Below are 122178 nucleotides of genomic sequence, written 5' to 3'. Positions count from 1 at the left end.
GAATTTCTGTTTAGTTGCATTATGGGAAATGTAGGATTTTGTATTTTTGGAGCATGACTGATTCAGCTTCAGATGTCTTGACCTCTGTTGATTTAGTTTTGATTAATACATTTTTTGAATGCATCTCTTCCAATTGGTAAACTTTATGGAGGTGTAATAAGCTACTATCTATCGGAAGAAGAACTTTTTTACTCTGCAGACATGGAACATTTGTGTTTAACCCTTGTGTGATGTTCATATTGTTGTTACTCAGCCAGTGTTTGTGGGTCTGATGGACCCGTTGCATTTTGTGGCTTTTAATGCCTCACAATCAAACACTTTTATGTTAAAATACTGAACAGATGATGCACAACACAAGCTGAACACATGAACACAGAGTAAACATATCAGTCAAGACAGACTGAACATCAATTTCCACACTTCTATTAGCCCAGTGGACCTGGACATCATACATGTAATAGAAATGTGTAGGGGGGGTGTATGGTGTGTGGCAGTGGTGGAAAAAGTATTCAGATCCCTTACTTAAGTAAAAGTACTGATACAACACTGTGAAATTACTCCACTACAAGTAAAAGTCCTGCATTCAAAACTTACTGAAGTAAAAGTACAAAAGTATCAGCATCAAAATGTACTTAAAGTATCAAAAGTAAAAGTACTTTTTATGCAGAATGGACCCACTTGGATTGTTTTATATATTCTAAAAATATATTGGTGGGTTATTATTTTTTATGCATTTATGTACGGACCGCTTTAATTTTCTCAAGGTAGGGCTAATTTTTACTACTTAATATACTCTTATGATGTTCAATTTAAAATATGTAAACATGTTAGCAAACATTTCATATTAATTATGTTTTTATGTTAAATCTTGAACTGAAAAGTAACTAAAGCTGTCAGCTAAATATAGTGGAGTAAAAAGTACAATATTTGCCTCAAAATGTAGTGAAGTAGAAGTATAAAGTAACATAAAATGGAAATACTCAAGTAAAGTACAAATATCTAAAAATTGTACTTAAGTACAGTACTTGAGTAAATGTACTTAGTTACATTCCACCACTGGTGTGTGGTCATTAAATATGTATTCTGATATATGTTCTTCCCAGAAAATGAGCCAAAGTCAGTGAGTCTCAGTTTGAAAAATTAATTAATTGTATCATTTTTCTTTTAATAAAAAATGAAAACGGGTCCCACAGACCCGAACACCACACAAGGGTTAAGGTCAGTTTCTTACTGGTGAAAGCACGAGCCCCCACATATTTTTGCAACGTTTTTAGCTCAGCCCACTTTCTTGATGTCCGAAATTGTTTCGCCTGTGCCTGCTGCCTCCCTCCCTCACTCCTCCTCACCCCCCTCACCCCTGCGCGCACTGCTCCACATTGAGTTCAGCCCCTTCGGCTGGAGGCTCGGGTTTATCTGGAAGCAAAGAGAAAGCCATTTGGGAGCTCTGTGCCGTGCGGTGAAGAAAGGCTCCGTTGCTGCGGACGCTGGGGGGGAGTGAGAGAGGACCGGGAACCGGGGATTTGACCTTTTCCGTATAAACTCTGGTTTGTGAGGGCGAACGGAGCAGCCATGGCGGTGTTCTCTGCGCTTTGGGTGCTCTTACTGTGCCAGCTTTTGACATCATCCTCAGCCCAGGTAAGGGTGATCAAGTGCTGCATCCCTGCTTTTATTCAGCCTTTATGGTGATGTGTTTCTGCTGATAGCTATTGCAAAAAGTTAATGTCACCTGCGGGTCCATCTAAAGGCTGTGCCTTGTGATGATGATGACAGTCAGATCAGATCAGCTGCTTCATCCCTGACCTGCATGCTCTCCACCTTGAAACCTTTTACTTTTTTTTTTTTACACTCAAGTGCTCTTTACTCTTCTTTTCCAATTATCATTGACTGGATGTTAGTGGTATTGTGTCTCTGTAGGCCTATTTTTACTCGCCCATAGGAGCCTAATTGTGTGCAGGTGGCTGTACCTTTCACACTATTTGGTGAAGTTGGGGTTATGTTTTCCCCTGAACCTGTGGAATGCACAGACTGGAGATCAGTGCCACAGCGCACAATGCCACCTCTGTTCACCCGGGCTCCCTGGGGCAGGAGCTCATTTGAAAAGTCCTCAGTGAAATAAGTTTATTTTCTTTAGGTGACCTTTGAATTACTGATTTATTTGTATTTTCATAAAATATATAATTTAGCCTTCCTCTTGTGCAAAAGGGGAGATTGAAAGCTTTACGCACCGCTATTTGCATCAAGGCTTTCAGGAGTTGCAGCTGAATTTAATTTATGTGCAGTTACATCTTTAAAATAATTTAATTTACATTAGATTATTTAATTTTCGTAAAATTAAACTAATTTTATCATTGATTTACTTACTGTTGATTCCAAAATTTTAATATCTCACTTTCTATTTTATTCAGTTCAAATTAAACCTCCACCTACTCATGTATACAGTATTTTTTGGTGTCAGAGGGGAAAGAAGATGCATAATATCACTCAGGGAGAAATGCCGAATTTTAATACATTTTTTGTAACAGAGGCCAGGCCCCAGAGGATCTGCTGGACCACCAGGACCTCCAGGGGATGCAGGAAAAGATGGCACTGATGTGAGTTGACCAACAGCTTCTTTTTACTTTAAAACTAATGTGTCTTCTAATTTTTACCTATTTTAGATTCAACCCACCCTCAAAAAATGTTAGCACCACATTTGATCGAGTGTTCTTCTTTGTAAGTAATTAACTGATTTATGTTCCTCGTCTTGTAAGAAAAATGGGGGCATTAAGTTGACGATCAAGATTATAAAAAATTCAAATATTTTTAAATATGTGTCACAGTTTTGTAGCGATAGTTTGTTCAGTGGTGAGCTCAGTGCCTTCACATCTTTTTAATGTTGTGTTTTAAAAATCAAACTCCTACTCGGTTACCTTAGGTAGAAAGTGTTTTCTTTGTGCATAAATGTGGCTGAAATCTTTCTAGATGTTAGTTTTTATCACACTGACTCCTCCCAAAGCCCCTCCTACCACTATGAAATCATAATGTCAGGTAGGCAGGGTTTGAACGTGGGTCTACTAAATGGAGTTCTGTGAGTAAAAAGGTACTGAAAAAATATTCATGTTAAACCCTTCAATAGTTACATTATATTCATACTGTGAATATCTTGGCTTCTTCTTTATTTGGTCATGTTAACTTACATAGTATAATGTCAGTCAGTTTGATATCTTGAGGACTTTCATCATATCTTGTCAATAAATGTGGACAATACAAAGACAATGCACTGAAATTTAAGCTACCAGACTTCTTACTGTTTAAGGGGGTTTGCTGGTATTTAGGATATTATATTATGGTTGAAAAAAGGGGTGGGATAAGACTTTATTTGCACAAGTTATATGAGGAAATTGGATTATGAGGAAGCAGATCAGAAAGGAAAACCCCTTTTTTATCCTTTATATTTATGTGTAAGATTCCTGTCAACCTATTGAATGCAAAAACATTGTAAATGTTGCAAATGCATGTCAGGAAATCTTTAGTTGTGATTATTTTTGGGACTCCAGTAAAAATGTAGGCACACAGAGGGCCCATTCATACATTCCCCAACCCTGTGAGACCATCTAGAGTTTCACCTCACACCTCCTCCCCGCACCTTCAGCCCCCCTGTACAAACCAAACCCCAGCTTTCATCATGTGACCATCAGCAGTGGCTCAGTTTAGTAGTGTTTGTTCTTCCCCCGGTCTCTGCAGAAGCTCAAAAGCATATCCTATATTCTGAAGTTGAACAGACGCTCACTACTTCAGCTACTTCAATATCTCTGTTGTTGCTATAGCACTAAGTTATTCAATTATTGAATAAAAAGAGTCTTGAACTCTGTCTGCTATCACTGGAAGTATGTGGGCCTGTGTGGGAGTTTACAACAAATAATAAAATGTTTTGTACAACATTTTGTCAGGTTATATTACTTATTTTTTCTTTCTTATTAACAGGGCAAACCTGGACCTGCTGGACTGCCAGGGAAAGCAGTAAGTTTTCCAACAAATCAAGTCTGTATTAAAATGACTGGGTTGTGATGGATGTTTCACTTTGTAAAAAAAAAAAAAAGGCCATCCCCGGTGCTATTTATGTTTCTTTTTCGAACCCTCCTCTTGACTTAGAAAAAGAGCTACAGTCACTAAACCATAATTAAATTGGTACAAGTCTTCACTGCAGCGTGGGCAGTACTGTACATGTAGATTAATCTCCCTGCTCCACCACCTGCAACGGACCTTCTAATGTGCACCTCTAATTAACATATTAATAAAACCCTGATACTGAGACAGAACTCATCTGCATAACTGAAAGTCTTTTTGATGTGAATATTTGTGCTAAATAAATCATTTTTGTCTGTGTAGGGTCCCAAAGGGAAAGCAGGAATACCAGGGGTAGCAGGAAAACCAGGCCTGCCAGGACTTCCAGGGGTGGATGTAAGTGTCCAATAAACACACAGACAACTTTTATACGAACATGAACACACTACCTTTTGTCAGGAATCAAATAGAATTTAGTCTCTGCTATGAAAGAGAAAAGATTGTTGATTGATGTGTGAATAACATGAGCACGAGGCAATGACGGTGTGTTTTCTCTTCAGGGTTTGACAGGTCCTGATGGTCCTGCTGGGAAGGATGGCCCCGCAGGGGAAGCAGTAAGTGTGTCTTTTGATCTCTCTGGGGTGTTGAGGATACGCTTAAAGATGCACCCAATTGGATTTTATGAGCTTATCTGCATCAAACTGCCCTCCATTAATTAACCAGTTAAACCCAGCCATTAGTAAGACGCAGATGTTTGCAGGAACGCTGCATGTTGATTGATTTCTGTTCTATGAAGATCTTTTGGAGGGTCTAACAGGGACAAGGAAGGCCCGTGTTTCCTCTGTCAGCATGGATTTGTCTAGCCGGCTCACCCCCTTGGTGGGAATATTTTTAATGAGGGATCAGAATCGGATTTATTTCTTGCTGCTTCCCTAATCCGGCCTGGAATGCACACTGTTTCCCACTAACCTGTGAGTGTGGAGGGTGATGATCTGTTGCTCCAATGCTGAGGGGAAGCAGGTATTATCCTGTGAAAGACACAAGAGAAAGCAGAATTACAGCATGTACATCTGCACTGCAACATCAAATGTAAACAGAACTTTTGGTTTCCACATTAAGTATAAGATATAAAAGAATAAAGTATCTCCACTGTAAGGCTGCATATTCTCTGTACAGATAACCCGCCCCACCCCTGGCAATTCAACTAATTAGCTAACCTAATGAGGAAGCCTGGATCAACCAGTGTCCCTAATTACTTAGATTACTACACTGTCATGGCTGATTCATAGTGCTGAAGAGTCGAACAAAGAGGATCAAACTGGAGTTAGAGAGAGTTAAAGCTGGTGTGCGGCAATGTGATGATTCGACACAGTACATATTTAGTGTTGTTGTATTTACAGGTAACTTTCAGCTACCTCACATCTGTTCTTATGCTATTATTTGTGTGCCACTGTACTCTGTTGTCAAGTTTACATGCTGAGGAATGCAGTGAATAATTAACATTGCTGCGTTACGTTTGTTTTCTTTTAGTCTCAGCTCTCAGACAACACAAATACAGCTGTGAGGGAGTTAAACAAAGCCTTAGAGAAGGAGGAGGAGAAATGATCATGGGGGGCTCACAAAGGAAAAGAAGCAGGACTGGAGCTAGTTTGTAGTTTTGTTTGTTTGTTTTTTACTGACAGAATAATGGATGAAACCTGTAAACAAAGTGAAGTTAGTGAAGGATAGAAGACATACATGGAACAAGTTTCTCAGACCAAAAATACTTGTTGTGTTCCACAGGTAATAATACCAAGTATATTAATTGTTTTTTGGGGGATTGTGCAGATAATTAAATTACATATGCAATTAGAGTCAGTGATTTTGAGAGAAAAAGAAGTATAAATAATCATTGTAATTGATCACAATGATTGCTAAGATCTGAACATTATATCCTCTCTGCAACTTTAATGATGAAGCATTTGTCTTAGGACCTACAGCAGAAAAAAAAAGTCTTGTCTAAATGACAGCAAATCAGATTCTCTCTCTTTTGATTAATTGATTTATTATTTTTGGTTCATTGATTTGCCAAAGACCACATTTGAAGTCTAATTTCAACACGGATTGCCTTGTAATCAATCTTGGAACCCATCGTTTGACAACAATTTAGCCTCTTGGGGCAACGGCCAATCAGGATAATGGATATCCGGGCCAAGACTTCCTCTGTGTGCCAGTCATTTTTTACAGTCTGATTAGCAACTTGATATGCAACAATGGAGCTGAGAGTTGAGAGGCAACATGTACAAACCGGATTGTTTCTCTGCATAAGGATGCAGATTAACCCATTGACGCCTAAAACTTCCTGTAAAACCTCTGGGCGATTTTAAAATAAGCCCCTAAAACCTGAAGTTTTTCTGGAAATTCAACAGAAGTGTCAACGCTTCTACTAAATTATAGATTTTTCAGCCTCTGTAGCAGATAGAAATGAAATTCAAAAAGTATTTGAGAGCTTATACAAATACTACAAAACAACGTAAATGCTTTCCAGGCTTCAATGGGTTAAAACAAAAGCCAAATTGACATCAGATGATGGCTAATATGTTCTCAGACTGCATTTCAGCCAATCACCTCTTTTACTCTTTAAGGATTATTTACCTGCATGTAACCAGACAGACATGATAGTTTAATTCTACTACTCGGTCAAAAGAAAATCAGAATGCTTCAGATACCAAAATCTTGTCCTGTTACCTACAGATTCAGTTTGTAACCTATTTATATATTTATATACCTATAGATATTTCTAGAATTTCAGATAAAGTCATATGTAGCACCAACACTTCTTTCCTCCTCTTGCGTAGCAGGAATGTGACTGCCAATTGCCTCAAGCAACACACACAAATTAATACACTAAGCCTTATTGTAACCACCCCAACAATAACTAGAAATAGCTGCTGAATGGGCCCTATTAGTAGGCTAAAAACATACAGAACAAATTTGAATCTGCTAATATAATCTGAATAATAATATAAAAAAAACATTGGCTCTATCTACTATAATAAAATGGGACATTTCTATTCCTTACTGTGCATGCATGATTTTTTTTAATTAAGCCCAAATTTCAGCTAGCTATGAAAAAGAGCACAAATGAATAAGCATTATGTTCAAAGCATTCATACGTATGTCTCAAGGTTTCTTTTTTGATTATGTCTGAGATGCTGATTGTGGTATGTTGCCTTGCTTATCTACAGGGTGACGCTGGACCTGCTGGGCCACCTGGATCTCCTGTAAGTAGCCCACATACTATGTAACACCTAAGAAATATCACACAGAGGTACACAGCAGTCGTTCCTCTTGTCCTCCAATGTGAAACTGTCGTAGAAAATCTTTAAAGAAAAACACTTGACGACCAGATGAATTGGAATGACAGCCTTGTGCGGGATTTAATTGGCAGATATTAGAAACAACATCACATCCAAGGTTCAGAACAACTCTGAGGGACAACGCCTCTGACCAGCTAATTTCACTTCAGTTCGTGCGTCATTGTTTCTTTTTTCTTATTTATTATTAATTTAGACAAAACACAACACAAATCACCAATGAACAAACAGAGAAAAACAAGAACAAAACAAAAAACACAACAACAACAAAATCACAAAACCAACCCAAATAAATAAATAAAACCACAATGATAAACAAGAACCTTAACACATAAAAACTAAAACAAGACACAAACATACATCAAACATAATTACCACATAAAACACACAGTATATCAGTAAACTTGATAACCTAAGAAAAATTAAAAAAAGGGTTAAGTTAAATTAAATGCCAGCCTTCCCCTTCAATAAATCTTTTCCACCTTTCCAAATACCGTCCAACATCACCATTCCTATTAGCAATATAACCTTCCAAAACAAAATAATGTTTAATAAGCATCCTAAATTGATTAATATTCAAAGAATCTGCATTGACAGCTTTAAAAATAAATCTTTTCCCCAACAAGATAATTAAATTAATAATATAACTGCTTGTCTCTGTAACATCATGTGTCATTGTTTCTTTGTAACTAAGGTTTTAATGTCCTGTACTTTCCTGTTATGACAATCATTTGATATGTGAGTACACTTGGGAGATTATGTTCTTATTCTAATGTTATCGTATCAACCAGAGCATCCACTCAGGATGCGCTATGCTGACTTTCGTCCAAGAAGTTTTCCTTTCCCATGATCTGATATTTCACCTGTGTACTTAGGTTACATTTCAATGTGGATTCATCTATGGATTTATCCTACAAAACCATCATAACATGGACCGTCTTATCCCTTCACCAATCACTGGACCAAAAGCAGTTACTCATTTTCCGACTGTAATGGATAACTTCATGCTCAGAGAATCAAGTTCTGTGATTCTGCTCCTGTAAAGTCCGGGCTGTAGCTCAGCTCTAATCAGACTAAGGCAGCCCTCAGCTAACATAAAGGTAATGAGAACACTTCTGAAAGTGGCCGTGTCACATATTGTCACAGGATCACTTGGAGGACAGTTTGCGCTGATATAACTGGACTGCAAAAGTGCGTATCCACCTCACAGCAACGACCTGGGACAAACTTTCAAAGCAGATTTAATGCAGTAATACATCATGTTGTGAGTAAATCTAATCATCCCCTTGGTGTTTGTGACTTAATTTGCCTTCCTGTGTCTTCCGTAGGGCAGAGGGAGACCAGGAGCTGCAGTGAGTACACAGCACTGTCTTTTTATATCATTCTTATGTGCACAAAAATGGACGATGTGGTGTATTTGTATAATCTTTACATATCTATATTATTTGTTTGCATCCTGGGAAAGTGTGCTTTTACATTTTTACACAATATTTTTGGCCTTATAATGGGCTAAATATACACATGTACCCTGACATCTTTTGTTTGTAGGGCTTACCTGGAACTAACGGGTTGCCAGGCGGGGTTGGACCCCAGGGTCCAGCGGTGAGTATCTGTCGGATCTCTCCAATTAGACTTCCTGTTATCCTCATGTCGGAGCCATATCCACTGATTCAATGAGAGAGTCAAATAATTATTATCTTTTTTTATTACATCTTTGATTCAATCCCAGTTGGCCACAGAAAACTTAATTTATCAGGGGATTAGGGGAGTGCCAGCAAAATTCATACACAAGCCTCTGCAGTAAAAACAGTAAATCTGATATTGATTGAGATCCAGCTGTTTTTTTAAAAACTCACAGCTCTGCTGGAATCAACCAGCACAACATTGCCCTAAATTTTTATATAACGTAGCAGCAACAGCAGGATAAGAATAACTACTGGAGAGGGAGGACACTTCAGTATGTGGACTGGCCTAATGTTTCTACTGGGCCACACTTTATTTGGATTATTCAATGTTCGTTCTCAGTGTATGTGGCCATTTTGGAGGTGAAGTATTCCTTTAAAAGAACCCCCAAAATGACCATTTAAGATCAGGAAAAGGTTTTTTTTCCCACATGCCTCCATGGTGGACAAAGAATCTAAAAATAGAGAAAATCATTGATGAATTGAAGTAAATAGAGGCTGTGCTTAACAACAACAAAATGATATAAATGCATCTGTTTAAAGTATTTCGGTAACGCTTTACAATAACCATCTAAGTGATGTTTATAGATGGTTTATAAACCAATTATTTACCATTTACAAAGTGCTCTACAAATTTAATCTTGAAATGTTTTCAACCAATTTCTTAAAGGTATATTAATAATTTCATTTCATTAACATACTTAATATGGTGTTAAAATGTTATAATCAGTGCAACTAAAACTATAAATAAACAAATCCATTATAATTTAAATGTTTGTTAATGTAAAAGTAACTATAAACTTACATTAATATACCATCTATTTGTCATTTATAAATGATGTAGTTAGTTAATCATTAATAAATTATGTATTTACCATTCTAAATGGCCTGTATATGATTTATAAATGATGATTAAACATTAATAAACTATCTGTTTACCATCTATAAATGATGGTTATTGTAAAGTGTTACCAGTATTTCCTGCTTCAACAGATGAATTTGAAAACAGCTGTTCAGTGTCAAGCCTTCAGCATGATGAAGGTCCAGATGACGGGCAGGACACTTTTTTTCATCATCATCATCATTATCATAGTGGAGAAGGACTTTAAGTGTTAGTCTTCCCTTAGGATGTCCAGCTGATTGTAATAACTGTGATCAGATGTCTTCACTTAGCTGTGATGTTGCAGATCGACTCTAATGCTGCTTCTACACTGCTACACAGCAACCGCCCTGACAACCATCTGCCTGCAAGCGCGTTCCCCAAAAAAGCAAATCGTTTTTTAATAGCGGCTGCTACCACCAGGCAGTTCCCACCACATGAACTTTGTGCAGCAGAGCAAAATCCCAAAAGCCCCTTAGCAGTAATAAAATCAGAAAAAAAACATTTTCATGTATTTTAAACTAAGGTGCTGATGATGCTTCTAATCTCGGTGCTATCTATCTGTTCAGGGTGCTGAGGGTCTTGCAGGACTTCCTGGACCTCCTGGCCCTGATGGACCACCAGTAAGTACAGTTTATTATATACTTGATAACTGATGGTGCATTATATTCATAGACTATTTTTCTACTGCCACCCAGTGGATCTGTTGTTGAATGTCTGTGGATTTGTAAATGCAGGGTTGTATTTATATTTCTAAAAGGTCACTTAACGTGTGTTGTCATCTCTTATTCTGTCAGGGTCTTCCTGGCACTCTTCATGACCTGAGCGGTGACCTTCTGGTAAGTTTTTAACCATGCACCTAGAAGAGCAGCATACTGACAGTAAACTGAAGACACGCCTCCTGCACACAGTGAGTTAGAGTTCTGAGTGTGTCGTCTCTGTCCTCTGCAGTGTCCTGCTATCTGCCCCTCTGGTCCCTCTGGTCCCTCTGGGATGCCAGGATTCAAGGTAAATACACTTTTTCTCATGTTTCCTGTTTGATTTGTTTTGAATTATATGCTGTTCAATATACCAATATATATATATCCATATATACACTACTGGTCAAAAGTTTTAGAACACCCCAATTTTTCCAGTTTTTTATTGAAATTCAAGCAGTTCAAGTCAAATGAACAGCTTGAAAGGGTACAAAGGTAAGTGGTGAACTGCCAGAGGTAAATAAAAAAAGGTAAGCTTAACCAAAACTGAAAAATAATGTACATTTCAGAATTATACAAGTAGGCCTTTTTCAGGGAACAAGAAATGGGTTAACAACTTAACTCTATGGAGTCTTGGGCTATTTTGTCCATTTTTGAATTATTTTCATGTCTTTGTAAGTCATTTTGTGTCTTTTTTTGGTCATTTTGTGTCTTTTTTTAGTCATTTTGTGTCTTTTTTGGTCATTTTGTGTCTTTTTTTGGTCATTTTGTGTCTTTTTTTAGTTCTTTAGTCCAACATAAAATGTGATTTTGAATCTTTTTTTTACTTTCAAAACACTATCATGCTCAATAAAGAATTTTAAATGTTGCAAATGTGCATTAATTTCAGAGTACACTGAGACATTAAACTGCATCATTTTCAATTAAATTCTGGAAAAGTTGGTGTGTTCTAAAACTTTTGACCAGTAGTGTATATATATAAACTCACTGTGTACCTTTACAATAAATGTTGTCATGCACGGTCATTGTGTATTCAGTTCTGTGTATCTCTGCTCATGTAGGGTCACACAGGGCATAAAGGAGACAAGGGAGAGCTTGGAAAAAATGGAGAGAAGGTGAGTTTATGTGACAGATGTTTTAAGTGTTGGAAGATCTTTTAAGTAAGTAGAAATACCTCACTGTGAAAATACTCCAATACAAGTAAAGGTCCTGCATTCAAACCTTACTTGAGTAGTGTAAGTAAGTGTAAGTATCAGTAAAATGTATGAAAATAAAAGTACTCATTGTGCAGTAAAATGTTCTCTGTCTTTTACTATTACATATGATTTTTTTAATTAATGTTACTGCTGCATTAATGTGTATGTTGCATTGTTTAAAGTTGTGCTAATTTAACTACACTATATAGTGTTGGTTAGTTGAATGCATCATATTATAGAAAGATCACCAAATGTTATTGTAGTATCTGGTGAGAACCACCTATCTCCCAAAACTCAAGAGCTCAGAATAAACAGAATAAACAGCCCTGTCTTCAATGTATTATGATGCATTTAAAAACTTTTTTTTTTTTAAAGTTTATGTAGAAATAACTAAAGTAGTCAGACAAATGTGGTGGAGTAAAAAAATACAATATTTGCCTCTGAGATGTAATGATGAAGAAGTATAAAGTAGCATTAAATGGAAATACAGGATATTTTGGCTGATTTGATGAGATATAAGGTAATGATGTTGAATAAGAACAGAATTAACATACTATGTGCAAAATATTGTTGTTTTTTTACTTTTTGTAATTTTGTGATTTGTTGCCTAGGGTGACTCTGGTCCACCTGGACCACCAGGATTTCCTGGCACTGTGGGTCTGCAGGTGAGTTACATAAATACAATTAAAAAAAAACATGTTACTTTTCAATTGTTACCTACCTGTAACTTCCCTCCTTTGGAATATTTAGTACAGCATATTAAAAAACATGCTTTGAAGTGCCTTCACAATGCTCTGGTGCTGTGTTTCAGGGCCCACGTGGTCTCAGGGGATTACAAGGCCCAATGGGATCTGTAGGAGACAGAGTAAGCAACTTTTAGAACATAACCACTCATTCCCTGTTGAGCTTCTTATCACTCACAATGCTGTAATTTAATATGTGTACTTAACAGTGTTTTTCATTCGACCTTGTCTCTAGGGCCTGTCTGGTTTCAGGGGCAAACATGGCATTGCCGGCATCATTGGAAAGACAGTGAGTCTCTTCTTGTTTAAATCACTCTTTAAGTGAAAAAAGTGTTTGGTCGTAGTTTACAGCTTGAATAGACGGCTGGTCCCATCAATGAATAGCTGTGTTTGTTTCATCTGATGTCTCCAGGGTGATGCAGGAGAAAAAGGACCACAGGGATTCAGAGGACCCAAAGGAGAAATTGTCAGTAAAAGACTCTGATTTGTAACTATTAGTTTCATAAGTATGTATAAGGTGTATCAATGACACCCTAATGTGTCTTTCAACAGGGTAAAATTGGTCCCAAAGGAGGTCCTGGAGGAGCTGGACCCAAAGGGGAGCCTGTAAGTGCATATCTGATTTTACATTTTAACAATTACAAATATCAATGTGAAAGTACCTACCTACCTTTAAAAAACTCCTGAAGACCCATCTCTTCAGAGAGCATCTTCTCTCCTAGCTCCACACCATAATTCTACTCCTCAAAGAATTGTCACTAGCACTTATTGATGCACTAATAGCTCTTATTGCACTATACCTTGATTGTTTGCTTTTACTCTTCCTGTAAGTCGCTTTGGATAAAAGCGTCTTCTAAATGACTAAATGTAAATGTAAATGAAAGTGAATTTAACAGAAAAAAATAAATACCTTAAAGAAATATAGAGGCATCTGAATCAAGAATTTAAAGCAGCTTTATATGAATGTGTTTTGATTATTTAAAATTGGGCCATTGATTCAGCATGTTCGATCAACTCGGCACATATCACATCACAGTTACCTTTCGTTTTTAAGCCATGACTTTGAAACAAAAAGGAGAGTTTTACCTCAGGATCTCAGCCAGTGTGTTCCTTCATAAGGGGAGAGCCACCTGGAGATAAAAGGAGTTACCAAACCAGATTAAAATTGATTAAAAGTAGCCAATGTAACAAAGCTTCAATAGGTGTGATATTATCATATTCTTTAGAACTAGGTAAGGGCAGCACTGCAGCATTGTTATAACAAGTTGGAGACAGGGGATCATATTTGATGTTTTCTTCAGGGTATTCCTGGCAGAGATGGCAAAGACGGCACACCAGGATTAGACGGCGAGAAGGTAAGTTGCAGCTTTTCCTTTTGCATGCTTGTGGCTAAAATTAGCTGTGGGTCTACATATAGAGATTGTGTGAGCAAAGCTGATGTCACAGTCTGAATTTGGTCTGTGTTGACAGGGTGATGCTGGACGCCATGGGGTAGTTGGTGAGAAAGGACCAAATGGACTTCCTGTGAGTATTTTTAAATAGATTTGGGTGTTTCATATCTGATTGATAATGAACGTTGTTACTTATATCCTTCATAACTGTGATTCTCTGGTGGAAGTAACAGTTTTATTGTAATACTCACTTTGTTGTTTTTTGTTCCAGGGTCTACAAGGAAAGGCTGGTGCAAAGGGGTCTAAAGGAGGAGTTGTACGTATTACAACTAAATAAAAACTGAATCTAAATTTAAAGCTGGGATTAGTACCATGAAGGATATGTTTTATCTACTCACTTTTTTTTTTACACCAGGGTGATCCAGGAAAAACTGGGGAGACAGGACCCTCTGGAGAGCCAGGTATTCCTGTATGTATCTGATGGGCTTTATTTGGGGAGGGGGGGGAGGTCACAGCCTGACCTCCCCCCCCCCCCGACATGTCATTTAACCCCAAAATGTTGCATCTGGACTCTAAAATTTCCTGACTTGTCCATACCATGTTTGGTCTCCTCCTTTAGGGTGACATCGGCATCCCAGGAGAGAGGGGGATAGCAGGACCCAGAGGAGTGGCTGTAAGTTAATTCTCCCACTATAAACAAAAGCAATGTGATTCTGCTGTCAAATTGTTGGAATGCTTATGTGGTCAGAAAAGCTTCAAAGGCATCTATTACAGGGCATTTAAAAATAATCTTTGCCCCATTTACAAGCCAAATTATAACACTTTCTGCTGCACAGATGGCCTGTTAAATTTAACCAATTTACAGAATTCAGACTCAGTTTACGACACTTTAAAGTGCACTGTTACAACAACAAGCATGGATATTTGAATACATCCTGACTTAACTGAATAAAAGTATAATTTACATAAATAAATATAAAATATACAATACACATGCACACAATACACAACCATACACTTGCATACAATCATGCATACAATTAAAAATGCCAGAAAACAACAATTACAACATAAAATCAAAAAATATCTTAAAAGAACCCAATGCATAGGACCATACAGACTACTGCACCTTGAAGTTAATGATATTCTACTGCAGCTGATTCAGTGGCTTGCTAAGGTGGACTTAGTAATGAAGGGCCAGTGATGAGAGCAGGTATTTATAAAGGGGGAATTCATAAACAGAGGGGTCTTTGTTTTTCACATCAGACCCTGCGGCAAGGGGAAAAAAAGAGATAAAACAGCATAGGAATTAACACACTTCTCTGGCACACTGTACTGCATAATGAATCATGCTTCACACAACCATCATTTCTTAGTTCTGCTGAATTTCCATAAATATCCTGTTTGTCTTACTATTGTAAGCTCTAGTCTGACATGACAATGTCTGTTTCCAACAGGGAGGTATCGGACCAGCGGGTAATGCTGGGCCCCAGGGAGTGAAAGGCTTCCAGGTCAGTTGCATGACATCACAAGTCATAGCGGGGTTTTTTTTGTTTTACTTTTCAGTTAACTCACTGGCTGTGTGTGTGTGTGTGTGTGTGTGTGTGTGTGTGTGTGTGTGTGTGTACCGCAGGGGGTAAAAGGAGCCTTGGGGGATCCAGGTCTTCCAGGTCCAACAGGAATCCGTGGGGAGTTTGGTGAAAGGGTAAGTTTGACGTGGCTGAAAATATGAAATGTGCCCCATGGCTTAACATCATCCGTTGTGATCCATGATACAGTACAGGGCTGCAACTGTCTTACAATAATAACAAATTATCTGCCTATTTCTTTGTTGTTGTTGTTGTTGTTCTTTTCCTATATGTGTTTGACACATTTCTGGGTGTGACCCTTTGGACACAAAGCTATGGTAAAATAGTGAAAAAATGCAAATTTAGCAAGGTGAAACACCAATCAGATATCAGTTTGTTCCAAAACGAGGGTGAATTTAGCTTTTAGTTTTGTTGAGATAAGGGGAAGGGACCAAGTTGAATGTTGTGTTTATAAACAGTAAGCAACTATTCCTGCATAGTATGCTTTTAAAAAAATATTTAAAATGTTTACTGGCTTTTAAAATATTTGTTGATAAGTTTTGTGTACTAATAATTCTCAATTCTCAATTAAATAACTCTCAAATTGACATCGCTTTGGATTAAACTTGTAAAACTTGTAAAACTGTAAACCGTAAAGATTCCAATACGTATGTAAAAACACAAAAACAGCTTAAAGCCCCCAAAAATCTACATTAAAGGTCACTTTTTCAAATCCAAACATTGTGAAACCAGTAAATCTAAACAGCGTAACACAGCCAGAGCAGAGATATAGAACTATCAAGGTACTGTATGTCTAAAAGCAGGTCATCCCACCTCAATCTTAGTGGTATAAACTCAAACTGCAGCCAGGAGAGAGCTCAAAGACAAAAAGGCCTCCTGTTCAGAAAGGACAGAACAAAGCCGGTCTTTATAGCGCTCCTGGTTCCCCTCAACCAGCCCACCTCACTTCCATTCATCCCCCTTCTTTCTGCCACAGCCGGCCTTCCACAAATATCTCTACATGGCTCTCATTTATTCTCTCTCTTTCTCTCCTTTTTCCAATTCTATAGGGCCCACTTGGAGCTTCTGGAGCTAAAGGAGATATGGTAAACCTTTAAGTTCAAGCTGGTGAAGCTTAAATACAGTATGACCTCTAATTAATGCCTTTTTATAGGCTTCATCCAGTTTACAGGGCTTATAACGGAAACTGGAATATTCTGTGACTGTGGGGTTTCTTTCTCAATTAAGATGCTGAAACTGTTTTTATTATTATTATTGTATATTTGTATATTGTTAATATGTCTTTTCTTAGATTGTTTATTTTTTATCTTTATCTTAATTGTGTGAAACTTTGCGGCTGTAACAAAGAAATTTCCCCACTGTGGGATTAATAAAGTCAAATCTGAAATCTGGGATTGTAGACTTTTCTCAGTCAGGTACCATTGTTCACACCAAGAAAAAATACACAACTGGAATTTTAAGATTGAATCAAATAATTCAGATCTTCTGTTCACTGTCTAGGGTGTGGCAGGAAGTGATGGTTTACCAGGAGAGAACGGAGAACCTGTAAGTATTTTCTTCAATTTTACTGTTCGATCAGAATCAAAACACACGCAGCATTAATGACATAGAAACTGACTTCATTATCAGCAGTAATTAGGTATACGGTTGGTTTAGAACAGGGGTGTCAAACTCTGGCCCGCGGGCCAAATTTGGCCCGTAGTGTAATTTTATTTGGCCCGCGAGGCAATACCAAATTATTATATTATTATTGTACTATAAAAGCTGACCCGCCGGTATTATACGGCGCATTTACTGCTAATACTAGATTTATTATTGTTATTTTATTTTTAAATGTATTAACCTGTTGAAAAACTTTATTTTGATATTTAAATCAGAAGGATGCAAATAGAAAAGAGGCATACGATTTTTATTTAATTTTTATTTAATAAATTAATGACATTGATGTGTTTTTTATTTGAAATTTGATTTTGCATGTCTGCACTATTTAGTTATATATTGTATGTTTATAAGCGTTGCTGGTTCCATATTTAATGTAAAAGCAAAACATGTTTGGTATATATTAAAAGGTTTATTTGTTCAATGTTGGCCCGCGATTTTATTCAAGTTTTACATTTTGGCCCATTGTGTATTTGAGTTTGACACCCCTGGTTTAGAACTAGTAGAATTAGCAAAGAAATCAAAGGGAAACCCAACATGAAGTGTCTCAGTGTTTGACAGCTATATATTTGCTGATATTCCAAAATCTGCCTTGTGTGATTTTGATTTGATTCAGGAGCCTGCGATTGATATGAGACATTTAACACAGATACATGTATATGAACTTCCAAAAAGAAACAATTTTATTACTGAGCTCTTCCATAGACTTAAAATGTTAAATAATCTTCTATTTCTCAGTGAGAATTTCAAAATATAGGTGTAAGCCAATTTGCATACAATGCACTTTAACAATAAAGATAATATTAGATCAATTAGATTGGATTTATCATCATATCGATCCAGATTTTTTTCTTTTGAATCAGGTTTTTCTTTTCATTTTTCTCCTGTCTGCATTTACATCAGTTTCCTGTCAGTTTTCGTATGGAAACTATTTTTACTTGTTGAAAAAACACTTGATATTTGGCAACATAGTCCTCCGACCAGTTTGCAGGACACAAACTTTTCGTGAGGCAGCTTTTAGTTTTTCTGCTGCCCAAGGATCTGAGAGCTGTGTTGATATCTTTAAACTTAAGTTTAAATGTTCCTATTTTGATTAATGTATTAAGTTTATGATCTTAAATGTTTTTAATGCCTCTTATCTATTTTATTGTTTTAATTATGTCTTATTTATGATTTACAGATTTGTTCACCTGATAAATCATTTTCCACCCTCTGTCTTATTCACCGTATTGTTGTTTTTGAATATTTGTATGTTTGTATGTATGTATGTATGTACTGTATGTATTGTACATTTGTTCACTCTGTGTTTTTTGTAAAGCGTCTTTGTGTATTTTGAAAAGCGCTATATAAAACTGATGCATTATTATTATTATTATTGTTGATTGTTTTATGCTATGTCACTTATGTTTAACTATAAAATATCCTTATTTTCAGGGACATTTTGGACCAGTTGGACAAAAAGGAGAGGTGAGCGAAATCTTCTCTGAAATCCTCTGACACTTTTGCTGTGTCTCATACCTCTACATGGACCCACTTCCAGACACAGTAGAAGTCCTTATATTAGCACAAAACATAGTTAGATCAGATGTTGTGCGTGGGTGTAATTAGCAGCACAAGTTTGTTCCAAACTCCCTCTGTGTCAGCTCCCTCACTAAACATTAAAAATGGAGCCTGGCTCGGAGCTGTTGCCCACTTGTCAGAGTCATTGCACATGATTCTGCTTCACATTCCAGGTTTAATAGGATTAATTAGAGATAGATTGCTGCTTTAGCTTTATTGGCCTGTTCGCTGCTACTGCCACAAGGGAGAGACGCGTTGCATTAAGCTGCAGCACAATTTATGTAATTAGAGACACATTACTGATGAGCCTCACTCTCGTAGTCTCATTTACTGTTTGCTGTGCTCGTTGGAGAAATTATCAAGCAACACGACGCCATATGAATCAACCCCCGCGTTGTCTCAACAGACCCACTTTGCTCCTTGGATGGTGTTTAGTCAATGATCAAATCAGAGGCTTGTGGATGTTTTTAGCTCCAGTCTGGAAGAAATTGATTTCTTCCATTTTTGCAAAATGTAATGAGTTATTTAATGGATAATTCTTGTTGATTATAGGCAGGAAAGCGGGGTGAACTGGGGCCTAAGGGCGTTACAGGTCCACAAGGAGAACTTGGGGCAAGAGGACCTCCAGGAAAACAAGGAGTAATGGGCTTCCAAGGGGAGCAGGGTTTGCCTGGAATTGCAGGAAAGACAGGTGTACCCGTGAGTGTTTTTTTAAATTTATAAAAAGCTTGATTGATTGACGCATATTAAATTTCCTTTTCTAATGAACTGCTGGAATGAGCCTACACTTTAAAAATGCCTTATTGACTTGTGTTTCAGGGTAAACTGGTGAGTGAGCAGCACATCAGAGAGCTGTGTGGCTCAATGATCGATGGTGAGACTTCATGATTCATCTTTTTTTGTAATTCACTCCTGTGTAGAATAAAAGCATAAACTGGGTTACTGACCCTCTTGTGTTTTCTTTAACGCAGACCAAATTGCACAGCTGGCGGCTAACCTTCGAAGACCCCTGGCACCTGGAATGGTGGGTCGCCCCGGCCCCGCAGGGCCTCAAGGAAAGCCAGGAGTTTCTGGCTCTATTGGGCATCCAGGTTCCCGTGGACCACCAGGGTACAGAGGCCTGCCAGGAGAGCTTGGAGACCCAGGCTCCAGAGGTATGAAAACTGACATCATTATGGACTTTTGATCTATTGGTAGGAGCACAAAAATCACTCGATTAGTGCCTCATGAGTTATATAAGGACATGGTCTAATTATCAAAATCAGATCCTTATCTTTTGAAAAAAGTAATTATACAACAGTGTCAGAAATACTCTATTGAAAGTAAAAGCCCTGTATTTAAAAGTATCAAAAGTAAAAGCCAGTTCTGCAGCAAAATGTCCCCTGTAACTGACAGATTATTGTACATGAAAATATTACATTCTACTGCACCAATGTGTAAAACATGGCTAGTTTAAAATGTTCTACATACAGTCAGGGAGTTTAGTCCAGTGGTTTTCAACCTGGGGGTCAGCCCCCTCCGAAGAACCACAGGATAAATCTCATAGATGATAACTGGGCTTATTAATTTGCATTAATAAGAGGAATAAATTAACATACACTACTGGTCAAAAGTTTTAGAACACACCAACTTTTCCAGAATTTAATTGAAAATGATGCAGTTTAATGTCTCAATGTACTCTGAAATGAATGCACATTTGCAACATTTAAAATTCTTTATTGAGCATGATAGTGTTTTGAAAGTAAAAAAAAGATTCAAAATCACATTTTATGGACTAAAGGACTAAAAAAAGACACAAAATGACTTACAAAGACATGAAAAGAATTTAAAAATGGACAAAATAGCCCAAGACTCCATAGAGTTAAGTTGTTAACCCATTTCTTGTTCCCTGAAAAAGGCCTACTTGTATAATTCTGAAATGTACATTATTTTTCAGTTTTGGTAAACCTTACTTTTTTATTTACCTCTGGCAGTTCACCACTTACCTTTGTACCCTTTCAAGCTGTTCATTTGATTTGAACTGCTTGAATTTCAAAAAAAAACTGGAAAAATTGGGGTGTTCTAAAACTTTTGACCGGTAGTGTATATCCTAAAATGTAGAGGAGTAAAAGCAGGTGAAGTTGTAATGCACTAAAATTTCTTTTTCACAACAGGTGATGTTGGTGAGCAAGGTGATAAGGGAACTATTGGCAAAGCTGTTGATGGTCCCACTGGAGACCAAGGACATCAAGGTAAGTGGCCTTACAGTCCACTCTGATTAGAGCATGAGCTGATCAGAGCTCAAAAACACCAGATTTAAAGTTACTATACTGTACATATAGACCTTATAAGAGACATTTTGAATTGTCAAACACAAGCACTTTATATGATTCAAAATGGCTGTAGGTGTGCCAGTTCCAGGCCACATACACATACTTGAATGGTTTACTGACACAAATGAAGTGTTTCTATTCACTTACTTTTATGTGCAATTTGAAGTAACAATAGAAAAGTTGGATGGAAACAACAATTTTCAATAAAGCCGAGTTTATTCACTCCAACCCAGTTGATAAAAATGCAGCTTCACTCACATTTCTTTGCAACATTTCACTTTAAAATCGCTTCACAAGTGATTGGAAACACCGCTCATGTGAGAAAAGTCTATTCAGGTATAATTTGTGCTATTTGTTCTGACATCAAACAAAACTGTCCCTCTAAGTATAACTATCTGATGCAAAATCTCAAAAAAGAATCCGATACAAGACAATCGCTGCACTTGGCTTACTACCTGTACGCTGTCCACAGGTCTTCCTGGAGTAGCTGGAATTGTCAAAGATGGGCGTGATGGATCTCCAGGAGATCCGGGTGAGCCTGGAGAGTCAGGCAGGGTAGGTAGGACTGGGCACCAGGGACCTCCTGGAATCTGTGACACAACAGCTTGCCAGGGAGCAGCGGCCGCTGGAAAATCCTCCAACCCCAAAAACCATTAAACATGACTTCCTGCATCCTGATGCCATCCACCCCCAGGATGAAGGGTGATAAGTGAAATAAGGAAGAAATGAAAAAAAGAGTGATCACAAACATGTCCTCTTTATTTAAATACATGTATCACAAGATGGGAGGAGTAACATCAAAGAGGTGTGATATTTTGAGAAAAATGGAGGAACAGCCAAGGAGTGACATGAAAACCAGAGCAACTAAGAGACAAAAACATCAAGACGACACCCAGAAATAAAGTGGACGGAGGCACAGATGAGTCCAAGAGAACAATTACTACAGTATCACAGAACAAGACTTGACTTACAAACAACTGGAAAATGAATGATGAGTCCGTTTGTGTATAAAAACTTTGTACATGTTGTTTCCATGACCCCATTACCTTGGTTAACATCCTTCTGGCAGATGACGCTCTAAAAACAACAGTGACTGTCTCTGAAGTGAATGTGCATGTATCATGGCCCATTAATGTAAATCACAGGTGTTACCTCAACATACAAGCTTACAGTGTAAAATATGGAAATAGGCGACAGAGGCAAAAAAAAAAAACACCTCTGTCAACGAGCTGTGTATGTATTGTAAAAGGAATAAAAAACAAATACCCAGGTGCCCAGAAATTGTGTAGATTAATGCAAAAACTTTAAACTTTAAATAGTCTTTTTTTTACAGCTTCTTTGTTTGTTTGTTTGTTTTTAAATGACATGTGAAGTTGACTCTCTAGACTTGAGAATCAAAAACAAAATAAAAGTTGTGGATTCAGAAATCTGACATTGTAAAATAAATTTAAGAATCTTAGAGGCAGAGTAATCTTTTTCTTTTTTTTAATTTTAAATCTACAATGACCACGTCCACTATGTACTACCGGTGCTGTAACTATTAAATATACATGACATTAAATACTATTTATTATTTGTGGGTGACTGTTGTATGTACAGTTAAGATGATACAGCGACATGTTGTAAGAAAGAACAAATAAAGCCACTTTTCAGTAAAACATTACTCTTCTCTACATATCAAATGAACAGTCTGAATGAGTAATATGCGTAACACAACGGAAATCAAATAATGCCATTCATTCAGAAAGCAGCAACACTTTTTTCCATGCAAAATTTTAAGTATATACATTTAGGTTACACTTTTATATGATTAACGTATAAACTGGACTGAACATACTGAAATAAGTTTTTTTTTAAATAAAAGAAAAGGGAATATTAACAAGATTTGATGAACATATAATTCATATTTACCGACTTTTATGATACCGACTGAACATATGACTAATCATGAGTGCACTATCTGAAATATTTTCATGGGGAAACAGTGCCACCTGTGTTTGAGTCAAATAATAGCTTGATGCAGTGAAGCTACAGAAAACTAGCCATTTTTGAACATGACTTTGTCTGAGACTGGAAACATTCTACTTTTATATCATTGCAATGTAGTAAGAATTAGAGCTACAATCAAAACACTTTTTGTTATTTAAAATATAACAAAACGTTGACCTAAGGCATAGCCAGACTTCATGGGACAACCTAAGCTAAAAATGTTATGTTCAATTAAAATGTACTCAAATATCTGTCTGATTTATTAGACAAACTAATGAGAGGGTTATTGCTCTACAGCGAGAGGAATGATCTGTGTGTCGCTCATGTCCCGGTGGATTGGCTCCTGGCCTGAAGAAAGGCTGGATTTAAGAAAGTGTCCTTTCCCATCATCAAATGCCTTCTGAAACTCCTGTAAAATGGAGAGAATGGTAAATTATTGTAGTTAATGACCTTATAATTCGCGCTTTTGCTGACTCGTGATCAGATTGTTTATCAACGAATGAAGGGGTGATTGATTAGGGGTTTTTCCTACACTGAAATGAAGGCAATTTTAACCCTCTATGGTACGGTGTTGCCCTCAGGCAACATACCCATTTTTGGCCTGTCAAATTTCTACAATGCATCTTTTTAAGTGATGCAATACTGTAAAAAAGAGGGAAGAGTATAGGGAACCAATAGCAAAGCTTTAATTTGTCACATGACCTCTGGAAAAAAATATTCCTACTAATAGGTGAGTAAACCTTTATTTTTGATAGTTTCATACACTTAGACTGTTCAAGACAATCATTTCAACAGAAGAAACTGGTTAAAAAAGTTTCTTTTATAATGTTTTTAAATTTAAAATGTTATGTATTCTACCCTGTTCAATCAATCAATCAGACTACATTCGAATAGCACTTTTCATACAAGAGAAATGTAACACAAAGTGCTTCACATAAAAAAGGAAAGAAAAATAAGCGACTATATCTTTTACACATGTTTATTAAATAAATTATGTTAAAATTCATTTCAAAAACTCTCTTTTTCACTTGTGCACTGTTATGTTACAATGATGCCTACGGACAACAAACACCAAAAACTTCAGAATTTTTATTTTTCCGATAATGTTTATTTAGTCTATTTTAAGACAAAAAAACCTAACTTCCTAACTGGCATCATAATGTGTACCATAGAGGGTTAAGTAACTTACTATCACAGCTAAGTTCTAAAAAAATAATATCTAAAATATGACTAAATACTGTGTATTTAGATATGTTTCTGGAGAAACAGCATGTCTGCCATATTAACAGTAGTTAGTATTATAGATATGATTTGGATGGTAATGTTAACAGTAAGATAATAATGTTAAACACAACATGATGCTGTGATATCTTCGCACCAAGAACATACACACTTTTGAAAGGGAGCCACTGTTTGAGTAGAGGAAACATGACTATCAAATATGCTTTTTCAATATTAAAGTATTCTAAATAAAATGTTCACACTTTTTATGAATGTCTATTACCGTAACTTTAACTACATTGCTTGAAGAAGATTGCTTAAAGGTCCTTTTATTGCAAATCATCATCAGATGCAGAACCAAACTCAAGAATATCAATAATATTTTTTTTTAATGCTAAGCAGAAAATAAATTATTTATTAAAAAACAATAAATACACTACTCTTGTTAACCCATTGAAGCCTGGAAAGCGGATACGTCGTTTTGTAGTATTTGTATAAGCTCTCAAATACTTTTTGAATTTCATTTCTATCTGCTACAGAGGCTGAAAAATCTATTATTTAGTAGAAGCGTTGACACTTCTGTTGAATTTCCAGAAAAACTTCAGGTTTTAGGGGCTGATTTTAAAATCGCCCAGAGGTTTTACAGGCGTTTTAGGCGTCAATGGGTTAAGGTAATAAAAATATAATAATAAAAATAACAGTAGAAATGTGTTTATTATAAACAGCTCACAATAATCAGATTTGAAAAACAAGTTACTTACTTAGCCTTTAGAACCCCCAAAAATACTGCACTTTTAAATTAAGAGGTCAGTTTTGTTTTTCTTTACATGTTTTTATTGAAACTAATACTAATTGTTAATGCCAGGACTGATTTCAGTGGTGTGCTGTGTACTCTCCCCACCGACTCCTACTGCTCTCGCCTCCTGACGATAAGATTTCTTCAGTGATCTAGCGAATAATCCCGACTGGATGAGAAAATGTGTTAAAATATGAACCCAAACACTACATTATTTTTTAATCTGTCCCTACCTAGTCTGCCCTTCCCTTTTCCTCCAGGTGGTGGTGGTGTTGCCCACAGCATAATGTGGTGGATTGTTTTAACCCTTTGATGCACAACATATGGACAACACTTCTAAAATATAACATGGGTCAAAAATGACTCATTTATCCAAATTTGTATTAAAATTAAATTACTTAATACTATAATAATAGTTTTATATAATATTTGTTTCAAACAGTTACTTTCCACACTCTATACTATATACTATCTATACACTTTATTTAATATATTTAACGTGTTTATGTATCATTTTGTCACACATACAGTGTATCTTGAAGGTATTAACAGAGCTTCACTTTTTCCAAATTTTTTTATGTTTCAGCCTGATTCCAAAATTGATTAAATTAATTTTTCCTTAAAATTTTACACACAATACCCCCATAATGACATTTTTGACCCATGTTGTGCATTAGAAGCGTAGTGATACAAAAAGGGTTTTTATTCAAAAAGTAAGAAATGAAAAACAAAAAATTAGGATGTTTGATGATGAAAAACAAATTGATTGAGGAAAACCTGGAATACTGAATGATGAAATTAATTTATTGTGAAGATATAGAAAATTAAAAACTCAGTCGGGTCACTTTAGACCCATGTTGTGCATCAAAGGGTTAACTTGCATCCGTGTATTTTTTGTATTTAATGTAAATCACTTTCCCAGACAGCAACACTAGATAATCCATCATAGTAAAATACAAATATGTATATGATTGTATGCTGTGAAATTTAAAAGAATTTGATTTGAACTCTTTATAAAACAAAATCTATATAAAGTCTGCTACACAGCAAAAACTGGAGTGTTGAAATTTCAGGGTTAAACATGTCAGAGTTGATTTCCACTCTCAAAGTGTCATTTTAACACATTCTGATTCAAAAAATTCCTTAAAATAAATGCTGTTTTTGAAAATGTATTTTTCTTGGAATTAATTATTCTGTCATTTTAATTATTGTATTAGTTATTATTTTTTAAACTATGTAGTGTTAATTTAACCCAGTTTAGTGAGTTAAAAAGTAACTCTTGGCACAGTGTTAAATAATTAACTATTTTGAAAATGTTAATTTAACTCTGTAGAGTGTGGAGCTATATAAACCCTCAAAAAGTGTTAAAATTGACTCTGTGGGAGTTGATTCAACACTCCAGTTTTTGCTGTGTACATTACTTACTACTCAGGCAGCAGGAAGGATTGTTATTAAGCTCTTATCGTGCAGCCTCAGGTTTCAAATCTTAAATAATTGTTGCAGAATGATCACGCCAAACTGCTTTATATCAATGTTTGAACTCAAGACAAACCTACCTCTCTGAAGGTGTCTCCATATGTTTCATTGATGTATCTGAGGAAGGCAGTTGTCCACTGCAGGGTGGTGACTTTGTCTGTTTCCAACTCACAGAATGGCACCAGCATGTTCAGCTCATCACAGTACAAACGGATCTTCTTCCTGTGCAGAAGCAAAGACAATACAAATGTTTACAACCAGTGTCTCTCTAAAACTTGACTGGCCTGCCTCCCTGCTCTTTAGATCCTAAATTCTTATTCTTACAAATAAAACATAATATGGGTAAAGATCATTCCATCAACCATGTGTTCTCCCTCCACCACTCAGCCATTCCTTACATAATTGATTTACTATCACATGAGATCTTTTTTTTTTTAACTTTTCAACAAACTTTTTAGCTTAAATTTTATGACGCCCCCGTCACAAATTGTGGAGGGTGCAGAGCAAGGTTATAATAGTTTTGGATTTTTCATTAGTTTTAGTTTTAATTTCGTTGTGAATTTTTGTTTTCAAATTCAGTTAGTTTTAGTCAGTTTTAAGAGTGAGTTTTCTAGTTTTAGTTTAGTTTTTATTTTTTTGAAAATGCTTAGTTTTAGTTTAGTTTTTATTAGTTTTAGTTTTTTTGTAATGGGCTATGTGTTGGGTGCGAGATTCAAAGTGGTCATAATAAATTTTGCCTTTATTTCCTTTGGTTTATCATCTCAGCCCCAATAAGGTTATTAACTGTTTAGAATTTTGGTTGGAGTGTAGACATCTAAGTCTCAGTAAACATATTTACCATGTGTTGCATGTTCAAATAGAAACACTGAATTATGAATGAAAAAAGTTGACAAAAACGAAAACTAAGGACATTTTCACTATAATTTTTGTTAGTTTTGTAACCACACAATACAGTTTCAGTTAGTTATCGTTTTTTTAAAAACTCTAGTTTTTATTTTTATTTCAGTTAACGAAAATGTTTTTTCAATTCTAGCTTTTCGTTATTTCGTTAACTATAATAACCTTGGTGCAGAGGCACCTTCAGCTGTTGGTAATGGCTGCTTACCTGCGCTCCCTTTCCTTGCTATTGTGTTTCTCCCTGCGCTGGAAGATTGTCATTTGAGTTCGAGCTCTTTTCCGGTTTCTGTTCCCTGATTCTCCAGCAGAGTCTGGGGCAGCTGAAGCAGCCTTGTTGGGATGAAGGGTGTGGGTACTACTATGCTTTCTGAGGGCAACAGGGGCCGCCACACCATCTATGAAAAATATGGGTTTTTAAGACACAAACAACAACAAAAAAGTCTAACTTTTGAACATTAGGTTTAGAGTACTCATTACTTTCTGTTCTGTTCACCAACTGCTGCTCCTCTGTTGAGTTGCTGCCATTTGTATATTGAGCTGTCGGAACAATCACCTCTGGGCGGAAATTAAATGATAATCTCTTGGGGATGATCAAACCCTGAGGCCTTTTAGGTTCAACCATGTAAGGAATATGGCCCGTCACCTGATGCCAAAACGGGAAGAAAAAAAAGGGTATTCAACAATGAATTCTGTCCGTGGCCCCTATTAAGCTGAAAGTGCATTTTTTTAAATGTTCATCATACTTGTTCACACATATTGAGGACTGTGTTAATTCCATCCCCTACAAATTGGCTGGAAACCTCAAAAGGATTTGTTCTGTCAGTTTTTATCCACTTATGCATTTGAGGGTGTAAGAATGCCTCTTGAGTCCCTGCAGACTGCTGAACTGTGATCAAAAAACTGAAACACAACAAAATAGATATTGCACTTTAGATCATAAATTCTCATATCTCATCAACTATATTTACCAATAGCAATACACTATATTAGTGAAACCTACTTGCCGGGAACTGCAGAGTTATTATCCTGCTGTTTTGGGATGTCAGCACACATGGTGTTAAACCTTTTCTCCAAACAAACTCTAGCAGCTGATCTGGATCGATTCTGTGAAGATGTGCTGGTGTTGGTGCATGGTTCAATCGGACTGTCTTCACCTCTGATTCTGGCTAGCACAAAACCTGGGACCTCTCCAAAAGAAGCTGGTGTCTTTTCTCCTTGCATCACCTGACAGTGTTCATCAGTTGAAACTGACAGGTCAATTGCTTGAGAGACCATGAGGGGTGACATCACTGTGGATCCAGTTGGGTCTTTAACCATTCCCATAGCAGGGTGAGATCTGGCATCTGGCGGAGTAACATTTGCCTCCATGTGTGCCTGGATAAAGTGCTGAAGGTGTGTATATTCAACCTCTGACATCTCCATCAGACCAAATTCAGGTCCCAAAATTTGCCCATGGTCATGTGTCAAACATCTACCTTGGCTCAGAATGAGCCCAACAGGGTCACAGGTGTGATCTCTGGATGAAGGCGACACATGGAGGGTTTTATGAGCTGATGGAAAGGATGACATCCCTTACACTAGAAATGGGACGGAGATCAGGAAAATATTACTTGTCCTATATTTAAACCAGAACAGGCTATAATGTTAGCAACATTACATGTTGTCACACTGTTAAAATAATTGCCTAAGTCATTTTTTGTCAAAATTGTCTTGTTTTTTGCCTAAATCATCTCATGATGCCGGCCACCTATGGTAAAATCACCTCCATCCTCAGTTGATCAGATCATGATTTTACCCCTTTAAGATCATCACTTCTTTGACAATTTGCCACATTCATAGGCATCAGATAAGAACCCAGCAAAGAAGAGCTAGAGGGATATTTTTTAGTTATCAGTTTAGTTTATCAGTGTTTTATTGTTGACACGAATATTGGTAACACTTTACACCAAGGTGTCTACATAAGAGTAACATGAGCGTGTCATAAACATGACATGGGATGTGTCATGAACATTAATGACACTTTGAAGTAACATTAATGCTCATGATACTTGTCATGTCACGTTTCTGACAGGCTTGTGTGACTTTTATTTATGTATGTAGACACTTTCAAAATAAAGTGTTACCATATCTTGTTTAAGTCACAAAGGCATGTTAAAAAAAGTCATTTATTTCTCTTAAGTTACAAAATTTACATTTTTTTTTACTTTGTTACATCCTTTTTGAGTGAAATGATCAATAAATGTCATATGTTACAATGTTGGTGAAGTTTTCTGTGTTTCCTGCAAAACTTGAAAAAATGATTATTAGGCGATTATTTTAACAGGGTGACCATGTTAAGCAACTTCAACTACCTGTCATCTGCTCTGGGAACTGGGAAGTTTACTTGTCCAGGATATTAACATGATGGTTATTAAAATGAACGAAATTGTTGTCAAAGTTCGCCATAATAATCGAACACAAAAATGACTGACATTACACAATTCGTGCGCAACTCCAAGCTGTAAGTCTTGGACAAATTGTCCGTACCGGTGTCGTGCCAAAAAGTGATAGCCTGCCAGAATCTGATTTCTGGCCGCGGGAGCGCGCACGGCAGCCCGTCTAGCGGTAGCGTAAACACGTCTGCTTTTCTCTGGATTAAACGGTCTTAATATGCAGATACACACAACTGTATTATAATGTAATTATAGCAAAGGCATGTGGCTTCGAAAATTTAACGTTTGTTGTTGCGTAATTATTACAACTGTGGCCAAAAGAAGTGTAGTTTGTAGCGAAATCAGACATGGCAACTACGTGATAGACACGTCTATTTCAGTTTTCACCTCGCAAAAACTGATTGAAGGCATAGTATAGTTACTGAGAGGTTATTTCTGCCTAAATATGACTTGATCTCATTCATGAACTTCATAATGTAAAGATCTGACCGCTCAACGGGCTGCCGTGCGCGCTCCCGCGGCCAGAAATCAGATTCTGGCAGGCAATCACTTTTTGGCACGACACCGGAAAGCTAGCTCGGAGCATTTAAGCTAACGCTAGCAACGTGACGTTAGATTTGAAAAGACGTTGGTATTCGCTAACGTGAAAAATCTAGCGTTAGCTAAAGTATCCTCACCCAAAAACGGCTGATAACTACAAATATTTATAATAGTGAAATAATAAGTCGTCCAGTTTATAAGGGCTAAATAAGCAGCATTATTATTCAACTTTATATGGGCTTTACTCTTGGCTCTTCAACTTACCGGTAATTTTACACCAACTTCTTAAACGATGGCCGCCGGTGGTGACGTTGGTGTCCAACTCCCTGACGTCATTATAAACTCTGTGACGGTCAACTGGTATCACTGGCTCATGTTTTATTAATAACAGTTACACAATCTGACGTCACGGGGCTACTCCACTATTTAAGTACTACTCAAACATTCACAAAATATATCCTGTTAACTCTTTCATTTTAAAATTCATGGATGTGGACAGCTCTTGTGTGTTTTGTGGGCATGCTGATGAAACTTTGAACCATCTGTTTTTTGAATGCAATTTTGGTCGGACTTGTGTTCTCATGTCTTCACCCATGTTAACATGTCATACTGTTTTTCCCTAAAAGATGTTATATGTTATTATGAAAATAAGAAGAACAAGTGTCTTCAGTATTTAGTGAATTTTTTCATTTTACTGGGAAAATACTTTATTCATAAGCAAAAATTTTCAGCCTCCAAGCCAACCTTTCCTCATTTTTTGGTTGAATTTAATTCACTTTATAAATCCTTAGCCCTGGTTAAAAATAAAAAGAATACACAATTTTTAGATTACTATGAAAAGATATTTGATGTACTCTCTGGCATTTTATGATATAATGATTTTGTATTAGCTATTAGTATTTAATTAATTAATTATTTATTTATTATTATTTAGGTTCTATCTTATCTGAGACTTTGGGAATATATTCTGTAAATTAATTTATTTTATTTATTGACTTTTCGTTTTTGTATCTGTGAAAGAGCTCTTATGTATTGTGTTATGTGTTAATGTTTGACATAATTTGTAAATTGAATACTTAAATAAAGTTTAAAAAAAAAAAAAAAAAAAAATACTCAAACATTATGCAGTCTTGTCAATTAGGCTACACTGTCCAATAATACTTAAAGTACTTGACCACCTAGGCTGTGTACACATTAATACATTAGTAGGCTTAGGCTAATAACCTATAAATAAGCGTGACACTTGGTGCCGCTATTGTTAAAATAAAGTGAAGAAGTTATTATCGATGCAAATATCACAACTACCTGCAGAGGCTTCTGAATAGTCTTTGGACTTATAGGTTAGAATTGTACTAGTTCCTCTGTTGTAAGTAAATATTCCAACAACCTGAAGAAGTTTCTGGATAGTGTGTGGATTGGAAAACAACTATCCAAGAGTGTTTTTCTGATTCATTTTGTGATTTTAAATTAAGCTACATGGTCTTACATTATATAAACAATTTGCCCAGCTATAAAACTGTAAAATCCTGTTTACACATAAATGCCATAGTGAAAACCTATAGGTTATTATAATACTTGGTTTGTAAAAAAAAGTTATAAGGCCACATTTGCAATCATATAAACATCCTGCAAAGCTTTCAATTGTAAGTGGAGTAGAAAACATCTATCAAGGGAGATCTTTCCCCCAGTTCATTTTTGTTATTTAAAATTAAGCTATACGGTCTAAAATTATGTGAAGCATTTAGAACATGTTGTTAAGACATACATTTACCAGTAACCTATAGGTTATTGTAGTTTCTATATTATTGAAAAAAGGTTATATAAACTTTATATAAACTATGGTCATATAAACTATTATGAGTATTACCTTTACACATATCTCAACAACCTGCAGAAGTTTATGTAATAAAGTAGAAACATTTGTTCTTTCAAAGTGTTTTTTTTTCTCCAGATCATTTTGTAATTTTAACTTTACAGGTTACATTGTTCAACATTACACAAAGTAGTTTAACCATGCTATCACATACTGTTGATGGAATGTTACTATCCTAAAAGCAAGTATGATATTTCGTTTCTCTATTGTTAAAATAAGGTTTATCTGCATTTATCTGAACTATATCAGATAAATGTGGTGGAGTCAAAAGTGAAAGTTTCCCTCTGAAATTAAGTATAAATTTAAACAGAATAGTATAAAATACCTCAAACTTGTACTTAAGTTAGGTTTTGAGCCAAAGTACTTAGTTACACTTCACCTCTGCAGTTACCAAAGCTTGATCATGAGATCCTTGATACTGTGATGCATGAAGATAGTCTGAAGATTTGTTTGCATGCTGTCGCCCCCCTTTGGTAAGACATGAGCTGTGCAGGAGGTGGAGGATTATATGAGAGACAATGTTGCTACAGTCAGATTCAGTCCTCTATTAACATTATCTTCCAAGGACTTTCTCTCCCTTGCTAATCCATTGTTGATGCGCACCTGCTTACCACAGCAAGAGCCCTTAACCCATTGAAGCCTGGAAAGCGGATACGTCGTTTTGTAGTATTTGTATAAGCTCTCAAATACTTTTTGAATTTCATTTCTATCTGCTACAGAGGCTGAAAAATCTATTATTTAGTAGAAGCATTGACACTTCTGTTGAATTTCCAGAAAAACTTCAGGTTTCAGGGGCTTATTTTAAAATCGCCCAAAGGTTTTACAGGCAGTTTAAGGCATCAATGGGTTAAGAAACCTGGAAACAAATTAGTGTTTGTTATGATTCATCCCATGTTATTTTGACTTACAATACTGACCAAATGTATATATTTAGTGATGGAATGTTTTACTCAAAATGCTGTACTTGTATATGATATTTCATGCTTTTCTGTATTTCTTTTTACTCAATTACACAGCTACAGCTGCTATAGTTGATTTGGGAATTAACATTGTAATGAATTACCTTAAAAAGCAGTAAAATTGCACTTGCACATGAATGCATCATGTTTACAATCCTATAACACTGGCATGGGCATTTTTCAGCATGTTGACTTTTTTTTTACTTTAAGTAAATTTTAGTAGTATTTTTTTTTTTAAATAACAGATATGAGAACCACACTTTTAAAAATGTATACATCATTTATTGACTTCTTACATTCTAAAATAACAACGAAACATGCCATTTTAATCATCCGAACATAAGAGCCAGGCCAAGGCTTCAATAACAACACTATGGCTATGTTAAAAAACAAAGAAACATAAAACTGTACATTTTCTGCACAAAACATGTCCTACTATTTGTCACATTGATTCAATTTACAAGTGAATGGAAAATTTAAGAGGCATTTAGTCATAATCAAATAACAAAAATAAATGCATCTACTTGAAATACTAGACCAACTAGGACTTGCTAGAACTCAAATGTCTGGGCATTTTCAGATTAAGCTATAATGTCCGATCCTTCACATGGCTTTGCCTGTAGGTCTTGATGAAATTTCAATAACACATTGATAACCACTTTCCTTAAGAAAAACGTTCAATGTGTGTCATAATGAAACTGTAGTTTCTCTATCCAATATGATATTTCCAGCTGGACAGCCTTACTGTCCAGAAAGGTTAATATATTAAGATGTCATACCTGTGTCCTACTTGGCTGCCCCACCCTGTCCATCTGTTTCATTTCCTGCTTCCTTTATACCTTCTCCACCCTCTGTGTGTGCATCTACAGGGGTACTTATTTTATCAGCAGGACTTTTCTCCTGCTCCTGTTTTTGCCCTTTGACCAACTCTCTTTCTCGACTTATTGATCTACCTCTACTCCAATCCCTGTCTGTTGGATGACCCATTTGTTTTGGTTTGGGGCTGAAGACATCAGGTTTGTTGATCATACGATTAGGGAAGCGTATGAGACCTTCTGCTGGAGTTGGAAGTAAGGCAGCTCTGTGTCTCTGGGGTTTTACTGCTTGCTGATTTTGTATATTGTCAAAACCAGGACATGAGTTTTCTCTACTATTTTGAGTTGGACCTAGGGGTCCATTGTATGGCATAAAATGTGGATCACTAGGGCCTTGGATTCTCTTAACTTGATGTGGACTATTGAAATGAGATGTTGCTGCCATGTCTGGTCCTGTGCTTTCACACCCTGGGCCCCTTATATCTGACCACTGAGTTTCATCTTTCATGGGTTGCTCAGATCCCCTAGAACTTGGGCCCATCATGTTTGGACCTCTTTGAACGGTTCCAGGGATCTCAGTATTTGCATCCCACCTCCCAGGCTCATGTCTTATATCTGAATTTTCAGGTTGTGGCCCCCTTACAGGCCGCAGCCTTCTCAGGTCTGGACCCCTATTTTCCCTCCTAAAATCATGCTCAAATCGCTGTCTATTCATTACAGGGCTTTCCATGTCTACACCTTGCCTTTCAGATCCTCGTCCCCCACAATCTGAAAACCTCCCATCAGTCCCTATTCCTTCTGTGTTTAAATTTCTGTTTTCAGGTCCTGAGCATCTTGAATCTGGACCTCTGGGACCTCTCCTATGAACCCCAGGCCCTTCCATGTTTGGCCCTCTCATATTACCCCTAAAGTCTGTCTGCCTCCAGTCATTCCCCATATCTGGATCCCCTCTTATATCTGATGATGGTTCCCTCATGCCTGGACCTCTCCTATCATGGCCTTGTCCTCTATTTTCTGCATCTCTTTCCCTACTAAAAAATGGTCCAGCCCCCCCCTTGTCAGGCTCTCTCCATCCATTTCCAGGTCCTCCCATATCAGAGTCACCCTGCACAAACCCGGGATCCCTGCAACCAGGCCCAATCCCATCATCTCCTGGAATTGCCACAGGAAATGGCATATTTGGTCTTTCATTTATGGACCTTGGTCCTCTACAAGGACCTTGCCTTCTATGTTCATGAACTTGCTCACTTGGACCTCCTTGGATGGTGCCTGGACCCCTGTTGCCATGTCTTTTCCAATAATCTCCTGAACATTGTCTTTCATCTCCCACAGCCTCCATATTGGGCCCTCTTCCATCTGGCCATTGTTCGCTTGTGTCTGTGCCTCTTCTATCAGGTGCAGAGCCCATGAAATTTGGGCCTTTCCATCCGTCTCCCCGATTTAGACTGCTCATATCTTGCCCTGGTCCTCTACTGCTTCCTCTCATTGGCCTTGAACCCCTCAAGTTTCGACCTCTTCTATCGTTTCCTTGGCCCTCTATATGTGGGCTCTCTTGAATAGGTTCTGAGCCTCCAAAGTCAGCTCCTCCCCAGTCATCTCTTATATGCCTTGGGCCATCTGTATTTGGACCTTTCTGCCTGATGCCTGGACCTCTACAATCTGGACCATCTGATCTTCTCCAATCTGGTCCTGGGCCCTCTATTTCTGGACATCTTCTTTTAGGTCCAGGCTCCATGAAGCCTTGCGGTTCCTGTCTGCCAGGCTCTGATCTCTCCATGTCTAGAACTCTACTTTCATCTGGTCCTCTAAAATCTGGACCTCTTGGATGTTTCATCCTAGGCCTGTGACCATCCATAATAGCTCTTTCAGGCCTCATTCCTCTGTGTGGACCTCTTCTTTCAGACTCTGGGCACTCCATATCTGGGGTTATTTCTTCTGTCTCAAAACCCCTAAACTGTGGACCTCCTGGAAAGCTCCTGCTTTTTTCTGATCCCTCCATCTCTTGAGGCCTTCCTTCAGGCCCTGGCCCTCTTAAATTTGGTCCTCGTGGCACTCGTCTGTTTGGCCCTAGACCCTCCATACCTAGACGTGGTCTTGCTGGTCTTGGTCCCCAGGTGTCTGGTCCTCTCCTGTCAGGCCCCGGGCCATCAATAATTGATTGTCCACTTTCTGGCCCAGGACCCCTAAAGTTTGGTCCTCCCTGTCCTCTACTTTGAGGCCCTGAACTTTCTATACCTGGACCAATTCTTTCAGGCCCCAGTCCAGTGAAGTCAGGCTCAGGACCCCTGGGATATGGTCCTCTCCTGTCAGGACCCAGTCCACTCATATTTTGATCTCCTGGTCCTCTCCTGTCAGGCCCCGGGTGCTCATTAGAGGGGCCTCTCCTTTCACACCCAGGCCCTCTGAACTCTGGCCCTCCAGGTCCTCTCCTGTCAGGCCCTATTCTATCCATGGCTAGACCTCTCCTATCAGGACCAGGTCTCTGGAAATCTGGACCTCCTGGTCCTCTTCTATCAGGCACTTGACTGTCCATAGTGTGACCTCGCCTTTCATGCCCTCGCCCACCTGGAAATTCTGATTCTCTTCTATCAGGCCACTGACCATCCATTGCAGGACCTCCCCCATCAGGTCCTTGGCCTTCCATAGCTGGACCTCTGCTTTCAGGACCTGGTCCCCTGAAATCTGGACCCCCAGGTCCTCTCCTGTCAGGCCCAGGACCCTCCATAGAAGGACCTCTCCTTTCATGCCCTGGTACTGTGAAATCTGGACCCCCAGGACCTCTTCTTTCAGGCCCAGGACCCTCCACTGATAAACCTCTGGCCTCATGCCCAAATCCCCTGAAATCTGGACCTGGTCCTTTTATATTAGATCCAGGACCCTCTATATGTGGACCTCTCATTTCAGTCCCTGGTCCCCTGAAATCTGGACCTCCGGGCCCTCTTCTGTCAGGCCCAGGACCCTGCATAGATACGCCTCTGCTTTCAGGCCCTTGTCCCCGGAATCCTGGACCTCCAGGTTCTCTCCTGTCAGGTCCAGGACCTTCCATAGCTGGACCTCTCCTTTCAGGTCCTGGCCCCCTGAAATCTGTACTTCCAGGACCTCTCCTGCCGCCTCCAGGACCCTCCATAGTTGGACCTCTCCTTTCAGGCTCTGGCCCCCTGAATCCTGGACCTCCAGGTTCTCTCCTGTCAGGTCCAGGACCTTCCATAACTGGACCTCTCTTTTCAGGCCCTGGTCCTCTGAAATCTGATCCTCCAGGTCCTCTCCTCGGAGGCCCAGGACCCTCCATAGATAAACCGCTGTTTTCTGGCCTTGGTCCCCTGAAATCTGGACCTCCTGGTTCTCTCCTGTCAGACCCAAGAAACTCCATAACTGGACCTCTGTTTTCAGGTCCTAGTCTTCTGAGATCTGGTCCTCCAGGTCCTCTCCAGGCAGGTTCAGGACCCTCAATAGATAAGCCTCTGTTTTCAAGCCCTGGTCCCCTAAAATCTGGACCTCTTGGTCCTCTTCTGTCAGGCCCAGTACTCTCCATAGCTGGACCTCTCCAGTCAGGTGGCAGTCCCCTGAAATCTGGACCTCCAGGTCCTCTCCTGTCAGGCCCAGGACCCTCCATAACTGGACCTCTCCCTTCAGGCCCTGGTTCACTGAAATCTGGAAATCCAGGTCCTCGCCTGTCAGTCACAGGATGCACCATATCAGGACCTCTCCTTTCAGGCCATGGCCCCTTGAAATCTTGAGTTGCCGGTCCTTTCATGTCCATTGGTACACATCTCTTCTCAAGAACTGGTCCAGCAAAGTCTGGACCCCCTGCTCCTTGCATGCCAGGTCCTACATTGTCCAAACCTCTCCTTTTTGGCTCTGGTACCATGAAATCTGGACCTCCTGGTCCTCTCCTGTCATGCCTAAGGTCCACCATGTTTGGACATCTCATTTCAGACCCTGGTCCTCTAAAGTCTAGATCTCCAACACCTCTACTGTCAGGACCCTGGCTCTCCATGTTTGGATCTCTCCTATCAGGCTGAGGGACTCTGCTTTCGTCTTTTATAAATGGCCTTCCCCTGACTGGGCCTGATTCTCTCCTATCTGACCTTGGATCATTCCAATCTGTACCCCTCATATGTGGACCCAGACCCTTATTTTGACTCCCCTGACTACTTATACCAGGGACACCTGGTCCTGGACCCCTCAAATCTGGATTTGTAACATGTGGCATATTATTACAGCTTGTATCTAAAACACCCATACTACCAGGTCCAATATAACTTATTTCTGTTATACTTGGCCTTCTGAATTCATGCATCGTTTTTGATTCTCTCATGTCAGGGCCATACGATGTCCTTTCAGTCCTAATATCCGGCTGTGGCTCCTTGAAATGTTCTTTAGACCCACTACTGTCTTGTCCAGTGCAGGACATGATTGACCCACCACTTTCATAATGTATGTTTGGCCCTGGTACTCTCATGGGTAGGTCAAGCCCTTTTAGTTGACCCTGCCTTTCATCGGTCATTGCTGGGGATAGTCTATCTGCTCTCTGAACTCTACCCTCTGAATTCATAGTTGCATTTGAATCAAAAAACCTCTCAGGACCTCCATGTGTCTGAAAACCCCTTTTCAGAGACTCCCTTTCCTCTGAAACTGGACTGCCATCATGCTTTGATTGCCATTCACCTCTTAAAGAGCCCCTAAAAAAGGGACCTGGTCTCCTTATATTTGGATCTTGTACACCTTCACCCAAAGCAGATCTCATACCCCCAGTATATGGACTTTCACCTCTATCTTTTTGGCTTCTTTCTCTTTCTATAATATCTGGAGCTTTACCTTTGATCTGTGGACCATCAAATGATTGATCTCTCCCTTTTTCTAAAACATTTGGCCTGCCATCTGGGTTTTCCAGACTTTGATGATGCATAGCTGCTGAATTTGTAACAGCTGGTACAGGCATTTGTATTCTCATTGCTGGTTCACTGTGTCTCATATGAGGGCTTTGACCTGGGTTCATGCCTTGCATACTAGACAGATCTTGTCTGTGTGATCCAGGACCCCAAATGTTGGGATTTATGCCTTGCATGGCTGGACCTCTCATATCAGGCCCTGGGAATCCAATTACTGTTCCTCTAAGATCTATCTGTGGTCCCCTATGTCCAAATTCCTTCATATCTGATCCTGCATCCCTAATACCTGGAGCACTCATACCAGGTTCTACATTCTGAATATCTGAGCCTGTAGCTCGATTTGAATGCTTAAAGCATGGACTTCCACTTTCCATCCGTTTGTCTGTCTCAATCATACCTTTATCTGTGGCCCCAGGGCCTTCTGGATTTGGGGCTCTAAAATCCATATTTCTGACATTTGGTATTGGGCTAACAGCAGGCCACAGTATATTGGACACTGCTGCTTCGCCACAAGTAGGCATACAATTATTTTCAACTTTGACATTTTGTACTGTGACACTGGTATGTGTCTCAGGATCATTGATTTCCTCAGTCTTAACAGAGCCAATATGTTCTATATTGCTAGGTTTTACAAACTGTGGCTCTGGATCTGGACTCTGAGGAGAATCTCGAATAGGCGGATCAATTTCTCTTAATGGAACTGTACTGTCAAGTTTGTCTAGAAACATCATTTCCTGTTTAGAGGGTTTATCCATTTGTGTAGAAGAACCACTACCTCTGTTGTCATGGACACTGACTGAAGGCTTTTGAAACTCCTGCGATATAGGTGATTCTGAAGTCTCAAGCTTCACATTGTGAAGTTCATGTGGACAGGGAGAAATGCCTTTATCAGTGCTCTCAACAACATTACTTTTTAGCTGACGCCCATCAGGGTCATTTTTAAAAGTAACTGAGGTAAATGGTGATGTATTACTCTCTACAAACTGTCCAACGGAGTCAGAAGTGTCTTGAGTATTACTCAAAACACTTAAAGGTTTTGATTTCTCAGGAACTTGTGGTGAAAGTCCTCTGTGCTGTTTTGGCGAAAGAGACCCTGAGTCTTTTTTTCGAGGATATGATGGGGATCTTCTATGCCCATGAGAATGTCGGCGTGTGGTATGCTCTTTACGGTGGCGAACTTGGCGTTCAGTCTGATCTCTAGTTCCATGCCTTGACCTCTCCCTATCACCTCTTCTTTGCCTATCCCTTTCTCTGCGTCTCCGTGAATGTGAAGGAGAACGCTGATGTGACCTTCTTGAAGGACTTCCATGCCGGTCCCTTTCACGATGACTCCGCTTCTTTGGTGAATGTCTTCGTTTTCTGCTGTGGTATGAATTCAGAGGAGTGCCTTTGCGGCTGGAACTACGGCCTGTTCTAGACAAAGACGAGTCACGAGACTTTATACTGCCTTCTTGAAATACATCATCTTGAATTTCATCAAAAAGTGATTCATCCTCAGGATCATAAGCTACATCAGAATCTATGATTTCTCCAGCAGAGGAATATTTGTCACTTTCCTTATCATTTTTTTGTGTTTCATCTTGTTGTGTAAGAGTATCTTTATCATTTTCTAAATTAGGGATTGCAGTTGTGTCTTCTAGCTTATCACTTTGTGAATCCACATTTGAACTTTCCACAGTCGCTGTAAGGTTGTGGATCTTGTCTTTTGATTCTGACAGTTGACTGACAGGCAAAGATTTTTGGGGGGGAGACATCAGGGTATCACTAACAGAAAAGTGAGCCATGAACATACCCACAGCCTCTCTCTGTTGACGAAGTGCCTCTTCCTGCTCTTTCAACTGCCGTTTTTGCTCTTCAATCTGCTTATTTAGCTCTTCAAGCATCCGCTGTTGTTCAGTTAGTGTTGCAGCTGAGACAACCACAGTGCCCGTAGGAATGTTCTGCAATGCTCCAGCAGGGGTGGAGGCTTGCACTGGAGTGGAGATGGGAGCTGGCGTTACAATCTGGGTGGAAATCGTGGTTGGGCATGATGGAGAATCTGATGTTTGAGTTGGAACAGGGGGCTTTGTCACAACATTACTTTGAATATCAGCAAAGATGGTCTCGTCTTCTGGATCATAGGCCACATCATCGTCTACAATGTCTGATACTACAGGGCCATCTGCCTTAGTTGTTTCTATGCTCTTTAGACCAACCATTCCATATCCCATAGCTGGATCATACTCCTCTTCTGGGTCATATGGTCGGTCAAAGTCATTTTCTTCTTCTTCCTCTATTTTTTTTACTTTTGATTTCTGTCCATATTGCTGAACAATCGGATCCGCCATTGAGTCTGACATCTGGGAAAACACTGGGACCTTCTTAACAGCAACCGTTGTTGTTGTTGAAGTTTCAACAGAAGAGACCACAGAGTCAGTTTCCTTATTGTGGAACAAACACTTCAAGATAGTCTGCAGCGGTGTCTTATTACTGGGAGCAGTTGTGGGATTTTTGTCAGAGGTGCTATTAGATGTGGACTGACTGGAATCAGCAGCAGTTGAGGTAGAAACAGGAGGTTTTGTTTTAGTGGAAGTCAAACTAGACGGTATGGTAACTGAGCTGGATGAGGAAGAGTCTGATGGTGACGCCGGGCAAGGTGGGGAGCCAGGAGGGGTGGTGCTAGCAGGAGTCTCTGGATCGTAGGGTTGGAATATCTCCAATTTGTCAGAACCATAAAGAACTGGGGGTTTTGGGATCCACGTAGGGTCCTTGGACATGTGAACTTTTGGTCTCTTCTCTTCAATTTCCTGAGGCAAGCTTCCTGGACGTTTTGCCTTCTGGATGACTGCTAGACCCAGAAGAAGATTAGGCCTGTTTTTTTCAAGCCCTGAAAGAAATAGTGAAATAAATAAATCATTAGAACAGGTCTATATTAGTATTGACAAATGGCTCTCCATTGTTATATTTTTTTTTTGTAAATGCTTTACAATTTTTTTCAGACAACTGAGACACTTATTCAGATTTTCAAAATATATTGGTATTTGAGCTGGACATTTCTTTAAAAAAAACTATGTATACTCATATAATACAGTTTGTATATAAATACAATTATGAATCTAATAATCTACAAATGTAATAAATCAACTTGCTTGAAAGCATTGACATCACATAAAATATTAAGATATAACCTAAACATGTTTTCAGGTTTTCCTTTATGTTTTGTTGTTCTTTCTTCATAAAGGAAAATCTGATTTAAAAAAACCTTCAGCGACTTACAGCTAACACACTTTTCAATATCATTACTTTTGTTATTTTTCAGGCATTTTCTGGGTACTATTTGGGCAAAACGCTAACATTTATGCATCTTATAGAAGGAAGTGGGTTACTTTGTACAAAGTGAATGATGGTGTTTTATTGGGGATATTTGTGAATGTCTTTTTCAGTAGATAGAACAGCTCCCCCTGTCATCCCCCCACATTCTAACCCACTTAAATTATTAAGAGGAAAAAGATTCATTTGGTCGCCCAAGCCCAATAATGCATGTTTATTTTAAAGGACTTGGTAATGAAGTGGTAATCAAAGCAGTATCACACCTGGTCCATCAAGAGGTTGCAGTATGGATGGGATTGAGTCCTTTCCACTGAGTGGGACAAGGTATACATCCTTGATGGAACGGCTACCATTGGCGACCACACCAAAACGACCTCTGCTGCTGAAATAGGAAAACAGGGAGACATAGGCCACCTCTTCCTCTTCTGTTGCGGGGTGAAACCGAATCACACATAATTCCTAATAAGCAAAAGACAAAAAAGAAGATGTAAAATATTAACAGATTTCCAACATTTTTGTTCAACACTCAGAAAGAAAGACTAAATGCATTGCTTGCCTTTGTAACAGAGCTCTTTAGTTTTTCAACATAGTCCCACACTGTTTGAGGCAGAATTCGTCCTCCGATTTGTATGGTATCAGGTAGATCCTACACATAGGAGAAAAAAAATGTATTGTATCTTTGTCGATTCAACTGACCCCAACGACAGATCTTTTTAATGGTGCTGTACATGACATTCAGAGCTATGATTCAGATTCTGAGGAGGGGTTGCCTCCACATGGCTCTCATTCTCAGCTCATCATATACGTAAGCATACAGATGGCTCTGATCCCATTTTCACGCAGTGGGTACTCACATGAACTTATATGGATGCACGGCTGGGCCAGCAACAAATTACAACACACAGAGGTAGGGTGACTTCATTTTCTGGTCAGAACACCATTACTCCACGATATCTTTACATAGCAAATACTTGTTTACTGCTCTATTCATGTTCTGAATATCGTGTACAGCACCTTTAATAAAACAAAAAGTTATTATTGTGCAGTACTGTACCAGTTTTAGATTTTCAGCACATCCTGAAACCAGATATCCCTTGGTGACAAACTTGGCTACACTCAGCATGTTAAGGAAGCCTTTCCACACTACATCTTGCTTAGCCAAGAACTGAGACGTCTCACCATCAGCTGGGGATTCGGAGATCACAGTCCTGAGACACAAAACACAATGGTACAAAGACAGGCATATTTACATATGCAGATTTTGCTCAAATGTTTACCACCTAAAACAGGATAGATTCTTTAAATACCTTGATGATGTGCTGTAGAGTCTGGGATCAGCAGAGGAAGATGGCTTCATTAAGATAGATTTAGGTAAGGGTTTGGTGGGTGGTTGTGAGGAGGCAGGGGCTGAGGGCGTTGCAGAGATAATGTCTTTAAAAGGAGCATAAGGGACTGATTTATTATGGGTTGTGTTACTGGGACCAGGGGTGCCACTAGATGAAGCAGAGAACCTGCTTGCTGCAGTGCGAGGGTCACGTCTTGTGATTGTTACTGTGGAGACAGCAGGGATCACAACTGGTGTGTATGCTCTCTTTTGTGTAGTAGTTCTAGGAGTGTCTGGCTTTGGGGACGCAGGGGACTCCATGATAGGGGAAGCTGGAGACTCTAAAGCAGGGGAGGCTGGAGAGTCCATTATTGGGGAAGCAGGGGACTCGACTATAGTCAATGGTGGAGCGTCAATTATAAGGCGGGATGATGGATCAATAAGGCATGATGTTGGAGAATCCATGTCTGGTGAGTCAGGTGGCGCCCGCAATGGGGAATCATCTCCTGCAGTCTTTCTCCAAGAGGGTTCATGCTTGTCTCTTGTTTCAAAAACCTTAGGTTTTTTCTTTACAGGCTCCTCCTCTTCCCCAGCAAGCATTTGACCTTTGGGAAGAAATAAGAATGAGTACTTATGAGTATTTTAAAAACTAAAAGTAACAATAGGTGGTCATTGGATTATATTGTCTACTTGGTATTGGAGTATTGCACAGCTATTGTAAAACATATTTTTTTATTCACCTGTGCATATCTTGCATTTCAGGTCAAAGAGATGAGTTTTGTGCTCTGATGTTGTGTCCTTCAGCATGCAGGCAAGAATGTCTGGTACAGCACTGGCCTGGCTTGGCTGGCTTGTTCTGCTCTTGAGAGCAGGAGCAGGAAGACTTTTCTTCTGTTCCTGAGAAGCAACCTGTATAGACACAAACACAAACATAAGCCAAAAATACATTCTAACATTCTGGTTATTTTGTGAAAAATGTTTATGTAGAGCAGGAGAGATAATGATGAGAATATAAAAACTCGGTTACACTTTCTATGAAGACTACATCTATAGTGCATGCTCATTATAATCAATCATAATGCATTATGACTGCACTCATAAACACATATAAAGCTTCATGATGCACTATATCAACAGTTATAAATATAGCTTATAATGACTTATGAATCCAAGTGTCTTATGAGTGCTCTTGACTAGTTATAAACTACAGGCTGACTGATGAGGCTTACAATACATTACAACTACTCATACCCCTCTATACACACACCTCAACAATCAATTGTTATAAGTACTCATAGGATGCCATAAGTATAAATAAATGATCAATGTATGCTTTAAGTAAAGTGAGGTTCATATAGACGCATCTATAATGCAGTATAGCTAATCATGATGAATCATGAAACATCATGATTAGCTATACTCATACTCATCATTTATTTATACTTATGGCATCCTATGAGTCCTTATAACAATTGATTGTTGAGGTGTGTGTATAGAGGGGTATGAGTAGTTGTAATGTATTATAAGCCTCATCAGTCAGCCTGTAGTTTATAACCAGTCAAGGGCACTCATAAGACACTTGGATTTATAAGTCATTATAAGCTATATTTATAACTGTTGATATAGTGCATCATGAAGCTTTATATGTGTTTATGAGTGCAGTCATAATGCATTATGATTGATTATAATGAGCATTATAATTCACTACGAATGCACTCATAATGCACTATAGATGTAGTCTTCATAGAAAGTGTTACCAAAAAGTCTAACAAATTCCAACAATTGAACGCAAATAAGGTGAGTACACACCGTGCTTCTATCGGGTCGAGCAGGATTCAAACTGGGCAGATCAACCTTCACTGCTTCAGGCTTCTGCAGTGAACTTGTCGCTTTAGCAGCTGCATCCTTAACCTAGATACACACAAGATACACATAATAATAAATAATCACTTCTGATCAAATACTTCAAGTTCAAGCATAATATTGGATATTGTCTTGGTTGTTGTGTTTATTATCTATTAATCTTCACCTCTGTTACTTCTTTTGCACTTGGCTGTGATGCTTTGATAGCCTGCATATCCTTCTGGCTCATCCTGGCCAGTCTGAAGGAACTGATTTCTCCATGTACAACCCGATACAACAAACCCTAAAGAGAACCCATAATTAGGCTGTCAGTAACACATGTCTGCATTATTGTGAGTAGTATTCAAATTTCAAATGGGTTGTATCAATTTTAAACAAACCTTGTTTCTTGGGTCTTTCAGGTTGAACATTATAGTTCTGTACTTGTTCATGTATTTGCTGTCTGTGTTGCGAAATATGTTGAACATCTCCATCTCAATGCTCGCGACAAGCTTAGCAACGTCATTCTCAGACATATCCAGATCCTCACAATCATTCACCCTTGAGAAATGAAAAGGCAGTTAGTCACATTTTTTTTGTGCATCACAGCTCTTACAGATTAAGATGTAACTACACAAATATGTTCAACCATGATCTGTTTTGTGAAGGATAACTACGAATTTACTCACATATTTAGAATAATATGTGGAACATGCTGTTCCCAAACTGTTCATAAATGCAGAAATACAGATAACTGACAGGTATGTGATCTAGTCAGTAAAGACACACTGCAGTCATAAAAACGTGAATGTATAGTGTGTCTTCCCCAAGATGATGTAGGTTAAAGTATTGTATTTGCATGCATATCAAAACATGTCCATGTTGTTTGTATACATTTAAATGTATTGGCATTCACTACTTTGACTCCTTAAACCAGGGGTGTCAAACTCTGGCCCGCGGGCCAAATTTGGCCCGCAGTGTAATTTTATTTGGCCCGCGAGGCAATACCAAATTATTATATGATTGTACTATAAAAGCTGACCCGCCGGTATTATACGGCGAATTTACCGCTAATACTAGATTTATTATTGTCATTTTATTTTTAAATGTATTAACCTGTTGAAAAACTTTATTTTGATATTTAAATCAGAAGGATGCAAATAGAAAAGAGGCATATGATTTTAATTTAATTTTTATTTAATAAATTAATGACATTTATGTGTTTTTATTTGAAATTTGATTTTGCATGTCTGCACTATTTAGTTATATATTGTATGTTTATAAGCGTTGCTGGTTCTCCATATTTAATGTTAAAGCAAAACATGTTTGGTATATATTAAAAGGTTTATTTGTTCAATGTTGGCCCGCAATTTTATTCAAGTTTTAATTTTTGGCCCATTGTGTATTTGAGTTTGACACCCCTGCCTTAAACCATCACTTTAAATTTTCATAAGGCTTGTTTTAAAATTATAAGTCATAAGTTATAAGTTATAAGTCCAATTTGAAGTTTAACATGTGTAAATGACGGAACTTTCATACATGCCTGTAAAACAGTTCTTACCTTTTAAACAGGATGCCGGTGAGGGAGCGCTGGATGCTCTGTCTGACCTGGTTATTGGGCTGCGAGGGTCGAGAGGATGGAGCACTGGGTGCAGGTGGCACCAGCAGATTTCTGGTTTCGTTCAGCAGCATGGATGCTGTAGAAGGCTTCAGGCCTGATGTTGAGGCTAACACATGGCTGGACGGTGGCTGGGGTATAGGCTGCTTCTTTGGTATGACGTATGTGGTCTTAGTAACCATGAGGGCCCCTGTTTCATGGTGTCTGGGAGCAGAGATAGATGGGGATTGTGCAGCTGGAGACAAACTAGATTTTTTACCAGAATCTGATTCTGCAGATTGCTGCTGCTTAGGCACACCACTGTTGATTGGCTCCTTTGCCTTTTCTTGAGAGTGGCTCTGTGTTGGGGCTGACTCAGTGACAGGCTGTGAGAAGGGAGCAGGATCTGTTGAGGAGTCCTCTGGAGGTTCTTTCGACGGAGCAACAGCTTCACTTTCGGCCTCTACCTCTTTGCTGTCCTTAGCTGTTAGAAAAAAGAATAGCAGGGGATTTAGTGAACATGAAGAACGATTTAACTGTGACACAAACCAACATGTGAATATGAGTTGAAAGTAGAAAAAAAAAAGCCATTGATCAAATTTGCGATCCATTAATAAAAACAAATATATGCTTTTCCCAAGCTAAAATGAACCAGGACTGGGAAATTATTTATGTTTTCTGTTGCTATGGAAGGTTTGTTATTATCAGAAATTTTGAGTAAAGTGGCCCTGTACTGTAATTATTATAAGTAAAGGAAAACACAAAGGCTCATTTTCAATGTGCAAACACATATGTAAATAAACCTGTAATTGACATGGTCAGAAAATGAAAGAGAGGTTTTTGGTCGTCTGTCTGGTTTCGCCGTGTGGCTTTGTACTGGTGTATCGTTGTTTTCATTTTTTGTTGTTGTGGTTATCCTTTATATTATTCTTTGTATGTTATTTGTGTGTACATTGTCTAATTTGTAAATATGTTCCTGAGTCTTTGTTGTCTAGAATTGTGTTTTAGTGTTTTGTTTTCATATTGTGGCTCCTAATAAGTAATCCACTGTTCTTTTCTTTGTTTCTTCGTTAATAAAAATAATTTAATTAAAAAAAAAAAAGAAAAAAGAAAAAAAAAAATGAAAGAGAGGGCCTGTTAGACATGGTGATGTCATAAAGGATAAAACACAACTTCTTTACCATTAATATTAATACTGGTGTGCTTTTCTGCTCTTTACTGAATGATTCAATTACTTCCTCGCTGTAATAAAAGTGAGAAAATGTGACCACTTTTTGTTTACATATTAAAAAGTTCCCATTCACAATTACATGGTGTCCTTGTAATCAGCTTGATTAAAGACTCTCTAAATATGACCAAACGTTTTTTGTATTTTGAGGATACCATGTGTTTTGGGTAGAGCTTGGATCATTTAAATTCATGAATGCCATAACATTTTATAGAATGCATTTATTAATTTGAATTTTTTTTTAAACTTAACACAGGATTTACACAAGAAAAATCTTTTAAAATTCAATTGTTAAAAATTTTAATTGATAAAATTATTTTTTGTTTCATGTTTATTTATTTAAAAAACAGAGCTAAAGTTAATACACAGTTTAGCATAGATTCCTGCTCACTAAATCCTAAAATGCATATTCGCTATTCAAGATATTGATATTTATAAATGGATACTGGGATATTCAGAAAAGCTACATGGAGGGAAATTTACAAGAACCTGAGACTACACTTTGATTGTGTGCAAGTTCTCCACTTATTATGTTATCAAGACTTCATTGATATGATATATTGATATCTTTTACACCATTTGTATTGATAAAACACAACATTAAATGGGCTTCCCAAAAGTCTTCATATGAAAGCTTGAGGCAACATCTGATAGCCCATCGCTCTGTGAAGAGTTTCAGTGGTAGCAAATTAAATCATGATCCCCATATGAAACTATCAAAGCACATCCACAGCAAGGTTATAATAGTTTTGAATTTTTGTTTTCAAATTCAGTTAGTTTTAGTTTTTAGAGTGAGTTTTCTAGTTTTAGTTTAGTTTTTATTTTTTGAAAATGCTTAGTTTTAGTTTAGTTTTTATTAGTTTTAGTTTTTTTGTAATGGGCTATATGTTGGCTGCCAGATTCAAAGTGGTCATAATAAATGTTTCCTTTATTTCCTTTGGTTTATCATCTCAGCCCCAATTAGGTTATTAACTCTTACAGTTCTGGTGTTTTGAATTTTGGTTCTAGTGTAAACATCCCAGTCTCAGTAAACATATTCACCATGTGTTGCATGTTCAAATAGAAACACTGAATTATGAATGAAAAAAGTTGACAAACACGAAAACTAAGGACATTTTCACTATAATCGTAGTTAGTTTTAGTTAGTTTTGTAACCACAAAATACAGTTTCAGTTAGTTAGCGTTTTTTTAAAAACTCTAGTTTTTATTTTTATTTCAGTTAACGAAAATGTTTTTTCAATTCTAGTTTTCGTTAACTATAATAACCTTGATCCACAATCAAGACACATATGTGAGGTTTTGAATAACACACCAGCAGTTATTCCTGCTCTCCTACAATGACCTTCATTTTGGAAACTCCTCTAAAGTTCATCTTCTTTCACAGCTCTGATATGACAACATTCTGCTCAGTAATATTCTTCTACACTCTGCTGGCATTATGCAAGACTTTTTTTCTTCAGTGCCATTTTAGAGGATATGAATAATGACCTTGTATTGTGGGATTATTGATTACAAAATTAAGTCATGATAATTTAAGTCGCATTTACTACTAAGTGGAATTGTATCAACTATGGCAAATACTTGTTAATAAGGCACTAGTTGATCATTTGTATTTGTATAAGATTTAGATTTAGATTTAGATTTGACTTTATTAATCCCACAGCGGGGAAATTTCTTTGTTACAGCCGCAGAAAAGCACACGATTTTAAGATAAGATAAAAAACAATCAAAGAAAAGACATTTAACAATATACAAAATATACAAAATAATAATAATAATATACTATATACAAAATAATAATAATAATATACTATATAAGGAAGCTTGCACAGATGATCAAAAACTATGGAAAGCTATTTAGGTCAATATTAAATAAATAATTATGCATATTAAATTAAAAAGAGGCTTTTAAGTAAAGAAGTATGGATATGGAATAAAGGAATATATAAATGAGCATAAATGTTTCAAATTACTACTTTATTTATTTTTAGGGGACTTTTATTTTGTGATTCCACATTTTTTTTATTTCAGGGGAATTATATTTTGATTATGCCACATGTATTTATTTCAGGGAACTTTTATTTAATAATGTCACATTGTTCTTCTGATATTTTAATTTCAATTTCTTATATTCAAATGCGTGGGCTTTTTTATTATTTATTTCATAATTATTTCTGCTTGTATGAATGCATTTATGTAATATTGATGTGAATAGCATTAAAAAAACCCACAATCATCATGTGTTCTGCAAATGTCTGTTCAACTAGATGTGTATATCAGCAGATTTTTAGAGTGTGTATTTCTAACAAGTTTGATTTAGACAAATTATGGCCTGTAGCTTTAGTAGTCTAAAATATTCACATTTTGTTTTGATTTTCCTTTACATATCTCTTCTTCTATGAGTTTAAATACTGTGTATTTTGTGCTGTCTGACCCAAACTTCCACCAAAGATAGAGAGACAGGTCATGGGTGGATTACCAAATGGGCCTACTATGACCAGGTGATTTTGCATTTTTGTCACATAGTCAAAAGGCTTAGTCAGCCATGTCAATAACAGAGCCTAAGGCCCCGTTCACACGAGGACGGTCTGAACAGAAGACGCAAAAGTGGCGTCTTGTCTTCACTTTTTATTCCTCGTTTAGACGAGCGTTTTCGGGAGGAAATCTGCTGCATACGGTGACGCAAAAGTGTGTGAAATTGGATTGTATGCAGCCAGGCGGCATCACTTAAAGCCATAAGAGCATCTTTGGGCATGCAGAAGTTTTCACGCCACACATTTTCATCAGCTACTCCTTCCACAAAGTTCTCCTCCATCACTAGATCTCCCAGGTCTCGTTCACAGCCGTCTGGCTCGCCTCCGACCAATTGCTGCATCCAGAATGTGATGGAGGTAATTCCAGATCCTTCTCTGTTCACTAATACTATCTGTACATATCCTGTACATTTGGTGGAAAGACTCCTGTAAGTTTATTAGAGCTGCCAGAGCAGCTTGAAGGTCCCACCATGGAAATAATCCCAAGTTTGTTTATTTCCTGTACTGGAGCATGTATGTGACGTAAACACATACGTGACGTGAGCAGATCAGATCAGAGTTTTGTGTCTTGTCAGTGTAGACGACACGCTACGGAGGAGCGGATTTAACTTTTCCACTTTGGAGGGTGGTTTCAGATTTTTGCGTCTTTAAGCCCCCAAAATGCCGTCACCGTCTAAACGAAAGGCACTTCCCATAAAATATTTTGTCGTTTTCACCCGCGAGCGTCCTTGTGTAAACGGGGCCTAAAAAGCCATGTTTAAAAAAAAAAAAACAGCCTAAACATTCACTTGAAGATTACTATGACGGTGCCTTTTTACTGAACATTCAATTTATCTTCAGGACTTAAGATGGGCTGAGTACTTTAAGCCCCATGGGCCCTTCAACTCTGAGGGGTTAAGGTCAATTGTTTTTTAGACTTTTTTTTGTTAACATTAGAGGTGGCTTAAACAGCTATTTGTGACTGAGAGCGACATTTTCTTAATGTGCTGTTGTACCTGCCTTGCTCTAATGCATCCATGCCCAAGGACCCAGTGTTTCATAATCTGCTTTTGACAAAGAGATTGAATAACGTTGCATTGACAAATGTGTTCATAATGTAATGTGTGCATTTTATGCTGGGTTTCAAGCCTCCTTGACAAATCATGTAGACAACCCAGCTAAAAGGGGAGTTCCACTATATGACATTCTTATTTATCTAAGATTTCTAAATCTTCAATATCGAGTTGCTTGTTGAGTTAATATACACTACCGGTCACAAGTTTTAGAACACCCCAATTTTTCCAGTTTTTTATTGAAATTCAAGCAGTTCAAGTCAAATGAACAGCTTGAAAGGGTACAAAGGTAAGTGGTGAACTGCCAGAGGTAAATAAAAAAAGGTAAGCTTAACCAAAACTGAAAGATAATGTACATTTCAGAAATATACAAGTAGGCCTTTTTCAGGGAACAAGAAGTGGGTTAATAACTTAACTCTATGGAGTCTTGGGCTATTTTGTCCATTTTTTAATTCTTTTCATGTCTTTGTAAGTAATTTTGTGTCTTTTTTTAGTCATTTTGTGTCTTTTTTTGGTCATTTTGTGTCTTTTTTTAGTCCTTTAGTCCAACATAAAATGTGATTATGAATCTTTTTTTTACTTTCAAAACACTATCATGCTCAATCAAGAATTTTAAATGTTGCAAATGTGCATGCATTTCAGAGTACACTGAGACATTAAACTGCATCATTTTCAATTAAATTCTGGAAAAGTTGGTGCGTTCTAAAACTTTTGACCAGTAGTGTAGTTCCACTGGAAATAATCAGAATTAGGCCTAGTTTTACTGAGACGACGCAATATGAGTAAGAAGCTTAGATACAGTCAATTACTGCAGAAGTTGTGTGGGAAGGACAGGAAGCCTTGTTAAGTGTTTTAGGTTTTATGGGCAGAGGATGGAAGGCTGCTTTAGAAAAATCCAGCATGGTGAAGAAAAACATGACAGGTTGAGATGTCCTGGGCTAAGATTAGGCCTACATATACACTACCAGTCAAAAGTTTTAGAACACCCCAATTTTTCCATTTTTTTACTGAATTTCAAGCAGTTCAAGTGAAATGAACAGCTTGAAAGGGTACAAAGGTAAGTGGTGAACTGCCAGAGGTAAATAAAAAAAGGTAAGCTTAACCAAAACTGGAAAATAATGTACATTTCAGAATTATACAAGTAGGCCTTTTTCAGGGAACAAGAAATGGGTTAACAACTTAACTCTATGGAGTCTTGGGCTTTTTTGTCCATTTTTGAATTCTTTTCATGTCTTTTTCTGTCATTTTGTGTCTTTTTTAGTCCTTTAGTTCAACATAAAATGTGATTTTTAATCTTTTTTTTATTTTCAAAACACTATCATGCTCAATAAAGAATTTTAAATGATGCAAATGTGCATTAATTTCAGAGTACACTGAGACATTAAACTGCATCATTTTCAATCAAATTCTGGAAAAGTTGGTGTGTTCTAAAACTTTTGACCAGTAGTGTATATGTAAGCTAAGTCATACTTTATTAATCCTATCCAATTCATCCTCTGTATTTATCACAGTGCAGCATCTGGAGAGCATGATAATGTGGAGAAGTGTCACTAATAACCAACATGCATGCCTGGGAGTGATTCAGAGCACCTGGGAAAATCCATACAAACAAAAAAGCAATGAAGTGAGCTTATGAGATGCCATAATTCAAGGTTGAGCCATATGGAGATGCAGTGGGCAAAATCCAAAGCAACATCTGTAGTGTGGGGTTCCCACTCCAAATAATCTTTCAATATAGTTGCTCAAATTAGGATCACAGAAGAAAAACTTGCTGAAGATCTGCCTCTTTTGCATGCGAGCATGCAGAAGCAGTGTCATTGCCAGCTGTTTCCACATTAAATGAGGTCTTCTGGAAAGTGCATTTTAGGAAAAAGACAAAAAAAGAAACAAGCACATATCCTTTCATAGATTCGACAAGAAGAAAGTGAGTGGTCCTGGTTTCGTGCATCATCAGGCAAACCCTTTCTGTCTTTGGACGCAGAGAGGTAGGTAGACCAACTACTGAAAGAATGTAGGATCAAATATATGTGACTGAGTCATTTTATGTATCTATGAGGGAAAAAGTCAAAAGAAACAAGAACATTTGTCTCAGTGCATAGGTAAGGGTTCAACGGATAATCTCATCTCGATCCTGTCATTGATCAACAAAGCAAAATTTCACCTTAAAAATTCACCTTAAATAGTTCCGTACCTGTCTTTACATATCGTTAGCCTCATAGCATAATTGCCTAAGTCATTTTTGGGCCAAATTGTGATATCTGCCTAAGGTAGTTCATGTTTCTTCAACTTTCTAGACAATAAATGTACTTTCAGTCAATCAAAGGGATTAGGAGAAGTGTGTTTTTACTTTTAATCACATTTCTGCAACAAGGTATGATGAAGTGATGTAAACGCTAGCAAAACACTTTTAAAGAGAGACTTGTAAAGAGATGTGTTTTGACTAGAAATAAGACATTTTGACAAGATATAAGATCAGTATTCTTGGTTAGATTTTGAGTTTTTGCAGTGAACCTGTTCATATTTTCGGTATAGCGTTCAGTGAGCAGAAGTACTCTGTTTTCGTTCCAAAAAAAGACCAGTGTGATGTTTGTATCGTTTTTTTCTTGTTTTCCGAAACGCTCAAATATGACTTAGGCAAATATGCTATGAGTCTGGTGCATTAATGTACCTTTAAGAAAATCCCTTTTTAATAAATGTTAATATCAAATCAAAATGATTTAAATTCACACTGTCCTTATACAATGACATGCAGTTTCCCCAATCAGGGTATTTTTTGTGATGATGCTTTTGCGAGAGTTCAATAAGTAAGATCTTTTCTCTCACATTTTGCCTTTATTCCTCTGTGGGTACATTTCTGCTGTTCCCTCTCACTCTAACCTTCTCTGTCACCTCCATCACAACTCTGACGTCACTGTGTCACACCAACGACTCTTCTTGGAGCCAATCAGTCCTTAGATGCTGTTCTTTAAATATCCCTGTCATCCTGTCTATCAGACCTACTACTGTGCAGCCCACCATCTCTGCATCACCACCATTACCTCCAGGAGATTCAACTGAAAGTTCCCATCAACCACCCGCTGGCTTTACTCAACCACCACAACCAGCCTCTTTACCCTGGGGGGTCTTGTCTCATTTCTTATTACCTCTGCCAAGGATTTAATGTCTTCGGTCTGGTTTGCTTGTCAGCAGGATTACAGAAAACATAGTGGCCCGATTTTTATCAAACTTGGCGTAAAGGTGCAGCATTGGCCAAGGAAGAACCCGTTACATTTTAGAGAGGACTCAAATCACAGGGCAGATTAACAAATTATGTTTCCATTTCTTAAAAGTCCCTGTGAAACAGAAGTTAAGAGCCTTTTTAGCCTTTGTACTGTGACGTATTTCCCAGTTAAAATGGATATTTATATATAATATATGGTACAGTTATAAAAATAATTGTAGAACTTTCCAGCAGGTGTCTCACTTTTTAGTTTTGTTTTCATTTACATACTAGTCAGGACTGGTACGCCTTGCCGGTGAGTAGCTGCAGACTAGCATGGTTTATGTTTAAATATCTTATGAATGAGTATATAATTTCATTCATTAATTCTGGGTTTTGTGTTTATGTTTGCATTACAGGTTTACAACCTAATCAACGTCACTGTCACTGATTACTTTTCTAATTAACGGCACTAATAAGCTAACGAGCGGTAGGCTATGGTAGTGTAACAGCTACCCAGTGTGCGGATGCTTATTGTGTATGTTGAGAAAATAAAAATCATAAAAGTGACTGGAGTTGTATCCGCCGTACCTTTCCCGATAACCCTTCCAGAGGGGAGTTTATTAAACTATTGAGGATAGATTAGTAAAAATCTGGACAATAAAAATACATTCAATTTATATAGCACTTTACCAGATACTCAGAGTTAAAAGAGGGACTTAAATCAAAAAATTTGCATTTGTTTGGACCACAAATAGTGGGTGGGTTTAGAGTTTGGCGTAATACAGAGTTACGGAGAACTGTTTGCTCCACATACAGTACATCTCCCTCATCTGTTGGACCAGGAGGAGGACGAGGGCGAGATGAAGGTGCATGCCACATTTCTATCCGTTTTAGATTACGGTGATATTATTTATATGCATGCTTGTCCCTCGGTCCTAAAACCACTTGATACAATTTATAATTCTGTTATTAGATTTATTACTGGCGATGGGTTCATGACCCATCACTGCCACCTCTATCATAATGTTGGTTGGACTTCCCTGGCTCTAAGAAGGGAGCAACACTGTATATTGTTTATTTATAAGGCACTACTAAAAAAAACTACCATTCTACCTATCGAGCCTAGTGAGCTTCAGATCTTTTAACTTTCCAACTCGTTCATATGACCCACTGGCTCTTAATATCCCTGCTGTTAAAACGGAGGTTGGGAAATTTGCTTTTGTTTATTTTGCTTCTTTTAAATGGAATAATTTACTGTCACAGCTTCAGTTGGATACACTGATTCCTTTTAATCATTTTAAAGACACTCTTATTAATCTTATGATTTCTGAATGTGTATGTACTCATTGAATTTATTGTGCTTCTGTTGATTATATATTATTATGGATATGTAGTGTAATGTGTTAAAATTGTATTTGTACTGTAATCAGGGCGCCATTGGAAATGATTATGTATTATAACCCCAGATTCTATGATTCTCTTTTTCTTCTCTATTAACCCATTGAAGCCTGGAAAGCGGATACGTCGTTTTGTAGTATTTGTATAAGCTCTCAAATACTTTTTGAATTTCATTTCTATCTGCTACAGAGGCTGAAAAATCTATGATTTAGTAGAAGCGTTGACACTTCTGTTGAATTGCCAGAAAAACTTCAGGTTTTAGGGGGTTATTTTAAAATCGCCCAGAGGTTTTACAGGCAGTTTTAGGCCTCAATGGGTTAATGTCCAAATATACATCTCTTTCCATCTCTCTTTATGGCTCTGTTAGGTACTGCAACCATGACTACAACACAGACGTTGAACTGTAGTTCTGGTGTGACTCTCTAGTTGCCCATAAATCTTATTTGATTGGATTATTTTTGTAAACACCCCAAAGTGCAGGATTTATTATGTTCTTGAAACTTTTTACAGGAAGATAAAAAGGGATATTGATGGAGTTGTAGATGTTCTGTGTTTTTTTTTCATATATCAAGAAATAAATGTACAACTAACACGAAGAAACAGGGATTATGTATTTTTCATTTCACTGAGACTTTGTGAGATAGGGCAGAGGTCTTGGCAGAGGTCTGCACTCTGAGTGCCCTTCTAGTCTTCATATTGGCCTATTATTAACCCATTGAGGCCTGAAACGCCTGTAAAACCTCTGGGCGATTTTAAAATAAGCCCCTAACAGCTGAAGTTTTTTGGAAATTCAACAGAGGTGTCAACGCTTCTACTAAATAATAGATTTTTCAGCCTCTGTAGTAGCTTCACACTGATGGGGTGTATCCACTCAAAGCTTTTTCAGCAACTGAAGCCCTTGTCTCTTCTTTGAGCAGCTGTTCACATTACAATGGAGATTCCAGAAAAATTGGGACACGTAAATGTAAATATAAACAATATGCATCAAATTCAGAATTCATGCATATATTAAGTTTTTAGCATTAGATAACTTGTCTTTGTACTGTATCCAACAAGTTTTGCTTGTCTATTATTACAAATTTTTATTTAAGTGTCCAACTATTTTGGAGTTGGGTTGAAGAGGCAATCTTAAGGGCTAAGATTTTGCATAAATCTACTGGCTTTATTTATTTTCTGGAATTTAATTTTTTTAAAGAAAAAAAAAATATTTTACATGCTTCCCTTTGCACAAACTTGCAAGTGTTTGTGCAGTCATTGGTCTATACACACTGTCAAAAATAATCTGTTAAAATTACGGTAAAATACCGGCAGCTGTGGTTGCCAGAATTTTACCATAAAAATTACAGTGAGTGGGTTTTCTACTGTAAATTTAAATGTAAATATCAGCAAAAACTGTAATTTAGACTTAGTAGTCCGTTTATTTAAAGGTAATTGTGTCCTTGAGACAATATGGTATTTCTCCATTCATTTTACATGATTTTTAAAAATATTTTTACAGTAAAACTGTTTTTCAAAAGTTTTGTTCTATTCTGACAGTAATTAAAAGTGTCTATTATGGTGATATGCAATTTTTTATTTTAGGCCGTATTTCTCATGCAATTTGACAGCATTTTACTGTAATTTCTACAAACACTTTTTACAGTGCACTGTTGTCGTTGATATTGACTGAATTTCTCACTCAAGAAACTATTGAAAAGTAGTATTGTGCACTATTGTGTGATATTATAATTTTTTATCTTTGTCTTCATTTTATGAATCATTCTTAATTTTTTTAATTTTTAGGCCGCCTGCAGGGGCTCCCCGTGGCTGAGACAAAAAAAATGATATACATATTTTTACATTAAAATGTTCATTTATCAATGGTGTAGACCAAAAGCTATTTGTATTCCTCAATCATAAAATTGTATAGCCTTTTTACAGCATATTAAAAAAGACATTTAAGTCAACTAAAATGTGCTTCATAGTTTACGAAAGTCTCCGGCCCGGTGCCTTAACTTTTAATTTTTGCCAACTTTGAGTTTAGTTTTGAGTTCCCGAGATAGACTAGTTTTCTAAATCATATTAATAAATGCTCAATATGACTATTAATAATGTTGGTAGGCTAATTTAGACTAATTAGGCTGTTTAATTTTCATTTTAGGCTCAATATAAAGTTTGTGGCTCCATTCCGCGATTTTCTCTTTTTTTTGGCCAACAGTGGCTCTTTAGTTAGTAAAGGTTGCCCACCCCTGGTCTAAAACCATGCCAGCAGGTCTGTGAGGCTTTACCCACAATCACAAAGTAAGCATTGAGAAGTTTAGCAGGTGTTAACACTAGGTATAGCTGAGGGTGAGGGGAATGTCACTTTTGCTGGTATTTGGCCATAAGCCAAAGTACTGGACAACTCCAGTGTATGTGTGTCTAATTTCATGGCAACCCAAACAATAACATAATCAAAACTCATTCATTCACTTGAAACTGGTTCTCAATGCCAATAAAACAAAGCTTATGTTATTTTCTAACAGTAAAAAAGTGCCTCAAATGGTTCCCCCAGTGTCCACTCTTGAGGGCAGCGAAATAGAGTTGGTTCATATGTATAAATACTGAGGAGTCTTAATTGATGATTCACTCACCCTCAAGCCACACATAGAAAATCTTGTGAAGAAGCTGAGGTTAAAATTGGGTTTTTATTTTCGAAATAAGTTGTGTTTTTCTTTTAATGTCAAAAAACGTCTTGTCACTGCAACGTTTTTATCTGTGTTGGATTACGGAGATCTTTTGTACATGAATGCTGCTGCTAAATGTTTTAGAATGATTGATCCTGTTTATCAGCTTCTTTGAGCTTCATTACTAACTGTCAGATGTCCACTCACCATTGTGAATTATACTCTGGGGTAGGATGGCCTGCTCTGGCCACTCCAAGGGCTAGTCATTGGTATACCTTCATTTATAAGGTAATATTGGGACTGCTGCCTTCGTACATTTGCAGCTTAATTACTGTGAGAAATGCTGGATCTTATTCTCTTCGTTCACAAGATCAGTTGTTGCTTTCTGTCCCTTCTGCTCGTACAGAGTTGGGTAAAAGGGCATTTGTTTACTCTGCACCTTATGCTGGAATATGCTACAGAAAGAATGGAAAATAACTGAATTTGTTTCTTTGAGCACTTTTAAATCCAAACTAAGAGTTATTGAGGCCAATTCTACAACATGCACTTGTTTCTCATGATGTGTTTAAGGTCTGTATGTTATGTAAATATGTAACTGTATTCTGTGTTTGCTGCCTCTTGGCCAGGGCTCCCTTGAAAAAGAGGTTCTTAAACTCAATGGGATATTCCCTGGTTAAATAAAGGTTAAATAAAAATAAATAAAATAAATAATTGTCAAGTCATTTCAGAGAACCTTGAATGTCTGTGCAAAAAAAAAAAAGGCTGTGGTAATCCTTCTATCAGTTGGTGATATTTGAGTCAGGAAGTTGTGGTGTGATTGGCTACAGACTGACTTCCACAGAGCCACTCTGCTAGTAAAGTATAAATGCAACATCCTCATTGTGAGGTGAGAACCAAAGCTCCATCATCCATCATTTATAATTCATGTGTCAGAGGCAACAAATAATCAGACGCTGCACAGGAGCAGTCAGTGTATCAGATATGTTTGTTCGTGTTTTGTTTCATGTAATTCTGTTGTTTGGTTTTTGTCTTTAACCCATAATAACCCAGACCCAGTTATCCATAAAGGAAAGTTATGGGGGATATATCACAGACCAAGTGAACCACGCAGAACATATTTATGATGTGGGTTTTTTTGTCATTCTGTCTTTTTTTAGTAATTTTGTGGGGTTTTTTTGTGTCTTTTTTTTAAGTAATTTAGTTTTTTTCTGTCATTTTGTGTCTTTTTTGGTCATTTTGTGTCTCTTTTTTAGTAATTTTGTGTCTTTTTTAAGTAATTTCGTTTTTTTCTGTCATTTTGTGTCCTTTTTTTGTAATTTTGTGTCTTTTTTTGTCATTTTGTGTCTTTTTTTGTCATTTTGTGTCTTTTTTAAGTAATTTAGTGTTTTTTCAGTCATTTTGTGTCTTTTTTGGTCATTTTGTGTCTCTTTTTTAGTAATTTTGTGTCTTTTTTAAGTAATTTCGTTTGTTTCTGTCATTTTGTGTCCTTTTTTTTAGTCATTTTGTGTCTATTTTGGTCATTTTGTGTCTTTTTAAGTCATTTTGTCTGTCTTTTTTGTGTCTTTTTTAAGTAATTTAGATTTTTTGGTCATTTTGATACTGCCTCCAGCGGCCCCCAGGTAATTTGAGTTTGAGACCCCTGTTCTAGAATATTTAAAGTGTTTGTTACATGGCTGTCACCGTGGGTTCTTATGGGTTAACTTTTTTTTATTCAGGGTGAAAATATTGAGGACACATCACCATCCATGGCACGTAACTCCTGAACTGGAATTCCTGAGCTGTCAGTGAGATTAACCTGTAATAGTTCAATGTCTCACATATTCACTACTTATATAATTATTCCCTGTCTGGACAGCATCCTTAAACTGGAGTCAGGAGAGGGCTATATTATCTTACTAGAACCAATCGGAAACACCTAGCCAAGCTCTGTCCAAAGGTCAGATCTAAATCTGCCTCACAGCACCACTAAAGTTCATTTTTTTTAACATGCTGGAGCTTGTTTATTTAATCCAAACAGTAAATTGTCATTTTACATTGGATAATGTGCCAGACTATGTCTTTAGTAATGTGCTAACTGGCTGCTTGTATTTAACCCATAAGAACCCAGACCCAGTTATCCTTAAAGGATGTGTTCTATAAGTGGACCACATGAACACATTTCTGATGCTTTTTAAAAAAAAATACTACCCATAAAGATCTGTGATGTCACATATATGTTACATTGAGTGTTTGTGGTATTTATGTTTATGATATTTCTTATTTTAAAATAGCAAAAAAATAGACAAATTTTCTGCTGACAGACACACAAATTTGCCTTTTTCTTTTGCATCTCCAAAACATATAGGCCAATCAAATGTGACTTTAATTTGTTCAAGAAATATGGTCAGAACAAGTTAAATGCAATACAGGACACCCTATTAACGTATTAGAATTGTTAAATGGGTTTAAACTTAGCCTAGTAACAAATATAAGCTTTTTAAAATTAGCTACTTTTTCATATTTCTGTTTCCAGTCACACACACATTTTGGTCACTTCTTGTCAAAGTCACATGACCACCACACCAGGGTGTTGAGTATGTGTCACTTAGGGATTTAATGAGTTAATGTGAAGCATAAAGCTGAATATGGGAGATTATAGCAGATTTAAAGTGTTTGTTACACAGGTGTCACCATAGGTTCTTATGGGTTAACAGACAGACATTATCTTTTAAACTCTCGCAGTGAAGGCAAATGAGCACATTTCCCAAAATGTCGAACATTTTCTTTAACAACTTTTTACATGACTAATTCATGAGACTTAATCTCAGTGTAAAATACCTTTAAATCATGCATGTGTGAGAAAATAATGGGAAATTCATAAAAGGACAGTTTTGATTTGTGTTGATCACTCCATCTTTCTTTCCTTGCTGCAAACATGTTCACATATGATCATTAGTGGGCTCACTGTAGGAAAGAGACAACAGGCTGAGTCTCCAGTTACCTTTTAAAGGGGAAGCTAGGATTAGTGCCCAAGATCTAACATGCCCTGTGGTTGTAGGGGATTTTACCTCAGGGACTACTGACTGAAAGGATAAATCAAAATACAACAAATTAAAGAATGTATGTATGCCAAGCTGCTGCAACAAAATTTCACTCATTATTACCCATCAAGCGGAGAAATTGATACATACTTGTTCTGTTTTAATAAACAGTCACAAGCAGTTTGGAGGGAGTACTGAGCACTGTATGTTTTCTCACTGGAAGGTGATATATCAAGTGGGTTTTTCTAGTCAACAAGCACATATGTTCGGAAAAAATATTTCAAATATGGTGCAATATTAGGGTCATGGCTTTTTAAATCATAACACTGTATGTGATATTCTCCATAACTCAACAAACACTAAAACTTTGGAAGTGAGAGAGATGGAGAAAACTTGAATAATATTCTGTAAAAAAAAATATCTCAAGTGATATAATCTGTGCTATCTAAAATTAAAATACAGAAGACGCAAAACCAACTCCCAAACTGAAATAAAAAGGATGTCAGTAATGTTTTCTCTCTGGCTGCACATTATTCATTTGGCCAGTAGAGGGTGCTCGTGATTCATAATTAAATGTTGAGGTATTGAAATGATTAAACTGTTGGAGACAGAGGATATACAGCAGTAACAGGGTCTAAGAGCGGCAACAAAAAGCTACAATGGCAGTTCAAGAGAAAATGAATTGAAAATCAATTTTTCTACGCACGCATTCTAGTATGTATGCGCTGTTGCACAGTTACTATCACACGTTACTATTCCAGAGTGACTTGTTACAGCTGCAAACACTGAAACCAATCAACAGAAATCCCATGTCAGCTACACTACCTCATGTGGTCACACTACACTCAAGCTGAACTCAGTCTTAACTGTTCACTCTTTGGAGGAATACGAGTTTACAGTACGATTATTTAATCAAAAACAAAAATCGATGACATTTTTCTCTATAAAGCATTTAACCCATTGAAGCCTGAAATGCCTGTAAAACCTCTGGGTGATTTTAAAATAAGCCCCTAAAACCTGAAGTTTTTCTGGAAATTCAACAGACGTGTCAACGCTTCTACTAAATAATAGATTTTTCAGCCTCTGTAGCAGATAGAAATGAAATTCTAAAAGTATTTGAGAGCTTATACAAATACTACAAAACAACTTATCTGCTTTCCAGGCTTCAATGGGTTAAGATTATGGCAATACTAATATGCCAGTTAACGTATCACAAAGATAATGTTTGTGTATGGGCACATGTTCTCCCAGTGACCCTGACAGGACTTGTTGAAATAAATAAACAGGCCTCAGTGAGAGGCCTTGCCAAACCTACTTATACCATCACACTGATCAAAAATTGTTTATGTTATGTGACTACAGCTGTTTGAAAAGCCACAACTTCTATTTATGGACTTCTATAATAATAATATACACTGCCGGTCAAAAGTTTTAGAACACCCCAATTTTTCCAGTTTTTTATTGAAATTCAAGCAGTTCAAGTCAAATGAACAGCTTGAAAGGGTACAAAGGTAAGTGGTGAACTGCCAGAGGTAAATAAAAAAAGGTAAGATATAACGTACATTTCAGAATTATACAAGTAGGCCTTTTTCAGGGAACAAGAAGTGGGTTAACAACTTAACTCTATGGAGTCTTGGGCTATTTTGTCCATTTTTTTATAAATTCTTTTCATGTCTTTGTAAGTCATTTTGTGTCTTTTTTTGGTCATTTAGTGTCTTTTTTTAGTCACTTTGTGTCATTTTGTGTCTTTTTTTGGTAATTTTGTGTCTTTTTTTAGTCATTTTGTGTCATTTTGTGTCTTTTTTTTGGTCATTTTGTGTCTTTTTTTAGTCCTTTAGTCCAACATAAAATGTGATTTGTAATCTTTTTTTTACTTTCAAAACACTATCATGCTCAATAAAGAATTTTAAATGTTGCAAATGTGCATTAATTTCAGAGTACACTGAGACATTAAACTGCATCATTTTCAATTAAATTCTGGAAAAGTTGGTGTGTTCTAAAACTTTTGACCAGTAGTGTATATAATATATATTTGAGAAAAAAACAAACAAAACAAAAACACCTCCCTTACACCCCTGAGCCTGTTGCCCACTTTAAGCAATTTTGGAGAAAGGCTAAGACTTGGGGGTGCACTTAAACTTTGATAAACCCCTAAAGCAAGTGGTTTTTGTGATATATTTTACAAATGAGAACAACTGTGGCATGCTGTTCTTCTGACTTAAAGTCACTATTGGGTGTTTTGCAAGCTATCATCTACTCCCAAGTTGAATGAGCAACTAAACCAATCGTATCTCACTATATCCCTCCATTATAAACAAGCTAAAATACTAAATGAAACATAGTTAACTCTTTGACTACAGTGTGTTGTTTATCCACAGTATTTCTAGAATGGTGAAGATGTTTCTGGATTTGATCCGTTGTCAGTTATGCACTTCCCCCACTAGTAGTGAAAGTAAAAAAAAACACAGATGGGGAAGCTCCTCTCCCACAGACTGAGTGTTAGAAAAGAAAGCAAACTCTTCACTTATTGACTGTGTGGTATATGAGCAATCTAAATATCCCACATTTTCCAATGTGCTGACCAAAATGCATCCATTTCCATGACTATTAATCACAAACAGATCCTCCTCTTTAACCAAAATATAACTGATTGTATTCTGAGGTTACACATTGCATTGTTCTGTTGGATGGATTAATTCAGGTTACATTTCTGGCAAGGTACAAAAGGAAATGTGTTATTGGAGGTGGAAATTTGGGTAACACTTTCTATGAAGACTACATCTATAGTGCATTATGAGCGCATTCATAGTGAATTATAATGGTCATTATAATCAATCATAATGCATTATGACTGCACTCGCTTCATGATGCACTATATCAACAGTTATAAATATAGCTTATAATGACTTATAAATCCAAGTGTCTTATGAGTGCTCTTGACTGGTTATAAACTACAGGCTGACTGATGAGGCTTATAATACATTACAACTACTCATACCCCTCTATACACACACCTCAACAATCAATTGTTATAAGGACTCATAGGATGCCATAAGTATAAATAAATGATCAATGTATGCTTTAAGTAAAGTGAGGTTCATATAGACGCATCTATAATGCAGTATAGCTAATCATGATGTTTCATTGTTGGCATTAAGTAAAGTGTAACACATTTTCATGCATTTAAAAGAAGCTATGCTGCATCATAAGTCATTATTTATACTTATGGCATCCTATGAGTCCTTATAACAAGTGATTGTTGAGGTGTGTGTATAGAGGGGTATGAGTAGTTGTAATGTATTATAAGCCTCATCAGTCAGCCTGTAGTTTATAACCAGTCAAGAGCACTCATAAGACACTTGGATTTATAAGTCATTATAAGCTATATTTATAACTGTTGATATAGTGCATCATGAAGCTTTATATGTGTTTATGAGTGCAGTCATAATGCATTATGATTGATTATAATGAGCATTATAATTCACTATGAATGCGCTCATAATGCACTATAGATGTAGTCTTCATAGAAAGTGTTACCCAAATTTGTTATTGGAGGTGATAAATAATGGTTTATACTATGTATGCAGGTGGAAAAATAGGAAACTATTTGACTTAAGCAACAAGCAATACAGTGAAGCACCAAGACTTGCAACTTGACATCCTCACTGAGGATTGCTTTAAGTTCCAGCAAGGCCACAGTTTCCTGAGATCCATGTCATGTGATGCAGAGATGAAATTGGGCAGCGAATCAACACGTGCTGCAACACCACTGTTCCTCAGGACACCTGCTCTGAGGACTACGGGTTAGCAGATGCTGTCTCAGCCTGCATCATGTCCTGACCTCAACCCCACTGTGAGCACATGAGATGCCCTGCAACACGACAGCTGGAAACTCTGCCTGCAAAGGGCAACCAACTCGGTCAGCACCCTCTCCAGAAACGTGGCAGCACTTCACGGCTGCATTCAGAAGCTCAACGGTTCCACGAGGTGTCGAACAGAAGTGGATGCAACAGGTGATCACCAAGATGAACCGCTGGACAACTATTGTAAATTGAGTTATTTAAGAAAGTGTAGTAGTTTTCCTGTTATTGTTATTCATTTTAATTTATTGTAGTTGTGCGATTTATTTCTGCTGTCAGTGTATTATGTTATAAAATAACATAATAATGCATGTAAAATATGGAATTCCCAATTACAGGATTTAAAAGGTTGTACAGACATTAATAGATTTAAAAAAATGTATAAATGCAGAAAAAATTGTCAATATGTACTAGAATCTTAAACTGATTGTTTATGATCAGTTGTTTTTTTTTACTTTTGTTTTTGAGATGATAACATGTGCTTGTATGGGTTTTTGTTTGTTTTTGTTGTTTTAAGTGTTTTGTTATAATCAAAGTTTTGTTGGTGTAGGCTACTGAAAATCCATTGTATGTGATGTCAGACCATCTTTTTTTACTTTTATTGTTCAAGTAGGGGGCAGACAAACATAAGAAATGTTTTTTTTCTTGATGCTCCTTTCAAATCATGAAGGTGAAGAGTGTGTCTCTGTACACATTTTGTTGTCCACCTTCATGAAAGGAACAAAATAAATAAATAAATAAAAATAAATTAATAAATAAATAAATAAAAATGTTGCTAGCATCTCATGTTTTGATCGATAAAACTACAGTGCAATTGAAATGGCTGTGGACAAACCAAAAAAAAGTGTTTTTATTTGCATCCCTGCATCTCTGAAACTTCTGCCACTACCTTAATATGAAAGTGGTAGATCGAATATCATCAATGAAGAAAAATGAACTGAATTTTTATTATATTGAATAAACAAATTTCATTCACCCACAGTGTATTGGTGTAGTAGCAGAAAGAGTCAGATTTGCCCTGCAAGCTATTTCCCGGATGTTTGTGAAACAGAATTAATGATTATTATTGCTAATTGAACCTTTTTGTGACATTACAAGAATAAAAGTTAATTTTTGTGTGTGTGTGTGTGTGTGTGTGAATAAGAGATAGTCCTTACAAATAAGTATAATTACGTTAACTGGGTAACTCTGCTGGGTAAAACCTGGAGGAGGACAGACACCCTGTGCTTCTATTTCCATTTTTTCTTTTTTTGTTAATATTGAAAAACCTGATTTTTATTACTTTTAACAACCTTTCAAAAAATATTTGCATTGTGTTTGTATACATGGCAGTTAAATATATTTTAAGGCACAATGAGTAGGATTTTCCTAAAAAAATAAAAATAAAAAGTCTCTTCATATTGCTGTGTTCGGCCATTTATGGGTGTTACCTGGCTGAGTCAGAAGCTCTGCTTAATTCACCTGTCTGAGCAGAAATACTATGGTTAATAGTTAGCTAGACTGAAGATCGCTAAACTCGCTCGCTAATTAGATGTGATTGATCCAGGGAGGAGGGGGGAATACTTGAATGTCGTGTTTACTATGTTCAAATCCCTCTTATTGTGCCTTGAAATTTTCAGCTTCCATACGAATGTGAGAGATTAAAAAATGCAGGTACTGTTAACATCTTTAAACCTCAACTTATTAGTTCGGCAGAAATATGTGTATTGCATCATACCCTCATATTGACGGTTTTTATTGTTGAAGTATTATCCCATTACATTCTGGCATCTGTGTCTGTCATATTATATATAGTTTATTTTCTATTTCCACCTACTTGTATTTACATAATAGTTGTAATAATAGTTATGTTTATTTTTATACCTATCTTTGTTGCCCTAGTTTTTTGCTGTATATCTATTTCTATCTTCCTATTCTTGGAACTGTGTGGAAGTGCATTGAGAGCACCTTAAAACCTGCACACATAAAGCTGATGGACTCTGAAAAATAATACAAAACATTAACCTAATGTCTGTTGTATGTACTTTTGTTTGTTATGTGTAGTTGCCATTGTAAGGTTGCATTGCTGTTATTATACACTGAAATTCCACATTAGACATATAGGTTGAGAAAAAAGGCAAGAGAAGGAAAGCAGCCACAGAAATGACTAGTTTTAGAGAAATAGATGTGTTTGTATGGATGTTCACAGAAATGTAGATGCATGTGGCTGTGGCTCAGCTGGTAGAGTTGGTTGGCCCCAACCGAAGGGTTGGTGGTTCGATCCCTGACCATGGCAGCCTACATGTCGAAGTATCCTTGAGCAAGATACTGAAATTGAATACTGAATACTGAAAACCCCAAATTGCTCCCGATGCTGTGTTCATCGGTGTGTGAATGAATTCCCAATGGTGGCAGGTGGGACCGTTTAGGGTAGCCTCCGCCACCAGTATGAATGTGTGTGTGAAAGGCTGAATGAGCGCAGTCTGTAGTGTAAAGAGCTTTGAGTGGTCGCAAAGCGACTAGAAAAGCGCTATATAAGTGCAGGTCCATTTACCATTTACCATTACCATGTGTGAGTTTGTACGCAAAATGACCGGCAGGGTATCAGGAGCATGGTTGTTTTGATTTGTTATTGTCACCCTAATCACGTGACGTAATAGCATCCAAGTAGGGTTATGTAACCACTATACCCACACTCACTGCCTTTGCTTAATTTCTAGAGTTTGTATGCTTGTGTGGTGACCTGTGAGCTCTCTTCGTCTGCAGGAGGGTAAAGTCTTTTCTCAGATGTTTGGTGGAATGCAGCATTTTTCTGACCGTGGCCAGCTGACACTTCGAAATCATCTTCATGGAAATGACAACATATCTCCCATTCACTGTTCGGTGAACTCCAGGTGGAACCTCATCCTAGCATCTGCACTGATGAATCCTCCAGTCCGCTCTGCGTCTCTGCAGCAGCAAGAAGCCAACTCCTCCTCTTCCATACCAGTTGGCCCAGTCCCTATTCAGAATCCTATCCAAGCTAATATTGGTGTGTCTGTGCAACGCAAGGACTGGTTCAGGAGTGTGTGTGTGTTGTGTGTTATATAAGGCACTAAAAGTTGCAGCATGATATAAACTGTTTTTCCTGGTGCATGGAGTTGTTCAAGTATGAAAGAGCTGAGAAAAGTTGTAAAGTATATGCTGAATGTTTGTGTTGTGAAGTGCATTTCATGGATTCCGTGCAGGAATTTGTTCACTTTACTTTATGTTTTATACAAAAAATAAATAAAAAGAAAGAAAGAAAGAAATCAAGACAAAAGAGATGTTGCCTCATAGAGGCATAAGACTACGGATGATTGTCATCAGTAAGAAGAAACTGCTGGTTGAACATCGGGGTCCATATTTGAGAAGTCAATCGCTTTGAGAAAACCATAACATTTGAAACGGTAGTATGTGTTGCCAACATTGTGGCTGTACGACTTCCCAAAACCATTGAAGTCAGTGGTACTGAAGAGTTGTTGAAGGCTTTATGTGGAGGGAGAGCTGTGAGCTGAGTGCTTGAGCTGGCATGAGAAATGTCTAAGGAGTTCTGCAAACACGGTTGACTTTTTCAAAACACACAGAAAATATGACTAGGTCTTAAACAATTAAGCTGTCATCGCTGTTTAGTGATTCTTTTTGTAAAAGGGTTATTTTGGCTGAACTTGATTTGAGATCCAAGAACTACTCTGATTAGACCTGACACAATAATTTCATACAAGGGATCCTGTGAGATTTACTGTCTGATTTAATTTCTTAAATATCGAGAAAAGATTTGCTACACATCTTCAGTGGGGGTAATGATTGCATCTAAATTTGAAAAAGTTGCTGAAACTGATTTTTAGAGAAAAGAATGCATACAATTTGGTTCAATATTTCAAACGATGGGCAATGTTGTATATATGTGAGCATCTTCCTGTTGGTTCGATCTGAACATGTTGAAACATATTGTGCTTTAAATGCACCTCAGGTTATGGTGAGAAACACACCATTATCTTCCCCTGTAGAGAATTCTTCATGCTCTCAAAGGCAACTTATATTCTGCAGTACAAGGCATGTACCTAGAATAATGACTGCTGCCAAAATGACGTGTTATGCCTTGCTAAGCTTCTTCCAACTTGTGTTCCTCATTCAGGTCTTGATTGTCATGTTCTGTAGCACATATACTTCAGTGTGAACCTTTTTGAGTTTACTAGAAACCTTTGCAAAGTCAGACAAACTCAACATCGGAGCAGTGTTTCAATACACTGGAACCAAAACGCGGTTAACCACCCTGCCTACCCAGCACTTCCCCAAAAAAAACACAGCTGCTCTGCAGCTCCCAGTTAAACCAGTTATGAGCCTGGTTTAAATAAGTTGGTGTTTAGTTAAATACTGGAATCCTGACTAGTCAAGACTGCTTCGGCACATTTAAGGCATTTTGAAATAACAAAGAAACTATGAAAGTGAGCATACTTACCCTCTGCTGACCCCTATCAGTCATCCCAGAGAGAGAGAGAGAGAGAGAGAGCATGTATGTGTCCAAGTGTGTGTGTGCGTGCTTGTGTGTGACTGTGTTACGTAGTACCACGATTCAAAGAGGAAGGAAAATCTCTAATGCCAAAGGAGGCACCTTGTGCATGGTGTGTGATCTGCTGTGTGGTCTAAATGTGTACGAGTAGTGATTGGTACATACACGCTGTGTAAAACTTAGATGATGGTATGGAAGAGGCCTGCTCTTCTGTGAGACTGGGGCCGCAGCCTAAGGAAGTTGCAGCCTCCTCCTGCGCTCCATCATCCCCCTCTTCACTTTCTTCCTCCGCTTTTTCTGCTAATCTCTTGGACATCCTGCCTGATCTCGGACCCTGTGATGAGAACAAAATATATATTGTAATGTATAGGACACAAAATGTAGAAAAAAAAACTCAACAACAAAATACATTGCCCAATCACTTTCAATGTCACACTCACGCCGGGATTCCACTGGATGCGTAACGACTCCGACAGGGGTCTGTCCGCAACGGCTGCGTATCTACGCAGTCCGTCAACACCCACCGGATCCGTCTGTGTCGGAGCTGTTGCGGACAGCAGAGTCCCGAGGACGCACGAGATCTCGCGAATTCACGCCTAATCAATTGATATAACTGGAAGATAATCAACATCTCCTCGTTAATGACTGGAGACAAATCCAGCGACTCCGTCTTAACGAGCGCTAACGAGGTCGGCCAGCTTGTTAACAAGAGCCTCTTGTTAACAAGAACCTCTTGTTAAGAGCCTCTTGTTAACAAGCCTTAGTGATCTCTGTTTGTTTACAACAAGCACCGGATTGAGCGGTGTCAGTGGGGTGAAAACACAAGTGAAAACCTCTAACCTGTTGATTTCAGGTCTTCAAGTTATGAAATACGATCCGCCGTGAACCTGTGGTACTTTATTTTGAAAATATACCGGATGTTTTATTTTGTGTCTGTGCACGACTTCCTGTCCCGAACGATCTGTTCTGTGCTGAATTTATGCGCCGTGCTCCGTCGTCCGACAAAAATAGAAGCTCTGCTCCAGTGTTGGAGGGCTGTCGGATGGCCCTGCGTCGTCGGACTCATTACGCAGCGGATCTGCAGTCGGTGGAATCTCACACATTGATTATAATGGATGCGTAACGGCTCCGACGACGGATCTGCAGCCGTTACGCATCCAGTGGAATCCAGGGGTTAGAACTCAGAATTTCTCAGTCTCCGTGTTATATTGACTTACCTTAGCAGTGGGTTTGGCAGTGGCAGCTTTTTTCGGTGGCCGTCCTCTGGGCTTGGGCACTTTAGGAACAGAAAGTGTCTTCATAGTGAAGGCAGCATGCTGAAGGATGCAATCAGTGCCACAGTAAACAGAGTCCGGTAGGGCTTGTCTGGAGCACTCGGGTCCAATACACAGAGGAAGAGAACTCTCGGCCTTCATCTCAGCTTTGGGCTCGGGCTCAGACTCAGGTTTGGGTTCAGGCTTTATCACACGAGCCTCCTCTTCCTCCTCCACCACCAATATAGTCTCCTAAAAACCAGAGTTTCATCTTAGAAAACAACACCAAACTGCTGTCCTGCAAGTCAACTAAGGACTTATGATAAAACATTGTGATGATATATCACATATCTGGTGTTAAACAGGAATCAGATAAATATTCAACCTAAAAACTACCTACTGCCACAAACAAGTTTAAAAGCTATTCATGTTTGGTTGAAACTAAGGCTCGAAACATGCTCCAACCGTGTACCGTGGACCATGTTCCTGCCCTAAGGATAAAAAGTCATCTTGAGATCAGTGGCAGATAGGGATGCATGATATGGATTTTTTTTTTTACGATACCGACTACCAATTATTACCTGCTTCTCATTGCTGACACCGATAAGAGAACAAATAATCTGACCTTTTTGTATTTTAAAAAAGAAGTTCATTACCTATAGTTTATCTGAGGGTAAGAAAGGTTAAATGTAGTGAGCAAAGATGGATATTTTAAATGTCTATAGGTTTGTCCTCATCAAATTTAACTGAAATTCCTATTGTTACAGTAGCAACAAAAACAAAGAACAGTTCCAAATCTTCAAATGTTCATTTTTCTGATGAAGTACATGAACACAATACCACATAGCACACTATGGGTTTTAAAAATAATAGTATTAAAAATAATATACTCTCACATAATGTCACAAGTAAATAGTCAATACTGCTGATTAGACATGACCACCGATATAGTCGTATAGAGCCAATTTATCAGCTATAATTTCATTATTGGAATAATGCATTATAATAACATAAATTACCCATCGTCAGTTGATAATTTATTGCTGCAGATATACAGCACAGGCCAAAAGTTTGGACACACCTTCTCATTCAATGTTTTTCCTTTATTTTCATGACTATTGACATTGTAAATTCATCAAAACTATTAATGAACACGTGGAATTATGTACTTAACAAAAAAGTGTGAAATAACTGAAAACATGTCTTATATTCTAGTAAGCAGAGGGTGGTTACTTTGAGGGATCTAAAATACAAGACATGTTTTCAGTTATTTCACACTTTTTTTGTTAAGTTTTGTTCATTCATAGTTTTGATGCCTTCAGTGAGAATCTACAATGTAAATAGCCATGAAAATTAAGAAAAACGCATTGAATGAGAAGGTGTGTGTCCAAACTTTTGGCCTGTACTGTATATTGTGCATCCTTACTAGGAATCAAAAGAAAAGTTTAACCTTGAGTTCTTGCTGCTCCTCATGCCCCTCCCGTTCTTCAGCAGGAGATATTAGTGTCAAGCATTCAGGAAAGCTAAGCAAAGGTTCAGGCTCTGGTTCTGGCTGCGGCTCCAGTTGCTGCTGACTCTGCTTTTTTGTAATGCAAGGGGGGCAGGTGTACTCTTCCCCTTTCCTCTCCATCTTACGGCCCTGTGTCTGAGTGATACCAACACACTCACCATGGAACCAATCCTGGCAACTGTCACAGCAGATCATGAACCTACATGCAGTGAACAAACAGCAGTGATCAGGAAATGAAACTGACAGATGGCTGAAGTATGCAAACATCCAAAGCCCAAGAGATGATGTTACGAGAAACGAGAATATACCTTTTATCTTGCTTTTGCCGACAGATGCAGTACAGAGTATTGGAGGCCTCTGTATCCGTTATGGCCGAAGGCTCTCCTACATTCTTGTCATCTTTCTTCTCCTCCTCTACCTCCTGTGGTGCATCGTCAAACTGTCCAGGAGTTACATCAGCAATCTGGTCTAAATCAGTGTCCATGATTATGCAGTCCGAGCTCGATTGCTGAGCAGGACTCAGAGTAATGTCAGAATTAGAGGATGATAGCTCTATTTTAGCGGGGCTGTGTGGATCATTTTCTTTTTCCACCTCTTGCAACTGCTGCAGCTGTTGTTCAGCTGGATTAAGAAGCACCAGCTCATCGTCCTCAGTATCTACCATGCTCGGCTGAAGTGCCACCGCCCTGCCCCGTCCTCTGCCCCTTCCTCTGCCTCGTCCTCTCCCTCTGCCTCTGCCCCTTCCTCTGGCCTTTCCTCTTCCACCTCTACCTCGCCCCCCTCTACCTCTCGTGTCTCCCTGCCCGACCTTGGAAGCCAGCCGGTCCTTAATCTGTATCAGAGTCATTTCATCGCTGTCCTCTTCTTGACTAGTAATCAACACGACATCATCGATTTCCCCTCCTGACTCGTCGTCCAGGGCAACTGGCTGTGAGACCTCCATGTCATCGACAGGTTCGACAAAATCAATTTCTTCTATAACCTGTTGAGGAGGCTCCTCGACTGCATCGGTAGTTTCCATAATGTCTGGGGCTGCCAGTGAATCTGGCATTTCCATTGACAAGCCCTCGTTCCCACCCAGCAGTGAGAAGGCAGTGTGGAAGGCAGAGCCGAAATCCTGCCATAAGCTGGGGTCAAGGCCGACTCCTGCAGAAGCTTCTGAGGCTGGCTTGCTGTCCTCTGATGCAGGCGAGGATGGGGCAGACCACTCTAGCTCCTCTAAAACACTCCTATTTGAACGAGTCTGGGTCGCGGGGGTTTCTGGAGTGGGATGAGGAGTCTGGTTAGCTCGACGACCTCTGCGTAAAAGTGGTGGACTGTGGGCTAGCTGTCCCACTTCGTCCAAGAACTCCCGTCTAGCGATGGTTGTCCGCCTGAAGCCCCAAGACTTTTTAACCTGAGCCATGGTCAGCCTATTACTTGACTCTGCCTCTTCTGCCTGGCTCTGCTGTTCCTCTATAGAAGGACAGGGACACACAGGGTTAACAGAAAGAAATCTCTTTAGTAATTTATATAGCAAGAGTCTTCCCAGTTAAGCCACACAAAGACAAAAGAGAGGGATTTACCTGAATCATTAGCATCGCTGTTATTTTCCATTGGGTCCATATTGCCGTTGATAGGTAGCTAACACGTAAAAATAATTTGTTAGTACACAAGCTTAAAGGAATATTAACTATTTGGCAAGTTGAATGAGGAGTACATGTAGAAATGCAGGTACCTCTAAGCAGATGGCTGCCAAAGCCTAATTTTCAGGACGTGCTAAGTGTCATTCCACTTGATTCTCTTTGCACCTGGTAAATTAAGAAGGAAAAATACACAAAAGCATTTACATTAGAGTATGAGGCAAAAATAAGACAAAGACACGCACTGTGACAGTTTAACTTGTCAATGATAATTGGCTGTTCATCAAAAAAAAAAACCATACCTCTAATACATGTACAAATGCACTCAATAGCCAGATTATTAGGGCCACTGAACAAAAACTTATATGGTCTAATTCGATGACTCTGCACTATATCATACCTTCATGCAGGCTATGATATTCAGGCTACTGCTGCATTAAATTATACTGAGAGGTGATAATAATTCAACAGTACCACAGTACCATTATGACTTTCGTGGAAGCAGAAGTTAATGCAGGGCCATTGTATAATACGGTAATGGTAGTGTAAATTCATTAGGGCTCAAAAGTAACAGTTTTCCATTGGAAACCATTCTGAGAAATTGACAACATCTTTGCTATTGGTGGCAAACACTTTTTAAAACATAAAAAATAGGGAGAGCAAATTGCAAAATGTGCACACAACATAAATATTTTTTTTAATGCGTTGCATTAGTTTGTTAGAATGACAGGTTTATCCAAACAGTCTACATAGTGTGAGTCAGACTATGAGTATGGCAACATCAGGCTTGACATTAACATTGCTATGCTTTCCTAACTTTGAAACAATTTTGAGAGTTGAATGAATCTTTATTATTTGATTGGGTAAGTTATGATTGGGTAAGTTTGAATTTAAATTTTAAAAACTACTACAAATTACAATTTCAGTGTAAACATTTTAAATGCATCAAAAAGATTGGTCACAAATTAAACACAATATAAAATTATAAAATAGTATATAAACATAGAATTTAATAGATCGACCCCATTGTCATAATACCTGATCCAGCTATTTGACTCACTATTGGCCTGATATCAGTTCAGTGCATCTCTGATCTATAACTTGTCCTGGACTAAATCAAGTCAACTTGGGGTTTTAATGGAAGGAAGGGAAGGGGGAAGGAAGGAAAAAGGAATAAAGGAATTTAAGACCAACTGTCCACTTTTTCCCCATCTGTGTAACTTTATGGATTGGACAGCAATTCTAAATATTTTAATGACATTTTAGAAGGAAACATGTGATGAAATATGCTGTTTCCAGCGTTATGTAAAACATTAATTCATCGCACCATGTTATTTGTTAGTTGAGGTTATCTAAGGTTGGTTGGCTGTTGTGTTAAGGCCTAGATATTTGATGTACCGTTATGTTTGCCTGGTCCAGAGGTTGCATTTCGTCACACTGTTAAAATAATCGCCCATGTCATTTCTTGTCAAAATTGGTTTTTTTTGCCTAAATCATCTCCTCATGACGCTGGCCACCTATGGTAAAATCACCTCCATCCGCAGTTGATCAGATCATGATTTTACCCCTTTAAGATCATCACTTCTTTGACAATTTGCCACATTCATAGGCATCAGATGAGAACCCAGCAAAGAAGAGCTAGAGGGAGATTGTTTAGTTATCAGTTTAGTTTAATTGTTGACACTTTATTCTAAGGTGTCTACATAAGAGTGACATGAGCGTATCATAAACATGACATGGGATGTGTCATGAACATTAATGACACTTTGAAGTAACATTAATGCTCATGATACTTGTCATGTCATGTTTCTGACAGGCTTGTGTGACTCTTATGTAGACACCTTCAAAATAAAGTGTTACCATATCTTGCTTGAGTCACAAAGGCATGTTCAAAACATTGCCTCAAGTCATTAATTTCTCTTAAGTTACATCATTTACATACAGTGTTATTACTATACCAATAGCCATCCTTTGTTAGTCCTTTTTGAGTGAAATGATCAATAAATGTCATATGTTACACTTTTGGTGACGTTTTTTGTGTTTCCTGCAAAACTTGAAAAAATGAGTAAGGCGATTATTTAACAGGGTGACGAGATGCTTTTCCAGCGTTGTGTACAACATTAATTCATCGCACTATTGAATTAACTACTATTATTTACAAAGTGTAGCCAGTGTTGAGGTTATCTCAGGTTGATTGGCTGTTGTGTTAAGGCCTAGATATTTGATGTACCGTTATGTTTGCCTGGTCCAGATGTTGCATTTCATCACACTGTTAAAATAATCGCCCATGTCATTTTTTGTCAAAATTGTTTTTTTTGCCTAAATCATCTCCTCATGACGCCGGCCACCTATGGTAAAATCACCTTCATCCTCAGTTGATCAGATCATGATTTTACCCCTTTAAGATCATCACTTCTTTGACGATTTGCCACATTCATAGGCATCAGATAAGAACCCAGCAAAGAAGAGCTAGAGGGAGATTGTTTAGTTATCAGTTTAGTTTTCAGTGTTTTTTATTAGTGTTTAATTAGTGTTTAATTGTTGACACTTTACTCGAAGGTGTCTACATAAGAGTGACATGAGCGTGTCATAAACATGACATGGGATGTGTCATGAACATTAATGACACTTTGAAGTAACATTAATGCTCATGATACTTGTCATGTCATGTTTCTGACAGGCTTGTGTGACTCTTATGTAGACACCTTCAAAATAAAGTGTTACCATATCTTGCTTGAGTCACAAAGGCATGTTCAAAAAATTGCCTCAAGCCATTAATTTCTCTTAAGTTACATAATTTACATACAGTGTTATTACTATACCAATAGCCATCCTTTGTTAGTCCTTTTTGAATGAAATGATCAATAAATGTCATATGTTACACTTTTGGTGACGTTTTAGTGTTTCCTGCAAAACTTGAAAAAATGAGTGAGGCGATTATTTAACAGGGTGACGAGATGCTTTTCCAGCGTTGTGTACAACATTAATTCATCGCACTATTGAATTAACTACTACTATTATTTACAAAGTCTAGCCAGTGTTGAGGTTATCTCAGGTTGGTTGGCTGTTGTGTTAAGGCCTAGATATTTGATGTACCGTTATGTTTGCCTGGTCCAGAGGTTGCATTTCGTCACACTGTTAAAATAATCGCCCATGTCATTTTTTGTCAAAATTGTTTTTTTTGCCTAAATCATCTCCTCATGACGCTGGCCACCTATGGTAAAATCACCTCCATCCTCAGTTGATCAGATCATGATTTTACCCCTTTAAGATCATCACTTCTTTGACAATTTGCCACATTCATAGGCATCAGATAAGAACCCAGCAAAGAAGACCTAGAGGGAGATTGTGTAGTTATCAGTTTAGTTTATCAATGTTTTATTGTTGACATGAATATTGGTAACACTTTATTTTGAAGGTGTCTACATAAGAGTGACATGAGTGTGTCATAAACATGACATGGGATGTGTCATGAACATTTATGACACTTTGAAGTAACACTAATGCTCATGATACTTGTCATGTCATGTTTCTGACAGGCTTGTGTGACTCTTATGTAGACACCTTCAAAATAAAGTGTTACCATATCTTGCTTGAGTCACAAAGGCATGTTCAAAAAATTGCCTCAAGTCATTAATTTCTCTTAAGTTACATCATTTACATACAGTGTTATTACTATACCAATAGCCATCCTTTGTTAGTCCTTTTTGAGTGAGATGATCAATAAATGTCATGTTACACTTTTGGTGACGTTTTTTGTGTTTCCTGCAAAACTTGAAAAAATGAGTAAGGCGATTATTTAACAGGGTGACGAGCTGCTTTTCCAGCGTTGTGTACAACATTAATTCATCGCACTATTGAACTACTATTATTTACAAAGTGTAGCCAGTGTTGAGGTTATCTCAGGTTGTTGGCTGTTGTGTTAAGGCCTAGAGATTTGATGCACCGTTATGTTTGCCTGGTCCAGATGTTGCATTTATGCAAAGACTCGTTACCAGAAGTGATGATTATATGGGCAGTTCAAAACAGAAACGAAACACCAGCCCTTACTAATGTCACTACCAGACCACAGTTGTTTGTGAAAGCACAGAAACGAAACGTCCTTGTTCTGCAACGCCTCAGACAGTCCGGAGTTATTCCGTTAAGAGAGAAGAGGAGTTGCTTTCCAGGTGACCGACATTGTTCCCTGCACATAAGTCAGCTAGCCGCTAGCCTACCTGCTAATACATGAAACACGCTGCAAAGCTAATTATCTCCAACGCAACCGACTGAAGAATTAACTGCACGCTTATGCATGGACACTGTAAGGAAAACAGAAGCCATACCTTAGATATAAATGATTAGTTTCCAGTTATTGATTAATTCGATCAACTAGCATGCTAGCTAGCTCAGCCTTCCATTTTCTCTGTCTCGCTGATTCGTAATCTCGCGAGAACAGGCGGAAAGCACCGTGGTTTCCTGCTCAGTAATTTTGTTTGTTTATTTTTTTGACTATGACTATTTATTTTGGAAAACACATGTTAATTGAAGAGGAATAAATATGTACAAAGTTAAGAATAATAATAATAATAATAATAATAATAATAATAATTATAAGAAAAGTAATACAAATTCAAAATAATGTATCATCGGTCCATAAGAACTTTTTTAATTACCTTCTTATTCCTCTTATGAAGGTGCCATATTGATGCTGGTTTTTCCTTTTTTTCTTTTTTTAAATTAAAATAAAACTCAAAAAATTCTGTTTGGAGTCCAACCTTGGGATTTTCTGATTTTCTGAATGATAAACTGAATATTTATTTTTCCTTCTTAACACCTTGAAAAAGTCTAAAATAGCTTTATCCTGAAATTTGATTGTTCACCTATTGTTTTTCTTTGTAAAATAATGTACACCACACAAAATATTCTACATAAAGTGATAAAACAAATGACGGATTATTTCTTCTATTACTTTAACAAACTACTTTAACAACATTTTTCCACAAATAAGCACATTTTTGCCAATTAATTCCTCCATAAAGCAGGGCATAAAAGATTCTTCCTGTGGGCAGATCTACAGCTCTATGTAATTCCTATTACATCTATTTGGCATTTATTCTTGGTAGTGTCAACTTCTCCAAGGAATTCACAACTATTAAAAGGATCAATGACTGTTCATAAAAAGAGGTCCAAATAAATCAAGGTGCATTATGTTAAGTTGATCAGAGCATTTTTATTTTTTCTTCACAAGTCCATTTATTGTATGTACAATATGTAAACACGAACGAGACACACGCTCAAAACACACATGCTCACAGGAAATAATATCCAGCCAAAATGCAGTTTCTATTCATGCCTACTCAGTTCTTATAGACACAGTCTGATCAGGATCAACATCAGCTTTGGATAACCATTTAAACAGAGTCTTCGCTCAGAGCTGACATTCATATGAAGTAATTTATTTTCAAATAACTTTTTTTTTAGACACATAGAAATGTGATTTCATTAAACATACTATAAAAACATATAACACTATAAATATTGTTCAGGTATTCTTACAAAAACTTTGTACAGTTTAAATTTTTTAGTTCTTTTTTAATAAATCACATTTTTTTCATGTAGGTCTATACATTGTGGAACTACAATACAAAATTGATATGAGACAAAAATGCCCCCGCTGACATGGAGAGGACATAGTTGAAAACAAAATGTTTAGACTTGCATTACTCAAAATATCTCAAATGACATTAAGCAGACGTGGTTCAAAACAAAGATGAAACTTGCATAACTCAAAATACCTCTGATGGAGCCATGATGAATTAATATCAACTGTTGATGGCTGATTGGCCTCGTAATATAAAGAGCAGTCAATAAAACAGCCATGAAGTACTTATGAGCAGCATTGAAAGTGTAAATATTCTGCGGGTTGATACAATCTTGTTGAGACTTGAAACAAAGTGGTAACAGAGCTATAACAAAACTACAGTATGAAAACATACAACCTCACATATTATTTCTCAAGACAGACTACTTTCACATGGTGAATCCACCTGAACACAGACTCGTGGGCACTGTGAATGAGAGATGAACCAACAACAAAAAAAGTCCACCAAGCAGATGTACATATGGGAATGGAGAAAAAAAAAAGTGATTTGTCACAGAGGTGCAGGCCTTTAAGCACCAAGTTTGACGCCACATGTCCGACGCGACAAGCCCACAGCAAAATGTGCGAGAGTATCTGTAGTGTAGCAGTTAGGTCACAGTAACACCACTGTCCTTGTTCTTGTCCATATATGAGGGCGAGTTGCTTTTGTCCGATATGGATCCTGCTCCTGAGGGCAGCGTCTGTGTCGCAGGAGAGTGGCCTGACGATTTCACCGAAGGGTCTGAGTTGGACTCTGCTTCTGGCTCCTGCTGCGAAGCTGTGGCTGAAAGGGAAAAGACAAATATGAAGTGAGAACATGGACACTGTTCAATGGATACTGTATATTCATATTTATTCTGCACTGGAGTTCTACTCCTTCTTTAGACACTTTATATTTTAGTGTATTTTTATTGTATTTTTATATTTTATTGCTTGAAGTATGCCTAGGTTGTTCTTTTTATTTAATTGTGTTGTCATTGTCTCTGTGTGTAATGCTGCTGCTACACTGCAATTTCCCAGCTTGGGATAAATAAAGTATCTATCTATCTATACACTTATATCTAAATAATAAAATAGTTGAGCATAGTATTTTTATGTTTTGAGTATCCTTGTCAGACTACATTTGCCCATTAGAGGGAGGAAGTATTCAGATCCATTACTTAAGTTGGGTTGTCATTTTTTTTTATAATGACTGTCCCAGTTTTGTGCATAACAGTACTCAATTAATTCAACAACAGATGTTCCTCAATTTGAATCTATATATTGGCCAAACCTATGCACCGTGAGCGTGTTTGTGTTACCTGACTGTGTGCAGGACTTCATGTGTTCTGGCCAGTGGGCTTGCTGACAGGGGTAATCACAGTAACTAGTATTCCAACAGCAGTAGAAGATGGCCTCCTTCCTGCAGTTGGCGCACCACTGTTTCTTTTTGGTCTCGTCCACCGCCTGCTGCTTTTCCAACTCCATCTGCTTTTTCACCTCAGCCACCAATCGCTCTCTTTCCTGCTCCAGACTCTGCCTCATCTCTGCCATTGTCAGTTCTGTAAATGAGACAAAATTTTAAAAAACAACTTGAAACACAATGTGTGAAGAGAAATTTCTTAATTGTCACATCCCTGGAAGCAGGACACTTACCGAGATTATGCTTCATCTCTGACAACTCTTGTTGATGCAGCCACTGCAGCTTCTCAATCTCTATCCTTAACCGTCGAATCTGTAGGGAAAAACACAGATTAAAACTGGCCAAATATTATTATGACACATCAAATAAGCATCAATCTATATGCCGGAATTTACCTCTGCAATTGTGTTTCCCGATGTGCTTTTGGAAAGATCATTGTAGATTTCAGTCATTGTTCCTTTTATTGTGTCCATAATCTGCAGAGTGTCGAAAACGTGATATTTAGTCTACAGTTTTAATTACTTTCATCCTGTAACATTGAAGTCAACAGAACAGTAATTTAATTTATAGGAAGAAAAAAAATGGTCAAATTACTTTGTTTGTGTACTTGGCTATATCTGCAGCCACTTCCGCTGAGCCGGTGGGGATATGCAAGTCTCCGGACATGAAAGAAGAAGAGCTGCCTGATGTGGCCTGGCCAGCTGTTGATGAGGAAGTACTCTGAGGCACGTCTTTTTGCACTGCAGGGGATAAAAGGTAGATAAGGTGGAAATATGTCTTTTAATACACAATTTATGTTATGTTAACCTCTTGAGACCCAAGCTTTTGTTTGGTATGTGTTGTTAGTTTCTCCTAGATATTTTGGATCAGTAGGATCTGATCAGTACAAAAACTAAGCATTGTCTTTGAACAGGAAGTAGTTTTTGAAAAAAAAAAAAAAAAAAAAAAAAGGGTTAATTTTACTGTATAACACAATTAATTCGCCAGTGTATAAAACTGTTTATTTCCTTACATTTACACCCTCTTACTTAAAGAACGATAGCAAAAGTCTATTCGTTCTCAAATGAGAACTTCCTGATTAGCAGTGTCGTAGCTTGTTGCTATTGCTAAAAATAGTCAAACTTGCACAGAATATCAAACTACAAACATTATTAAGCACAAATAAACAAGTTTTAACCATAAAATCTAATCAGCTTTTGTACCTGGTCCACTTTTTTGGGTGGTAAAGCTGCTGATTGACTTCACCGAGATGCTGCCATCTGATTTTTACACTGATTGATGTATTTTGCTTTTTCTAGAGTGTGAAATACTAAGGACAGCAGGTCATAGTTAAGCAGAACTAAGTATTAAGGTCCAGAAAACCTAAAATGAAATGTCCACATATGAGGACGCAGGGTCACAGGAGGTTAAGTTTTATGTTCAGATGAATGATTATGGTGGCTTATGTACCTTTGGCTGCTTGTCTGGTCTGATAGCGGGTACTTGAAGAGGAGTTTTGCTGTTGTGACTGCAGCTGCTGTGGGCTGCGTGTCTGCCCCGGACTCTGACTCTGGCCCGGTGTCTGCTCTCCATGCTGCTGCTGCTGCTGCTGCTTCTGCTCCTTCTGCATATGCCACTTCTGAGACGACGTCTGGAATTTAGTTGGATTCCAGACCACTGCCTGCTGCACAGCTTGAGCTGTCTCTTTAGGCAGTAGAGGGCGCTGTTTTTTTACAGCTGAAGGTGCAGGGGATGTTGTAGAGGTGGAGGTGGAGGCTGGAGAGGGTACACTGGTGGATCCGCTGGGAGCTGTGGTGGCACTGGGCTGAGCAGAGGCTGCAGTGGAAACCAGGTTGAGGGCTGCTGTGATGGCGGGTTGCAGAGAGTCTTTCAGGTTAGAGGCGGATTCCCGTGATGGTGCAGCTGCTGCAGCGGATGAAGGCAGTTTGCCTGAGCAGAAAGAAAATAATATTGCACATTAGTGTGAGGCATTCTGGATTGCTTAATTGGGCGCTGGGTTAAATGAGGAATGAGAACAGAACTGGACATTTGGTTTAACCCAGTGAGGCCTAAAACGCCTGTAAAACCTCTGGGCGATTTTAAAATAAGCCCCTAAAACCTGAAGTTTTTCTGGAAATTCAACAGAAGTGTCAACGCTTCTACTAAATAATAGATTTTTCAGCCTCTGTAGCAGATAGAAATGAAATTTAAAAAGTATTTGAGAGTTTATACAAATACTACAAATACTACAAAACGACATATCCGCTTGTCAGGCTTCAATGGTTTAAGGGGAACTCATTCAAGTCTGTTTACAGGTCATTGGCAGTATATGTGACTGTATATGTGGCACAAGTTATATAAAGCCCTTCGTGGTTCCAAATTAGCAGCAGTAAATCGTATAATCTGCTTCAAATTATATCACTTGAGTCAGTTTCAGTTAGACTGAAAACTGAGTTTGAAAATGAAAAATCTGGGGTGTGGAGTTAGAAAGAGGTAAGCTCTCATACTACCATACTATTTTAGTATGCCAGAAAAATATTTAGTATATCCCAATACTACTATGTATTGGGATATACTTAAAAACAGTATGTCAGAAATACCAGGATTTGCTGTCTAGAGCCAGCATTCTTTTCTGGCTATTCTGACCCACAATCCTTTGTCCAGCATACATATGAGCCAGATGGTCAAAGTTCAAGTCTCCATGTTATGAAACAGTATGTCCCAATGTAGTGCATCTACTGCTGTATGCATACTGCATGCAACAGTAAATAATTTGCAAAGGCAGCTTCGGTTTAAGCTATAAGTAAAATAAAAAAAATATTCAATACAGAATGCAGTTAAACTCTTGGCAGTTTGAGCTACATTACCCATTAGCCAAGTTTTCTACAGATATGAATGCATGCAATTACAAAAAAAAAAACACATCTCTGGTTCTGCTGCGTTGACACTTTTTTAACTGTCCATCGTGGGTCAAACAATTGCAATGCTACACTGGTGTAGCACTCTTTTAAAGGATGGATGAGTTAAGTCCGACCCATAAACTGCATAAAAAGATGGGCAACAACACAGCTCCCAAAAAGCAAAAACATCTTGATTTCCCCCCTTGTAGCTGGCTGCAGTACAGCTCATAAATCCCATCATTCATGTTAACGAATGGGACAATAAAAAGTCTGGTATCAATTAGTTATTTGATACTATAAAAGGGGGTGTGATGTCATGATTGACAGCTGTGATGGACTCAAGATTGAGTCAGGCGGCTGTATGGGCGGGACCTTTATACTGCGGCTCCACCACCCGATAATTACAGGGCACACTCCAAACTAAATCACCAATGCAAGATGGCAGCACCCGTATCAGTGTATTTTCTAAGGACATAAGTCATAATGAGGATCACAGGAGAAAATGGAAACAAAGTTCCGAAGGCCTCACCTTCCAATTTGGCAACATTTGGCTCTTTGAGAGTTTTTGCAGCAGAAGCTCCCGGCTCTCTTCTCGCCCTCTTCGAGTCACGGCCTCCATGTTCATCTCCCAGGTCGATCACCAGCTCTCTTTCAGAATCAGAGTCTTGTTCAGCCGCTGACGTGGCAGCAGCTGCTCTGCCCTCTTCTGGGGCTTTGGGTTTGTCAGTGAGGGGCTGAGACTGGGGCGTTCTGGGCTTGTCCTGAAGCTCCCTATCTGGGCCATTGCTACCCTGCTTGTCTTTGAGCAAGGGTTCAGAGGTGGCTTTATCCGCTGCCCGTGTAACTCCCTCCTTATTCTCTCCCTCTGTGCTTGCTTTGGGCCTTTTTCTCTCTGCTTTGTCCTTGTCGTCCTGGGCGGAGCTCTTTGGCTTGTGTTCCTCATCGCTGAGATACTCGCTGTCACTTGAGTCAGATTTGTCAGAGTCCTCAGAGTCGCTGTGATCCACACCTTTATACACATCTTCAGAGATCTCATCTATCCCTGCATGGAGAAACAAATATTCCTGATTATTGATTTGAAGAGTTAACCCATAAGAACCCACGGTGACATGGGTGTCAAACATTTTTAATGTTCTAGTAATATTCATGTATGTTTCCTCAAGTACATAAGTGTGTTTTTTAGTTTTCTACAGCTACAGTAGCTTGTTAAGAAGCCGTCCAATAAGGCAGTGTTATTTATATTTATTTATTCTCGATTTATTATTTTGTTACTTAAAAACAAATCTGAAATGGAATTTGTTGTCTAACAGCACTATTAAAGTCACACGTTTGATATATGTGGTGGAGATGCAAAGAAAAAGGCAAATTTGTGTTTCTGTAAGCAGAAAAGGTGTCTAGTTTATTCATTTAAAGTTAAGATATATCATAAGGTCCACTTGGTCTATGGTATATCCCCCATAATTTTCCTTTTTAAGGATTACTGGCTCTGGGTTCTTATGGGTTAAAAAGCTTCTTGTCACACAAAGGGAAGTAAATAAAGATTTTTTTCTTTGTAAACTGTTTCCCACTGCCAATCCCTTACCCAGTAGCAGTCACACTGTGCATCACGTTTCAGCTTAGTTGGGTAAATTCTACAAAATTTATCACAACATGAAACATTGTTGGATGAAAATGAATAAAATCAGGAAACCATGCCATGACATGCATTATGTACTGTGTCAAGCTATAGAAATTGTAGTCTTCTTGCAAATGGACTACACAAAAACACATAGAAAACTATAATATTCTTACAATTATTGAATTATTTTGTGAAATAAAAGAAAAGTGTTCTGTGGCAAAAAAAAAAAAGCAAAAGGTGATTGTATATGTATATGCATATGTACCAAGCTGTGCCTTGCAGCTCTCAATAGTCTTGTCCAGGCTCCTGATAGGTCTCTTTGGGGTGGGGGCAGAAGCGGACGCTCCCTGTTGTTGTTGCTGCTGTTGTTGTTGTTGCACCGTCTCGCTCAGCTCCTTCAGATCCATCTCAGCCTTTACCCGGTCTGAAAGGAACAAGCAGTTGTTCGGTTTCAGTACAATCAAACATGATGATGGTGATGACATGTAGTCAGGTGGCTTAGCACCAGATTTTGGAAGAATGGGGACGCGTCGGACAAAAGCACCACATTTTTTCCACATGCTTTCTATCACCATAGGTTTCAATTTTTGGTAGGAGCCACTTCATCAAGATTGTGGATCGGAGATGGCAGCCATATAAAGTCTATGAGAACCAATATATCTTCCAAGCCACTTGGAAGGTCAATCTTGGTGTCAAACATTTTTTCTGTTGGGAAAAATGTATATAAAACATCTGACATGAGATGAAAGCATTACCTTGACTTTTTGAGCAGTGCACATCGCAGCTAATCCGCACTCTCCCGTGAACATAGATACCAAACATTTTCAAGTTAGGATTACATGCTGCAGCACTTGAAGCGAGTTGCCTACCAGTCTAAAAATGAAGTCTGAAAATGAAGATATCTATTTGATCAAATAATCATCTAGTGATATTGTCAATAGCTTTAAATGATTCCTTGACCCAGAAAATGTATATTTTGACACCAAGATTGACCTTCTAAGTGGCTGGGAAGACATATTGGTTCTCATAGACTTTATATGGGTGCCATCTCCGATCCGCAATCTTGATGAAGTGGCTCCTACCAAAAATTAAAACTTATGGTGATAGAGAGCATGTGCAAAAAATTTGGTGCTTTTGTCCGACGTGTCCCCTTTATTTGGCTAAGCCTCCTGACTAATGTTGATTGTTAGCCTTGACAACATTGTTACAATACATTTGTTCCTTAGGTACTGACCCAAGTTAAGATTGAGGATGCCGCCTGTGGCTGCAGTTCTCTCCTGCTTGGGCACCAGTCCAGGGTTAAAGGGCTTCGGGCTGCCTGCAGGACCCATCTTCCCCGAGACAGGAGATGCTGTAATTACAAGTGTAGAATGGTTTTTAAAATTGCATCACTCCACTCATGGCTACACAACCTGAGTATTGTAGACTTTGAACCTGTAATAACAGATTTTTCTGGCCATTTGGAGGCAGCAAAAACAGATTGTGAACAAAGCATTGACATATCATACAAACTCATACAAAAATAACCCCTGTCAATACAAACGTATGACCAAATAGAAGTGTTAATTTAGCGGTGTCCGTATATGCGAAGATCCAGCCCTCTGCCTGTATTTTCTATTTTCTCTACATTTCTGGGTGTGGCCTGGCTTACACTGTAATCTGTGCTTAAGAAGCTCCACTTAATTATCGTGTCTGGACACAAATACTATGGCTATTAGCGAGACTGAAGATCGCTAAACTCACTGGCTAATTAGATGAGCCAACCTTCAATGAAATGGACAAATCCTACTCGTTGATCCGTTAAGTTGATATACAGAACTTGTTAGAAAACAGTTGCCCATTTAGAAATCAAGCAGTTGCAGAGAAACATTGTCATTCATTTGAAGTTGTGTTTCTGGCCACTTCATAATTGACTTGTCTCACAATATTCACTCTTCTTTTAGCTCCAGTTTGACTTCACCACGTCCTTAACAGCCAGACAGCTAAACAATGAGCTGAAAATTACTGTAAAAGGTCCATAAAAACATATCTACTGGTATTTTACTTAATGATATCCATGAATTAATGATACATTCTCATGCTCTCCTTGGAGTTTGATTTCTTGTTAGTTCTGGGGTTTTTTTTTTTGTTAAATGCGGTCTAATTGTGTGTATACTGCATTATTGTTGTTGGGAACCTCCTTGAAAACAAGATGATACATCCATCCCAAGGGGTTAAAGCAGGGGTGTCAAACTCTGGCCCGCGGGCCAAATTTGGCCCGCAGTGTAATTTTATTTGGCCCGCGAGGCAATACCAAATTATTATCTTATTATTGTACTATAAAAGCTGACCCGCCGGTATTATACGGCGCATTTACCGATAATACTAGATTTATTATTGTTATTTTATTTTTAAATGTATTAACCTGTTGAAAAACTTTATTTTGATATTTAAATCAGAAGGATGCAAATAGAAAAGAGGCATACGATTTATTACGATACGATTTATTTTTTATTTAATAAATGAATGACATTGATGTGTTTTTATTTGAAATTTGTCTGCACTATTTAGTTATATATTGTATGTTTATAAGTGTTGCTGGTTCCATATTTAATGTTAAAGCAAAACATGTTTGGTATATATTAAAAGGTTTATTTGTTCAATGTTGGCCCGCGATTTTATTCAAATTTTAAATTTTGGCCCATTGTGTATTTGAGTTTGACACCCCTGGGTTAAAGGATTTCCAACTTTATAGCTGCATTAAAATGTATTTACCAGTACAGTCCATTGATTCCTCTCCAGTGCTGTAGTGGAAGGCAGGATTCCTGCCGGGCTTTTCCATATCCTGCTCCCCATCGGACCCTGTGTGAACTGATGAGTTGGTGCTCATGGGAGACCGAGGCATGTCCGTCATTGAGACCCTCCGACTCATGCCACTGGGCGTGGAACTCTTGCCGAGGACCATCTTAGGAGACGCGGTTATATCAAAGTTGAAGCGAAGTTTATCTGGTTTCTCCGTTTTCACTGTTCCAGCGCCGGGGTTGGAGGGGTCCAGTAGCATCTGAAGCTGGTTGTTGGGCGTGTAGGGAGTGCGGAAGGGTGCATAGTTGAAGACCCCGAATTTCTTGCGAATGTTTTCCACATAGACTTCCATCTCTTGCATGGCGCTGTTGAAAATGCTCTTTGTCTTCTTCACAGAGAAGGGGATCTCTTTGGACATGAGGTAGCAGTTGTTGATGGGGACCCAGGCCCTATATTAAGCACAATAAGCAAATTAAAAATAACCAGGACAGTCATCTTGGCTTGGTCCAACATTTTCCTCTACAATGCTCAAAAGCTTCACCTGTCATGTTGCCCAAAGAAGCGTGCGTCTACCTGCCCGTCCTTTTCCCGAAGTGCTTTTGCTGGCCAGAAGGGAAAGCCCTTAAGCTTAGCCCAGACCAGAGGGTGGGGTTGACTCTACAAGGGACAAAGTAAAATAATTCAATGACTTACAGATTTAAAATCTATACCAAAATGTATGAACACAGTATTTAAGGTTGTGTAAGGACCTACACATGGCTCACAAAACCAGTTGTCCCTTTTTTGGCATGAAGACAGGTAACACTCTGGACACACCTCAATCTCATTCATCTAGAAATGCATATAAAATGACAAAGATGTAATTAATTTAGAAACCAGACCCATATATAGAGCATTTGCTATTATTAAGTTAGTAACGCTACTTTACCTCATGTTCACAGATCTTGACAATAACCTTTGCAGTTGCTGTTAACTTGTGATTACCTAGAATAAAGTCACAATCTTAGGGTTTATTTTCAATCAGCAGAGTAGAGGGATTACTTATTACTTATTATTAGTTATTGCGAAGTAGCCTACCTCCATTATAGATGATGCAGTTGTGTAAGATCCATTTCATGTCAGCAAGGAAGGCTTCAGTGCAGCCATACATTTTCTTTTTGATATTCTGTTAAGTGAAAATAACAAAATCAAAAACAAGAATCATCAATAAAAATAATCAATTATGAAACTGAGCCACAAATCTTTCTCCAAAGTATTGTTTTATACTTTGTGTCTGTATTTTTCTTGTGTTTTTTCATGTGTACACATCTTAGTGGTATCTTGTGCCATCACTGTTCTATGTTACCTTTTTTGTATGTTAAATATTCTTGTTAAGAACTATAAAGTATTCTATGCTATGATTTTTTTTGCAGTCTCACTTGTGTTTAGGTCTGACTGTTTTTGTATTTCCACTCCAGTCCTTATTGTGTCCTCAAAGTTCAGACCAAGGTTATTATAGTTAACGAAAACTAACGAAATAACGAAGACTAGAATTGAAAAAACATTTTCGTTAACTGAAATAAAAATAAAAACTAGAGTTTTTAAAAAAACGATAACTAACTGAAACTGTATTGTGTGGTTACAAAACTAACTAAAACTAACTAAAATTATTGTGGAAATGTCCTTCGTTTTCGTTTTTGTCAACTTTTTTCATTAATAATTCAGTGTTTCTATTTGAACATGCAACACATGGTAAATATGTTTACTGAGACTGGGATGTCTACACTCCAACCAAAATTCAAAACAGTTAATAACCTTATTGGGGCTAAGATAGATAAACCAAAGGAAATAAAGGCAAAATTTATTATGACCACTTTGAATCTCGAACCCAACACATAGTTTTAGTTTTTTTGTAATGGGCTAACACTAAAACTAATAAAAACTAAACTAAAACTAGAGAACTCACTCTTAAAACTAACTAAAACTAACTGAATTTGAAAACAAAAATTCACAACGAAATTAAAACTAAAACTAATAAAAAAATCCAAAACTATTATAACCTTGGTTCAGACACTCAATAAGTTTGTTCTTCTGTCCTGCGCATTACAGAATTAATTTGTCTACATTCAGCATTTTTAAAAACATTACATTACATGTCATTTAGCAGACGCTTTTGTCCAAAGCGACTTGCAATAAGTGCATTCAACATTTGTATATTAAAAACTTGCATGCATTATATTTTTTGCATTTTGTTTTTGCCATTTTTGTGTTCAAAACAAAGAAAATAAAAAGTGTCACCTTCTCTAAAGTACTCAGGTCCATGGGGTGGAAAATGTACTCTGCATAATCTGGGTGCTGTTCCAGAGACACAGGCTTCAGAAAAGGCTCAGTCTGCTCAGACAAATATAAAAAAAAAAGAAAAGAAAAAAGAAATGTGTCAGCATTTTTTTTTTTTGATGTCTCATGTCCTGGATACATTTCCCAGACTTTCACGTTTGAATATAAAAATCAAGTCAATTGCATTTATATTGTCCAGTATCACAAATCAAACATTTGCCTCCAGTGTTGTACAACATTTTTCTCAGACATAGAAAGAAAACAGTATAAGAAACCTATTAAATCAGTGCACAATGGATCTTCACGTCTTACCCCAGGCTGTTTAATCTTTTGGAGTGCGAATTTGAGCAAGTAGGAGAGTTGATCTATTGTCAGCATTGTCATTGCTTTGCTCTGGGTTTCAATGCATTCGGCAACTGTTATTTTCTGCAACAACAATAAAAAGTTGAATTAATAAACACAATGAAAAACAACAATGTTCAAAAAGTTACACTGACACTATTATAAATTGACAGCATAACATAAAAGAAGTTTACAATAACTTTTTTTCACTTAATTATTAAAAAAAGTGAAAGTTATATTTTAAATAGTAAATTCCATAAATGTTACAAAGCAGTTTAACCCATAAGAACCCAGACCCAGTAATCCTTAAAGGAGAATTATGAGGATTATACAACAGAACACATAGAACACATTTATGATGTTTAAAAAATAAAATAAAATACTAGCCCTAAATGTCAAAGATCTTTGATCCGGTATATATGATACATTGGGCGTTGATGGAATTTATGTTTATGATATTTCTTATTTTTGAATGAATAAACTAGACACCTTTTCTGCTTACTGTGATATCTGTACAGCACTTTGGTCAACCCTGGTTGTTTTAAATGTGCTCTATAAATAAAGTTTGACTTGACTTGGCTTACAAAAACACAAATTTGTCTTTTTTTTTCATCTCCACAACATATATAAAAAATGTGACATTAGTTGTGTTGTTAGACTACAAATTCCATTTCAGATTTGTTTTAAGTAACAAAATAATAATAAATCAATAATAAGTGAATATAAATAACACTGCATCATTTGATGACTTCTCAGCAAGCTACTGTGGCTGTAGAACACTGAAAAACACACTTATGTACTTGAAAAAACATACATGAACATTACTAGAACATTTAAAATGTTTGTGACGCCCGTGTCACCGTGGGTTCTTATGGGTTAAAACTTAAATATTCTAACATCTCTAAAAACTTGCAGTGTGAGCATTTAGCTTGCTGGGGTGTCCCACTATGTGTCATAAAGGACCAAGAGGTCTGCAGATTTTTGGATCAATCACAGCCAAAAGCAGGTGATTTTAGATTTAAGACAATTTCTTCTTTCTCTCTGCCTGGAGCTTCTCATGGCGCATAGTCTGACACCCCTTCTATCAACTAAGCAAGCAAGATTGTGCCTTTTCACAATCGTCTGTTTACAGCCACACACATACACGTCTTCTGCGAGATACCTCACACTCTGGACAGAACCAGTCGCCCTCGGGCTCAGCTGGTAGTTTGAGGCACTTTGCGTGGTACACCCTGGGGCAGAGCTCACAGCAGAGCACCTGGCCCTCGCGGTGGCACAGCCAGCAGTAGAAGTCATTCCTGCCGTCCTGCGGTACAACATCAACAGGGTCTGTGGTGAGTGCTGGCTGCTTCATATAGTAAAAGGGACCATGTCTTAGCTCTGACTGAAATGCAGGCAAGAGAAACAGGGGGGAAGGTTTCAAAAAACACGCAGGAACACAAAAAAGGTGCAGTGCAACAAAAACAAGACAGCAATAAGGTGCAATCAGGTGGGATAAGCAGGGTAAGCAGTATAGAGGGTAGAATGACTTATTAACCCAACACAAGACTTCATATAAACAAATAAATTACCTATCTGAACATCTGGTCATGTGACTGTTTCAACTGTGAGCCAAACAAGACTAACCCAACTGGTTTTGGGGTGTGACCTTTTAATAGTATTGTTAGATAGATCATCTTTCAACAGAGTAAACACAAGGAATAATATAGTTCTCTGGCAAATTCCCAACTGGTGCTCGGCTGATGATATATTATTGGATAAATAGAAACTGATGCATCTGCTTTTACAGCCCAAGATGATGTTTCAGAGTCCAAATTACCTTAAACTTGATTCTTAAGCCTACGCCATATGAGTAGTGGTCAAATTAAACTAGCTTATTTGCCAATCAAAGCATTTTTACCACCACTGACATTATTACATTAAAACGCTAGAATTATCTTTTATTGTCATGCAAGTTCAACAGAGGACTAAAAGGGAATCACTCAGCACCACATTAATTTGGCAAGCAGACACTGAAAACATCAGAGTCATTTCATCAAAATGCATAACACTTAAATTTAGCAAAACAGGACATAAAAGACCAGAGGTGATTGATAAAAAAATATGCAAAACGTCTAAAGAAATAATAAAGTAACTGTGAGCTGAACATGCATTGTGGCTCCAAACCTACACAACACATAGATCACAACAAGACCTGTCCACCATCACAGCAGGTAACATCCATACATGTTTGTCTCTCTTTAGGCTGACAGTACACTACAGTAAAAATCATAATTGACGTGCTCTCACAGGCAGTGTGGCATGTTTTGAACAAGAAACAAGTCCTGTATTGAGCTTCGATCTCTGCAGTGTGTGGTGGCCTTTTATCACAGTTTGCTAAAAAATGTTCTGTCAAAAGTTAACCTGGCTAGAAACAGGTATCACCAGTGTTAAAGTATTCCAAATTAGAGAAAAAGACTTATAGCCAAGCATACTCCCAATTAGAAGGGTTTGTCTGATAGCTGTGTCAACAAATTCTTCCAGAATTCACACCCACTTGATGCCATAAACCGGTTATGTGGAAATGAGAAAGAAGTGATAATTTTGTACTCTTCTCTAAAGTGCTCCTTTTTCATTCTTTACACAACTAAATGTGACACTTTTAGGGTGTTTAACAATATGAATGTCTTCCAGGTGAAAGCGTCTGAGAATGAACAGTTATTTATGTGTAAAACATCTATCAAATCTCGCCCTGTTTTATGATGGCAGGCTTTTCGCTCTACCTTTGAGTGCAGCCCTTGGGAAGAGCCATAAACACATTTATATGATGAGGATGGACAACAAGTCATTTGAGGTACTTATTTATAAGCATAACTTGGCCCATAGAATCTTGTTTTAAAGTGTCATCTCCCTTTTAATGTAATGTATTGCTTGGGACAAAAGATGAAGCTTTCCCAATTCATGTCTTTGTTCTGGATTATTTTTGGCGTCTCCACTTTCTTGTGTGAAACAAGAGACCTCCAGCCGCTGCGAGCACACAAAACTAAACTCCACAGCCTTTGAGAGCACGCCTGATCATGAAATGAGTATGCTGGAGCACTTACCTGGTCTTTGTTGTTACAGTTGATGGCACCAGGCTTCTTCTTTTTCTTGAGTGGGCTGGGGGAGGTGTCCAAGGGAGAGTGTCCATTGGAGGAGTGGGTGGGACTGGACACCTTTCTCTTCTGTGGTGCGACGGGTCGTTCTGCTGACCCTGGTGGATCAGGAACTGGGAGAAGAAAAACAACCAGGTCATAACATGATAGGGGACAAGTGTCATGTGTCATTCACTCCACTCAACATGTTAGACAAGCTCAAGAAGATTAAAACATGGCTGCCATGACAGTAATGTAGCTATTCCTGGAATAAATCATGAAAGCACTCATAAACTGTAATGCATTGTTCCCATCATCATCCCACATTGTTAGATGTACCAAGGAAGCGCAAATTCAGTTTCAGCTGAGAAATGTAATGGTCAGCATGATAACATCTAGTACTAGCAGTAATCACACTGATCTAAACAGCAATTATTGAAAATGCCACTTATACATATTAGATTTCCAGTTTATAGTAACAAACAGCTCAAGGGCTCCCTCGGAACTAACAAGACCGTGTTAACACTTGACACATTTCTAAACAGGCAGGCAGCCAGGCATAATGGATTATCATTGCAGTCCTGAGAGAGCAATAACATGTATTACACTGCTCTCAAAACTTACAGTAAATAGCCTCTACATTCTCTGAAAATAAGTGGCCTCAGATGTTTAACTCCTAACGCGAGGTGCTCGGCCTTAGAGACTTACCTTTGGATCGTGCAGATGCATTCATCCCCTCTACCACATCAGACTCTGTCTTTATCTCCTCCTCAGCCAGACTGCAGAGCACCGAACGAGAGCACACAGAAACACAGAAAGAGAGGCAAACACAAAGTCAGATAGGGTGTTCAGAAACCACATCAGCATAACAGTAAACAAGTGGAACACCACCTAAGGCACCCGGGTCCCAGAGGACCCGTCAATTGGGACTCTGCAGGTTTCCATTGTTATTGTTTTCATTTGATTTTCAGCACATCTCTGGCATTATGCTACCAAGTTAAAATCCTTTCCATAATATCGGTGACAAACGAGTCTGAATACGTTCTTTATGTTCCAAGAGGAGATGGTAACAATTGCCATGGCAACGCTCCTCTCCGCTAAGCACAAGTTGATATTCACAGCAACACATAGGGCCATTTTATTACCCTGCCACGCCGTCCTTCAGAAGACATTGCAGCTATAGATTGTAGTCTGACTACGATCTGATCTTTGCTGTGCTTTGTTTATAACAAACGGTGATTAGACCGATAGTGAGGAGGGAGCTGATCCATACTACTGGAGGGACAAAGTCTCAGGACGATTACCGTATACGTTCCTGCTACCTCTCAAGCCCCTACAGTAACAACAGTGTGACCCCGAAGGATTTGGGCCCATTCTTAGAGACCAATAGCAAGGGGTCTATACAACAAGCTTCAAACAAGGTCGATCTAAATATTCTTAGCCTAAATCTTCATGTATGAATGCATATTTAAAGCTTTCTTAGCCAAAATTCATGTTTACATCATCCAAGCTGTAAAATCTGCACCAGACATTTTCTATTAAAGAAAAATTCAGATACATTATTGTAGAGTTACATAACAATTTTGAGTGTTTTTAAAGTCAGCCTCTTCTTCTGTAAACAGGCAAATATTAATATGAATTATAAATAAATCCATAAATTATAAAACAACCCAAAAGCAAAGAATACAATATCTCCAACATGCACATTCAGCATGAGAAAGCCTGATTTCCCAGGTCTCCTGTCACTGCTCTCATCTCATTTCCTCTTTAAAAAAAAAATAAAAAAAGATGAGAATAAAGGAGTCTGGCAATAAATGAAAGTCTTTGAGTATTTGGTGCCTCCTTTGTCAGAGCCACAGTGGGCCCTGTTCCAAGGATGTAGCCTTTATTCACAATCCCTGAGAAGAAAACCCTCCCAAGGACCCCTGACAGGTCACACACTTGACCAGTTCATAGCTTTGGCTGCAGCTCTGGTTTCCAGCTTGGATGATGGGTTTACAGGCCATGACTCAAAGGTCAACCACATTTGTGGGATAAGCTTTTGTTTCCCTTCTTCAGAAAGTAAAGGAATGCTCTTCATGTCCCCTCCTCCACCCTTACAGAGACATTCCACACAAAGTTGATCAAATGTCAGTTCTCTGATAGGAATAGAGAGGGGAAAAACATCCTGTAGGGTTTAAAGAATCCGACAAAACCAACTCAATCAGCTTATATGTGATCACATCAGCTATTAGACCTAAACTCATAGAAACAACAAGTCAACCTTCAAATTGTTACACAATTCAGGTTTCAAAATGATTAAAATTTCTTCTAGCAGACAACAGAACAGAAACTGTGACCAAGCCGACACTTTACAATACAAATACATTCCTTGTTCTTTCAGACTGGCAACCACAGATAGCTTATCAAACTAAAACTCAAGAGAATAAATGAATCATAACCTGCGTTGACTGAAAAAATGCCAAATATGGGTTGAGCAGAGCTTCTTTAAAAATATGGCATATGGGTATCTTGTTTCAGCCTGCCAACACACTCTCACACACACACACACACACACACACCCCAACCCCTCCGGGGCCTTCCTGTTCCGGACTGAGTGAACAAACGAGGCCCACATGAAAATAAGACAACGTTAGCCAAGCCGCTCTGCTACGTGTACCACAGCCCTGAAAAGAGAGAGCATTCGCCATCACCAGGCAGAGCTACTGAACAAAGTGCCAAGAGCCTATATTATATACACATTTCATGGCAAGACACTGCTGCCAGGAAGACAGGATGACCAATAGTAAAAAAGTATGCTGATCCAAAGGACATTCTCAGATCAGGAGCTATCCACCACACAAGGAGAGAGTTAAGGCAAATAAATCCTCAGCAGATTCTGGGATATATTCCAGATAGACGCAGGTACAAGAAAACACTGACAGTATTCCTCTCTGCAAGTAGTACCTGATGGACAAAAAGGAAACAACACTGACTCAATGCTTTAAGATTCCACTCCTGTGAGAGACGAGCAGGGTTCTCTCGTCACAGAAAATGGAGGCCACAGCTTGCTCCCCTCCCCCCTCTCCCCCATCCCCCACTCCGAGGCTCAGACTCAGGCACTGGCACATCCATGCAGGAGGACCAGAGAGATCTGTGGAGATTACAGTCCAACATTTTAAAAAAACATGGCCATGTCAGGACAAACCTTTTCTGACGGTTACATAGTCACAGATAGAGGAAGAACACAGAGAGGGATATACAAGAAAATCCAGCAAAAGGAGAAACACTCATCTCTCTCTCTCTCTCTTTTTTTTTATGTCTTCAATCTTGGCTTGCCTCCTTCACTGAATACTGCTGTCATAGAATAATTAGATTTCATTTTGAAGAAAGAGACCATCACTGTGAAGCCACACTGAGATCCTGGCAAAGCTTTTCTCTGAATTATTGTACTCTTTGCTCTGGAACTGCCATTGGAAACACTTGGGATTAATCCCATTGAGTACAAAACATCCTACTCACCCTGCTACACAAAACCCCAGAGAGATTATTAGGTTCTCGAGAATGACGAGATATTCAGCTTTCACAAGACAAACAACCGCATGCAGACAAATGCAGAAATAAATACTGTTAGCTTTTGCTTTCCCTGAAATACACAAATCATCATTTAAAAGCAGAAGGTTCAAGTTTACATGTAATACAATAATAATTTTAACGACATAAATATGACTGTTTTAGCTTGATTCCTTCACAACATTAAAACAATGGATCAACACTCAACTATACTACAAATATGCATAGAATATCCTGTATGAAAGAAAGATTTGACCTGGATTTTATATAAGGCTGTACAGGGTGAATCAAAGATGGCTGTGGAATTTTCCAGAAGGCCCTTGCTCTCCCTGCTGCTCTCCCTCTGATTGTCAATCTTTAACCTCAACTGCAGCTGCAATTGGCTGGAGGGCCAACAGGGTGGAACATTATTGGTCGGCTGTGCTATGCCACACGGATCACAGTGTGCAGGCTCCCCTCTTCCTCTTAAAAAGCATTTTTGCTGCAATGCAGAGATTTCCCCCTGCATTCGACGGTTTATATTCCTTCAGTTTAGCTTGCCCTTTTTTATTATGACAGTCTAAACCAGAGGGGGTTTGAAAAAGGCCTTACGGGAGATTATATTTGTGGTTGTGATTCATAACTCAGTGGCTCTGCCGTCCTGTTTAGCAGCTACATTTCCTCAGAAAGGAGGCCTGGGCCATTTGCCCCAACACCATGACGTTACAAATTGATCGATATTTCTAACTATCAATGAAACATTTATATTACACGCTCGAACACTGGAGTAACTCATTACTATACTGTAGTTAACTTCTGGTTTTGGTTTTACAGAGAGAGGGAATTAGTCTAAGAGGAAACACTGATTATAACGTTACTATTTTCTGCTGTCGTGCAGATGAAACACGCCTTGTGTCAGGCCACAAGAGAAAGAACACATTCTTTGTATCCCCCACGCAGTTGAGACTGCTAAAATGGTGATACGTTATGTAAGAAATGCACAGTCAGTGCTCTGAAGTCAGTGCTGATAGTATATAAATGCAACAAACATTAAAGAGTTTCCTCATACAGCTCATCTTTGCTAAGTTCATAAAATATCTTGATAAAAAAAAGCTGCTTTTTTGAATGCTTCTTATGGATTTATGACATTTCTGTTTTATATGTTCAAACAGAAAAAAACCCAGAGTACCATATGGGAAAAAGACAGAATACTGCGACATATGCAAACAACATGTGCACACGTTAAAACACACACACGTCATGTAAAAACCTGTTAAGTCTCATGTCGTTTCTCTGTCCCTGCTGTCTGATCTGTGAAAAAAAAAAAAGACTAGAGTTCTCCGAGGAAGAGCTCTCTAAACACAAAATGGCCACTATCTGACTCAGGATCAGAGTGGAGGAAGCAGTTTCACAACAGTGCTGCAGAGAGGACCAAGCCCCGGGCTGTAAACTGAGGGCCTTTGGCTTCATATAGAAGTAATCTGTGTCCCAATATCTTATTTCTAAAGATCTGACTGGGAGAATTGAAGAAAATCACCCTTTGACAAAAGGTTTGTTTCATGTGGGTTTATCCTCTTACCAATATGGAGTGTAGAAACTTCATCCCTGATACAGTTTTCTCTAACATGTAACAAGTCATACAGTTTTCAGTGTCCGAACAATTTATTTTACATGTACAATATTAAGTCTGAAAACCAGTATTCAGTTATGCCCTGCACTTCTTGTCCTCCTAACAAGCTCATCTGTTGCCCCCCATGTCTTTTCCCCGGCCTGGCATGATACACAAGAAAACAGCACAGAGCCAATCCACTTACAAAGGGTACATAATACCCCCCCCTCCTCTCGTGCATTGCCCATCCCCCATTCTTTCTCTGCCAGGCTTCAACACAGGACTGCCACAACAGAAAGGAGATGTGGGTGCCATTTTTAAATCTAACTCTCTTTTGCATTATAAAAAAGGAAAAGGATTTGCCATGGTCCACTCTGCCTCCTGTATGGCAGCCTGGTTGTCTGGGGCACCCATGTGACCCTGAGACACAGAGAGAGAGCAAGGGTGAGAGTCGTTACCCAACCCCCCACCCTCAGCACTGTGGAGCACAGAGGCCTGGCGAGGCCTCCAATCCACCCCAGCTCCTCCTCCTCCTCCTCCTGCACACTAAACTGATTTTTAAGGTGTGCACATTCATCATGAGAAACCAACATTCACCACAACGACAAGAAGGAAGCCATGTTGTTATCAGAGAGTTGAGATAAAAAAGACAGAGCTTACCTCTGTGGATGCATGGCTGCCTGACACACTGTTATGTCAACACTTATAAAACATGGAGGACACTCTCAGCCCTCAGCCGGGGAAGGCTCCGCTCTTCAGGCAAGGCGATCAGGCCCCAGTGATGTTAGCCAGTTCCTGACTGGTCGCTTTCCTCACAGGCAGGATGCAAGGCCGCCTCTGATTGGCCGAAATGTTTCCTGAGTAATTATCTTTGTTCAGTGCAGGCAGGGGCAGCACTGTGAGTGTCAGAGACAGGGGAAGAAAAATAAGCACAGAGCTAGGCCTAAAACCACAAAACAACATGATTAATATGAGTAGTTTTGACATACAAACCCCATATAACAACGTTTTGAAGCTTCCTAGTGTAGAACCTGGCAGTAGTTGTCTTATTTGAAGGCTTTAGAAGTAGAAATGGCAGCATGTAGACTGTGAGGAGCAGGACACCATGGCTTCTCTGCACAAGCCTCCATTTTTTTATGTGGAGAGGGCCTTTGTTTAAACTCCTCCCTCCCTCTTGGCTGTTTCCAGAGAAAAGAGAGGCTGTGGCTCCTCACCTATTTTAACAATTCAGTCTGCAAAAAAAGAAAAGAAAAGAAAGGCAAAAATAAGATATGAAATAGTCACTCTTTCATGGTTTGTTGCAAGAAAGGGGGAAAAGCCCTTGAGTTTGGAGGAGCCATGCCTTTTTATGTCACACATTACTGTTGTTACTGTAAAAACCTTAATGTACCCATGAGTGTGAAGCATACCCATATATATGTATAAGCCCATTTCTAACAAAAGGTTGGAGATACAATACACATAGACATAGAAAAAAACATAATAAATGCATTTCTTCTATCTCCTCCATAAGAAGGAATACAAAAATCTGAAAATAATACTGGAAGAGCTTTGTATGAAGTCTGTGTAGGGGTTTACTGCCACATCTGTGCTCTAACAGTGACCATTAATAAATAAACACAGCTAATAGAGCACCCATTTTGGTTGTTCTTTTAACATTTGGCAGCAGTGAAATATTTCAGAAAAATAGAAAAACATGCTATAAATGCTATATTATAGCCCTGCTGTTGATACAGTCTGTAATGTTTTTCTTATAATTTTCCAATTTTTACTAAATCTTTTGTTGAGTCAATACTTAAATTATTTGAGTAGCTGAAATTCATACTGGTATACTGGGTTGCATTGTACTGAAATGTGTTTAGCTTTACATAAATGTAGATGGGGTGTGCAAATATGGGGGGAAAATGTTTAACAACAACACTTAAATTGCCAAAGAGTTTAGTCTACATTAAAACACACTTACAAGTAATAACATTGTTGGATTATCTTCTACTACACATTGTTTGCTGTTTTTGTGGTCACTAGACGAGACTGCATTACACAACAGGGAGTTACACTATTTACTTTAATTATTGCAAAACGCCTTTAATATTATGCAATCTAAAACAAACATTTTATAAGCTATGGTCACAGTAATTATCGGTAAGCACCTCGCTTCGTCCCTACAGACGCTGATCAGCAGTGAATTATATGCAAGGAGAGAAAAAGCTAGTCGCCCAACGTGGGGCTCGAACCCACGACCCTGAGATTAAGAGTCTCATGCTCTACCGACTGAGCTAGCCGGGCGATGAGTCCAATGGACTTGCGTATGATTTTTGTAACTAACTCATATACGATCTAAACTACGTGTACTGCGTGTGTTGTTTGCTAAATTGTCTCAGAGTGTACTGGTGTGAGAAAGGGAGGGTGAACTTAGGTCTTGCTATCAGGGTTCTGTCTCATACTGACCTCTAGCGGCAAAAAAAAAAAGTATTTTATTTTACTTGAATCAGCGGGGTATGTATTTAACTGAACAAGGATACAAATTACTGAGTCACAATTATGCAGCATTGGTTGAACGGCCATGTTAAAGGGCCCAGTTTAAAAACACACAAACGACTGATGTCTATCATTTACGTCTAATTGGGGTGTCAATAAAAAACAATTCAAAATGACAGGCTTTCGCTTTACAAAAAGCTTTTTACACGGATAAAACTGACTCTAAACCCTCAAAGAAAACTTCGACTAACAGTAAATCAATGAACTGATGTTAACTTTACTCGTAATGGCAGGGAAAACGTAGCGTTAACCCTCACAGCAATGATGGGACCGTGTATCTTGAACACCTTTATGTTAATTACCTGGCTGTAGGTTTTCTTCGTTACTTGTCCTTAAATCACCGTTAAATTAAAGGAAACAGGTTAAAGCCATCCTTATATGACTTATTACTTGATATTTGACATGGTAGGCTTTTAAATGGGAGCACGACCAAGCACTCAAATGGACACTTCCGGTCCTTTGGCTTCAAAATAAAATGATACGTGACTACGTGACAGGCGAGTGGTCTTCTTCTTCTTGATATGTATTGTCGGTAGATGACAACCAGGCGAGTCAACTACTACTGACTGCAGTGAGCAATTCGGGGCGGAGCTCAGCTGGGTGGAGTCAAACCTTCGGAGTCTTTGCGCAAACATTTGAGTTCGATCCCCAGTTTCTCCTGTCCTGCATACCGTCACCCTGTTAAAATAAAACTCATTTTTTCAAGTTTTGCAGGAAACACAAAAAACTTCACCAAAAGCATAAGATATGACATTTATTAATCATTTCAATCAAAATGATGTAACAAAGGATGGCTATTGGCATAGTAAGTGGTAAGTAAGTTCGTAAGTAAGTTCGATCCCCAGTTTCTCCTGTCTTTCATACAAAACCTGAGGCTACCTGATCATAAAAATGCAAACATATCAGCCAAAATGTATCAAAATAATGGTACTTATAATGCACATTGGATCCTATCAGTGTTATTATATATTATTTGATTATTCCTACCGATGCATTGATTTGTAAGCAGTAGGCCTATATCAGTGTTGACACCACTAGAGGTAGAGCCATTTTTTAACAATTTGTATACTTTTGGTTAGTTTAATGTATAGCAATCACTGCTATATGTATTTTATTTTTATTACTTGTAACTATAGCCTACGTCAGACAAGTATAGTGCAGTAAACAATACAATAGTGTGGGGATGTTGTATACAATACCATATTTAATTCCACACTGCACAAATACCACAAGAAAGAGCAGCATGCACCATGCAGTTTGCATTGCATTGTGCAATGATTTCTATTGTTCTGGCCACCGTGGCAGAAGATATCTAAGTGAGTCCCTTGAGAAAATCATAGGGATAAATATTGATGGGAAAAAAACAACCAAAAACGTCATATAAAACATTAAAACACTGTCAGCTGTGTTAAGCAAGACATGGTAACACTTTATTTTGAAGGTGTCTACATAAGAGTCACACAAGCCTGTCAGAAACATGACATGACAAGTATCATGAGCATTAGTGTTACTTCAAAGTGTCATTAATGTTCATGACACATCCCATGTCATGTTTATGACACGCTAATGTCACTCTTATGTAGACACCTTCAAAATAAAGTGTTACCAATATTAGTGTCAACAATAAAACACTGTTAAACTAAACTGATAACTAAAAAATCTCCCTCTAGCTCTTCTTTGCTGGGTTCTTATCTAATGCCTATGAATGTGGCAAATTGTCAAAGAAGTGATGATCTTAAAGGGGTAAAATCACATGATCTGATAGATAGATAGATAGATAGATAGATAGATATACTTTATTTATCCCAAGCTGGGAAATTACAGTGTAGCAGCAGCATTACACACATAGACAATGACAATTAAATAAAAAGAACAACCTAGGCATACTTCAAGCAATAAAATATAAAAATACAATAAAAATACAATAAAATATAAAGCGTCTAAAGAAGGAGTATGTATTAAGGAGTAGAATAGAATTCCAGTGCAGAATAAATATGAATATACAGTATAAAAATGTTGGTGCTATGAAACAAATAAGGTGCAATGAACAGTGTGCATAAAAAACACATAAAGTGCATAGACAGTATGTAATGAACCAGGCTATTATTTGTTATTGTACAGTGATCAAGGATGTAGGTGATTTTACCATAGGTGGCCGGCATCACGAGGAGATGATTTAGGCAAAAAACAACAACAATTTTGACAAAAAATGACTTAGGCAATTATTTTAACAGTGTGACGACATGTAACCACCTCCCGTTACATCCCATCCCATGTCATGTTTATGACACGCTAATGTCACTCTTATGTAGACACCTTAGAATAAAGTGTTACCAATATTAGTGTCAATAATAAAACACTGATGAACTAAACTGATAACTAGACAATCTCCCTCTCGCTCTTCTTTGCTGGGTTCTTATCTGATGCCTATGAATGTGGCAAATTGTTAAAGAAGAGATGATCTTAAAGGGGTAAAATCATGATCTGATCAACTGAGGGTGTAGGTGATTTTACCATAGGTGGCCGGCATCATGAGGAGATGATTTAGGCAAAAAAAAAAACAATTTTGACAAAAAATGACATGGGTGATTATTTTAACAGTGTGACGAAATGCAACATCTGGACCAGGCAAACATAACGGTACATCAAATATCTAGGCCTTAACACAACAGCCAACCAACCTTAGATAACCTCAACTAACAAATAACATGGTGCGATGAATTCATGTTTTACATAACGCTGGAAACAGCATATTTCATCACGTTTCCTTCTAAAATGTCACTAAAATATATAGAATTGCTGTCCAATCCATAAAGTTACACAGACGGGGAAAAAGTGGACAGTTGGTCTTAAATTCCTTTATTTTATAAGAAATGTATTCGTTTCGTTTCTGTTTATTTCGGTCAATACATGTCATTAAAAGAAAAGTAACAAACCAGAAAAAAACAGTGATCAAAGTAAACAATAAGAGAAAATAACAGAGAAAGAAAATTGATAACAGACATTTGGACCAAAAAGGCGTAGGCTTTCTTTTTCCTTTCCTTTTTCCTTCCTTCCCCCTTCCCTTCCTTCCTTTTCTCCTTTCCCTACTTCCTTCTTTCTTCCATCTTCCTTAAAAAAGAAGAAGAGAAAAAAATACATTAAAACCCCAACCCCCTCAACTGAGGATGGAGGAGATTTTACCATAGGTGGCCGGCGTCATGAGGAGATGATTTAGGCAAAAAACAACAACAATTTTGACAAAAAATGACATGATTAGGCAATTATTTTAACAGTGTGACGACATGTAACCACCTCCCGTTAGTCATTTTTGGAAACGAGGTCGCTTACGTGGTGTCCGTGAACGCACCACGGGCCTGGGTTCTCCTTCTACGTCAATGCCACTGGGCGGTTCATGAATGGGGTTTTGAAGTGGGAGGGCCCGTCATCTGACTTTACCAGTCAGGAAAAAAGTGGGTGTTGTGCTGTAGTGTTTGGTTTGGTGCGATGCATCTTCATGACTGTTTTTAAACACGCGAGCAGCGGTTCACTGTGCGCGTGGTCCGGACCGCAGCGGGCCGATCGGCAGACATCCACCCGGTGAGACGTGCAGGCCACCTGCAGCCGTGCAGCGAGACTCAGCCCGGAGCCAGGGGAGGGAGAGCCGTGTCGGTGAGCCATGGGGTTCCGCAAGAAGAACAAGAGCCCGCCGGTGCTGAGCCACGAGTTTGTGATCCAGAATCACGCCGACATGGTGTCGTGCTTGGCCATGATTATCCTCCTCGGCCTGATGTTCGAGGTACTGTGTGTGTGGACAGGAGCTGTGGTTAGCCGAGTGATGCTAGCTGATGCTAACTAGCGTTAGCTGACATGACAGCAGCACTCCAGGGGCAGGGCGCTAGCGTGTCTCTCCTTCCCTTCTCATGTGTCTCACTGATTGCCAAAGAAGATGGCGAGGAGGCCCACTGGCACAGCTAACAGGTCATTTTACCAGTCGGCACTGCCTCCATAGGAAATCAATACATGTATCTGGCCTTTGGCAGGAAGATAGGCTAAATGTCTGCATGCATGCTACACATTTGATTACCAGCCCTTTGGTTGCACAGATCCACTATAGCTGACTTTGAATGAAACAATATGCTGACTTGTCCCCACCCAAACCTGCCATCAGACTGAAAATATTGTGAAAATTGATCAGATATTGCCAACTTTTACCTGTCAAAATAATAATACAATACATATCCTTTATTTAACCAGGTAAAAGTGTCGTTGAGATTTAAAAAAATCTCTTTTCCAAAAGAGACCTGGCCAAGAAAGCAGCATAAAAAGTGTCAAGTTACAACATTTAAACACAGTTAACTTAAACAATTAAATACAAATGCAGCCATCACAACAACAGTGAAGGAGCCTCAGCAGAGACTTATCTGGAGCAGTCACACCGACCAAGAGAAATTATTTCTTTATCCTTCAGAATCGATTTAAATTCACTGATTGTGATCAACTCAGACAATTTAAATTCATTTTGCAGATTGTTCCATGATAAAGGGGCATAACTAAAAGCTTTCTTACCTAACTCAGTTCTCACTCTTGGCACCAGCATCTGGACAATATTTAGTGAGCGTAGACCATGTTTAGTTGTAGAAAGATGAAAGAATGTCTGCCTGCATGCTACACATTTGATTACCAGCCCTTTGGTTGGACAGATCAACTATAGCTGACTTTGAATGAAACAATATGCTGACTTGTCTCCACCCAAACCTGCCATCAGACTGAAAATATTGTGAAAGTTGATCAGATATTGCCAACTTTTACCTGTGGAGATAAAGACTGGTTATAAACTTAATTCAGAATGATCAATGCCTATACTCAAGGCGAAACTGAAGCTGATTATACACACTCATTTTAGCAATGTTAGTAAAACTTGAAATCTACATAGTTTCTTTCTAGAGACCCCTGGGAGCACCTGCAGGCAGCCCCTGGTGGTCCCCAGTCCCCAATTATGGTACTCGTGAAGTCAGGGTCTTGCAGTCACTTTCCAGATTTAGATCTTAGAACTGCTTTCTCCCACACAGGGAAATTTGTTTGGCCCAGTGCTCCAGACATAAGGACACCATGAAGTCCACAGTAAAAACAATAAAGGCAGATATGGAGGGCTGCCCCCTTTTTAGTCGATTAGTCACCTAATTGGTCATACTTGAGTAAGATTTCTTTCATGGAATCCTCATTTTTTATGCTTTTTCGAGCTGAATGACTTGTTTCCAAAATAACTTCTGAGCACATCTCTGGTAAACACATGATTTAAAGTGGTGCTTTTGCATGAATCTCTGTGGAGAAACAAATCTGTTGTTGAATCAAGTAATCGACAAAATCATATGTGTTCGTCGACTATGAATTTCCTAATATCCTTTTGAAATGTTGCCAGTTTTTTAAAGAAAGGCTGGTTACTGTTTCTTGGTTAGTACTTGTGATTTTTCCTGCTGCCCTTATTAGTTGTGTCCTGTTTGTGCACCAATCATATATATATATATATATATATATATATATATATATATATATATATTCCTATGGTCTATGTCTAGTACCATCAGGTTGAATGCACTTATTGTAAGTCGCTTTGGACAAAAGCGTCTGCTAAATGACATGTAATGTAATGTAATATATGTGCACGAATTGATGTGCACTTGTTGGAAAAGACTATCATGCCTGAAAAAGATTCACTCACCCCGAGAGGATATGCATGTTTATTACAGTATTGATTCATTAACACAAAGGCTTGGCTTCCTTTGTATGAAAAAAATGTCCTTGGTTAGCAATTTACTCTTTCTTCTGACTCAGAATCAGTCCACTCAGCATTTTTCTTACTTTTGTGTTTCAGGTTACAGCCAAGTTTGCCATCATGTTCATCACAGTCCAGTACAACGTAACACAAGTTCTTGGTAAGATGATGTATATAAGTTAATTAATTATATTAATTTCAGTATTACAAAGTTGACTCATAACTGCATTTCCCTGCTACTGATTTCCAAATAAATGCTTAGCACTTCATCGGTTGCTTATTCTGCCTCATGAGCAATTAAAGTTTAAATTTGTTTCTCTTTTGTTGCAGATGAGAAAAGTGATCCAGTGAACCTTTATCAGTACGGCCCTAAAGATGTGGCCACTGTGTTTTTCTACCTGCTTATCGCGGTCATCCTTCATGCCTTGATACAAGAATATATTCTCGACGTGAGTACATCAATATCCAAACTCAGCAGCCACCATATTGGCTCATATTGTTCTTTGTTGTTTGCACACAGGAGCGTATTGTTTTGATCTTTTTACTTGTGTGTATAAAAACAGCATGAGGAAAACAGAAACTGTGCTGAAGAAACTCTCCGCCTCTGTTTTTTCAGCTTGCACGCTATTAGATGTGTCGTCTAGTTTTTCATTTCAAAAGCATCAAATAACGCCTCGTGTTGGCTCTGTTCTGGTCCATGACTGAGGTTTGGAAAGCTGTTTGTAGTTAATCTGGTCCAATCCTACTCGCTGCATGTTCACTAAAGCATCATAGTTGAAAAGATGTTCATGTTGACATCTTTTGTCTTTGATATCAGCTCCCAGGGGGATATCAATAATAGAAAAACATATTTTTATTCCAAAAATAAAAACCTTTTAATGGACCACATTCAACAGATCACTCTCTCTTAAAGGATCTCACTTTTTCATGTCTGTCTTAAAACAACTGTGAACATTGAAACAGGTTTGACTTGCTGTAATATTCATCATGTTCATTCTGGAGTTTAGAGATCTCTTCTAAATGCATGAACAGTTTAGGAGACAGAGGGCACAATGGGTAGAAATGCATTAAATTTAGGGTTCAATGTTTTCTGCTCAGGGGCACTTTGAGATATGGAGTGTTGAACCAACCATCGTGCAAAAGGGAAAATAGCTACTCCATGTACACTACTGGTCAAAAGTTTTAGAACACACCAACTTTTCCAGAATTGAATTGAAAATTATGCAGTTTAATGTCTCAGTGTACTCTGAAATTAATGCACATTTGCAACATTTAAAATTCTTTATTGAGCATGATAGTGTTTTGAAAGTAAAAAAAAGATTCAAAATCACATTTTATGTTGGACTAAAGGACTAAAAAAGACACAAAATGACCAAAAAAAAGACACAAAATGACTAAAAAAAGAAACAAAATGACCAAAAAAAGACACAAAATGACTTACAAAGACATGAAAAGAATTCAAAAATGAACAAAATAGCCCAAGACTCCATAGAGTTAAGTTGTTAACCCATTTCTTGTTCCCTGAAAAAGGCCTACTTGTATAATTCTGAAATGTACATTATTTTTCAGTTTTGGTTAAGCTTACCTTTTTTTATTTACCTCTGGCAGTTCACCACTTACCTTTGTACCCTTTCAAGCTGTTCATTTGACTTGAACTGCTTGAATTTCAATAAAAAACTGGAAAAATTGGGGTGTTTTTGAAACTTTTGACCGGCAGTGTATAAGTGCATACAAATAATGTTACAGTTGTGACAGTTATCACTCAGCAACAGGTAGTGTTATATGCTTCAAGATAATATATAACATTTCCACATTTCAATGTCTAAAAGTGACTAGACAAGCAACTTTTCAGACAATTTTAATTAAGGTAATTGTCCGTTTCACTCGGTCACACATCCCATTTGTGCATGCATCAGTGTTTTTTGTGTCTGCCAGAAGCTGTCATATATAGACGTTATATCCAGTTTAAAGCCACATTTTTATGATGCACTTTTTTAGATTTTGGTCATTTTGGATTTTAAGTTATCTGTAGAGTCCGACAGATATATGCATTGACAGATATTATCGGTATCAGTGTATACACTGTCCGAAATGTGCTGTTATGAAAACTTGTTTTACACAATATAGAATGCAAATAAATGTGGCTTGGCGTGACTTGGAAATGGTGTTTGCTATATATTTTTTTTATTCTTCTTTTTTAAAAAGTCAATTGACTAAAACTGAACAGAAATTATGTTTATTTAGTTATTTAGTTTATTCATATTCTATATTTTCTTATTTTTTAATAAATTTCTTTTTTAAAAAGTTTGAGAAAGTAGCTCTCTGGGTACCTTTGCAGAGTGGAAAAATTGGTACACAATCATAAAAAAGCTTAAAAATACATTTAAAAAAACTATATCACCACTATATCAGTTATCAATTAATTTTCCTTCTCTAGAATCAGAATCGGCACTAGTTTAAATAAAATCCCATATTGGTCGGGCTTTAGAAACATGCTGCTCGGCTCACAAACACAGATTTTTAACGGGAAATTGCTGTATTTAGTATTTATACCGGCTTTAATCACCCGGTCCATTCATTTTGGAGAGGAAAGACCTCTGCAAATAATTTGGCTCCAAATTAAAAACCTCCTGGACGATGAAAACTAAAGGAATGTTAACTGAGAGAAGCTGACTGTAATGACAGCAACGATGGTGAAGATAACATCTCCCCAGACGTCATTGAACTCTTTTTTTTTTCTTTTGTTGTTGTTTTGCTTGAGAGACCACCAGCAGCAGAAAATTACATATTGTGCATTGAACCTCTTATGTGTTATTATTCAACCAGTCAAAATTCATACAATTTAAAAAAAAAAAGTTTTTTTTAATTTAATTTAATTTAATTTAATTTAATTTAATTTAATTTTATTTTATTATTATTATTATTATTATTATTATTATTATTACTATTATTTTATATTTTATTTTATTTAATTGTATTTATTTTATTTTTTTTCCTGTCTGTTTTTGGTGTCTGTCTCGGCTGTTTGTAAGTGTTTGTATTATATGTTGAAAAAGTAAAAATTAAATAAATACTTTAATAAAAAAAAATAAAAAAAATTCATACAGTGATATCTTTTTTTTTTTTTAAAGAGATGCGAGTTATTAAATAAAGTTTTACATACTTTATTAATGGAAACAAAGAAAGATAAATGCCCCCTGTATTAACTTGATAAATCAATGTCTCAAACTTTTTTTGTATGATTCCAGAAAATGAACAGGAGGTTGCACCTGTCAAAAACCAAACACAGCAAGTTCAACGAGTCTGGTCAGCTCGCAGCGTTCTACCTGTTCTCCTTCATCTGGGGCTGCAGCATCCTGACGGCGGTACGAGGGTCACGAGTCACGAGACGTTCTGTCCCAGCATGCATTAGGCTTCATCTTATGTCGTGTCTCTTTTTCTCTCACAGGAGGACTTTGCAACAAATCCTACTTTCTTATGGGAGGGTTACCCACACACTCACATGGTGTAAGTAGAACTCAGAAACTCATATTTGATACAAACCTGAAACACTTAATCGCAAGCACAATATGATCTCTTGTATATTAATATGATAAAACCTTTTGTCCAAGCTAAAATATCCACTTCTGCACAATCTGTCCTCTGTCTAGTTTTCAGGTCAAGTTCTTCTACATTTGCCAAATTGCCTATTGGCTCCATGCACTTCCTGAGCTGTACTTTCAAAAAGTACGAAAGGTGAGCGTCACATAGAAAATTACAAAATGTGGTTTGGATAATATAACATAAATACAATCGGAGTTAAATGTGTACGTATCTGTACAAGTGATGAATGAGAATCCTCATAAATAGTTCTCTTACTCTTGTGATCACAAATATTGATCTGAAGCTCAAATCTGGGTCGGTTATATAAATAGAATTCTAATAAGATAATAAATTTAGCAACTTCTGATCAGCTCATATCAATGTGAGGTCTTTTTATTGTTGTTTATTTTTAGGTTTTATTTGTTCACACAGTGAAGTATATAAAGAAACAATGTAACAGATGTGTGCAGGTGAGGAAGGAAACCCTGTAGGCATTATACAAATTAGAATATACATTTCCTGTTAGGTCCCACCCACTTCTGAATGAAACTCTTCCCACTTTGACTACGGATACAGATCATTAAGTTGGTTTTACAGATGCAGATAATGATGTCATCTTTTTTCCTTAAATGCTTGGTTTGGTGTCACAAAGGCTCAAGCGAAAGAAAAAGGCACAGCTACAACCTAAATCTGGGTTTTACATCCACATCACTATGTAACCACATAACAGATGAATTGGTGAAATCCTTTAATGGAGCATGTGGACGCTAGGATACCTTAAACTGTCACACCTCTGTTGCACTACTTGCTAACACAAGCAAGAATTAAATGTTTATCTTGGTGGAATTAGCGTGGGTAAGATAAGATGAGATATTACGTCATTAGTTTGTTACACAAGCAAAATGTATAGCAAAAATAGGAAAGCATCAATTAAACAAAAAAATAACAAATGGAAACAAGCAATATTCACAAAAATATAAAATAATTTTACAATTTAAACAAGAAGAATATAATATTTAATATAAAAAAGTATTATCATTACAAACAATAAGAAATATAAAATTAGGAACAACATATAGACAGAGTTAAGATACCACTCATTATTACGCCCTTTTTCTACTTTATAGAAAAATCATTCTGTTTTGTTGGATAATGCATGTGTGCTCTAGTTCTTTCAGATGTATTGTGTTGATAGAATATTTTACAGTCATGCAGATGTCGGGGATTTATTTGCATAGAAAATGCAGCATAGTGCATAGTGTTTTAAAGGTGGAGTCACTTCATAGAAAATCATTGCTTGTCAAGAATGTTTTAATCATACAGTAAATAAAATAACTAAAATATGCAGGATACTTCATGTCCAATGTTAAAAAATCCAAAGAGCCTTCATGAAGAAATGTTCGGTCATGCAGATACCTTTATAATAAACTCTATTCTTTGTGATAACAGATGATGCTGCTGTTTCTCACTTAGACTCATTTGCTGTATTTCCACAGGAGGACATCCCCCGCCAGCTCTATTACATTTGCCTTTATGTTGTCCACATCACCGGTGCCTACGTCTTAAAGTGAGTCAAATAATACATTTTTCTGAGCGACATAATAAAGAAGCATATTCTAGGTATATCTCTCACAAAGATCTAATTTATCCTCATAATGACTTTGAATGTTTCAAAACAGTGCCTGATGAAAAAACTAAGCCGACTAAGTTTTTATATTCTATATCTTTGCAATAAATTAATTTCATCTTTCAGTATTGCAGGTTTTCCTCAAATAACTTGTTTTTGATCATCATACATACTAATTATGTTTTCATTTCTTACTTTTTGAGTAAAAACCTTTTTTTATCACTAAGCTTCTAAAGCACAAGGTCATTTTAGACCCATGTTGTGCATTAGAAGGTGTTTATATGTTGTCACCAATTTAAAACCTGACAAAAACACAAATATTAACTATCCTATTTTGTTAAATTGGTGTTTTTCCAATGGACATTATTATTTGTCTCAAATGTTACAAAATGTGATTTTCCAATCTAATCTGGTGTTTCAAACAACTCTTTTAAAGTCAAACTTTAAAATAAGACAAACATAGTTACACATATACTCAAATTGTTAATTTTGTGTATCACTTTTTGTATCACTACGCTTCTAATGCATAATGTCATTTTTGACCCATGTGTGTAAACTTGATGTAATAATACAAAACTATTTTCCTTCATAAAGTATGAAGAAAAAAAGGATATAATGATCTGTTGTAATAATAAAAAAAGATATTAAAACACGCAGAAAGCATGAAATAACATGGGAAATGAATGTGGGTCATGTTTGACCCATGTTGTGCATCAAAGGGTTAATTAATGGTTATTACAAGGACTTTAATATAAAGCGTTACCAAAAAAGTTATGTGGGGAACTGATATGAAAGTTTTTCCATTCCTGGTTCACAGCCATGTTCTATAAGGAGAATATATGTAGCTGATAGTGCTCAGTGTGCTGAGTTGTCCTGAGTTGACTCTGTTGCCGTCTCTCTGTTTAGCCTCCACCGACTGGGCCTGGTGCTGTTGGTCCCTCACTACCTGGTGGAGCTTCTGTTCCACGCTTCACGCCTCTTCTACTTCAGTGATGAGAACAAGCAGAAAGGGTAATGCGCTCATTCATCTGAAAAACAAGTTGTCATTTACACTGCAAAAAAAGAAAAGTTGGGTGAACTCAAAATTTCAAGGCCACAAACTTCGATAAAATTTTAAGTTGGACAATTAAACTAAATATTTTAATTTTTGTTTTTGAGTTTGCTCAACTCTGAATTTCTCTGGCACGATTGTAAAGCCGATATGAATGTCAGCTAATGTTGTGACCACAATTTTGAGTTAGCATTGATACGCTAACGGCTACTCTTGTAGCTGTAACAAGCAGCACTGCTAGCATCAGTTAGCCGCTAGCATCAGTTAGTCGCTAGCATCAGTTAGCCGCTAGCATCAGTTAGCCGCTGGCATCAGTTTGCCGCTAGCATCAGTTAGCCGCTAGCTTTCACTAATGACCAAATTTCACAACAAAGAAATAAGAGTTATCAGAACTATTGTCCCTTGTTGTGAACCCCAACTTAAAGATATAAGTAACAACAACTCACCAACTTGTTTTTGAGCAGACAACTGGCTTCCTTTGTTGTGCTAACTTACATTATTGCCCTAAATGTCAATAATTTATATGTCCAAGTTTTACCAAATTAAATCACTGTTTTAGGCCAAAAAATACAAGTTGGCTTTTTTGCAGTGTAGTTTTCCCTTTAACAACCTGATGCAATGTTTTTTTCTTTTACAGTTTTACTCTGTGGGCGCTACTTTTTGTTATCGCCCGCCTCCTCACCCTCACACTCTCAGTTCTGACGTTTGGCTTTGGGCTGCCCCGGACAGAAAACCAGGGCTTTTCTCTAGCAGAAGGCAACTTCAATGTGCTCACCATAAGGTTAGTCCATATGGGAACTGCCCCACTGTCTCGTACCATGCTAATTTACAACAAACAACTTTTTTTTTTCAAAAGTATATTTATTGAAGTTTTGCTTTATTTCAACAAACATTTTTTTATAGAAAAAATTTAAAAAACAGCCACTCCATATAAAACAACATCCTCTGCAAAACGAGAAAAGATAAATAAAAACATAAAAATAAGTACCGGTAAATATATCAAATCAATTAAAGAAATATAATTTAACTTAACCCTAAATAGAAGCAAAAACTCCTCAACCTTCCTTCTAAGTATGTAAATCATTTTTTATAACACCAGATTGTAAGACATTACCTTAATTAATCTATCGACTTGAATTAATAATAATAATCATAATATATTTTATTTGTATAGCGCTTTAAAAGGTACGCAAAGACACCTTACATTAAAAAAACAACAAAAATAATTTGCAAACAGCAACTTAGTTCCTATCACTGATCAATACGATGCACTGAATGTCACATCTTTGTTGTGGCCAATGCCACTCCCACCTATTCAGTGTGAGCAACAGGATGCTGACAGCTCACTTAATAGCCATTGATATCATCAATAACAAGGATTTTCTAAAAATTTAAAAAATCCACAGAGTACCTTTTAAAAGATCAGTTCAACTTTTAGTTCTTAAAATGTTTTTTCCCCACCCCTCAGGATGACTTGTCTGGCAGCTATCTGCCTGACACAGGCTTGGATGATGTGGAAATTCATTAACTTCCAGTTGAAAAAGTGGAGGGAGCACAGCCAGAACCAGGCCTCGAAGAAGAAGGCGGTCAGCCCAAAGAGCAAGCCTCACAAAAGGGAGCCTACAAGGGGTGAGTGTTCACCAAATATATTTAATGTAATCCTGTTTCAGTTTGCATTTCATTTTAGATTTGTTTAGTAATAGTTCTCATTGTGTAACATGTATATATGTATCTGAAATCACTTTCATCAGGAATGTTTCTCATCACTTCTCTTGTCAGGAGGTGCTGCCAACGGGGTTGTGAAGTCCGAGGATAAAACATCACCACGGGCAAGAAAAGCCAAAGCTTTATAGAGATCGATAGAAGAATTTTTTTGGGAAAAAAAACAAAGCTAGGGAGTTTTGACAATGTGACATAATGTCTTTACACAACTTAAAATTTTGTCTACTGCTCTCCAAAACAAATGTTTAAGCGCACTAAGAAACCTTACGTTACAACGGTCCCTTTGGGGTTGAAACTCCGCTTTGAAAAAGTTCAGTGTTACTATCTGTTAGAAATGTTTATTAATAATTTGGGTTCTCTGTAGATGTTGGCAGGACATTGCTGGGTTTGATGCTTTAACAGGATAGATTTCAAAGTGTCCTTTTGTGTAAAACTGATCACTCGACAGGTTCTTTAAACTGAGTCACTAATTTGACATCCAATCAGTTAACATCACAGTAACTTGAAAAGCAAATTTTGACTTCAGGGCAACTTAATACAAAGTGTTAATGTACAGATTAACAGTGCGGGGTGTCATTTTAAGTTTTGGCCTTATTCAGTGGAGCTCATAAAATAGGCCTCTGGCTCAAGTCCCAAAATAAAGCCTTTCTTACTCTGCAAGACAGCACTTCAATATTCTGCTGTTGTCAGGAAAAGAGCCTAAATGAATCATTTTAGAGGGATATTTGTGCTATTTAGGTATTTGGCAAAGCTGCAGCCAGAAAACTGAAGCTTTTACTTAACTCCTTGATCATTTACTGCCATTATTTGACAGCCTCTGCCTGTGAAATCCCAACATGTTATTACAGGATTGAGGCACTTTTGTATTTTTTTGTTGCTCTTATTACTAGCCTGGTAATCAGCTTCACCCTGTTAATGGGGCTCATTCAGGTCCGGTGACTTACAAAGAGGAAGCTGCACTGTAACCTGTGATGCTGTACTGTATAGATACAGTTAAATCTTTATAATGGCATGATTGCAAATTTGAGCAAGAAGCTGTGTTTCAGGCTGCGATTCAGTCTTTCATATGGTAATGTCAATGCATGATGGTTTAAGGCTAAAGACTTTATGGCTAGTTGTGCTGTTGAGTTTGCATCTCTCTCACACACAAACACACACACAAGCATTCAGTGGCCTTTTTACAACTGCTGCAAGAGGTTTGAGTTATTTATTTTTGCCATATACTACAAATAGTTATTATTTTATATGCTTTGATAAGCTATAACCAGCAAACACAGCGGTACATAGCAACTGCATTTCGTTAATCCAAACAATACAATCTTTCTTCAAGTGTCCTTATAATGTCAGTGGTTTGTATCACTCGTTCTGCTTGTGTTGCGTTCTGTTTGCCTTCTCCGTTTTATTCTCGGGTATCAGGGGACAAGCTATCCACCACTTACACTGTAAGTTGCATCCCATGGTGCAACGGGAGGTGTGTTTGTAAGGGTGTTTGTATGCCTGTGCACTTACTTACGTGCGTGCGTGCAGTATTGTTTTGCCTACTGTGTATGTGAATTAACTGGGCGTGAATGATGATGATGATGGCGGTGATGACAACGATGTTTATTGCTTGTCTCGTAAAAATAATTATTGCCTGTGTGCAGAGCATGAAATGTGACAATCTGTTCATTGACTCCTGCCCTGTTTGTTGTATTTTACAATCATATCCTTTAGTTCACTTTGCTTGGGCCCCCGTTTCAGTTCCCAACACGCTTCTGTGTGTGTGAAACACACCGAGTTGTGGATCCGTGTGTGTTCTGTAGGTTATCGGTTACTAAATGCTTATGTGTTCAATGTCTCTGTCCCTCAGATGCCCCTTTTCCTGTGTGAGAGAGATTCTGTGATTTCTGTTAGTCAAATGTGGCATGTTTTGTCCTTCCTGCTTTACCTTTTCAATGATCCTGACATTGCTATGGAGCACATGTATCGTACTGTTGGCCACACTCTTTCCTCTCCTGGACGCGGAGTCCCGCTCTGCTACTAAACCTTCTGTGCGGAAAAACTTTACTACCTGTCTGCAGACAGTTGGAGTTTGAAGTCTTAAGTCCAAAGCAGGGCTGAGATGAAGATGCCGTTCATTTTCGCTCCCTTTAGCGCTCCTTATTGGGACTCTGGTGGTCTTTAAAGCCCTATGTCTGTGTATGGCATTGTCATAGGAGGGAAGGAAGAGCAGAGGACTTATGTACCAGCCTGTTATTAAACTGTCTCAGATGTAAAAGAGAAAAAAAAACTGACTTAACCCTACACTGTACTAAAATATGTGTCAGATTTTTAAGCTATTTTTATAGAGGGGAAACTGTTGAAATTCACTGTTGTTCAGTACACACGTGTGAATATTTGTTTTGCATCCATATTGATATGAATTGTTTTTTATATAAGAATGAAGCTTGCTGAACTGTTGGCGTGGATATACATTGTGGTATGAGTGTAAACATTGTTTAGCCTGATGGTTTATTTAACTTCATGGCCTTATTAGAGCAAAGTGAACTCAATTGTATAACAGTGCTCAGTTAACACTATGCTGCAGGTTCACTCTGCAGCTTTCACAACTACATGTTTTATGATGAAGTACACTGTCACACGCCATTCACTCATCAGTTTAAATATATAATCAGAGGAGCAAAAGGTCACTATCGGGTTTCATTTGTTGCAGTCCTGCAGGTGTTTTCCAGTGATTACAGGCCCGGATGTTGAATGAACATTTTCTTGTCACACTGCACAACAATCAGCAGACCTTTAGGCTCTGAAACATGAGCCCCTCTGCAGCTCACGGCCCCCTCGCTTTGAGACACAATAGCCTGTATAATCCCACAGGAATGCACTTTTTTTTTTGCATAATATGCATTATTTCAGAGCACCATAACACTGCTCACTTGGGCTGTTTCTGCATCGATTCTCAACAAATTACAAACTAGAGTTGCTCAATTTCAAATTGCATTTTGTAATTGTTATGAACTAAAAATGACTGCAATGATTTTAACTGTGTGAGCATCCTCTAGGTGGCAACAGTCATTAATGCATTTGACCGTGAGATCACTTTAAAAAAAAAAAAAGAGAAACCTGCACAGCAGAGACACACATTTATTGTATTCTTAATTCAATCTGCATTGTCCTTGATTAGTTTTTATTTTGCTGCTTGTTTATAGATGTTGCGATATATTTCCTTTTCAGATTTGTCTCTGAACTGCTCCGATGGTATATATTTATGCAAATTCTTGTGAGTTCTGATCATTTTTCTTTGTCACTATTTTTTTATTTCATGTTTGAATAAAGCTTTTATTCATTACTCAAACTTGTTGAACATATTTTTAACATACTGCCCACAGCTTGAGTAGTAGAACTGTCTCCATGGAGACTGCACATTAAAATAAATGCATGCAAAAACATCGCAGTTTCAAAGTGCACAGCAAATTACGAGAGCTGTAGATAATTATCCACTCCTGAGGTGAACCAGCAGTTAAAATGTCATTGAAAAAGCAGGGATACGCAACAGATATTGTTTTTTTTTTTTAGGCTTCCCTCTCTCACATCCTACTCATTACACCTTTCCACCTATTTCACTTAAGGATATATTTGGAAACCTACAGGATTTGAAACATTTTTCATTTGTTCTACCCATTGGGGATGGTGTCAGGAGACATGAGGAAATATTGGCCAAATCATACTTCTTGGCTAATTACCACCAGGGGGCAACGCTGAGCTTTTTTGCCTGAGGGACAGAAGCAGTCTGCAGGGGCATAGCTGCATACAGACCTGCATTAATAAATCACTAGTCAGAGTGAGAAAGACAGAAAGATTGTCTTATCACACAGTATGCAGCTCAACACTCTAAATCAGACTTTAGTTTGCAGTCAGCCGACAAAATGAGGCAATGGATGGGTTGCACTGGGTGTTTATCCAGATCTGGGAGTATATTTCAGATTGGAGACCTCCGCCTCGACTCCACTGTAGTGCGGTTTGACTGGCAGGGCACTGTAAACATGACATCTGCATCCACGGATGGTGAGGAATGAGCACAACACAGAGGAGAGACACCTGCAGCTCACTGCTAATGTGTTGTGTTGTTTCAGAGTAATGGCTTTTCTCTGGGCAATCAGACAGCATGATGGATCAGTGGGAACCAGAGAGGCAGGCTGGAGCTCTGCAGGGTCAGCACAAGGACAGGAGTTCACACACACACTCTCCATCACACACACACGCACTGATGGCTGTATTTCCAGCCCAAACATACATGACCTGAACCCTGTGAGGGTGTGCTTCAAAAGCAAACTTGCAGAAAGAGTCCAACAGCAGGGACCAGCTTAGGAAAGGGGGGAAAAAATCACTATCCCTCTCTTTTTTTCTTTAATTCCTCTCCTTCATCCAATGAGGATAAATCTCCCACTGAATCGTCAGTATTATGTGTAATTTCCATATAAATTAGCTTCATTAAAAGGGGAGTACTTTCTTATTTAACGAAGCTCATTTGAAATTCTGTATTTAATAAGACATGCGATCCCAGACTTGCAGACTAATAGCCAACAATTAGCAGGACCGGAGCGTGTGTGTGTGTGCCTTTGTGTTTGTAAATGTGTGTCTGTGTGTAATCTCTTAGAAGTATTATCAGCACTCAGGGTTTTTTACATTGATTGTCTCAAATGAGCAAATTGGGCAGCAGCTGCTCTCCCAGCCAGGTCTACTTGCAGTGACCCTTGAAGCACACTGGAGATCTAAGACGTTAGTGACCTCACAGCTATTTGTGAGCGAGCAGAAGAGAGGGGAGTGTGCGAGGTGAGCAATAGAGCAGGTGGAGACCAATGAAGGACAGAGTGTAGCAGGGGTGGAAACATCTGGAGGGATCAGAGGCATGGGAATGAAAAGCAGACGGAGGGAGTGAAGACAAAATGGTAAAGGAAGTGAGAAGAAGAGAAACAGACAGGCGGAGAGCAGAGTGCTATGATTTACAGTAGAACTACGCAGGATAATGGAGGGAAGCGTGAGTGAGTGTGTGTGTTGTGAAGAGCAGCAGTGTCCTATCAGTGTCCATCAGAGCCAGCAAATGCAAATTTAAGCAGATGCCTAAATGAAAAAAGGAGGCTATAAACAGCAGAGAGATAAATGAGAGGGGACTAAATGAGTTGATGGGAGGGAAAAGAAAAGGAGATGTTAGAAGGTATATTTTCATCCACACTGCAAAAAATGTTTGTGGAAATTACAGTAAAAAACTGTCAAATTGCATCAGAAATAGGTCGTAAAATTAAACATTGTGTATCACCGTAGTAGATACTTTTAATTACTGTAAATCAAAGAATAGTATAAAACTTTGAATTTTACTGTCATAAACTGTAGAAAACACATAGTTTTGCAGTAAATATAAAATTATCATGTACAGTTTATGGCGAAATGCCATGATGACACAATTACCCTAAAAGTAATGGGATTTTTCAGTAAAGAATTACAGTTTTTGCTGATATTTACATTTACATACGCTCACTGTTTTTTTTACGGTGAAGTTCTGGCAACTACAGCTGCCGGTATTTTACCGTAAAGTAAACAGATTTTTTTTCAGTGCAGCATCATCGTCAATAAATGGCTTTCCCACACATTATTCAATGTCTTTCTGTCATGTCGTGTGTGCATTTGCCTGTTTTAATTTTGCGAGTAAAATAAATTCTCACTCAGTAATAGCTTGGCAAAGAGTAACACTCTTCTTGATGTGAAATTGTGGGAAAGGCGAAAATAGCAATAAGAAAAAGAGATTAAAA

At 37.9% G+C, this 122178-nt stretch overlaps 5 protein-coding genes and 1 non-coding gene across 13 annotated transcripts; 2 read left to right on the top strand and 4 right to left on the bottom strand.

Moving 5' to 3' along the window:
- The first annotated feature begins 1346 nt into the window (after positions 1-1346).
- Positions 1347-21767, top strand: col9a3 (collagen, type IX, alpha 3). Its single transcript, XM_059333975.1, has 32 exons — positions 1347-1635; positions 2523-2591; positions 3964-3999; positions 4369-4440; positions 4605-4658; positions 7272-7307; positions 8729-8752; positions 8949-9002; positions 10532-10585; positions 10760-10801; positions 10914-10970; positions 11722-11775; positions 12468-12521; positions 12668-12721; positions 12835-12888; positions 13012-13065; positions 13152-13205; positions 13901-13954; positions 14070-14123; positions 14262-14306; positions 14406-14459; positions 14610-14663; positions 15448-15501; positions 15624-15695; positions 16629-16664; positions 17080-17124; positions 18673-18705; positions 19351-19497; positions 19618-19672; positions 19770-19952; positions 20952-21029; positions 21583-21767. The coding sequence occupies exons 1-32, from the start codon at positions 1570-1572 to the stop codon at positions 21765-21767; spliced, it is 2037 nt and encodes a 678-aa protein (XP_059189958.1). The 5' UTR covers positions 1347-1569.
- Positions 21768-21848: 81 nt separating this feature from the next.
- LOC131972188 (transcription factor-like 5 protein) lies at positions 21849-30854 on the bottom strand. Its single transcript, XM_059333974.1, has 7 exons — positions 30726-30854; positions 28490-29066; positions 28233-28389; positions 27967-28132; positions 27698-27884; positions 26673-26814; positions 21849-23508 (listed from the first exon to the last, which is right to left on the bottom strand). The coding sequence occupies exons 2-7, from the start codon at positions 29056-29058 to the stop codon at positions 23383-23385; spliced, it is 1347 nt and encodes a 448-aa protein (XP_059189957.1). The 5' UTR covers positions 29059-29066; positions 30726-30854; the 3' UTR covers positions 21849-23382.
- A 2705-nt stretch (positions 30855-33559) lies between these two features.
- On the bottom strand, positions 33560-79325 carry si:ch73-181d5.4 (uncharacterized). The gene is made up of 17 exons (XM_059332948.1): positions 79232-79325; positions 75002-75074; positions 74850-74907; positions 73593-74739; positions 73225-73483; positions 71739-72026; positions 70687-70855; positions 47037-47556; positions 45877-46036; positions 45663-45779; positions 45443-45544; positions 44374-44542; positions 43617-44238; positions 43364-43517; positions 42866-42955; positions 42573-42768; positions 33560-41866 (listed from the first exon to the last, which is right to left on the bottom strand). The coding sequence occupies exons 3-17, from the start codon at positions 74887-74889 to the stop codon at positions 34080-34082; spliced, it is 11820 nt and encodes a 3939-aa protein (XP_059188931.1). The 5' UTR covers positions 74890-74907; positions 75002-75074; positions 79232-79325; the 3' UTR covers positions 33560-34079.
- A 768-nt stretch (positions 79326-80093) lies between these two features.
- Positions 80094-103130, bottom strand: LOC131971471 (MYND-type zinc finger-containing chromatin reader ZMYND8-like). Of its 8 annotated transcripts, none has more exons than XM_059332954.1 (22): positions 102961-103130; positions 101110-101352; positions 100781-101016; positions 95689-95759; positions 94951-95114; positions 93030-93251; positions 91838-91951; positions 91487-91579; positions 90287-90374; positions 90138-90193; positions 89963-90040; positions 89751-89866; positions 89183-89658; positions 87663-87779; positions 86694-86852; positions 85340-85852; positions 83381-83860; positions 82526-82671; positions 82327-82407; positions 82165-82243; positions 81831-82070; positions 80094-81313 (listed from the first exon to the last, which is right to left on the bottom strand). In XM_059332954.1, the coding sequence occupies exons 3-22, from the start codon at positions 100792-100794 to the stop codon at positions 81138-81140; spliced, it is 3483 nt and encodes a 1160-aa protein (XP_059188937.1). In that variant the 5' UTR covers positions 100795-101016; positions 101110-101352; positions 102961-103130; the 3' UTR covers positions 80094-81137. The 8 variants fall into 8 exon arrangements, with proteins under 8 accessions (XP_059188937.1, XP_059188942.1, XP_059188938.1 ...); XM_059332959.1 differs by having other exon boundaries at positions 93030-93173; XM_059332955.1 differs by having other exon boundaries at positions 101114-101352.
- On the bottom strand, positions 102334-102406 carry trnak-cuu (transfer RNA lysine (anticodon CUU)). Its single transcript has one exon. It is a non-coding gene; the product is annotated as a tRNA-Lys (tRNA).
- A 2942-nt stretch (positions 103131-106072) lies between the features above and the next one.
- zgc:113278 (Translocating chain-associated membrane protein 1-like 1-like) lies at positions 106073-119726 on the top strand. The gene is made up of 11 exons (XM_059332960.1): positions 106073-106436; positions 108513-108573; positions 108744-108862; positions 111662-111778; positions 111862-111920; positions 112064-112148; positions 113492-113562; positions 114529-114633; positions 115311-115454; positions 116142-116302; positions 116453-119726. Exons 1-11 carry the CDS (start codon positions 106317-106319, stop codon positions 116524-116526), a joined length of 1116 nt encoding a protein of 371 aa, XP_059188943.1. The 5' UTR covers positions 106073-106316; the 3' UTR covers positions 116527-119726.
- Positions 119727-122178: the final 2452 nt, after the last annotated feature.

The sequence above is a fragment of the Centropristis striata genome, chromosome 5 (genome assembly GCF_030273125.1).
Source record: "Centropristis striata isolate RG_2023a ecotype Rhode Island chromosome 5, C.striata_1.0, whole genome shotgun sequence".
Lineage (NCBI taxonomy): Eukaryota > Metazoa > Chordata > Actinopteri > Perciformes > Serranidae > Centropristis > Centropristis striata.
This window is presented reverse-complemented; position numbering and strand designations above follow the sequence as displayed.

Bases quoted from the DNA above. Each gene is read 5' to 3' on its own strand.
- zgc:113278 (XM_059332960.1), top strand. From the start codon at position 106,317: ATGGGGTTCCGCAAGAAGAACAAGAGCCCGCCGGTGCTGAGCCACGAG. The intron at 108,574-108,743 runs GTAAGATGATGT...CTTTTGTTGCAG, and splicing joins CAACGTAACACAAGTTCTTG to ATGAGAAAAGTGATCCAGTG. The intron at 108,863-111,661 runs GTGAGTACATCA...GTATGATTCCAG, and splicing joins TACAAGAATATATTCTCGAC to AAAATGAACAGGAGGTTGCA.
- LOC131971471 (XM_059332951.1), bottom strand. From the start codon at position 97,597: ATGTGGGCCTCGTTTGTTCACTCAGTCCGGAACAGGAAGGCCCCGGAG. The intron at 90,194-90,286 runs GTAGGCTACTTC...ACTTTATTCTAG, and splicing joins CTGCATCATCTATAATGGAG to GTAATCACAAGTTAACAGCA. The intron at 89,659-89,750 runs GTGAAGCTTTTG...TGCTTAATATAG, and splicing joins TTCTTTGGGCAACATGACAG to GGCCTGGGTCCCCATCAACA.
- LOC131972188 (XM_059333974.1), bottom strand. From the start codon at position 29,058: ATGTCATCCTTTCCATCAGCTCATAAAACCCTCCATGTGTCGCCTTCA. The intron at 28,390-28,489 runs GTAGGTTTCACT...GTTGTGTTTCAG, and splicing joins AACTCTGCAGTTCCCGGCAA to TTTTTTGATCACAGTTCAGC. The intron at 26,815-27,697 runs GTAAGCAGCCAT...GCTTCTGCACAG, and splicing joins AGCAAGGAAAGGGAGCGCAG to GAAGAAGATCCGTTTGTACT.
- col9a3 (XM_059333975.1), top strand. From the start codon at position 1,570: ATGGCGGTGTTCTCTGCGCTTTGGGTGCTCTTACTGTGCCAGCTTTTG. The intron at 4,659-7,271 runs GTAAGTGTGTCT...GCTTATCTACAG, and splicing joins ATGGCCCCGCAGGGGAAGCA to GGTGACGCTGGACCTGCTGG. The intron at 12,889-13,011 runs GTGAGTCTCTTC...TGATGTCTCCAG, and splicing joins CCGGCATCATTGGAAAGACA to GGTGATGCAGGAGAAAAAGG.
- si:ch73-181d5.4 (XM_059332948.1), bottom strand. From the start codon at position 74,889: ATGGACCCAATGGAAAATAACAGCGATGCTAATGATTCAG. The intron at 74,740-74,849 runs GTAAATCCCTCT...GTCCTTCTATAG, and splicing joins CAGCGATGCTAATGATTCAG to AGGAACAGCAGAGCCAGGCA. The intron at 73,484-73,592 runs GTATATTCTCGT...CACTGCATGTAG, and splicing joins CGGCAAAAGCAAGATAAAAG to GTTCATGATCTGCTGTGACA.